Below are 144,179 nucleotides of genomic sequence, written 5' to 3'. Positions count from 1 at the left end.
ATCCAAATGACTCCCAAAGTCCCATGGAGAGTAGCACTATTAGGAGGTGAAGCTTTGTTGGAGTAGGTATGCCATAGTCACTTTCTGCTGCCTGCTGATCTGGATAGAGAACTCTCAGCTCTTTCTCCAGCACCATTTCTGCCTGCATCCTCCATGCCTCCCACCATGATGATAACAGACTAAACCCTCTGAAGCTGTAAGCCAGCCCCAATCAAATGTCTTCCTTTATAAGTGTTACTGTGGTCAGCCAGGTGGTGGTGGCGCATGCCTTTAATCCCAGCACTCAGTAGACAGAGGCGGGTGGGTCTCTGTGAGTTCGAGGCCAGGCTGGTATACATGAGCTAGGTCCAGGACAGGCTCCAAAGCTACAGAGAAACTCTGTCTTGAACAACACCCCCCCCCCCAAAAAAAGTGTGTCTCTTCACAGCAATAGAAGCTACCAAAAGCAGCCACACAGAAATGTCTCCATCCAGTATGTACAGTGGCTCTCCCATAGCTGCATATGTGGAGCTTACCTTCTCTCTACTCTTCCACTGCCCACACACTCTCCATCACAATACATTTCTCAGTGAATGTAGGAAGTAAGCCTGATAGCACTCAAGGTAAATTCCCACTTTTAAAGATGACTTTCTCATAGGTGCATACACAGAATCTACATCCTCCCAAGTCTTTCCCAGGCTGTGTACTCTAGCTCATCCCTAAAACTACAAGGTCACTTGCCATTATGGATTAATTACATACAGTTGCCTGGAAAAGAGGCTGTGTACGCAGATGGAGGGGATACCTTCTTTCATGATGGAATATTAACAGTCAGCAAACCTGGTGGTGGTCATCCTTCATCAACAGGTACAGCTGATCGCAGGAAGGTGCCAACTGTTTGCCTTCAGATGGTGCTGAGCAACAACAAATAAAAGAAAGCTGAATAGAAACTGTATAAGATAATGTAATCAATTAATATCTCCTAGATACAAACTGTTCAACTAAACCTTAGATAAAACACAACATCCTCCATATGACCCATGGCATCAACCAACCATACTCTTGGATTTTAATGTGAGTATGTAGTTGATACCAAGAAATAACAAATATGTAACAAAACATCATGGAATCGATGTTTACAGCATCCAGCACAACACAACTAAAAAATCCCTCCTAAAACTATGATGCTCCAGCTGACTCTAGAGAGTTCTTTACACAGGGGTCTCTCTATCCTCTCTACAGATGAGCATCTCATTTCACAGCAGAGGTAAATAAACATTTACATCTTAGCATCCAAATCTCTAACAGTCCTGATTAACATACTACTTATCTTTTGGGTTATTTTCAAGGCAGCCCTCCCTCAGTTAAATTCTACTTTGTGTGATTAACTCTCTCCTAAGCATTGGTCAATCCTTTATATCACCAATTCTATTCTTCTACATTGCGACTTAGTAGTGGAGTACTACACAGTCCATGAGATGCTGTTTACGACTTCAACAAATTAACTCCAAATGGTCCTTACACCTAAACGTCAAATGCTAAGTGCAGAACTTCTCGAAGACGCTTGAGACCAGGCCCCTCTGAGTTTGGCAACCTGCCTAGGCTTTGGGAGGTTTCTCTAAGGCCCTGATGTATAGAGCAAAAACAGAGCTCTCTCTCTCTAATCTTGGGAATACTCTAGGGAGAGCTGATAAAGGTGTGGGACCAGGGCCTTTGGAAAAGGGATGTTTCTGATCCTCATAACCCAGGACTTTTCACAGAAGGGTGGAAACTGTAGTTATCAGTCCCAACTACACTGTGGACTTTGGTTATAATGTTCTTGAGTTACCTAAGATTATTGAGTTCCTCTCGTGTGACGTTGTCTGATTGACCTCTTTTTGAATTTGTATACTTCCTTTGAAAACCGAACCCATTGATTTACATCAGCAAGAGACTTGCTGTTGAATTTGGCATAAGTCTCCAGCCAATCTCGGACAGGTCTGTCTTTAGATTAGAAACCAGTGCTGGACCATGGTGCTGAGTCCCTTCTGCTCACCTGGTCCCTCACTCAGACCTCACCAGCCAATCAGAGCCTCCAGCAGACCCGCCTGTCAGATGGGAGGGTTCTTCCGGTAGCCGGACTTCCTATCGGGTTCAGCTCACTCACGACCTGCGACTCTCGTGTGGACAGAGAGCAAGTCACTTTGGCAGCTGCGCCATGGTGAGTAAGGGGTAGTTCTCCACAGACGGGGGGAGTGGCTGGGTTTGACAGGAGCGAGGGGCCAATATCCCCACACTAGGTGAAGCGGCCGCTGAAACTCGCAGCCGGTGTGATGGGTCCTCCACTGGCTGGGTGGGAGCCAGCGGACAGACACAGAGTTTAGCGTCTTCCTGCCTCAGTAGTCCTAAGTGATCCTTGCAGCTCTCTGCTGGCAGCCTCTGAATCACTTCACTGCCCGGGCTGTGTCTGCACAGAGCAGAGCATTGGGAGCCGCAGATAGTGGTGTCTGTCGTGCTTATATCGTTGCATTGTGAAGAGATACCACCACCTTCGCCAAAGGCGGAAACTCCTGGTCTCTCCTGGGTCTTCAGAAGTTCTTCACTTTTAACATTTAGGTTTGGGATCCGTCTGTAGTTAATTTTATGCGGCTTGTAAATGGTTTCTCCTGTGTAGAGTAGCACTCCACTACTAAACTGTGATGTAGAAGAGTATAGTTGATTATAGAATTAATGGTATAAGGAGTTACCGGTTCTTAGATTACATTAAGTCACACAAAGTAGAATTTAAGTGAGGTGGGCTGCATCCCAAATATCCAAAGATGAGTAGCATGGGCTCCATGCCTGTTAGAGATTAGAGTTATTGATCATGAGATTCAAATGTTTGTTCACCATGATTAATCAGCTATTAAGGTACATTCCTATAACAAATGAGAAAACCATGATTTACAACCAGCCAGAAAACCCACTTCCCTATCAAAGGCCTCTGACCTGCTGCTCGGGGGCCATTATGGGGTCACAACCTTGTGTGCCAGGAGGGTATAATTCTAGAACAGCTGTCTTTAGGAAAGCAGTTGTGACTCAGTGTCCCCTGTGCTGATTGAGGTGAACTTGATTCCTGTCTGCAGTCCTACAGGGCATTGCCCTTGCTATCCTTTTAACTAACCACCATAAATTTTTGGATTACAAGTGTGCTGCACCACAGAGCTCTAAAATTACCAGTTTGAGTCATACGGTGGGGTGTCTTTTGCATGTGGAGCATGGCTTCTCGCTTCAGACCAGAAAAGTAGTAACGGTGTACCGTGTACACTGGAGGGGGTAAACACACTGGACAATAGCTAGATCTTAGACTGAAGTTTAAGGCCATGGCCTGCAGGGGTATCCATTACAAAGAAGCACCTGATGGGGCACAGTGAGTGACTTTCTGTGTAAATTCCCATCATACATTAATTCCTTCCATGTGAATGAAGACAGAATTAGTGGGTGTACAGTTTAGGAAGGAGAACTTGAAATACTAAGTATTCAGTTTCCAATTAGTGAACTCTCTCATGCAGATATGTTCAGTCCTGGTTGACACAGTTAAGTCAGTTCAGATGTTTGAGGCACAGGCCATTGATTGTAGCTCCATGTGTCAACTTACAGCACTCAGCAGCTAACATTTTACATGGGACAAAGTCATGTGTTCTCTCATTAATGGCATTCTCCCTACCAGGGAAGTGCCTACTCTGTTTCAAAGTCAGTATAACTGAGTGTTCAATTATTTTTATCATTTTAAGAAGTCAATTTTTGGTTATCATTTTTTAGATTTTTAGATTTCATTTTCTTCAATGGCATGACTGCTATAATCTCTTTGTTCCTATTTTCCAATGTTTTCCAGTTTTTTAAGTGCTGTTTATTTATTCATCTATTTATTTATATCAGTTTAGAGCAGTGATTCTCAATCTGGTGAGTCATGACTCATTTTAGGTGATCAAATGAACCTATCATAGGACTGGCCTAAGACCATCAGAAAGTACAGATATTTATATTATAATTCATAACAGTAACAAAAATATAGTTATGAAGTAGCAGTAAAAATAATTTTATAGATGGGGAGATCACTACATCATGAGTAACTATATTAAAGAGTCACAGCACTAGGAAGATTGAGAACAACTGGTTTAGATTAATGTCTCCTGTAGCTCAGGCTTGCATCATGCTATGTAACTGAGAATTGCTGTGAACACCTAATTCTGCCTTTGCTACCCAGTGCTGAAAAGACAGTCCTGCAACTCCTACCAGGCTGGACCTTGACTGGTCTATGAGAAGGAGAAATAGATCAGTGAATGAGTATCCTCCAACTTCTCTAGATTTTATTGTGAATTTACAAGTGAAGTGGGACCTGTGCAAGAATTGAGATCACTGACCAATTGTAAATCCAGTGTAATCACAGCAGAAAAAGAATGGACAAGAAGGAGGGTAAAAGCTTTTCTGCTGTGACGGTAGTTGACATTAGTAGTGATTTGATCAATTTTAGATGATCCATAAATGTCCTGTTGGCCATTTCATGGGTCCACAAACCACACAGAGTACTGGGTGCCTTGGAAGAGGAACAGGAAGTGCTCTTGGAGAATGGAAGATTTTACTAAACTACAAATTTCCCAGATTAGGGTCTTGTCTGACAGTAGTGTGGAAGGACAAACCTGAAGGATGTTTGCTTTCTGAGATATTTGATCTCTGCTCACCCAGTAGTGTAACTGCTAATGTCTTTAAGCCCCGCTGGGTGGTCCTAGAGGGACTATGCTTGGCAATTAGGAGAACCAGTAGGAGGTAGTTTACAGGTTCTTTCCAGGATTCTCTTGTTCTGCTGTATGGAGCTGTAAGGAGGACCACAAGCAATGCCATGGTGAATGTAGAAGCAATTGTCCCCAGACCAGGAAGAACAGGTTGGCTGAACTGTCAGAGCTGCTTGGACAGGGATGAACCCTGAGCCAGACAGGTTTTATTGTTCTTTGTGGTCACCTGGGTAGTGGCTCTTGGCCTCTGATCTTTGTTGAGATTAGGGAAGGCTTTGCCATCCTGGCATGGGAGACTATGAGCTTGTAATATTGTTGCCTTACACTATGTAATTGAGAATTGCTTTGAAAACCTAATCCTGCTTCTACTGCCCAGTGCTGGGTAGGTAGTCCTGCAACTTCTTCCGGAGTGGGCCTTGACTGATCAATGAGAAGGAAAAATAAACCAGCTAATGAGTGACCTCCAGTCTCTCTGACTTTCAGTGTGTGATTATAGATGAAGAGGGATCTGTGCAAGAATTGAGTGCATAGACAAAGCTTGAAGCTGGTAGATTCACAGTGCAGAAAGTGAGAGACAGGACAGTGGTTGAGAACTTTCCTATTTCAACAGTAGCTGAGATTAGCAATGCAGAATTAGGTAATCAATTTTAGATGCTCCATAAATGTCCTAATGGTCATTTCTTGATGTCCACAGACCAGGCAACTAAGAATCTGGATAAAGAACTGAACTTATCATGAAACCAAATTGCTGTAGTTATAGTAGTTCAACCAAAATAGATCTGAGTAAAATGTGGCCCTGCCTAACAGGACTGTTATTTTACTGATTTTAAATATACACCCTGAGAGAAAAGGTTTGAGAAATCTTTGATGTGCTCTAATACAAATCCCTAGTCTCTGGAGCACATGCTATAAAGCCTGTTTCAACTTTTCAAAATAATTTTTTTTAGATTATAACTCTATATATCCACATTCTCTTTCCTGTCCCCAAGCCTTACCATGACCCCTTATTATCTTCTAATTCATGGCCTGTTTTTCTTTAACAACAGTTGTGAATGTGACCTGTGTTTTGCCACAGGATTTCCCAGGTATGAGGTGATGGGTTGGCTGCACTGCACATCGAGTGTGTAATGGGATGTGCATACAAAGGACCCTGTGCTTTGGAAGAGGAACAGGATATTCCCTAGGAAAGTGGATGAATGTCTACTAAAGTACAAACTTTGTGGATTAGGGCCCTGTCCTCTGGGCTGGAAGGGCAGAGCAGGAAGTACTGTGCTGTCTGAGCCATTTTATCTCTGATCACCCAATAGGGGAGCTGATAATATTCTGAGGTCCAGAGTGTGACCCTAGCCAATGAGGGACTCTGGAAAGTCTTAGCAGTCAGTAATAATAGTGGCAGGTAGCTTGCAGGTTCTTTCCAGGATTCTTCTCTACTTTTGTTGTGATGAGTTGTAAGGAAGACCACAAGCTATGATATAGTGAGTGTAGGGTGTCCAGAGAAGATCTGTTGAGTTGTCATTTCTGCTGGGATTTGGATGGATCATGAGCCAGACTGTGGTTCTGTTGCTCTATGTAATGACCTGGGCAGTGCTGCTTGTTCTCTGAGCCTCCCTGTGTTTGGATTTCCTGGGGAGAGGGAGACTCTTCTGCCCTGGCATAATAGGATATTATGCTTATAATATTACTGTCCAGTGTACACACAGAGTCATGCTTTTGGTGTGCAGTGGGAATACAGATTTGAACACTGGTAATCTTGTTTCTAGAAGTTCTGAATATTGCAGTCTACTTTCAATTTTGTCTTATAGATGTTTCAACTAGTTTAAAAGCTGGTAGAACTATGGTGATGTTGATTGTTATTTAGCAATGCATGATTAAATGCTTCTAACTTTCTGCTACTACAAGTTGCAATGGTGTGATTCAGTGATGTTTAGTTCCAGGGGACAAAGGGAGTTTCTGAGCTGCTGAGGTTTCTTAGGTGTGTATAGTATTGGGCAAGCAGATAGAGCAGAATCTATATCTTGTGCTATAATCCATTTAACAGGAAGCAGAAATTATTTTGTATTGTTTTGGGATTGGGCATCAGTGGGACTGGGTTTACCTGAAAACACAAGGAGGTTTAAGGGGCTGCAGAACCATGGCAGGAGATCATCTCTTTTTGCAGAGAGGGCTCTAGAGCATGGGGACTCTCTGGAAGAAATACCAGTAACTGGAGGGTCAGAAACAACAGTTTAAGGGTCACTTTAAGGTAATTTTGTGAAAATTGTGAAGTCTTTATTTAATTTCTATACACATAGAGTCATAGGTAGCTGGGTAACATTGGTCAGGATCACACGTTTCCTTACTAAGTTTCCTTTTGTCTTTTGATTAATAGCTGACTATATTTTTCTGCCTTTGTTCTTGGCTTTTTCTCTCCATCCTCTTTATTTTTTCTCAAATATCATGCACATTCTTGATTGATCAGCTTTGTCATAATTTTTTCCCCCTGAGGCAGGGTTTCTCTGTAGCTTTGGAGCCTGTCCTGGAACTCTCTCTGTAGACCAGGCTGGCTTCAAACTCACAGAGATCCTCCTGTCTCTGCCTCCTGAGTGCTGGGATTAAAGGTATATACCACGACCGCCCAGAAAGAAGTCATATTATGTCAATCTGTGTACTATTTTTCATAATCCCATTAATTACTCTGAGTGTTTTCAATATGAATATAGCTTTATAATCAGTTTTCCTGTTATACATTGTTGGGAATTTTCATTGTACTGTATTCATTTATGGTGCATAAATGAATTTAACATACACATCATCTTAATTTTGATGCATCATGTTTCCAAGGATTATTTATTTACTTCTTTATTTATTTAGGCTTTGTTGCTCTTGTTAATCTGTGAGAGACTTTTGGTTTATTGGATAATAGGTATTATGGATTTTGGCAGGTGGCTCAGCACATATTCATTTTGGAGGTGACATGAGTTCAGATAGCTACACTCAAGTTGTGAGGCTCATAACTACCATTTTAGATCCAGGGCATCTGAACCCCTCTTTTTTGTGTTACTTTTATACGTATGGAAGACATTATCACTCATGCACAAACATATGCAAAAAAAATAGCAACAAACTTGTTTTCAAAAGTGCTTGTGACTTATAAAGCAATAGAGTAAAACAAGTTGCTTTAGGTGCCCACTGATTCTTTAAAAATCTGTTATCTTGCATTTTGTTTTAAAATGTTTTCATTTCTTCACTCTGATTGAAGACTGACAGGCAATCATCAATCAGGGTGAGCAAAATGGTGTCTAAGTAATCCTAACAGAAATATTTTTCTTTACTATAAGATAATGAGATCCTTTTAGTAGTCAAAACTATTTTTTATGAAGTTAAGACATGAGAAGATTTCAAATGAATCTCTCTAGTTTTGGTGGAACAGCCCGCCTCACCCAAGCCATTTTTTATTATTGGTAAAGGATAAAAAGTGAAGTGTATAGGATGAGTGCTGGTCAGTGATTTCTTAGAGTTTGATTTTGGTTAGCATCTTGTAGTTTTTATTTAAAGAGCACAATATGTCTTTGTGTCTTTGTTTGTCAGTGCTACCCATCTATGTTGTTGATATTATTCATTGTTATCTAAGTATATTGTTTATTTTCTGGAAAATGATGGTCTCACCAATTTTTTATTCAGATTTCTCATGTTATGAGTTCCTTGAGTGTTTATTGGTTTGGGAAGTTTCTGTGGACAGTTTTATTTGCTCTTCTTTATCTTTGATGTTTGCCTCTTTCCATTTCCTGGCATATCTATCTTTGTTTGTGTTTTTGCTGCTTAAGCGGTTGATATGGTTAGTACATTACCCTCGGATCTTTAAAACCTTTTTGTATATTATTGTCTTTTTCTTCTAATTATCCTCTGCTATCAGCATGGCATAGCTTAGAGTGATCTGAGAAAATACCAGTTTTGAGAGTATGCCTAGATCAGAATATATGATTAAGGTATCTGAGAGAGATTGTGTTGATTTTTGATTGATATAGGAAGGCTCTTCCACTGAGTTGGCAATATCTCTGAACAAACAGCTCTGGGATAGATAGGAGAGCTAGCTGAGCACAAGAGAGTGACAAAGCAAGAGGGCAAGCCAGAAAAAAATGGTTCCACATGTTTTGCCTTTAGTTATTAGCTTGAGTATCTATCCTAAGCTCTCATAAAGAGGAATTGTGAAATAGGGTTAACAACCAAATAAACATGTTCATTACCTGAGTTGCTTTTGATTGCATAATTTAATAACAGTAACAGAGAAGAAAGTTGGAACAAAAATGGGACTCAAAGGGGATTTTGTTGCTGCAAAGGACCTGGGAATGTTGACTCTTATAAGAATGCTAAAGATATAAGAAAACTGGACAAATAACTTAATCATTTGTTCTTGTAGGACCTAGAAGATGGGAATGTTGCAAGTAATGGTAGATAGTGGGGGTCAAGGTCATAGGATTTTAGTGGGCAGTAGGTTCTTCAGGGTACCATGGAGTTGGCCTGACCTAACTGCCTTGAGAGATCTGTGTCATAGGTATTTTAGGTTAAAGTCCATGGTTCCTGGGTCACAATATACCTCCCAGTTCCTGACAGACTGTTGCATTCTTTGTATGATCCCTTAGTAGTCAAGGAATCATGAACATTTAACAGGACAATTGAACTTAGACATTAATCTTGTGTATGCTGCATAGCTTGCAGATTTCATTATATCTTGGTATAGACAGAGGTTGCTTGGTCATTTCCGCACTGTCCAGACCCGTAATAATTATACAGAAATTGTATTAATTATAAGACGGCATATCCATTAGCTTAGGCTTCTAATTAAGTAACTTTTACATCGTAAATTACCCCTTTTTTATTAATCTGTGTATTTCTACATGGTTGTGGCCTACTGGTAAGGTTCCATCCAGCATCTGTCTCCTTCAGTGACCTCATGGCATCTCCCTGACCCTGCCACCTTCTTTTCTCCTCTATCTCTGCCTGGAATTCTCATCTTGTTCTATTCTGTGCTGCCATAGGCCCAAAGCAGTCTCTTTATTAACCAATGTGAATAAAACATTCACCGCATACAGAGGGGAATTGCACATCACCTCCCCTTTTCTGTGTAAATAAAAAGGAAGGTTTTAACTTTGATATAACAAGATTACATAACAAAACAATTAGCAAGCAAGAATTATCATTAAAATATTTAGTCCATTTACATTATGCAAGTTCAGGAAAATACTCTTATCATCTATTCTTTGTGAGTCTAAAGTTTTATAGCTAATCTATCTTTTATAATTATAAAGCTGTCTTTCTTCAACTCCAGCAAAGACTCCAGAAGGATATATATTACCTAAGTAATTGTAAGTACTTTGAAAACTCTAGAATTGACAAAGATATCTTGCTGCCTGGACAAAGTTCTTCTGTAACATTGGGCATCCATCTTCAGTTTAGAGGCCCATAGTGTCTGGTAGACTTTTCCATGAAGCAGAAAATTTCAAAGACAGTTCAACCTATATTGGCAGTTTCTCAGTCACCTTTTTTCTGTGTCCTGCAGAATGTCTAGCAGACTCTTTTATGAAGCAGGAACTGTCTCACCTTCTTTAGGCAACTTAGTCATTTTTTGTAGGTCCTGCATGTCCAGTTTATACAACATACCATCAAGCAATCCAGGCAAGAACAGTTTCTTGCCCAAATGGCTAGCCTTGTCATGTTGAAGACAAATTCCATAATGAGTTTCTTCAATGCCTATCAACTTCTCTGAAATAATTGGTGTTACCAGAAGGAGACATGTCTCACTGCCATGAAAAGGCCTAAGTTTTTAAAAACATTTAAAGTGCCATATTCTGTATGTGTTTGAAAGATTTGAAGAATATCTATTCATATGAAATATATCTCTGTACATCTAGAAAACATAACTAACATGACTACAAGTTTAACTATTATAAATGACTATTAATTTGTACTTCTTAGCTATACATTGCATCTTTAAATGAACTGAACAAATATAATACCTTAAACAAGAGCAGAGATTCATTTAACAAAATTGACTTTAAATTTGTATCAGTAGACCAAGATCTATACAAATGCAAAGTATTGTCTCTATATCATATCACCTTTAAATGTAAACAAACATTTATAAACAATAGTTTTGAATTTTGGAGTAGTTCTTTCCAAACTGCTTTCTGCTTTTTGTTGGGCAAAGTATTTTTGAGGGTTCATGGAGACCTATCAGGATCTTGGTCCATCAAACCACCTTATCCTGGAAGGAATCAACAGTTTCTCATTCTCTGTGGAAACAAAAGCAGAACCTCTTTTCCAAAGCAATAGATCCTTAGACCTAAATTTTGAAGTCAAGATACCTTTAAAATATATATGTTGGTTTCGCTTAGCAGATGTACAATGAAATGTTTCTCTGTATTTAGCTCATTCACAGTAAAAAAAACTCAAAGAAAACACAATAATACTCTTTCGGAGGCCTGCCACCCAGCTCTCAAAAAAATGACACACACTGAGGCTTATTAGTTCTTATAAATTCCTGGTCTTAGGTTGTCTTGTTTCTAGCCAGCCTTTCTTAACTAATTGTCCCATCTACCTTTTGCCTCTGGGTTTTTATCTTTCTCTATTCTGTATAATTTTTTTTTTACTTCTTACTCTGTGGCTTGCTGTGTAGCTTAGTGGCTGTCTATGCTTTCCTTTCCTTTTCTTGGTCATCCTTCCTTTTTCCCTCCAAGATTTCCCCTTCCATTTATTCTCTCTGCTTGCCAGCCCTTTTTATTCTTCCCTACTAAGCTATTGACTCTTCATTATGCCAAACAGTTATTTTAGACCAACCCAGTATCACAGCTTCACAGAATTAAACAAATGCACCATAAAAGAAAGCAACATATATTTGCATCATTGAAACAATTGTTTCACAACATAAACAAATATAACACATCTCACAATAATATTCCACAACAGCCAGGGTTGTATTTTAATATAGCCTAGGTTGCATTTTGATACCACAAGATATTGATATGCCTAAATTATAAGACATCTCCTATGGAGAACTAGGAGAGTATAGGGAGTGGAATTAACCAGAGAGATGTATGAGAAGATGCAGGTATAGGACCATCTAAGCCCTTTGAAACTGAAGCCCTATGCCTTTAAGACAGAGCTATATGATTTGATGTTTGTTCTTCTATGCTTCAGTCTTGCCTTGGTTCAATCTTCCCTCACTATGTCTCCATTTCTCTATTTTGGAGTTGGAAAGATGTAATTTGTTTTCTGATTTTTACAAGATGTTACTTACTGTGGGACAATGTACCTTGTAAAGACTTGTCACTTGTATTGGTTTAATAAAATGTTGATTGACCAGTAACCAGGCAGGAAGGATAGGTGGGGTGACCAGAACAAGAGAATTCTGGGAAAAGGAAAGGCCTCATTCAGAGGAAACAAGATGAGAATGCCTCACTGATAAAAGGTACCAAGCCATGTGGCTAACACAGACAAGAATTATGTATTAATGTAAGATGTAGGAATTAGTTAATAAGAAGCCTGAGCTAATAGGTCAACCAGTTTATAATTAATGTAGACTTCTGTGTGTTTCTTTGGGACTGAACGAATGTGGGACCAGGCGGGACAGAAACCTCTGTCAAAAAGTCACTGTCAAGTGAGCATCAGAAGAGACTTTTAACATTTGTACAGCGTAGGGCCTATTGCAGAATATGGGTATCAATTAAGTGACTAAATTAATTTTCTTCATGGATCACCATGAGCCTATAGTGATCCAGGTCAGAACGTAATTGATTGAATGAAAATCCTCCCAGATAGGAGGATGTATTTTAACATGTGCCTCTTCTTGGTAACTTTCATTTGATTGCTTGTGAAACCATTAGTAGGAGGAGCCTTTCTGGATGAAATTTCTCATTGGGGATGTGATATGTAGTAAGGAGGGCTGCTTGTTTGTTCCCAGCTGCTCATCCCCAAAATAATCACACAGAAATTGTATTAATTAAGTCACTGCTTGGCCCATTAGCTCTAGCTTCTTATTGGCTAACCTTACATTTTAATTTAACCCAGTTTTATTAATCTGTGTATCGCTATGTGACTGTGGCTTACTCCTCTTGAAGTAGATTGGTGCCACGAGGAGCAGATGTGTCTTATTGTCAGAAAAAGTCTTAAGCTCTTAAAACATTTTAAATGCTATATTCTGAAAGTCTCTGAAAGATTTGAAGAATCCCTCTCTATCTGAAATACATCTCTGTACATCTAGAAAAATCTAACATGACTACAAACTTGACTATTACTATTATAGATGACTCTCTATTACCTATATTTTAAAATTATTATTACATTTTTAAATGAGCTGCACAAATACAATACCTTAATCAAGAGCAGAAATATATATAATAGAATTGACCTTAAATTCATATCAATAAACCAAGATCCATACCAATGCAAATTTCTATAGCATATTCCCTTGTAAATATAAACAAACATTTATGAACAGTGTTTGGGAATATGGGCATAGTTCTCTACAAACTGCTTCCTGCTTTTTATTTGGGAAAGTAATTTTTGGGGGATGTTCACAGCGGCCTTTTGGGCAGTCTTTATTCATCATCTACATTAATCTGGAAGGATTACACAGGTTCTTCTCTGTGGAAACAAAAGAAGAATCTCTTTTCTAAAGCAACAAATCCTTAGACCCAAATTCTGAAGACATGATACCTTTAAAGTATATATGTTGGTTACTTAGCTCCTTTACAGTCAAAAAATTCAAAGAAAACACAGTAATATACTTAATCCAGACACTCTGTATATAGTCCATCTTTACATGGCTGATTTGTTTTATTCTATTACTTTTTAATATTTTATTATTCTTACTCCTTTAGTTTATGACTATCTGTACTCTGTCTCTTTAAAGATTTTATTTCATTTTTTATAAACCATTTACTTCTTTTTATAACTTTCTATATTTTTCTTCTCTCTTCTAAGCCTATATACATTTTTAAAACACACTGTGTCTCATTTAGAGGTTTGTTATGTATGAATCTGTCCTATTGTGTATCTGTAATTCTTTACTGTTCAGGAGCGCTTTTTAAAATGCTAAGCACTTCTTATGAACTTAAGCTGTGCCATTGGTAGAGAAAATACGGCCTGTCTGCTTGGTCCACCCAGTCTGACATGACAGAGGCATGTTTGCTGCCTCCTAGAGCCATGTAAATTGCCCCATTTTCAGACACACCGGGGGTCCAAGTTGCCATTAACAATCTGCTCACAGACCCCATAGCCAGTCTTCCAGAAATGGGTTTGTGCTGGCAGCACGGTCCAGAAAGTGGCATTTTAAAATGGTGCAGCTTTTTTTCTTCTACCTCTAAATCAGGAAAACCTCTCTTAAAGGAGCCACAGCATGTCACCAGTAAGCAAAACCCATTTGGGGAAATAAATGTGGCTAAACTTCAATTTTTAGTGTCTAGAATTTCTTTCCAAGCTCTCTAAGATTTTAAGTGGCTTTTGGTTGACCACATGGTCACTAGTTAGTTGTGGGAAGCCACTTGTTAGTTCCCAGCTGCTCAGCCCCAGAGTAATCACACAAACTGTATTAATTAAATCACTGCTTGTCTCATTAGCTCTAGCTTTTTATTGGCTAATGCTTACATATTAATTTAACCAATTTCTATTAATCTGTGCATCGCCATGTGGCTGTGTCTTAGCATCTGTCTCCAGCAGGGCTACATAACTTATCTCTGACTCCACCTTCCTCCCTCCAGCTTTCAGTTTAGTTTTCCCAACCTACCTAAGAGTTGTCCTATAGCTCTGCTATAGGCCCAAAGCAGTTTCTGTATTAACCAATGATAATCCCACCATACAGAAAGGGAATCCCACAATATGAGTTTCTATAACCTCAACCCATTTCCTATTCTTTGTGCCTACTGTGTTGTGGTTGAAACTAATCAGTCAGCTTTCTTCTTTTGCTGTCATAACTTCCCCACCATCATAAACTCTATCACTAAATCACATAAGATTCAGTATAATTAAGTGCTATTTGGTGCTAAGGTAGTTTGGTAGCCTACTGTTTTCATTTTTGTTTGTTTATTTTCGAAGACAAGGTTTGTTTGTGTAGCCCTAGCTGTCCTGAAAGTAGCTCTATATATCAGGCTGGCTTCAAACTCAGAGAACTTCTGACTCTGACTCCCAAGTGCTGGGATTAAAGGTGGGCTTTTTTGTTTTTATATTGTTGTATGGTGGTTTTGTTCCTATCAAGCATATGCTGCTGTACTGAGCTTCACCCATATCTTGAATTTTAAAATTTGACATATGGTATCATTATGTTTCCCAGGATGGCATGTACTCATGACATTAATACTGCCTGTGCCTTCTGTGTTATTGGATTGTAGGTGCATAACCTTCTTCCTGCCTGTTTTGTTTGTTTTGAATTTTTATTTTAAAAAGAGTATTATATCTGAATGCATGGATATGCACCATGTGAGTACCTGGTCTTACACTGATCAAAAGATGGTACTAGAAACCTTGAACTTGGAATAATGCATAGTTATGATCCCCATGTAAGTCATTGAGCCCACCTGTATGCAAGACCAGGAGGTCTCTTTACTGTTGGCCCATCTTTCCTGCTCTGTGTTGATTATTTGTAATCAGTATATTGATTACTATTGTTTTTATTTGTCCATCTTTAACTTTTTAAACACACAGTGCCTTTTAGTAAAATCTTATTTATGTTGCAGTTTAAATTGGGGCACTGATGTAGGTGGGTCTTCTTTCTATGTGTTGCTTTCATTGGTTAATTAATAAAGAAAACTGCTTGGCCTGATAGTCAGAACATAGGTAGGTGGTGAAGACAGAACAGAATTCTGCGAGAAAGAAAGCAGAGGCAGGCAGACACCATGGAACCAGCCACCAGGTCAGACATGCTGAATCTTTCCCAGTAAGCTACCACCTCATGGTGCTACACAGATTATTAGAAATGGGTTAAAGAAGATGTGAGAGTTAGCCAATAAGGGGATAGAGCTAATGGGCCAGGCAGTGTTTAAAAGCATATGGTTTCTGTGTAATTATTTCAGGGGTAAGCTAGCCAGGATCTGGGTGGGAATGCAGCCCACTGCTCTTTCTACAGGGCACTTCTGGTTTCTGGTAGATGAATAAAGAGTTGAAGTAAATGCATAACTCTTTGTAGAAACTTGAGCAAAAACCTATGAGTTATTTCTACCTATATCTATTTTTATGTTTGTTTGATTAATTTTTTTTCATGTGAAATGGGTATTTATATGTATTTCTGACTGTTCTAGAAGTGATTACGTGGATATACATGCCTCTGCCTTCTAAGTGTAAGGATTAGAGGCGTGATTCAGTGCAGTGCATCCAGTTTTTTTATCTTTTTTTTTCTTGTAGTTGGGAATTAATCATTCCTACAATTTCTCTTATCTGTACTCTGTACTGTTGATCTGTTTATGTATCTTTCATTGTTGGTTAATAGGCATTTCTCTTGCAAGGTGATGTCCAATTCAAAGGGTTCAGAAATGACAGGTGACTCTCCTATTCAGTTTGCTTCTAAAGTGACTTGATGATTAAATTATGATGTCTGTGTCATGGAATAAGTATGGGGAACACCAGAATTCTATGACTATACTGTCAAAGAAGTATACATTTACAGTGTTGTCAAAATCATGCTTTCTGTTGTATACATATATGGGATATTTTAGAATTCATTGACCTATGATGACGTGCATGTCGACTTCACTTGGGAAGAATGGACTTTGCTGGATCCTTCCCAGAAGAGACTCTACAAAGATGTGATGCTGGAGACCTACAGGAACCTCACTACTATAGGTAAGACTGAATTATCTTTCATGTTTCCGATAAGGGGACAACTGTTCATTGGTTAATGATGCTCTTTTGTAATATGATTGAGAAAGAAGAATGGGATAAATAAATTGGGCATTGTGGTAAGGTTTGCTTCGAATGGTAATTAATTTCTGTACAATTTTTAATATATAACATACATTTTTCTGGCACTATATTTTAGAATGCAGTTGGGAAGACCATAATATTGAAGAACATTGTCAAAGTTCTAGAAGACATGAAAGGTAATTTTCATGTATAAGTTGATACAAATATACCTCTGAAGAATTATAATGTATCCTATATGTTTTAAACCAAAGTAACAGTGTAAATAATAAAGTGCATTGATGATTATTAAATTCTCACAAAATCATATACCTTAATTTCAGATAGATGAACTGCATTTACAAGTCATTCATTTAAGAAAGAAGTCAAGGAAGCAATGTCTTAACCTATATTACCATTTGACTCATAATACAATGAGAGTTATGCTGTAAAATTGTCAATCCATTTATTTTATATTATTCATATTATAAAAGATATACATTTTGAAAAGGTGATAAGTATATCTCTGAAACTCTCTATTACACTAATAGTCCATAGAAAGTGTAGTTTAACCTGTATACTTGTGACTGTGTTAAGTTTAGTGAGGGGGCAATTAGAGTCATGAATCAAGGGGCAGCTGTTGTGGAGTGGCCTTAATCCAGATACCACAAGTCTATGAGGACAGAAAGTCAAACTGGGTGAACTCAATGTGGAAACCTTATATTTGTTATTCTTCCTTTAGTAGGTATATTATATTTTACTCTGGATACAAGCCACATGAACATAGGGATGTGAAAAGATATAACATACCTCTTTCTCAGAACAAATAGAAACTATGTAGCAGGCCTCATGTTGAATATACTTGTTGAATTTGATGTACAAGTATACAAGTAATTGGTTTTCAAGTCTCACTGTTAATATATCAACAAGCTTACATTTCAGAAAGGAACCATGAGTACTAGGACTGTGTAAATTCTTCTGTTTGTCCTAGATCACTTAGCAAATGTAGTATCACTCGCAGTATAGGAAATGTTATGAATGCAATAAGAGTGGTAAAGCTTTGAGTTTTTTCAGTTCTCTTCAAATACATAAAACCTCATACAGAAAAAAAGATTCTGTAAATGTGAACCATGTAATAAAGGCTATTATCAGTTATCTTCAAAGATAAAAGCAAGCCTTAATGAAAGGGAAAAACAAGATTGTAAACATGGTGATAAAACCTTAACACAAATTTGCTCTTTAAAGTAGGACTAAATTGTAAAACTAATTTATACAGATAAAAATATTCAACAATGTATGCTTTCACATATACCATTATCATTGTAGGCATGAAAAAGTCAAACTAGAGAGAAAACTTCTGTATATACTCCATGTGTTGAAGACTTTGCATGTCATCTTCACAGGTATGAAAAAACACATACTAGATTGAAACCCTATGAAGGAAACGAGTGTGGTAAAGCCTTTTCACATCACCATCATCTTCAAATGCATAAAAAACATACACTGGAGAGAAGCCCTATGAATGTAATCAATGTGGTAAAGCCTTTGCACAGCACAGTCATCTACAAAGTTATGAAAGAACTCGTACTGGAGAAAAACCCTATGAATGTAATCTGTGTGGTAAAGCCTTTGCACATCATAGGGATCTTCAAAGACATGAAAGAACACTTACTGGAGAGAAACCCTATGAATGTTATCAGTGTGGTAAAACCTTTACACATCACAGTCATCTACAAAGTCATGAAAGAACCCATACTGGAGAAAAACCCTATGAATGTAATCATTGTGGTAAAGCTTTTACATGTCACAGTCATCTACAAAGTCATAAAAGAATCCATACTGGAGAGAAATTCTATGAATGTAATCATTGTGGTAAAGTCTTTTCACAGCACAGTCATCTACAAAGGCATGAAAGAACACATACTGGAGAGAAACCCTATGAATGTAATCAGTGTGGTAAAGCCTTTGCATGTCACAGTAATCTACAAAGGCGTGAAAGGACACATACTGGAGAGAAACCCTATGAATGTAATCAGTGTGGTAAAGCCTTTGTATGTCACCATAGTCTCCATACACACGAAAGAACCCATACTGGAGAGAAACCCTATGAATGTAATCAATGTGGTAAATCCTTTGCATATCACAGTAGTCTCCAAACACATGAAAGAATCCATACTGGAGAGAAACCCTATGAATGTAATCAGTGTAGTAAAGCCTTTGCACATCACAGTAATCTACAAAGGCATGAAAGAACACATACTGGAGAATAACATTATGTATGTAATTAGTGTGGTAAAGCCTTTGTATGTCACCATAGTCTCCAAACACATGAAAGAACACATACTAGAGAGAAACCCTATAAATGTAATCAATGTGGTAAAGCCTTTGCATATCACAGTAATCTCTGAAGACATAAAAGAACCCATATTGGAGAAAAGCATTATGTATGTAATTAGTGTGGTAAAGACTTTGTTTATCATAGTCATCTTCAAAGATGAACTAACACATGCTGGAGAGAATCCCTGTGAATGTAATGAGTGTGGTAAAGCCTTTGCACCTCACAGTACTCTTCAAATGCATAAAAGATTACACACTGGAGATAAACTCTATTAATGTAATTAGTGTGGTAAAGCATTTGCATGTATGAATAATGTAAATCATGAGAAAAAATATACTGCAGAGAAACCCTATAAATGTATTCAGTGTGATAAAGTTTTATACTTTATATAGGAGTAAAACTGTGCAACAATCTGTTAAAATCTTTGCATGTTACAATAGACATTAACTACCTGTAAAAAGACACTGAGGACTTCTTATTATAAAGTATTTGGTGAGCTCTTTAGCCAAAACACTTATAATCAGCTACATAATGATTTGGAATTCCCCTCTGTATGCTGTGAATATATTTTGTTACCATTGTTTAATAAAGAAGCTGCTTTGGGTCTATGGCAGGGCCAAATAAAGCAAGGCAGGAATTCCAAGCAGAGATGGAGGAGAAAAGAAAGGGGTCAGACTCCATGTATTTGCTGAAGAAGACAGATGTCTTGGAATCTCACTGGTAAATCACAAGTCTTGTGGTAAAATACAAAATAATAGAGATGGGTTAATTTAAGATGTCAGAGTTAGTTAATAAGAATCCTGTGCTAATAGACCAAGCAGTGTTTTAATTAATATAGTTTCTGTGTGATTATTTTGGGTCTGGGCAGCCATGAATGAACAAGCATCCTCCACCTGCAACACCAGACTATTTCTTCTGTAGAAATAAATTTGACAGTGTTAACAATCTTTTCAAGCATTATGAGGTTCTTTTTATACTGTTTGTACTTAGAAACTCATGGTAAAATGAATTTGTGAATTTATGAAGCCCATTGTGTATGGTAAATGGGCCAGCCAAAGAAACACATTCTGACCCTGAAACTAGAGCCAGTTAAACACATAATTTTGACTCTGAAACTGGATACAAAGAAATAAATCCTGACTCTAAAATTAAGATGAAGAAACACACTTTGTTCCTGAATCCAAGGCCAATTAAAGAAACACCTGACCCTGAAACCAGACTCAAAAGGTTATAAGGGGCCAGTGAAAGAACACACTTTGTCCCTGAAACAAGAGCCAAAGAAACATACTCTACCCTTGACCAACTGAGCACAAAACTAGCTAATCCCTAAGCTTGAGATCTACCAGCTGCTGAGCATGAAATCCAGCCAATCTCTGCATTGTTCAAGATGAGAGATGGACATCTAACCAATTCCCACCCTGAGAATCTTCTCCCTGGGAAAACTCTGCCCCTAAGAAGTCCTATATAAGTTCTATACATGTTCAGTTGACCTCTGCCCATTTCTGCCCTGGCAGAGGCAGCCCATCTCCTTGATTCTTCCCTTCCAAATAAATTTTTTGAATGAATTTTGGGTTAAGATCTTTCACTGGAGTGATAGGAAACTTTGTAGTGGATTGGAACAGAGAAGCTTTGGTCACCAATGCCGGCAAACTCCCTTAAAGGAGCAGAGCAGAAGTAGCAACTCTTCACCAGATACTACAATATTTCTGCATCAGTTTTCCATCTATTCCAGTGAAGCAGAGAAGTAACAATTTGGGCTGAAGCTGAGAAAAAATTGATGTATCTGTTAGGAAACTCCCTAGTGGGGTGTAACAGAGAAGCATTGGACACTTCTGCTAGGAAACTCCCTTAGAGAAGTGGACCAGAACAGCAATGGGCATCTCTGCTTTGAAGCTCTCTTAGCAGAGTGAAGCAGGGCCCAGCTGTGATGGCTCTCTTGGAGAGGAGCAGGATTGCTACATCCTGCAGGGAGAGCATCTCCCACTTGAACACAGCCTTGGGTATAGCTGGACTTCCCAATAGTCAGTATATGTCAGGGACCATCTTTGACAAGTATACCACTTACCAGGGTAGGGGCATGGGGATTAGAAAAATAGTAAAGAGAATGAAGATAGAAGTGAAAATAACAAAACAGAAACAAAGGATAGTACCGGTAGGGAGTTCCCATGAATACTGTAAATCTGCCTGCATTTTATTTTCCATATACTTTTATACCCCAATACAACAGGGGGAAGAAGACAAAAGACTGCTTTATCATGATGCAGAGGACAACTAGAACAGTTACTTGCTTCAATACTTTGAGCCATCAAGTCCTTAATTATTGAGAAAAACATTCTGTTATTTCAGGCAGTGAACCCACCCTAGATCAAGTATCCTGAATGCGGTCACTACCTAGGTCAAACCTCTTAATTCAAAAGAAGGAGCAGAAGTGTATTTGAATTTTCTCACCTTTGCTCAAGGGGGAGTGGATTTGCCTGTATGGGCCCTCTTAAAGTCAAAAACACAAAACAACTACACCTTAGTTCAGGGTGTGTAGCCACACCTGTTAACTTTGAGGAACCTCAAACTCTGATCTTCAGACAAGGTTGAAATAGGCTCACAGTTTTGGACCTCCACAAGGATACCTTTTCTCCTCATAGTTGTAAGCATCCAATACACATTCCCTTTACAACTGTAGGTATGACCTGATTTCTAACAATCAGGGTACCTTTTTATTCATAACCTTAGGTATCAGGCTACCTTACTCCACAGCTTCAGCTATAGCCAGACTTCTCAACAGTCAGAATTTCTTTCTCCTCATAGTTGTAGGTATCCAGTATACTTTCCCTTTACATCTGTAGGTATATCCTGACATGACAGTCAGGGTACCTTTCTCTTCAGAGCTATAAGTATTCAGGATACCTTTTTTCTACAGTTTCAGGTATAGCCTGGCTTAATAACACTCAGGGTAGCTTTCTTTTTTTTGAAAGTAATTTTATTAAATTATAAAAGTTTCCATTTCCGTTCCTCCTCCCAACACCCTCCCACTCTCCCATCCCCCCATCCTCCCTCTCCACCCCCAAGAGCAGTCAGGGTTTCCTGCCCTGTGGGAAGTTCAAGTTCCTCCCCCCTCCCTCCAGGTCCAGGAAGGTGAGTATCCAAACAGACTGGATCCCAAAAATCCAGTATATGCAGAGGAAACAAGTCCCAGTGTCATTGTCAATGGCTTTTCAGAAAGACTCCAGGTCAGCCACATTCAGAGAATCCGGCTACATTCAGAGAATCTGGTTGGATCACGTCCTCGCTCAGTCCCAGTCCAACTGGCCTGGGTGAACACTCATTAGATCAGTCCCCTTGTATCAGTGGGCGATCGCATCCCTCGCAGTCCTGAGTTACATTTTCATTTTCTTCCTCCTTCTGCTCCTCATTTGGACCTTGGGGGGCTCAGTCTGGTGCTCCAATGTGGGTCTCCGTCTGTATCGCCATCCATCGTCGGATGAAGGTTCCCTCTGGCCCTACCCTCTCCGCTCACGTTCTCTTTCCCTCTGCCTCTCATCCGGACCCAGGGAGTTAACCCCAGTGTTCCAATGTGGGTCTCTGTCTCCATCTCCACCCATCGCCAGACGAAGGATCTATGGTGATAAGCAAAATATTCATCAGTATGGTTATGGGCCAAGGCCAGTTCAGGCAACCTCTCCTCTATCCAGAGAACAATCTGGGGATCTCTCCTTGGACCTGGGAGCCCATATATAATCAAGTCTCCTGTAAAACCTAAAATGACTCCCTTAGTTGAAATATATTCTTCCCTGATCCCATATTCATCCTTCCTCCCTCCCCCCCATCCCAGTCAACTGAGCTTTCCCCATTCCTCCCCTACTCCCTTCTCTATAACCCTCTCCCCTTCCAACAACCCTCCCACCCCCCATGCACCCGAGGTTACCTGGGACTCTTGTCTATTTCCTATCTCCTGGCGGATAGCTAAAAATCTTCATCAGGTTCATCTTATTTAGCTTCTCTAGGATCACAAATAACAGGCTAAAAGACCTTTAATTATGGTTAGAATCCACTTATGAGTGAATACATACCGTGTTCGTCTTTTTGGGTCTGGCTTACCTCACTCAGTAAAGCGTTTTCTATTTCCATCCATTTGCATGCAAAATTCAAGATGTCATTGTTTTTTACCGCTGAGTAAAACTCTAATGTGTATATGTTCCACACCTTTTTTTAACCATTCTTCTATTGAGGGGCACCTAGGTTGTTTCCAGGTTCTGACTATTACAAAGTGCTGCTATGAACATAGTTGAACAAATCCTTTTGTAGTATGTTAGGGAATCTCTAGGGTATATTCCCAAGAGTGGAATTGCTGGGTCCTGAGGGAGTTTGACTCCCAGTTTCCTGAGAAACCGCCATACTGGTTTCCACAGTGGCTGCACAAGTTTGCATTCCCACCAACAATGGATGAGTGTTCCCCTCATTCCACATCCTATCCAGCATAGGCTATCATTGGTGTTTTTGAGTTTGGCTACTCTGACGGGTGTAAGATGATATCTCAAAGTTGTTTTGATTTGCATTTCCCTGATTGCTAAGGAGGTTGAGCATGACCTTAAGTGCCTTTTGGCCATTCGAAGCTCATCTGTTGTGAATTCTCTGTTCATATCAGTACCCCATTTTTTAATCGGGTTAATTAGAGTTTTAGTGTCTAGTTTCTTGAGTTCTTTGTATATTTTGGAGGTCACACCTTTGTCTGATGAGGGGTTTGTGAAGATCTTCTCCCAGTCGGAAGGTAGCCTTTTTGTCTTACTGACAGTGTCCTTTGCTTTACAGAAGCTTCTCAGTTTCAGTAGTTCCCATTTATTCATTGTTTCACTTATTGTCTGCACTCCTGGGGTTCTGCTTAGGAAGTGGTCTCCTGTGTCTATATCTTTTTTTTTTGAAAGTAATTTTATTAAATTATAAAAGTTTCCATTTCCGCCCCTCTTCCCAACACCCTCCCACTCCCCCCACTCCCTCTCCTCCTCCCTCTCATCCCTTAGGGCAGTCAGGGTTTCCTGCCCTGTGGGAAGTTCAAGTTCCTCCCCCCTCCCTCCAGGTCCAGGAAGGTGAGTATCCAAACAGACTGGATCCCCAGAATCCAGTATATGCAGAGGAAACAAGTCCCAGTGTCATAGTCAATGGCTTTTCAGAAAGACTTCAGGCCAGCCACATTCAGAGAATCCGGCCAAATTCCGAGAATCTGGTTAGATCACGTCCTCGTTCAGTCCCAATCCAACTGGCCTTGGTAAACTCTCATTAGATCCGTCCCCTTGTATCAGTGGGTGAGAGCATTCCTCGCAGTCCTGATTTCCTTTTTCATGTTCTTCCTCCTTCTGCTCCTCATTTGGACCTTGGGGGGCTCAGTCCGGTGCTCCAATGTGGGTCTCTGTCTGTATCGCCATCCATCATCGGATGAAGGTTCTCTCTGATCTTGCCTTCCGTGCTCACGTTCTCTTTCCTTCTGCACATTAGAAAAATTATCCATTATGATCAAGTCGGCTTCATTCCAGAGATGCAGGGCTGTGTCTATATCTTGTAGACTACTTCCCACTTTCTCTTCTATCAGGTTCAAAGTGGTCAGATTAATGTTGATGTCTTTAATCCATTTGGACCTGAGTTTTGTGCATGGTGATAGATATGGATCAATTTTCATTCTTCTACAGGTTGACATCCAGTTATGCCAGCACCATTTGTTAAAGATGCTATCCTTCTTCCATTGTATACCTTTAGCTCCCTTGTCAAAAATCAGGTGTTCATAAGTTTGTGGGTTAATACCCGGTTCTTCTATTCGATTCCATAGGTCGACTTCTCTGTTGTTATGCCAATACCATGCTGTTTTCAACACTGTTGCTCTGTAATAGAGTTTGAAGTCAGGGATGTTAATGCCTCCAGAAGTTCCTTTATTGTATAAGATTGTTTTCGCTATCCTGGGTTTTTTGTTTTGCCATATAAACTTGATTATTGTTCTCTCAAGGTCTGTGAAGAAGTTTGGTGGGATTTTGATGGGAATTGCATTGGTAGATTGCTTTTGGTAGAATTGCCATTTTTACTATGTTGATTCTCCCAATCCAAGAGCAGGGGAGGTCTTTCCATTTTCTGGTATCCTCCTCAATTTCTTTCTTCAAGGACTTAAAGTTCTTGTCAAATAGGTCTTTCACTTCCTTGGTTAGAGTTACCCCAAGATATTTTATGCTATTTGTGGCTATCATGAAAGGTGATGTTTCTCTGATTTCCCTCTCTGCTTCTTTGTCCTTTGTGTATAGGAGGGCAACCGATTTTTTGGAGTTGATCTTGTATCCTGCCACATTACTAAAGGTGTTTATCAACTGTAGGAGTTCTTTGGTAGAGTTTTTGAGGTTGCTTATGTACACTATCATATCGTCTGCAAATAACGAAAGTTTAACTTCATCCTTTCCAATTTGAATCCCCTTGATCCCCTTATGTTGTCTTATTGCTATTGCTAGAACGTCAAGCACTATATTGAAGAGGTATGGAGAGAGTGGACAGCCTTTTTGTGTTCCTGATTTTAGTGGAATGGCTTTGAGTTTCTCTCCGTTCAATTTGATGTTAGCTGTCGGCTTGCTATATATTGCTTTTATTATATTCAGGTATGATCCTCGTAAACTCAATCTCTCCAACACCCTTATCATAAAGGGGTGTTGAATTTTGTCAAATGCTTTTTCAGCATCCAATGAAATGATCATATGGTTTTTTTCTTTCAGTTTATTTATATGGTGGATTACATTGATAGATTTGCGTATGTTGAACCAACCCTGCATCTCTGGGATGAAGCCCACTTGATCATAATGGATGATTTTTCTAATGTATTCTTGGATTTGGTTTGCCAGTATTTTATTGAGTAATTTTGCGTCAATGTTCATGAGTGAGATTGGTCTGTAATTCTCTTTCTTGGTTGTGTCTTTGTGTGGTTTTGGTATCAGAGTAACTGTAGCTTCATAAAAAGAGTTTGGCAATGATTCTTCTGTTTCTATATTGTGAAATACATTAAGGAGTATAGGTATTAGCTCTTCCTGGAAGTTCTGGTAGAATTCTGCATTGAAACCATCTGGTCCTGGACTTTTTTTGGTAGGGAGATTTTTGATAACAGCTTCTAATTCTTCACGACTGACAGGTCTATTTAGATTTTTCACCTGTTCTTGGTTCAACTTTGGTATATGGTACTTATCTAAAAAAATGTCCATTTCTTTTACATTTTCCAACTTTGTGACATATAAATTTTCGTAGTAAGATCTAATGATTCCCTGAATTTCCTCTGTGTCTGTGGTTATGTCCCCCTTTTCATTTCTGATCTTAATAATTTGCATGTTCTCTCTCTGCCGTTTGATTAATTTGGATAGGGGTTTGTCAATCTTGTTGATTTTCTCCAAGAACCAGCTTTTTGATTCATTGATTCTTTGGATTGTTTTCTCTGTTTCTATTTTGTTGATTTCAGCCCTCAGTTTGATTATTTCCAGTCTTCTAGACCTCCTGGGTGTATCAGCTTCTTTTTTCTAGATCTTTCAAGTGTGCTGTTAAGTCTCCAATGTGTGCTTTCTCCGTTTTCTTTAATTGGGCACTTAGTGCTATGAACTTTCCTCTTAGCACTACTTTCATAGTGTCCCACAGGTTTGAGTATGTTGTGTCTTTATTTTCATTAAATTCAAGGAAGACTTTAATTTCTTTCTTAATTTCTTCCTTGACCCAGGGGTGATTCAGTAGTTGACTGTTCAACTTCCATGAATTTGTTGGCTTCCTGGGGGTAGCACTGTTGTTGAATTCTAACTTTAATCCATGGTGGTCTGACAAAACACAGGTGGTTACTAATTTTTTTTGTATCTGTGGAAGTTTGCTTGTTACCCAGTATGTGGTCAATTTTCGAGAAGGTTCCATGAGCTGCAGAGAAGAAGGTATATTCTTTCCTATTTGGGTAGAATGTTCTATAGATATCTGTTAAGTCTATTTGATTCAATACCTCCAATAATTCTCTTATTTCTCTGCTAGGTTTCTGTCTGATTGACCTGTCCATTGGTGAGAGAGGAGTGTTGAAGTCTCCTACTATTAGTGTCTGTGGTTTGATGACTGCTTTGAGTTCTAGAAGTGTTTCTTTTACATAAGTAGGAGGCTTTATATTAGGGGCATAGATATTCAGGATTGAGACTTCCTCCTGATGAATTGTTCCTGTTATGAGTATAAAATGTCCATCTCCATCTCTTCTGATTGATTTTAGTTTGAAGTCAATTTTGTTGGAAATTAGAATGGCTACACCTGCTTGTTTCTTAGGTCCGTTTGCCTGAAAAACCTTTTCCCAACCCTTTACTCTGAGCAGATGTCTGTCTTTGTGGTTGAGGTGTGTTTCTTGTAAACAGCAGAATGTTGGATTCTGTTTCCGTATCCAATCTCTTAGTCTGTGCCTTTTTATAGGTGAATTCAGTCCATTGATATTAAGTGATATTAAGGACCAGTGGTTGTTGATCTCAGTTATTATTATTTTTGTTTGTTTGTTTAATGGAGTTTGTATGTGTCCCTTCTTTGAGTTAAGCTTGTGAAGGGTCGCTAGATGTCTGAGTTATTGTAGGCAGTGTTGGCAATGTTGGATTCCTTGGGTTGTGATTTTCCTTCTATTACTTTCTGTAAGGCTGGGTTTGTGGCTACGAATTGTTTAAATTTGTTCTTTTCCTGGAATATTTTGTTTTCTCCATTGATAGTGAATGATAGCTTGGCTGGGTATAGTAGTCTGGGTTTGCATCCATGGTTTCTTTGTTTCTGCTGTACCTCTATCCAGGACCTTCTGGCTTTCATGGTTTCCATAGAGAAGTCTGGTGTAAGTCTGATAGGTTTACCTTTATAAGTTACTTGACCTTTTTCCTTTGCAGCTCTTAATATTCTTTCTTTAATCTGTATGTTTTGTGTTTTGATTATTATATGGTGAGGGGATTTTTTTTGGATCAAGTCTATTCGGTGTTCTGTATGCTTCTTGAACCTTCATAGGAATATCATTCTTTAGGTTGGGAAAGTTTTCTTCTAAAATTTTGTTGAATATATTTTCTGGGCCTTTGATCTGCAGTTTTTCTCCTTCTTCAGTCCCTATTATTCTTAGATTTGTTTTTTTTATTGTGTCCCAGATTTCTTGAATGTTTTGTGATGAGAATTTGTTGGATTTATGTTTTCTTTGATCAGAGCATTTATTTTCTTTATGGTATCTTCAGATTCTGAGATTTGTTCTTCCATCTCTTGTATCCTATTGTTATGCTTGATTCTGTAGTCTCTGTTCGTTTACCTAGATTTTCCATATCCAGCCGGCCCTCGTTTTGTGTTTTCTTCATTGCCTCCATTTCAGTTTTCAATTCTTGAACTGTTTCCATTACCTGTTTGATTGTTTTTTCTTAGTTTCCCACTGTATCATTCACGGATTTACTCATTTCTTCAAACTTATTGTTATACTTCTCATCCATTTCTTTACTCATTTCTTCAATCCTTTTGTTGTACTTCTCATCCAGTTCTTTAAGGGAATTATTCATATCCTGTTTAAGGGACTCTATTGCTTTCATAATGGCATTTTTCCCAATTCTTCTGAATTAAGAGGTTCAAGTCCTTCTATTGTAGGGTCATTGGGATCTGGTGTATTTCATGTTGTTTTTTAGATTGTTGGAGGAGTTCTTGCCTTGGCGTTTGCCCATCTCTTCCTTCAACTGCTCTATATTGGATCTTCTGGTACAAGGTCAGGTTCCCTTGTTGGGCAGGGACTTCACTGACAGAAGGTCTACCTTTCCTCAGGCAGTCTATTGAAACACAGGCACTCCCTCCTGCCAGGTTGCACTCACAGCCCCGGCCCAGCACGCAAGGGAGCTGCTCTGGGGAGATCTTGTGGCCCCAGGGGGAAGGGGGGAAGAGAGGAAAGTGTACCTGGATGAAGGCTGGGATGTGATTCGGGAGAGCTCCGCAGGGTGGAGCCACCACTGCAGCGCGACCAGAAAGTCCAGGGTGGTGGGGAAAGTCTGAATTCCTCCTAGCCGAAGCCCTCAGGCCAGGAGCAAACTCACCCCTCCTCCAATGAATGTCTTCTAGAAGATCACTGTCTCTTGTTGGCCAGGAATGTGGCTGAGCTGATTCAGGGCCTGCCTGTCAGGCAGGCTCTCATAGCACAGGAACTGCCCCTGCCTGGCTGAGCCTACAGTCCAGGCTCAGCATGCAATGGAGCAGCTCTGGGGAGATCTTGTGGCCCCAGGGGGAAGGGAGAAAGAAAGCCAGCGTAGCTTTCTTATCAGCTGTAGATATCCAGGATTGTAGTTGGAGACTGCTCAGGTAGTTTCCAGAGCCATCTAGAACCAAATATTCACACAGAAAATATATTAATTACAACACTGTTTGGCTGGTTAGCTCAAGATTCATAATAACTAATTCTTACATCTTAAATCCTTCTGAATTTGTATACTTCCTTTTAAAACCGAACCCGTTGATTTACATTAGCAAGAGACTTGTTGTTGAATTTGACTTAGATCTCCAGCCAATCTGGGATATGTCTGTCTTTAGCAGCCAGTGCTGGGGAGGCTGTGCTGTATCCCTTCTGCTCTCCTGGTTCTGACACTCAGACCTCACTAACCAATCAGAGCCTCTATCAGTCAAATGGGAGGGTTCTTCTGGGAGCAAGGCTTCCGGTTTAGCTCTTCCTGAAGAAATCACAGTCTCTCTCATGCACTGTGTCTTGGGCTCCCTTGTGGGGAGAGAGTTTGTCAGCTCGGCAGCAGCACCTTGGTGAGTGAGTGATTGCTCTCCACAGATTGGCGGAGTGGTGGGCCAAGGTGAGTAACGGGCCAATGTCCCCAGGTGGGGAGGAGTGGCCGACTTTGGTGCATGGGGCTGCTCTCACCACGTGCTGCTCTCCCCACTTGTGGATGGGTGGCTGGGCTTGGTGAGTGAGGGGCCACTGTCTCCAAACAAGAATGAGTGGCCTGCTGAGGCTTGTGGCTGGTGTGGTGCATCCTCTCCTGGCTGACTGGGAGCCAGTGGACAAACAGAATTTAGTGTGTTCCTGCCTCATCCTAAATAGTCCTAAGTGATCCTTGCAACACCCTGCTGGCAGTCTCTGAATGACTTTACTGCCTGGGCTGTGTCTGCACAGAGCAGAGCATTGGGAGCCACAAATGGTGGTGCCTGTAGTGCTTATATTGTCGCATGTGGAGAGATATCACCAAATTTGCCAAACTCAGAGACTACTGGTCTCTCCATTATTTTCAGTAGTTCTGCACTTTTAACATTTAGGTTTAGGATCCATCTGTAGTTAATTTTGTGGAGCTCGTAAATGGTTTCTCCTGTGTAGAGTAGCACTCCACTGCTAAACTGAAGTAGAGCATAATTGATAATAGAATTAATGGTATAAGAATTTACCAGTTTAGGAGGCATTAAGTAACACAAAGTAGAATTTAAATTAGGGAGGACTGCATCCCAAATTCCCCAAAGATTAGTTTGCTAACCATGCCTGTTAGATATTAGTATCATGAGATGCAAATGTTTGTTCACCAGAATTAATAAGCCATTAACGTACATTCCTATAACAAATAAGACAACAATGATTTACAACCAGCCAAAAGACCCACTTCCCAGTCAAAGGCCTCTAGCATGTTGCTCAAGAGGCCATTACAGGGTCACAACCTCTGTACCATGAAAGTATATTTCTAGAACAGCTGCAATTTTCAGTTGTTAGAAAAGCAGTTTACAGTCAATGTCCCCTATACTGATTGAGGTGGACTTGAATCCTGCCTGTAGCTCCACAGGGTAATATCCTTGCTATCCTCTTGGTTAGCCACCATAAATTTTTGGATTACAAGTATGCTGCACCACAAAGTTCTAAAATTACCAGTTTGAGTCATATCTTGAGGTGTCCATTGCAATAACAATAAAAGGATTTGTGTGGAACATGGCTTCTCCCTTCAGACCAGAAGAGTAGGAACAGTATACTGTGTACACTGGAAGAGGGGAAAAGAGTGGACAATAACTAGATCACAGAATGAAGTTTAAGGGACTGAGCTTCAGGAGTATTCATTACAAAGAAGGACCTGGTAGGGCACAGTGTGTGATTTTCTGTGTAATTTCCCTTCATACCTTTATTCCTTGCATGTGAATGAAGACAGACACCGGTGGGTGTACAACTTAAGGAGGATAGCTTGAACTACTACATATTTAGTTTCCAATTAGTGAACGCTCCCATGCAGATATGTTCAATCCTGGTTGACACAGTTAAGTCAGCTCAGATGTTTGAGACACAAGCCATTGACTGTGATTCAATGTTTCAGCTTACAGCACTCAGCAGCTAACATTTTACATGGGACAAAGGCATACGTTCTCTTACTAATGGCATTATCCCTACCTGGGAAATGCCTACTCTGTTTCAAAGTCAGTATAACTAAGTGTTCAATTATTTTTATCATTTTAAGAAGTCATTTATTCATTATATTTTAGATTTCATTTCCTTCAAAGGCATTACCACTATAATCTCTTTGTTCCTATTTTCCAATGTTTACCACGTTTTGAATCTCATTCCATTTTTAAGTGCTGTTTATTTATTCATCCTTTTATTTATATCACTTTAAAGCAGTGATTCTCAAGTGAATGGTTCATGACTCATTTTGGGGTATCAAATGAACCTATCACAGGACTGGCCTAAGACCATCAGAAAGTACAGATATTTATATTATAATTCATAAAAGTTACAAAGATATAGTTATGAAGTAGTAGTGAACATAGTTTCATAGGTGGGGAGATCACCACATCCTGAGTAACTGTATTAAAGAGTCACAGCACCAGGAAGATTGAGAACAACTGGTTTAGATTAATGTCTCTTGTAGCTCAGGGTTGCATCATACTATGTACTGAGAATTGTTGTGAACACCTAATCCTACCTTTGCTACCCAGTGCTGCAAAAACACTCCAGCAACTGCTCTGTGTGAAGGAGAAATAGATCAGTGAATGAGTATCCTCCAATTTCTCTAGATTTTATTGTGAATTTACAAGTGAAGTGTGACCTGTGTAAGAATTGAGTTCATTGGCCAATTGTAAAGCCAGTGTAGTCACAACAGACAAAGGATGGGCAGGAAGGAGGGTAAAAGCTTTCCTACTGTGATAGTAGTTGATGTTAGCAGTGAATAGTGAGGTAATCAATTTTAAATGTTCCATAAATGTGCTGACTAGCCATTTTGTAGGTCCATAGACCATGCATACAAGAATCTATATAAAGAACTTATCATTAAACCAATTTACTGTAGTTACAGCAGTTCAGGTAAAATAGAAGAGCTGAATAAAATGGTGTGTCCCTGTCTACCATGATTTTCCAGGTTTAAGATGTATACTCTGAGAGAAATGATGTGACTAGTATTTGGTATGCTCTAATACAAATCTCTGGTCTCTGGAACATATGACCATAAAATCTGTTTCAACTTTTTAACAGAATTTTTCAGGATTATAAATACATTATTTCCACTATCCCTTTCCTGCCTCTAAGCCCTGCCATAGACCATTGTGTTCTAATTCATGGCTTTTTGTTTAACAATTACTGTTTGAATGTGACCTGTGTTTGGTTGCAGGACCTCCCAGCTATGAAGTAAAGGGTTGGCTACATTAGACCTTGAGTGGGTAATGGAGTATGTACACATAGGACCTGGTTTTTTGGAGGAGCAACAGAAAATGCTCTGGGAGAATAGAAGATTTTACTAAACTACAAATTTCACAGATTATGATCTTGTCTTACCATAGTGTGGAAGGACAAACCTGGAAGATTTTTGCTTTCTGAGACATTTTATCTCTGCTCACCCAATAGGGTAACTTCTATTGTCTTGAAGCCCAGCTGGGTGGCCCTAGCTAATGAGGCATTCTGGTTGGCAATCAGAAGCACCAGTAAGAGGTAATTTACAGGTTCTTTCAGGATTCTCTAGTTTTTCTCTAAGGAGCTGCACGGAGGACCACAAGCCATTCTATGATCAATGTATGTGCCACTCTCCTCAGACCAGGAAGAGCAGGTTGACTAAGATGTCAGAGCTGCTTGGACAGGGATGAACCATGAGCCAGATAGGTTCTATTGTTCTTTGTGGTGACCTGGGTAGTAGCCCTTGGCCTCTGATCTTTGTTGAGTGTGGTGGAGGCTCTGCCCTCCTGGCATGGGAGACTATGAGCTTTTAATATTATTGCCTCATGCTATGTAATTGAGAATTTCATTAAGCACCTACTCCTGCCTCTATTGCCCAGTGCTGGGTAGATTTGAGAACTGGGCTTTCACTGGTCAGTTAGAAGAAAAAATAAACCTGCTAATGAGTGACCTTCAGCCTCTCTGACTTTCAGTGTGTGATTATAGATGAAGAGGGATCTGTGCAAGAATTGAGTGCATATACCAAGCTTGAAGCTGGTAGATTCACAAAATCTACCAGCAAAAAGGGAGAGACAGGACAGTGGTTGAGAACTTTTCTACTTCAACAGTAGCTGAGATTAGCAATGTGGAACTAGGTAGTCAATTTTAGATGTTCCATAAATGTCCTGGTGGTCATTTCTTGGTGTCCACAGACCAGGCAATCACGAATCTGGACTGACCTTATTTTGAAATCAAATTGCTATAGCTACAGTTGTTCAATCAAAATATATCTGAGTGAAATGTTGTGACCCTGCCTAATAGTACTCTTGTTTTACTGGTTTTAGATATACATCCTGAGATAAAAGGTTTGAGAAATCTTTGATGTGCTCTAATACAAATCCCTAGTTTCTGGAGCACATGACTATAAAGCCTGTTTAAACTTTTTGTTTTGAGATTATAACTATATGATATCCACATTTTATTTTCTATCCCCAAGGCCAACCATGACCCCTCAGTGTCTTCTAATTCATGGCCCATTTTTCTTTAACAACAGCTGTGAATGTGACCTGTGTTTGGCTGCAAGATTTCCCAGGTATGAGGTGATGGGTTGGCTGCACTGCACATTGAGTTTGTAATGGAATGTGCACACAAATGACCCTGTGCTTTGGATGAGGAACAGGATATGCTCTCAGAAAATGGAGGAATGTCTGCTAAAATAGACTACTAGACTAGGGTCCTGTCCACTGGGCTGGAAGGGCAGAGCACAATGTTCTGTGATATCTGAGTAATTTGCTTTCTGTCACCTTGTAGGGTAGCTGATAATATTGTGAGGCCCAGCATGGTGGTGTTAGCCAGCGAGGGACTCTGGGAAGGCTTAACAAGCAGGAATAATAGTATGGGCTAGCTTATAGTTGGTTCTTTCCATGATTCTTCTCTGCTTCTGTCGTAATGACTTGGAAGGAAGACCACAAGCTATGCCATGTTGAGTCTAGGGTGTTTAGAGAAGGTCGGTTGAGTTGTCATTTCTGCTGGGGTTTGGATGAACCATGAGCCAGGCTATGGTTCTGTTGGTCTGTGTAGAGATCTGGGCAGTGGTCCTTGTCCTCTGAGCCTCCATGAGTATGGATTCCCTGAGAAGAAGGAGACTCTGCAGCTCTAGTATGGTAGGATATTATGCTTATAATATCATTGTCTAGTGTACACACAGGGGCATGCTTTTGGTGTGCAGTGGGAAGACAGATTGGAGAACTGTTGATGTGGTTTCTAGAATTTCTAAATATTGCATTTCACTTTCAAGTTTCTCTTATAAATGTTTCAAATAGTTTAAAAGCTGGTAGAACTACAGTGATGTCGATTGTCTTTTGGCAATACATGATGAAAATGCCTCTAACTTTCTGCTTTCATCAGCCACAATTATATGATTCAGTGATGTTTAGTTCTAGGGTACAAAAGGAGCTACCAAGGTTTCTCAGGTGTGCACAGTGTTGGGCAGATAGATAGGGCAGAATCTATGTCTTGTGTTACAATCTTTGTGACAGGAAGCAGATATTAAATTATTTTATTTTTCTTAATATTTTTCTAAATATTTATTTTAAATATTGTTCACATTCTTAATTGCTATAGCTTTGTTGTGAGGGTTTTTTTTGAGTTTTGGGTTTCTCTGGCTTTGAACTCACAGGGATCTGCCTGTGTTTGACTTGCAAGTGCTGGGCTTAAAAATGTGCACCAAAACTTTCCAGCAAGAATTCATATTATGTCAATCTGTATACTATTTTTTCATATTCTCATTGATTACTCTGAGTGTTTCCACTATGAATGTAGCTTTGTAATCAGTTTTTCTGTTATAAATAGTTGAAAATTGTCATTGAATTGTACTCATTTTATGCTGCAAATTTACTATACACAGCATCATGTTCCCAAGAGTTAGTTCTTTGCTTTTTTATTTACTTAGGTTTTGTTTTTCTTGTTGCTGTTAATCTGTGAAAGACTTTGTTTTATTGGCTAAAATGTCTTTGCAGGTGGTTCCTCATATATTCTCATTTCAAATGCCAACACTCAAGTAGAGAGGCTCATAAATATCTACTATTCTAGATCTTGTATACATGTATAGAACATTCATTCTCATGTACAAACATTTGCAAAAAATAGTAATAAACATGTTTTTAAAAGTGCTTGTGCCCAGGCAGTGGTGGTGCATGCCTTCCTTTAATCCTAGCTTTCAGGAGGCAAAGGCAGGCAGATCTCTTTGAGTTCAAGGCCAGCTTGGTCTACAAGAGTTCGTTCCAGAACATGCTCCAAAGCTACAGAGAAATCTTCTCTCAAAAAACCAAAAAAGTGCTTGTGAATTATAAAACAATTATAAACTGAGTTGCTTTAGGTATAAACTGATTCTTTAAAAGTCTCTTATCTTGTATTTTGCTTTAAAATGATTTTATTTCCTCACTTTGAAGCAGATTTGTTGGCAATCATAAATCATTGTGAATCATTCAAGAATAAAAAGTTAAAAGTGTAGGTTTCAGAAACAGAAATGTAGAAATAAAGAAATACAAAGTTGTAAGCCTAGGAGAATGAGAGCAGACTGTTAGCAGCTTTCACTGCAGCTTAAGGTGATATGAGAGTCCCTTCTGTGTGCTGTGAATACCATTGGTTAATAACAAATTTTTTTTGCAAGACATTATTCATATGATACATGGCATCACTACTATAACAATGCTTTTGGATTTTAATGTAAGTATGTAGTTGATACCAAGAAACAGCAAATACATAACAAAATATCATGGAATTGATGTTTCCAGCAACCAGTCCAACACAACTAAGAAATCCCTCTTAAAACTTTGATGCTCCAGCTTACTCTAGAGTTACACAGTCAGACTCTTTATCCTTTCTATGGGTGAGCATCTCATTTGCTCTTTTCACCACAAAAATGTATACAAAAATGGTAAATAAACATTTACATTTTAGCATCCAAATCTCTAGCAGTCCTGATTAACATACTACTTGTCTTTGGGGGTATTTCAGAGGCAGCCCTCCCTCAGATAAATTCTACTTGGTGTGGCTTACTCTCTCCTAAACATTGGTCAATCCTTTATATCACCAATTCTACTCTTCTACACTGAGACTTAGTAATGGAGTACTACACAGCACATGAGATGCCATTTACAACTTCCACAAATTAACTCCAAATGGACCTTACACCTTAATGTCAAATGCTAAGTGCAGAACTTCTAGAAGATACTTGAAACTAGGCTTCTCTGGGTTTGGCATCCTGCCTAGGCTTTGGGAGGTTTCTCTAAGGCCCTGATGTATAGAGCAAATCAGAGCTCTGTCCTTAATCTTGGGAATATGCTGGGGAGAGCTGGTAATGATGTGGGGTCAGGGCCTTTGGGAAAGGATTGCTTCAGATCCTCAGAACTCAAGACTTTTCACAGAAGGGGCCGTCATTATCAGTCCCAACACTGCTGCAGACTTTGTTTATAATGTTCTTGAGTTACCCAAAGTTCCTCTTGTACAACATTGTATGATTAGCTTCTTTCTGAATTTGTATACTTCCTTTTAAAACTGACCCCATTGATTTACATTAACAAGAGACTTGCTGTTGAATTTGGCATAAATATCCAGCCAATCTGGGATAGGTCTATCTTTAAATTAGCAGCCAGAGCTGGGAACACAATGATGTGTCCCCTCTGCTCACCTGATCCTGTCACTCAGACCTCACTAGCCAATCAGAGCCTCCAGCAGAACCACCAGTCAAATAGGAGGGTTCTTCCAGTAGCTAGGTTTCCAGTTCAGCTATTTGTGAAGAAATCACAATCTCTCTCATGCACTGTGCTTTGGACTCCCTTTTGGCAAGAGAGCATGTCAGCTCAGCAGTTGTACCATGGTGAGTGAAGTGTTGCTCTCCATAGACAGGAGGAATGGTGGGCCAAGATGAGTAAGGGGCCAATGTCCCCAGGTGGGGAAGAGTGGCCAGCCTTGGGGAGCAAAGAGCTGTTGTCCCCATGTGTACAGAAGTGGCTGGGCTTGGCAAGTGAGGGGCCCTTGTCCCCAAACTAGGTGGAACAGCCTGCTGAGGCTCATTACTGGTGTGGTGGGTCCTCCCCTGGCTGGGACAGACACAGTTTAGTGTGGTCCTGCCTCATCCTAAGTAGTCCTTAGTGATCCTTGCAACTCCCTGGGCCAGGCTGGCAGCCTCTGAATAACTTCAGTGCCCGGGCTGCGTCTGCACAGAGCAGAGCATAGAGAACCACAAATGGTGGTGTCTGTAGTGCTTATATTGTCACATGTGGAGAGATATCACTAAATTTGTCAAACTTGGAAAGTACTGGTCTCTCTAATATCTTCAGAAGTTCTATACTTTTAGGTTAAGAACCCATCTGTAGTTAATTTTGTGCAACTTGTATACAGTATCTCCTGTGTAGAGTAGCATTCCACTGCTAAACTGTGATATAGAAGAGTAGAATTGATAATAGAATTAATGGTATAAGGATTTATCAATTCTTAGGAGACATTAAGGCACACAAAATAGAAGTTAGGTAAGGGAGGACTGCAGCCCAAATAACCAAAGATAAGTAGTATGTTAACTATGCCTGTTAGAGATTAGTATGATGAGATGCAGATGTTTGTTTACCAGGATTAATCTGCCATTAAGGTCATTCCATTAACAAATGAGACAACCATGATTTATAACCAGCCAGAAGAACCACCTCTCCATCAAAGGCCTCTGATATGCTGCCGGCCATTACAGGGTCACAACCTTCTGTGTCATGAAAGTATAATAATTCTAGAACAACTGCAACTTCAGCTTTTAGAAAAGCAGTTTTGAGTCAATGTCTTCTATACTGATTGAGGTGGACTTGAATCCTGTCTGTAGCCCCACAGGGCATTGTCTTTGTTATCCTCCTGGCTATCCACCATAAATTCTTGGATTACAAGTATGCTGCACCATATTTCTAAAATTATCATTCCAATCATATAGTTGGGCATCCATTGCAGTAACAATAAAAGATTTGTGTGTGGAGCATGACTTCTCCCTTCAGACCAGAAGAGTAGGAACAGTGTACTGTGTACACTGGAGGGGGGAAATAAACTGGACAATAACAGATCACAGACTAAAGTTTAAGGCAGTGAGCTTCAGGGGTATCCATTACAAAGAAGGATCTGATGAGACATAGTGAGTGACTTTCTATGTGATTTTCTATCATATATGAATTCCTTCCATGTGAATGAAGACAGACACCAGTGGGTGTACAGTTTAAGGACAATAGCATGTGTTGGAGAATTTAATTAATACAGTTTCTGTGTGATTATTTTGGATCTAAGCTAGCTGGATGGCTGGAAACTAACAAGCAGCCTCCTCCAACAAATTGGCGCCAATGTGGCAAACTAAAATCCACTTAAAATCTGAGAGGACTTACAAAAGAATTCTAGACACAGAAGAACAGAGTTTAGCACAGTGTCTTGATAGCCATATTTTTTTCTAGATGGGCTTGTGGCAATTAAGTTCTGCAAGGTGCAGTAAAAACTGTGAGGCTTCTTTAAAAAAAACACAGCGGCTTCCTGGTTCAGCAACAGGAATGGCTGTGGTTTTTTTGTGAGGTTCTGCTATCAAACATTTAAATGGGGTTTGTGGACAACATACTGCAAGTTACTTGGTGGCAGCATGGGCCAACTGGTTATCAGAGTTGAGGTGGTGAGGATGGCTCCTACCCAGCAGTCTCAGGCACTAACAACCTTCCACCATGTTGTACTGTTCAGAGCAAGCAGGAAGCACCATATATACCATAGTAATACCAAAGTTTAAGTTTTTAAGAAGCGTTTAGCATTTTAAGAAGCACTCCTGGGCAGTAAAGAATTACAGATACACAACAGGACAGATTCAGACTCTAAATGAGTCACAGTGTTGGATAAATGTATGTAGGCTTGAGAGTCAAAGAAAAAGAATAGAAAGAGTTATTAAAAGACATAAATGGTTTAAAAAAACAAGTCTTTAAAGAGACAGAGTACAAAAGTAAAAGAGTAGAAATAAGCCACATAAAGATGGAAAATACACAAAGAGTCTGGATTATGTATATTAGATCCACTTTACATGTAGCATTAGAATCAGCTTTACCATTATAAATTGTTGGACATTGTTTTTGAATTATATTCAATTTATGGTGTAAATTGACCATAAACAACATCTTAATATTGATGCATCATATTCTCAAGAATCATTTATATACCCTATCTATGTAGGTTTTATTATTGTTAATCTGTGAAAAGCTTTTAGATTATTGGATAAAAAACGTATTATGGGACTGGGCAGGTGATGTCAGATGCCCTTCTGTATACTACAAATATGTGTTGCCTTTATTGGTTGAAAAATGAAACTGTTTTGGCTTATGGTAGGGCAGAATATAACAAGGTAGAAAATCCAAGTAGAGAAACAGTAAGAATGAAGTTGGAGTTGGGGAGATACCATCAAGCCACCAAAGGAGAAATATCTCCACGCATCACCCTTAAGCCATGGTTCTTGTGGTTATGAACAGATTAATATAAATGGGTTTATTTAAGTTCTAAGAGCTATCTAATAAACCTGAGTCATTAGCCAAATAATTATAATTAATATTACATCTTTAAATGAATATTTTATTAGCAGCTGTGGTACTGCGGGTGGGATAAAGAGCTTCTGGCTGCAGGCTGGTGTCTCAGCAAATATTCTTCTTGGGGATTACCTGAGTTCAGATCAAAGAATCTAAATCAGGAAGCTCATAACTACCTGCTGCTCCAGGTTCAGGGGATCTAATAGCCTCTTTTCTGGTGTGTCACCTATATACAAATGAAGGACATTCTCTTGAACATACAAACATACGCATAAATATTGTTGATAAATTTGTTTTCAAAAGTTTTATGACTCATAAAGCAATTCAAGCAAAATAAGATGCTTCTGGTGTATAATACAGGTATTTCTTTATTAAAAAATCTGTTTACTTTCATTAGTTTGCATGAGCTTTACTTTCCCCACTCTGATGCAGACTTACACCTAGACTTCAATCATAGAAAAATGACCCTAACCTTTGTGAGCAATAAGGTAGATATGCATAGTTAGTATAGCAAAAGTTATATTTTATCATACCAGTTGTCATCACACAAGTTTCACACTCTAAATTCCCAACTGTAGTCCTAGCCTATCTCTTCAAGCCTGCTCACCTGTGCAATTATTTTAGCTTAAGTTCGGGTCCAGTCTTACCAATAGTGTGGTTCTTGAATAAGCTGTTTTTACATGTCCAAAAGACTTTTTTCAGTATCTAATGAGATGATTGTGTAATCTTTTTCCCTTCAGTTTGTTTATATGGTAGATTACATTGATAGATTTTCATATGTTGAACCATGCCTGCATCACTGGAATGAAGCCTACTTGATCATGGTGGATGATTTTTGTTTATATTCCTGAAGTGGTGTGCTAATATTTTATTGAGTATTTTTGCATCATTGTTCATTAGGGGGATTCTGTTTCTTTGTTGCATCTTTTTGTGGTTTGGGTAGCAAGGTAACTGTAGTTTCATAAAAAGAATTTGGCAATGTTCCTTTGGTTTTCCCTTGTGTGGAACAATGAGAGTAGTGTTATAAACTCATCTTTGAAATTTAGGTATGATTCTCCACTGCACAGGCACAGCCGGGTGACTGAAGTTATTCAGGGGCAGCCAGCCCGGTCCAGGGAGTTGCACGGCCACATAGGATCATGCTGCATCAGGCAGGAACACAGCAAACTCTCTCTGCCCACTGGCTTCCACCAAGCCAGGGGAGGACCCACCAAACAGGCTGCTGAGCCTCAGCCAGCCTCTCTACCTAGTTTGAGTGCAATTTCCAGGTCCTAAACTTCTAGTGTGTGCACACGAGTAAGACTTTCCTTTCACATTTAAGATTTACTTTGTCTGAAACAGTTTTTGAGAATGAATCAAAACCAAAATTTCACAGGCTGTTGCATGTTACCATCTATGCCATACATCGTGAACTGTCATCACAATGGTGGAAATACATGTGATGCTGACCACATTTTATGAAACCAATCATTAATGAGGACAGCAGAGTCAGAGATCATGCACTAGTGTACAGCTCTGACATGTCCCACCACATCATCACTCACACTATTAGGAAGATGGAGGGGAGCAGAGGAAGATCTGTAGGATCCCCAAGAGATGGGAACAGGCAGGCAGGGAAGACTGACACAGGGGTTCTGCTGCAGAGTTGGGCATGACTTGGGGTATTATATATAGGGTAACAGAGGGAGAAGAGAAGATCTGCAGGTGTTTCCTTTATGAGTTGGGGGCTAGGGTTAATTGATGAGTGATGGGAGGGAGGGTAGGCATGGGCGGTCTCAATAGGAAATGAGGGGACAGGGTGAGCGGGGAGGCTGTAGCTGATTTTCTCTTGCAGTGCTAGGGATGAGACTGGGGAATTAGATTTGGAGGGGAGGAGGAAGTCTTCAGTTGGCTTCCCTGTTTCCCTGGCCTGCTCAGCTTTTGCATTCCCAATGAATGCCTGCTGGTGTTGGAGGCTGGGGTGATGGGATGAGTTGTGGGGAAAGGAGAGTGGGGGAGATGATCTTTGTGATGCACTGGGATTGTGCTCGGAAAAGAAAGGGAGACCAAAGAATATTTTCTGCTACAGGCCTGGTGATTACTGGGAGGATTGGATCTATAAGAGCAGAAGGAATTGTGTGTGTCCACCCTCAGTCTACTTGTTACCCTGGCAGTGACAGCCCTTGGTTAGATGGTGCCTCCTGGGGTTGCTTACTAGTGAACTGCTACCCAACACAAGAGATGCCCTGTAGAACCTCCACAAAATTAATTCCAAATGGATCTTACACTTAAATGTCAAATGCCAAGTGCAGAATTTCTAGAAGATGCAAGAGAAACTAGGCCTCTCCTAGCTTTGATCACCTGCCTCGACCTACCAAACTTTCTCTAAGGCTCTGATGTATTAAAAAAAGGGCAGAACTCCTTCTTTAGAAGGAGATCTGGGGCCAGGGCCTTTGGGAAGTGGTTGCTTCAGAAGTTAAGAACTTGTCTCTTTCCACACATGGGATTGTGGTTATCAGTCCCAATGTCACTGTGGATTTTATTTATAATATTCTGGAGTTATCCTGTGCTTTTCTTGGGCAACATTGATTATCTTCCTCCTAAATTTATACAGTACCTTTTTAAATTGAAACCATTGGTTTATGTTAACAAGAGTCAGGTTGCTGACATTGGTGCAAATCTCCAGCCAGCCTGGGATAGTCTGTTGTAACATGGAGGGCTGGCTTGTTGGGGTTTCTGTCCCTCCCAGTATCCCAACAGCCAGCAAGCAACAAAGAAAATAACACAGAGTTTACATTAGGTTATAAACTGATTGGCCCATTAGGTCAGGCTTCTTGTTAACTCTTATAACATATATTACTCCATTATCCTTATCTATGTTAGCCACATGGGCTCAGTACCTTTCTCAATATGACAGCTTACATGTTGCCTCTTTGGTGGTCTGCGCAGGAATCGCAGAGGAACCTCCCTGCTTCCCAGAATTCTCCTGTTCTCATTGCATCACCTCTACTTCCTGCCTGGCTTTCCCGCCTATACTGCCTGCCTGGCCAATCAGCGTTTTATTAAAATATGATTGACAGAATACAGACAATTCTCCCACACCAGTCTGTGCTCAGGTGTAATGGAAACCAGGGCTGGGAACCACTTTGCTGGGTCTCTTCAGCTCACCCTGTCTCCAGGGGAACAGCTCCTGTCATTCAGACCTCATTAGCCAATTAGGGCCTCCACTGGACCTGGAATCTCAGATGGGAGGTCTTTCTGGGCCCCATGCTACTGTCTCAGCTACACTACTGAGGAAGACAGAAGTTGGCTTGTGTGTTGCCTTGTGCTCTATTGCAAGTAGAGAGCAGGCATGCTCTGCAGACACACCTTGGTGAGCAAGGGGCCACTGTCCCCAGACAGGGAGAAGTGGCCTGCTAAGCTGCTAGATCTGGTGTTGTGTGTCCTCCCCAGGGCTGGGTTGGAGCCAGTGGCAAGAGGCAGAATCCCCTGTGACTTGCATGATTCTACATGGTCCTGCATTGTCCTTGCAATTTCCTGGGGCTGCCTCTGTGCAGAGCGTTGGGAGTGGACTACTTGAACTTTTCTTGTTTTGGGGGTCATTGTGAAGAGGAGGTGTCTGAACTTTCAACATTTGACATTTAGTTTTAGGATACATCTGGAGTTAATTTTGTGCTATTTATAAACAGTATCTCCTGTGCAGAGTAGCACTCCACTGCTAAACTGTGATGTACAAGAGTAATAATGATGGTGATAAAATTGATAGTATAAGGATTTTCCAATTTGTAGGAGACATTAATTCACATAAAGTAGAATTTAGCTAAGGATAGGGCTGCCTTCCAAATACACCAAAGATAAATATTAAGGTAACCAGGCCTTTTAGAGATTAGGAAGGAAGCTAGTTTATAAATGTTTGTTAACCAAGATTTATCAGCCTTTAAGCTACATTCCCATAAGAAAAGAGACAACCCTGATTTGTAAACAGCCAAAAGGCCCCCATCAAAGAACAGTGTTCTTATGTGCTCTTCAAGGGACATTACAGGGTCACAACCAGCATTAAGTCCTAGTTGCCATAAAGTTTTATTATTATAGAATAGCTGCATCACCAGCCTTTTTGAAATATGGTTTGAGTCAAAATCTCTGATGTTGATTCAGGTGAACTTGAACCCTGTTTGTAGACTGACAGGGCATTGCCTTTTTTATCCTTTTGACTAGTCATCCTAAATATCTGGATTACAGGTCTGTAGCACCACAAAGTTCTAAGATTACCTGTATGAGTCCTATAGTGGACTGTCCATTTCAGTACAGGGAAAGGAATTGTGTGTGAAGCATGGCTTCTCCATTCAGACCAGAAGTGTAAAAACAGTGCACTGGGCACACAGCAGGGGGAGATAGAATAGATAGTAGCTAGATCACAGACTGAAGCTTAAGGCAGTGAGTTAGGGGATCTCCATCATAAAGAAGGACTGATGGGGCAGGGTAAGTACTTTCTGTGTTATTTCCCAGTATGTGTTATCCCTTCTGTGTAAACAAAGACAGACAGAATTGTTTATCATGCACTTTAGTGAGGGTAGCTTGAATACTGAGTATTCAGTTTCCAGTTAGAGAACTCTCCTATGCAGATATGTGCAGTCCTGGTGGACACAGTTAACTCAGCAGAGAAGTGTGAGACACCAGCCATTGCCTGTAACTCTGTATGAGTTTATAGCCCTAAGAAGCTATCATTTTACTCAGGATCAAGTCATACAATATCTTATTAATGGCATTCTCTACCAGGGAAGAGCCTATTCTTTTTCAAAGTCAGTATACCTAAGTGTTCTTCCAGTCATTTTTATCTCTTTAACCATTTAATTATTGGTATCACTATTTAAATTGTATTTTCTTTAAATGCATTGCTGCTCTAAACTCTGTTTCTATTTTCCTACTTTTCCCAGTCCTTAAGAATTTCGTTCCTTTTTTTTTTTAAAAAAAACAAACTATCTCTTTTCATTTTATATACCATTCCCAGTTCCCACTGCCTCCCCTCCTCCCATGCCCTCACAGTCCACCCTTCATCTACTCCTTAAAGATTGTAAGGCACTTTGCTTTGGGGAAGGTCCGCAGCCCTCCTTACTATATCTAGGCTGAGCAAGGTGTCCATCCAGAAAGAATGGGTTCCCAAAAAGCCAGTTGAAGCAGTAGGAATATATCCTGGTGCCACTGCCAGTGGTCCTGCAGTCTGCCTAGTTATGCAACTGTCACCCACATTCGGAGGGACTAGTTTGGACATAAGCTGGTTCCTTCCTTATTTGACTGGAGTTGGTGAGCTCCTGTTAGCTCAGGTAAACTGTTTCAGTGGGTGTCCCAATCATGGTCTTGACCTCTTTGCTCACATTCTCACTCCTCCCACCTTCAACCGAACTTTGGGAGCTCAGCCCAGTGCTCTGCTGTGGGTTTCAGTTCCATCAGTTGCTGGATGCAGGTTCTATGGTGATATTTAAGATACTCATCAGTCTGACTACAGGGCAAGACCAGTTTGGGCAATCTTTTCTTGATTGCTTAGTTTCTTAGCTGCGGTCATCCTTGTGAATTCCTAGGAAGTTTTCTAGAGCCAGGTTTCTTGCTAGCCCCATAATGGCTCCCTCAATCAAAATATCTCTTTCCTTGATCTCCTCTCTGTCCTTCCTCCATCTCAACTATGTAGAAGGCCGCAACCACACTCTCCACCATAGATGGCGCTGCACCGCCAGGTGAGCTAGAAAGCTCACACGTGTTGGTATTTTTCCACTACTCCCAAGGTTTCACCTGGGACTGGGAGCAGTTGACCAATCCAGGAAAGACACGTCCAGAGCAGGGTCTGTTTCCTTTATAAGGGATGGGTTCCATCTTATCTGGGTCTCCGCCATGTAAGCTTATGCTCTCCCTCTCAAGACGCATAAAGCTTTACTGCAGAAGGATCCTAGTGTTCCGCGTGGTTCTTGCTGGCAAGACGGTAGCGCGGGACATCTGGTGCTGAAACCCGGGACGCCGAGGAATCCTGACCACCGCACCGACGGGGATCTCTTGGATTCACCTTGGATTCAGGAAGGATTCAGAACTGCGGGTCTGCATAATCAGAGAGGTAATGTCTGTTCCTGGATTTTTCGGTTTTGAGCTTGACTTGTCTCCGCATTGGGAAGGTTTCATACAGGCCTTGATGCTTATCTTAGCAATTCTCTTATTTTCCGTCAGAAATTGCTTAAAAGATGAATCTTGCCAAGCGGTTGTTGCAAAGGCGGAGGAAATTCAGGACAGAATATCAGAAACTGAATGCAGTGGGAGGTTAGACGCGCACGTGAGAAAAAAAATTAAGGAAAAAGGACCCTCCAGGAATTCTAAGGAAATAAAAATGGGGGAGAACATTGGCCCACAAGGCCAAAAGCTTTCTGGTATCAATAATAAGAAAAAAGGAAAGAACAGTAATTTGCTGATCGAAAGTGACCATGAAAGTGAGTACGAAAGTTCTGGCTTCCGTACGAAAGGAGAAGAGAAAGTGGTACGAAAGGAGAAGAGGAAGGAGAACTGGATACAGAGGAGGAAGTAGAATTAGCCAATGGCAGGGCCATGAGGTCATCCCAAACGGCCCATCCGCCTCATTATAGGCTACGCCCTCCCCCAATTGCCCCTTCGGCGCCTCCTTATGAGGAATGCCTTGGGCCAAAGACCTTTTCATTTATCCCTGACAAGGTCAAGAGAAAGCTACACTTGGCCTTCCCCGTTTATGAAGGGGAAAACGGGCGAGTACATGCACCTGTGGAGTATAACCAAATTAAAGAGTTAGCAGAGTCAGTCAGAAAGTATGGAGTGACTGCTAATTTTACCTTAGCCCAGTTGGACAGATTGGCCTTGTCTGCCATGACTCCAGCAGACTGGGAAGCAGTTGCAAAAGCATCGCTCATCAGCATGGGTCAATATTTGGAATGGAAAGCGCTGTGGCACGAGGTAGCCCAGGAACAGGCCAGAGCTAACGCTCAGGCCTTAACTCCAGAACAACAGCAATGGACATTTGACCTCCTGACTGGGCGAGGGCACTATGCCGCTGCCCAGACAAACTACCCTTACGGCGCCTACCGCCAGATAGCCGATACAGCTGTAAGAGCATGGAAAGCCTTGTCAAAAAAGGGAGAAGGGAGCACTCCGCTCACCAAGATTATACAAGGGACTCAGGAGCCTTTTTCAGATTTCGTGGCAAGAATGATTGAGGCAGCAGGACGCATTTTTGGCGATACTGATACGGCCACGCCCCTAATTGAGCAGCTCATTTTTGAGCAAGCCACGCAGGAGTGCCGTGCCGCCATAGCACCTAGGAAAAATAAAGGGCTACAGGGCTGGCTCAGGGTCTGTAGAGAACTAGGAGGACCCCTGACGAATGCAGGTTTGGCTGCAGCCATCATACAGTCACAAAAACACCCTTTTAAAGGGCCAGAGAGAAGAGTTTGCTTTAAATGCGGGAAGCCAGGACACTTAAAAAGGGACTGTAGGTCATCAGAAAAGGAGAGAGCGCCCCCTATGCTTTACTCACGCTGTGGTAAAGGTTATCATAGGGCAGAGCTCTGCCGCTCCGTTAGGGACGCCCATGGTAAAATCCTCCCACCATTAGGAAACCCACAGATTGATGACCCAAAAAACGGGATGGCGGGCCCTCGGTCCCAGGGCCCCCAAAAATATGGGAACAAGTTTGTCAGGGCAACGACCGAGGGACCCTCGGAGGCAGAACAAGAGTGGACTTGTGTGCCTCCACCGACTTCTTATTAATGCCTCAAATGGGGGTACAGCCCGTCCCTGTGCAGCTGCCTGAGCCCCTACCCCCTGGAAGCGTGGGCCTGCTTTTAGGACGTGGCTCGCTTACCCTACAGGGATTAATCGTCCACCCAGGTCTTGTTGATAGTCAGCACACTGCTGAGATACAAGCCCTATGCTCTTGCCCTAGTGGAGTTTTTTCCATCAGTAAAGGAGACAGGATAGTTCAGTTACTGTTTCTCCCGGCAGACATCCACCAGAGTGTGACCAATGTACCATATGAGAACTTTATAAAAGTGGCTAACTTGTCCCGAGAATTGTCTTTGTATCTTGCAGGAAAATTTTGATGATTTGCTGTCCTCCTTGAGACGGTCCATCGTGACAATCAACTCCACGCGAGTGGACATAAGCCTGGCCAAAGGATTCCAGTCCTGGATTGTGTCCTTCATCTCCTACTTCAAAGAATGGGTGGGGGTTGGAATGTTTGGAACAGTCCTATGCTATGGAATAGTGTTTCTCCTCTGGATGGTCTGCTGACTCTAATCCCAAAGCCATAGGGATAAAGTGGTTTTTGCACAGCGCTGGCTGCCCTGGAACAGGGAGCCTCTACTGATGTGTGGTTATCTATGTTAAAGCAGTAAGGTTTAAGCCAACCAGCTCCTGCACACCTAGGACTGTGGTCCATTGCACAGGGTGGAGTGCTTGGCTTAGCTAGCCCTGAAGGTTGTCGAGCTTAAGAGCATCGCACAGAGAATGACCCTCTCTGAGAGATAAGTCGCTCTGCTTAAGGGTTTCCTGCCGTATATTCCCTTTCCCAGAAAATTGGCAGAGGGCAGGCCGGATAGGTTCCAGGTGTCATGAGCCTAGGGACAGATTCCGTGTAAGCCCATTTTAATGTTTTCATTTTGGGAAGTGCGACCTCTATCTTTACCTTCCTAGGGAGTTGCCTTTCTGCAAAGAAGTAAAATTAGGGGGAGATGTAGAAGGCCGCAACCACACTCTCCACCATAGATGGCGCTGCACCGCCAGGTGAGCTAGAAAGCTCACACGTGTTGGTATTTTTCCACTACTCCCAAGGTTTCACCTGGGACTGGGAGCAGTTGACCAATCCAGGAAAGACACGTCCAGAGCAGGGTCTGTTTCCTTTATAAGGGATGGGTTCCATCTTATCTGGGTCTCCGCCATGTAAGCTTATGCTCTCCCTCTCAAGACGCATAAAGCTTTACTGCAGAAGGATCCTAGTGTTCCGCGTGGTTCTTGCTGGCGAGACGGTAGCACGGGACACAACTAGCCTGTTCCCTCAAGTTCTTTTCCCTCCACCCCTTTACTCCCAATTTTGTCAGGTAGTCTTGTCTATTTTCCTTTTCTGGGTGGATCTATGAATGTTTTTCTTAGGGTTCACCTTCTCTAGGTTCATGAACTATAGGCTCAATGTCTTTTGCTTTACATCTAGTATCCAATTACCATGTTCATTTTTCTGGGTCTGGGTTACCTCACTCATGATGGTCTTTTCAATGATTCATGTGAAGGATACAAGAGAGACAGCTCTAACTTGATAACTACACACAGTATCTGTGTACTCATGTGTTTCTTTAAATAAGTCACAATAGCAGCGATTATTAGAGCTTATTGCTAAAATGACACAATGTCCATGAAAATAACATGTTCAATATATCTTAAACACATTAATATTTGCTCATGGACACTTCAAATAGTTATTTATTTATACATAATAAATAATCTTAAAGGCCCCTGGCTCTGTCTGAGGGGAAACACTCCTATTAGTTCTTCAGAGAATTCTTTCTTGAACCACATGTGTTAATAAGTCACCACCCCACATTCTTAATAACTTGCTTTCAATTTCGCTATAGTATCTAGCATTATTTCATATTCTTATTTTTTACCAATATATTTATACTAATATAGTTTAATAAAATAGGGGTATTTTTCTATATTATTCAGTATGAAGAGAAATTAAAACATTGCCTAATAAACTGAAGGTGTCTGATAAAAAGAATTTCATTCTATTTTTTCTTCAGTGCTTTATTATCTATCTATCTATCTATCTATCTATCTATCTATCTATCTATCTATCTATCTAACTATCTATCTATCTATCTATCTATCTATCTATCTATCTATCTATCTATCTATCTATCTATCTTTATCTGTCTGTCTGTCTGTCTATATTACTTTAGAGCAGTGTTTCTTAACCTGTAGTTCACAACTCCTAGGGTTATAGACCCTAATACAGGGGTTGCCTGTGTGGCAAAGTTACGGTTATGAAGTAGCAAGGGAAATAGTTATATACCTGGTTGTTACCACAGGAACCCAAACTGTATTAAAAGACTGCAGCATTGGAAAGGTTGAGAACTACTGGTTTAGGTCAATGTCTCCTATAGCTCAGGTTTACCTCACAGTATGTAATTGAAAATTACTTGGAACACCGAGTCCTGACCTTGCTGCCCAGTGCTGGGAAGAAAGGACAGCAACTCCTTCCAGGCTGGTTTCATTTCCAGGATTCCTACACTTTGTATTTTCTTCATTGCTTCTATTTCCATTTTCAGGTCTTGAACAATTTCAGTTGTTTCCTTTAACTCTTGTTTTGTATTGTTTTTCTTGGCTTTATTTTGGGAGTTTAAACTCCAATTGTTTGTGTTTTCCTGAATTTTGGGGGTGATTTATTGATTTCCCCCAATATTTGTGTTTTTCTGAATTTAAGTGATTTATTAATTTTCTATTTAAGGACCTGTTATCTTCATGGAGTTGTTTTAAAGGTCTTTTTCTTCTATTTCAGCTATGTTGGAATATTCAGTACCTGCTATGATAGGATAGCTGGGCTCTGTTGGTGATATATTTCCATTATGGATTATATTCCTATGCAGGTATGTAAGCTTCTGGGTTTGGTGTGGTTATAAGTTTAGGTTCTAATTTCTGGCTTCATTGTTGGATGTGAGGTTTGTTCCTGGATTTCTGTGTGTTCTCTGGAGTATCAGAGTATTTGTTGGATGAGTGTTTCCATTTTCCCTGGCCTTCTTGGCTGGTATGTTCAAGGGAGAATGTTTTCTGGTGTTCAAGGCAGAGAAAATTGGAGGCCTTTTTTTTAATTTCTCTTCTTGACTTATATGCTCAAGGGTGAAAGCTTGCTGGTGTTAGAGGCTAGGGGAATGAGAGGCCAGGGGCATGTTTTCCTGGGGATCCCCAGAAGGTATGGAGTGGGACAAGAGGAAACTTCTCTGGTTTCTATTCCAATGCTAGAGGCAACTGGGAAAATCGGATCTGGGCTAATAGATAATGTGGTAGATCTGAGGGTAGCCTCCCTGATCTTCTGATGGATGCGGCAAGTAGTTGAGCATCTCATTTCTTGGCATATCTTTGTTTTCCAGTTGTTACTATCATCAATATTTGCATTTTTGCTATTTAAGTTATTGAAGTGGTTACTAGATTGGTTTTTGCTTTTTGAAACTTTCTTGTATTAGGGCTGTGGTGGCATGTGCCTTTAATCTCTCAGCACTTGGGAGGCAGAGGCAGGTAGATCTTTCTGAAATCAAGGCCAACCAGGTCTATAGTGTGAGTTCTAGAACAGGTAACAAAGCTACACAGAGAAGTCCTGTCTCAAAAACAAAGAAGCACAAAAAACTCTTGTATATTATTGTCTTTGTGACCTAGTTAATGCCAGGTATCAACATGTCAGAACCTACAGTCATCTAATGAAACATCAGTTGAGAATTTGCCCTGAGAAATTGAGTAAGACAGAAGAATTAAAAATGATGGGCTGATTTCTTAGATAAAATACTGAATCTCCTAGATGGGTGTTAATGATGATTCATTCAGGACTCCAGTGGAAAAAAGCAACAATTTGGGCAGAAGTAAATGAAAACCTGTGGGTTGTAGGGAAAAACAGCCCTAGGTAATTTCACATGGCAGCCAAGTGCTGAAACAGAGGCAGGAATTTTCAGGGAGATTATTACTATTAAAGAGATGGCCCTTGTTCTACATTGGAAGATGGTGCCCTAAAGTTAAGAATCCATCCTTCTATGACCTCAGTTAGTGGAAAATTAGGCAATGTGATTTCTAGTCCCAGGAAGCAACTTCATACAAAATCTGCTGCAACTCTGGTCCAAGTATGGCAGATTCCATCACAACTTTGAAGCCAAATTTGGAGGAATCATAGATACTGTACTGAGAAAGCATAACTTAACATCAGTTCACCTGGCTGCAGGGTAGCAATGCTAAGGCCTCACCCTTACATTGGACCTGAGTTCAGGGACCAATCAGCATTTAGACAAACAAGTATCAGACATTCCACAATGTTAAAGATAGCTTACATAACTTGCATATAGGTTGCCAGTTTCCTTGCAGCAGTACCAGCACCAATCCCTCTTTACAAGACTCTTGTTGCCCCACTTCTGCCCAATCAGGAGTCCAACTCCCATCTGAATCTGGAAGTTCCCTATTCCCCACCCCCATGCTTTAATCATTAAAAACTCTGCCACAGCTGAGCTCGGGGCTCTCTCTAATCCATCCTCTGTGTTAGAATGGATGGAGACACCAAGCTCAAGCTTGCAATAAATAAAGTCCCTTTGCTTTTGTTAGCCTCTCAGGTTCTTGTGACATAGCCCATAATGGTACTGGTTCTGGAAGCAAGAAAGAAGCAAAATGTCTTAGTCTGTAGTTTCAGTTCAGGACTGTTACAGGCATCTGTGTTTAGCAGAATCAGAATCTCAGTGAGGAGACTGAGACAGTTCATTGCACAGTGTTGTGAAGATGAAGCCTGGGTTGTATTTTGAGATCATAAGATGCTGACATAGCCAAGCTATGAGAGATCTGTCACAGAGAGTTGCACATAGGGAGTTAAAATAAACAAAAAGAGAGATGTGTGAGAAGTTGCAGGGATAGCACGGTTTAAGCCATTTGAAACCGAATCTTCATGGATTTGACACAGAGCTACAGGATGTGATCATTGCCCTGTTGGGTTTCAGTTTTGTCTTGGTCCAATCATCACTCATTATGTACACAGTCCTCTATTTTGGAATGAGAATGAGCATTTTGTGCTACTGAATGTTGGAAAGATATGACTTGTTTTCTGATTTTATGAGATGTCACAATCAATAGCTTGAGTGTCAGGAGAGACTTTGGACATGTGAATAGTGTAGGGACTGTTGTAGACTCTGAGGATCTTTGAAGTGACTAAATGCATTTTGTTCATTGATGACCATGAGCCTGTACTTACCTGGGTCAGAATGTAGTCGACTGTCTGAAAAACCTCACAGAGAGATGATGTATTTGAACATGTGTCTCTCCTTGGTGGCTGGGCTTCTTGTGGAAGCTTTAGTAGGAGGAGCCCTTCAGGATAAAATTCCTCATCAGGGATGGGAAAAGAGTGTCTATAGCCTCAACCCATTTCCTGTTGTTTGTGTCTACTGTGCTGTGGTTAAACCTGATCAGCCAGCTTCCTTCTTGTGGTGTCATGAAAAATCATGGAACATATACAGAAGAAGCAGCTGCTGTTCAATGGTAAACCATTTTGCTAGCATATTGTTTTAATTATTTTATTAATTTTTTGCTTTTGTTTTTGTAGACAAGGTTTGTCTGTGTAGCCCTGGCTATCCTGAAAGTAGCTCCGTAGAACAGGCTGGCCTCAAACTTAGAAATCCATCTGACTTTGACTCCCAAGTGCTGGGATTAAAGATGGGCCAGCATTCCTGGGTTTTGTTTTTATTTTAGTGGATGAAATGGATGAAGGAATGTAGATTTTTATACATGTCAAGTATGTGTTTCTTGTGTTGAACTTCACCAACATCTTGAATTTTGAAATTTTGCAGAGGGTATATAATTCTCCTTCCTAACACGGCATGTACTCATGACACTAATACTGCCTGAGCCTTCTGAGACATTAGATTGCATATTTGTGAAATTCTTCTTGCCTGTTATTTGCTTTGAATTTTTATAAGTGAATATGAGTCTTTTGTCTGTTTGCCTAGATATGCACCCCACGGGTACCTATCTTTCCAGTAGTCCAAAGATGGTCTCAGAACCTCTGAACTTGGAATAATAGATAATTGTGATCCCCACGTAAGTACCAGCAATTGAGCTCACATATATGAAAGACCAGCAAATGCTCTTTACTGCTGAGTTTTTCTCCTACCCTGTTTTGATTATTTGTGATCAACATTTATATTGCTTTCATCTGTACATTTGTACCTATTTAAATACACAGTTCCCTTTTAGTAAGATCTTATTAATGTTACAGTTTAGACAGGCATTTCATGTTTCTTGAAGATGAATGCAGAACTGGAATGAATACATACTCTTTTAGGAACTTCAGTAAAAATAAAACCTCTGATTTCTTCCTATCTTTTCTGTTTGTTTGATTTTTGCATAGGAGACAGGTTCTTATAATGTACTTCTGTCTGTGTTGGAACTGATTGCATAAATAGGGCCAGTATTCAATTCAGAGGCAAACACACCTGCCTCCTCATTCTGAGTGCTAGGATTACAGACATGAGCCAGTACATCAGCTTGCCCATCATCTTTTTGTAGTTGGTAATTGTTCATACAATTTCTCTGATGTGTAGTCAGTACTATTGATCTATTTTCTTGTCTCTCTGTGTCTGTTAATAGGCATTTCTCTAACAAGGCAATATCCCATTCAAAGGTGCAGAAATCACAGAGATGTCCCTTCTATTCACTATTCTTCTAAAGTGACTTGATGATTACATTAGAACTTCTTTGTCATGAAATATGTTGGGAAACACCAGAATTATATGACTATATTTTCAAATAAGTATACATTTATGATGTTTTCAGCATCACATTTTTTGTACACATGTATATTTTATAATGTAGTGATCTATGATGATGTGCTTGTTGACTTCATTTGGGATGAGTGGTTTTTGTTGGATCCCTCTCAGTAGAGTCTTTACAGAGGTGTGATGCTGGAGACCTGCAGAAATCTCCCTGCTGTAGATAAGATTGTGGATTTTCCTTCTCATTTTAAAATAAGGGGATCACTGTTTTCTGGTTATAGATGATCTTCTGTAATTGTGACAGAGACTAAGGAAAGATGATGTGAATAAGTCAGGCATGGTTCTAAGGTTCACTGAAGATAATAAATTTTGTACAATTTCTAATACTACATCATACATTTTCTGGTAGTATATTTTAGGCTGCAAATGGGAAGATCATAATTTTGAAGAACGTTGTCAAAGTTCTAGAAGACATGGAACGTAATTTTCATGTGCAAGCTAATAAAAACATGCCTCAAGAAATTCTAAGGTGTCTGGACATTTTAAACAAAACAACAGTGCAAATAAAGACAACTTAAAGTACACTCACGATTATTAAATTCTCCCAAAACCATATACTTTGATGTCAACTATGTCAATTTGGTCTTATTATGTGAATTATGTGAAGTCATTATGTTAAGAAAGAAGAGAAGGAAACAGTTTCTTAACATATATCACCATTTCAATTATAGGCTCTTGAGAGCTGTATTGTAAAACTGCCAATCCATTCAGTTTCATACCAGTCATAGTACAAAAGGTATGCTCATTGAATAGGTGATACGTATATGTCCCAAAACTTCTAATAAGCAAACAGTCTACAATAAAACTCATGTTCCTCATAAACTTGTTGTGACTTTGCTATGTTTGGTGTGAGGAGGGGTAGTTAAAGTCAAGAGTCAAGGGGCAGTTGTAGTGCAGAAACCTTAATCCCTATATCACATGTCTATGAGGAACAGAAAGTCAAACTTCGTGAGCTTTTATTTGTCATTCTTCCTTTAATAGGTATATCTTATGTCACTCTGGATACAAGCCATATAAACATAGGAATATCAAAAGAAGCAACATACCCCTCTCCCTCTCAGAACAATTAGAAGATATATACTTTGAATGAACTTTTTGGATAGGTTTCAAGTTAACAAGTAAATGCTTTTCCATCTTCATTGTAAATACAGCAACAAACTCACACTGCAGAAAAGCTCTATGAGTAGTAGCAATGTCTAAATACTTCTGTTTGTCCGTTTTCACTTTGCAAATGTAGTATGACTCACATTATAGGAAAAACGTATGAATATTCTCCCTTTAATCCCTCTAACCACAGTAGAATAACCTCCAAGAATGATTATGTAATAGCCAGGACATTAGTTTTATATGAATTTAGTACTTTAACTATTGTATAATTTTCATTCTCCAAACATAACTCATAAACTTTTCTGACAGTTTTACCAGTCCTTGTTATAGTTGATATCTACCTTGCCAACTTTACATATGATCTCTATATCTCATTCTTTATGTACCTTAAACAACTTACTCAGACCTCATAACTTGCAAAACCTTTCTAGACTTCTTTATTTTGCTGTCATCCAGTCATCATCATCTTCATATATCTAGTAATTTTTTAATAAGTTTATTTCCATATTTGTATTCTTCTAACATATTATTCTGTATACTTCTTCCTTCTTCTAGTACCATGAGACAGAGGAACATTAACAAATATATTTATAATCTGTTGTGAGAAGTTTCCCTCCCATGGAGGGGGAGGAAGAAATGTTTACCCCATCCCCATAAGCCCCAATGTTGATGCAAAGTACAATTTCACCAAGTCTGTCCTGGAGAACCAATGAGTTTATTCAGCTTAATTACTGAGCATGCTTGCAAAGATACTTACAAGAGTTTTGATTAATGTGGTAGTTTGAATCAAAATGACTCCCAAAGGGAAGTGGCACTAAAGGAGGTGTGGTTTTGTTGGAGTAGGTGTGGCCTTGTTGGAGAAAGTTTGTAATAGTCACTTTCTGCTGCTCCCTGCTCTGGATGTGGAACTGTTAGCTCTTTCTCCAGCAGTGAAGGCCTAAGTCACAAAACAATCCCACGCCAGTTTGGAATTATGATTAATAAAAGGGTTATTTATTTAAGGGGAAAACTTACAGATCACTGTCCTAGAAAACAGCCCTCTGCACAACCAGGAACAGAGTATAACAGCTGGAAACAGAGAGGAAAGCAAGAGAGTAAGAGCAGGGCTGGTATCTTAAAGGCTATTGGCTGAAGGAGCAGAAAGAGCCCCCGCAGCACAGTAGCATGTCTGCTTTCATGCCACCATGCTTCTTGCCATGATGATAATGGACTAAACCCTCTGAAACTGTAAGCCAGCCCCAATGAAATGTTTTAGTCATGGTGTCCCTTCATAACAATAGAAACTCTAAGATACCAAAAAGCAGCACACAGGAATATTTCCTCCTAGTGTGGTCAAAGGTTTGTCCATAGCTACATATGTGGAGCTCATCTTCTCCCTATTTTCCCCTACCCAGATACTCTCTATTACATTACATTTTTTTTGTGGACATAGAAATAAGACTGATAGCACTCAGTGTAAATTTCCACTTTTAAAGATGGCTTTCTCACAGATGCATACAAAAAATCTACTTCTTCCCAAGTCTTTCCTAGGATATATACTGTAGCTACTTCCTAAAACTTCATGTTCTTAGTGCTGAATTGCATACAGTTGCCTGGAAAAGAGGCTGTGTACTCAGAAGGTGGGGATACTGTTTGATTGGAAGTAAGACCCCAGCCCTGGCCGTAGGAATTCCTACAGCACCTCCCCCTTTTTTTTAAATAAGAGAGTTCTAAGACTAATACAAAATTATATACAATAAGAACAAATATATCAAGCAAGAAACTTGTGATAAATGTTTCAATAATTATCCTATCCTAATGAGTTTAAGTCTTGGCTAAGTCATGAGAGGAAAGTAACTACAACTATCTAGTCTTCAACCTCATTGAAGATTCGAGAAGGGAAATAATATTACTTGCATAGGCAGCAAGTGCAATCAAGCAACTTCCAAAAATATACAACAACTGACAGAGACAACTGGCTGCCTGAGTAATCACCCAAAATCTCTGTGAGTTCAAGGCCAGTGTGGTTTACAAGAGCTAGTTTCAGTACAGGATCCAAAGTTTCAGAGAAACCCTGTATCAAAAAACAAAAAAAAAGGAGAAAGAAAGAAAGAAAGAAAGAAAGAAAGAAAGAAAGAAAGAAAGAAAATGCAGCTTTTTTCCTTTTTCTTTGTTAATTCCAGGTCAATTATTTTAATTTCAGTTTTTCTTTTTTAAATTATAGTTGCAGCAGAAGTGTTCAGAAAGAAGTCCTGGAGCATGTATTAAAATAGTTTGGCTGAAGCACAAATAAAAAGACAGGTTCTGTCCCCCCAAAAAAATCAAGTTAAAATGTGAAATAAAACAGATAAGTTTTTTTTGGTTTTGTTTTCTTTCGTTTTTTTTCTAAGAAACATGAAAATGACTGAATTCAAATCAGCAATTTTCCAACTTACCAATTTACCAACAAGAAGGTAATGTGTAGCTGAAAGGCAGCAAATACACCTGTCTAGGCCCAGCGGTGGTGGCATATACCTTTAATCCCAGCACTTGGGAGGCAGAGGCAGGCAGATCTCTGGGGCCAGCCTGGTCTACAAGAGCTAGTTTCAGGACAGCTAGGACTATTGCACAGGGAAGCCCTGTCTCAAAAAACAAAACCAAAAAAATGCATTAAAAATCAAAGTCTCCTGGCAGAATTTCATCGCTAAATGCATCACAGTCCTGTATGAGACCACCCTGTAGCATGTTTTTATTTTATTTTTTCTTTTGTTTTGTTTTTGTGTTCTCTGACTCTCTCATACATTGAGTTTAATTTCAAATTTTATTTGTTTCTCTCAGTGTGCTCATGTCCTGTGTGTGTGTGTGTGTGTGTGTGTGTGTGTGTGAGGGGAGCAGGGTCACAGTTCAAAACATTTTAGTGAAGGCCCTTTGCAGACAGCATGAGTGTTGACTTCGCCAAGATGGAAGCTTTTAGGAGGCTGCTCTGGTAACCACCTTGATGAGTGCTGACCTCAGCAAGATGATAGACACCATGAGTCATATTTTCAAGGTCCATTTTGTTCTCAGTCTCCTAGCCTCAAGAAGATCACGATTCAAAATCAGTGTTTCCAGATTCTCCACATTGTGACAATACATTATATGTGTAAAGAAAAATAGCATAAACCTTTAGCTTTCTGTCTAGGGTGACAGCGGGGAGACAGAGAGAGAGAAAGAGTGAAAGAGAGAGAGAGAGAGAGAGAGAGAGAGAGAGAGAGAGAGAGAGGAAAAGAAGTGTGGAAGACAGACTGAGGAAAAAAATCAAGAAAAACAGAGAAGTTCCTATGAGGAATGGGACAAAATAGATATCTAGAATGAGGGGGGAGAGGAAAAGAGAGAGAGAAGCAGAGTATTCCCTCAAGCAAAGGAAAACATAACCCTACAGAATACCTGGCACACAGTGATTTCAGTCCTTTAAGGGAATTTATAGGTCTCATTGCCTACCATTTTTTAAAAAAAAACCATCTAGCTGGATGGTGGTGGTGCTGCATTCCTTTTTTCCCAGTTTTAGGGGACAGACTCCAAATGAGAGAGAAACCCTGTCTCAAAAAAGCAAAAAAATAAATACGTAAAGTATTAAATGAATAGACAGATACATGTATAGATAGATAGATAGATAGATGAATAGATAGGTAGATAGACAGATACACAGATAGTGATGATAAAAGACCTCAGAGATCAGGGGAGGAGGCAGAGTCAGGCAGATTGCTGTGAGTTTGAGGCTACCTTCTTCAGTGTGAGTTTCATGACAGGCAAGGTGACATGGAGAAACCCTGTCTTGAATAAAGTGTGTTTAGTACATGCTTTAATCCTAGCACTAGGAGGCAGAGGCAGAGGCCAAGGCAGAGGTAGCTGGATCTCCATGAGTCTGAGGCCCATCTTGTCTACAAAGTGAGTTCCAGGGCATAAAAAGATACACAGGGAAACCCTATGCTGAAAAACCAAAACCCAACAATTAATAATAATAATAATAATAAAATCTAAGAGTTCAAATAATTGACTTTGCCCATAATTCAAAAATTAAAAAATAAAACAAGGAGTGTGTCTGACTGTTCAGCAAAAGGACTATGTGCACCAAGGGGCTGCCACAATTATGGCATGGTGAGAGGGAGGGAGGGAGGGAGGGAGGGAGGGAGGGAGGGAAGAAGGTGGTAAAGGCAGTTCCCTGCCATCTAAGTCTTTCAAAGACATTTCACCATGGCCACCACTTGCTTGCTTGGGGTACTCTGTCATTCTGTTTGTACAAACTCCCCCCCCCCTTCTCAGACTAAATACTGTGTCAGAGAAAATTAAAACAGCTGTGGAATAATTTAAAAACTTCCCAACTGGATATAATTTCCAGGAATAATATTGACATAGTGATTTGTTTTGAATGTTTTCACTTCAGACAGAAAAAGTAAAAATGTCCTTTTATTGATTTCTTTTAGAGGGTCTGTTTCCCACCAGGAAGGTTCACATTTGCTGTGTTGCTTAAGTTGATCTCCTGATCCTTGTATTTCCAGTTCCTGCGTGCTGCTGGCATGACAGACAAGGGCCTTCACACTGGAGTTTTTGATGCAGTACTAAGAGTATGGAGCCCATAATACCAAGATGAAATCATTAGAGGGGCCTGGCTCCATTATCTGGCAGACAGAAGCGAGTCTCCAGGAGCTTGATACCAGCCTGGTCTACAAGAGCTGGTTCCAAGAACAGGCTTCAAAGAAACAGAGAAAAACAAAACAAAACAAAAAATACGTAAATTAAACAAAAGAGAAAGAGAAGAAATGTCAATTTACAGAGAGGAAATAAGAACAAAATCCAGAATGTTACTAAGAAGACAACCTGGTCTATAAAATGAGTTTCAGAATGGCTATGGCTATTACACAGAGAAACTGTGCCCCAAAAAATAATAAAGAAAGAAAACAAAAATGAAAGAAAGAAAATGATGCTTTCCACCCTTTTTTCTTTGTTAATCCCAGATTATTTATTTTAATTTTAGTTTTCCTTTTTAAATTGTATTTGCAGCAGCAGTGCTCAGAAGGAAGTCCTGGGCCATGTAGTAAAATAGTTTGTCTGAAGCACAATAAAAAGACAGGTCCTGTTTCAAAAAAAAGAATGTGAAATAAAACAAATAATGCGAATAAGGGTTTCTTATTTTTGTTTTTGTTTTTTTGCTAAGAAGCCTGAAAAAGACTGAATTCAGCAGTTTCCCAACTTTGACAAGAAGGTAATGTTTCCCAACTTCAATAATAAGGCAGGAAATTATTTATCGAGCTTGGCTGGGTGGTCATGGCACGTGCCTCTAATCCCAACACTCAGAAGGCAGAGGCAGGTGAATCCCTGTGAGTTTGAGGCCAGGCTGGTCTATAAGAGCTAGGTCCAGCCTCTCTCCTGCTACGCCATCCCAGCTTTCGGCCTCCAACCCCTCCCCTCCTCTCTCCCTTCTTCGGGGCTTAAATTCCTCCATCTCAGCCAGGGTGGGCACCCCGGGCTGGGGCAGGCGGTGAGTGCAAAGGAACGGGAGTCCCTTTGTTCTGATAGCCAGCCTGCAGCAAGCTAAGACCACAGGCAGGGAGTCTTCTGACCAGCGAGGGGCTCTGATCCTGTGGAGGGGTAAGTGTGTTGACCGGTTAGGGAACACACAATATTCCTGCCATCCTTATCTACCTGGCTACTCCAAAGGGGCAGCTTCCCCCAGCTAATCCCTCTCTCCTGCTACGCCATCCCAGCTTTCGGCCTCCAACCCCTCCCCTCCTCTCTCCCTTCTTTGGGGCTTAAATTCCTCCATCTCAGCCGGGGTGGGCATCGCGGGCCGGGGCAGGCGGTGAGTGCAAAGGGACGGGAGTCCCTTTGTTCTGATAGCCGGCCTGCAGCAAGCTAAGACCGCAGGCCGGGAGTCTTCTGACCAGCGAGGGGCTCTGATCCTGTGGAGGGGTAAGTGTGTTGACCAGTTAGGGAACACACAATATTCCCGCCATCCTTATCTCCCTGGCTACTCCAAAGGGGCAGCTTCCCCCAGCTAATCCCTCTCTCCTGCTACGCCATCCCAGCTTTAGGCCTCCAACCCCTCCCCTCCTCTCTCCCTTCTTCGGGGCTTAAATTCCTCCATCTCAGCCAGGGTGAGCATCGAGGGCCCGGGCAGGCGGTGAGTGCAAAGGGACGGGAGTCCCTTTGTTCTGATAGCCGGCCTGCAGCAAGCTAAGACCGCAGGCCGGGAGTCTTCTGACCAGCGAGGGGCTCTGATCCTGTGGAGGGGTAAGTGTGTTGACTGGTTAGGGAACACACATTATTCCCGCCATCCTTATCTCCCTGGCTACTCCAAAGGGGCAGCTTCCCCCAGCTAATCCTTCTCTCCTGCTACGCCATCCCAGCTTTCGGCATCGAACCCCTCCCCTCCTCTCTCCCTTTTTCGGGGCTTAAATTCCTCCATCTCAGCTGGAGTGGGCACCGCGGGTCAGGACAGGTGGTGAGTGCAAAGGGAAGGAAGTCCCTTTGTTCTAATAGCCTGCCTGCAGCTAGCTAAGACTGCAGGCAAAGTGATTCCTGGATAGCAAGGGACACTGATCCAGTAGAAGAAGACCCAGCGGAGGGAAGAGCCATTGGAGAGCATCTGAAGGAAGAGATGGGCAGGCGCCAAGGCAAGAATTCCTCCAACAATCTGAAAAACAACATGAAAACACCAGATCCCAGCGATCTTATGACAGAAGGACTTGAATGCCCTATTCCGGAAGAAGTGGAAAACAGTGTCATTATGAAAGCAATAGAGTCTCTTAAACAGGGTATGAATAACTCACTTAAAGAAATAGAAGAGAAATATAACAAAAAGATGGAAGAAATGAGTAAAGAAATGGAAGACAAATATAACAAAAAGTTTGAAGAAATGAGTAAATTCGTAAATGATACCCTGGGAAACCAAGAAAAAGCAATCAAACAGGTAATGGAATCAGTTCAAGAATTGAAAACTGAAATGGAGACAGTGAAGAAAACACAAACCGAGGGCCAGCTGGATATGGAAAATCTAGGTAAACGAACGGAGACTGCAGAATCAAGCTTAACCAATAGAATACAAGAGATAGAAGAACGAATCTCAGATTATGAAGACACCATAGAGAAAATAAACGCCCTGACCAAAGAAAACAGCAAATCCAACAAATTCTCATCACAAAACATTCAGGAAATATGGGACATAATAAAAAAAAACAAATCTAAGAATAATAGGAGTAGAAGAAGGAGAAGAATTGCAGATCAAAGGTCCAGAAGATATATTCAACAAAATTATAGAAGAAAACTTTCCCATCCTAAAGAGGGATATTCCTATGAAGGTGCAAGAAGCATACAGAACTCCGAATAGACTGGATCAGAAAAAAACATCCCCTCGCCATATAATAATCAAAACACAAAGCAGTCAGATTAAAGAAAGGATATTAAGAGCTGCAAAGGAAAAAGGTCAAGTAACCTATAAAGGTAAACCTATCAGACTTACACCAGACTTCTCTATAGAAACCATGAAAGCCAGAAGGTCCTGGATAGAGGTACTGCAGAAATTAAGGGACCATGAATGCAAGCCCAGACTACTTTACCCAGCCAAGCTTTCGTTCACTATCAACGGAGAAAACAAAATATTCCAGGATAAAAACAAATTTAAACAATATGTAACTACTAATCCAGCCTTACCGAGAATACTAGAAGGAAAATTACATCCCAAGGAATCCAACATTGCCAACACTGACTACAATAATTCAGACATCTAGCGACCCTTCACTAGCACAATTCAAAGAAGGAAAACACATACACTCTATTGCCCCCCCCCAAAAAATGACTGGAGTCAACAACCAATGGTCATTAGTATCTCTTAATATCAATGGACTCAATTCACCTATAAAGAGGCACAGACTTAGAGACGATACGAAAACAGGATCCAACATTCTGCTGTTTACAAGAAACACACCTCAACCACAAAGACAGACACCTACTCAGAGTAAAGAGTTGGGAAAAGGTTTTCCAAGCAAATGGACCTAAGAAACAAGCGGGTGTGGCCATTCTAATATCTAACAAAATTGACTTCAAACTAAAATCAATCAGAAGAGATGGAGATGGACATTTCATACTCATAACAGGAACAACTCACCAGGAAGAAGTCTAAATCCTGAATATCTATGCCCCTAATGTAAAAGCACCCACATATGTAAAAGAAACTCTTCTAGAACTCAAGGCAGTCATCAAACCACACACGCTAATAGTAGGAGACTTCAACACTCCTCTCTCACCAATGGACAGGTCAATCAGACAGAAACCAAACCGAGAATTAAGAGATTTATTGGAGGTATTGAATCAAATGAACTTAACAGACATCTATAGAACACTCCACCCAAATAGGAAAGAATATACCTTCTTCTCTGCAGTTCATGGAACCTTCTCGAAGATTGACCACATACTCGGTAACAAAGCAAACTCCCACAGATACAAAAAAATATTAGTAACCACCTGTGTCTTGTCAGATCACCATGGATTAAAATTAGAATTCAACAACAATGCTACCCCCAGGAAGTCAACAAACTCATGGAAGTTGAACAGTCAACTACTAAATCACCCCTGGGTCAAGGAAGAAATTAAGAAAGAAATTAAAGTCTTCCTTGAATTTAATGAAAACAAAGACACAACATACTCAAACCTATGGGACACTATGAAAGCAGTGCTAAGAGGAAAGTTCATAGCAATAGGTGCCCAAATAAAGAAAACGGAGAAAGCACACATTGGAGACCTAACAGCACACTTGAAAGCTCTAGAAAAAAAAAAGCTGATTCACCCAGGAGGAGTAGAAGACTGGAAATAATCAAACTGAGGGCTGAAATCAACAAAATAGAAACAGAGAAAACAATCCAAAGAATCAATGAATCAAAAAGCTGGTTCTTGGAGAAAATCAACAAGATTGACAAACCCCTATCCAAGCTAATCAAACGGCAGAGAGAGAACATGCAAATTAATAGGATCAGAAATAAAAAGGGGGACATAACCACAGACACAGAGGAAATTCAGAGAATCATTAGATCTTACTACGAAAGTTTATATGCCACAAAGTTGGAAAATGTAAAAGAAATGGACATTTTTTTAGATAAGTACCATATACCAAAGTTGAACCAAGAACAGGTGAACAATCTAAATAGACCTGTCAGTCGTGAAGAATTAGAAGCTGTTATCAGAAATCTCCCTGCCAAAAAAAGCCCAGGACCAGATGGTTTCAATGCAGAATTCTACCAGAACTTCCAGGAAGAGCTAATTCCTATACTCCTTAATGTATTCCATAATATAGAAACAGAAGAGTCATTGCCAAACTCCTTCTATGAAGCTACAGTTACCTTAATACCAAAACCACATAAAGACACAACCAAGAAAGAGAATTACAGGCCAATCTCACTTATGAACATCGACGCGAAAATTCTCAATAAAATCCTGGCAAACCGAATCCAGGAACACACTAGAAAAGTTATCCATTATGATCAAGTAGGCTTCATCCCAGAGATGCAGGGCTGGTTCAACATATGCAAATCTATCAATGTAATCCATCATATAAATAAACTGAAAGAAAAAAACCATATGATCATTTCATTGGATGCTGAAAAAGCATTTGACAAAATTCAACACCCATTTATGATAAAGGTGTTGGAGAGACTGGGGATACAAGGATCATACCTAAATATAATAAAAGCAATATACAGCAAGCCGACAGCTAACATCAAATTGAATGGAGAGAAACTCAAAGCCTTTCCACTAAAATCAGGAACACGACAAGGCTGTCCACTCTCTCCATACCTCTTCAATATAGTGCTTGAAGTTCTAGCAACAGCAATGAGACAACATAAGGAGATCAAGGGGATTTGAATTGGAAAGGATGAAGTTAAACTTTTGTTATTTGCTGACGATATGATAGTGTACATAAGTGACCCCCAAAACTCTACCAAAGAACTCCTACAGCGGTAGTTCTGATAAACACCTTTAGTAATGTGGCAGGATACAAGATCAACTCCAAAAAATCAGTGGCCCTCCTATACACAAAGGAAAAAGAAGCAGAGAGGGAAATCAGAGAAACATCACCTTTCACGATAGCCACAAATAGCATAAAATATCTTGGGGTAACTCTAACCAAGGAAGTGAAAGACCTATTTGACAAGAACTTTAAGTCTTTGAAGAAAGAAATTGAGGAGGATACCAGAAAATGGAAAGATCTCCCTTGTTCTTGGATTGTGAGGATCAACATAGTAAAAATGGCAATTCTACCAAAAGCAATCTATAGATTCAATGCAATCCCCATCAAAATCCCATCAAACTTCTTCACAGACCTTGAGAAAACAATAATCAAGTTTATTTGGAAAAACAAAAAACCCAGGATAGCCAAAACAATCTTATACAATAAAGGAACTTCAGGAGGCATTACTATCCCTGACTTCAAACTCTATTACAGAGCTACAGTATTGAAAACAGCTTGGTATTGGCATAAGAACAGAGAAATCGACCTTTGGAATCGAATAGAAGGAATAGAAGACCCGGATATTAACCCACAAACCTATGAGCACCTAATTTTTAACAAGGGAGCTAAATGTATACAATGGAAGAAGGAAAGCATCTTTAACAAATGGTGCTGGCATAACTGGATCTCAACCTGTAGAAGGATGAAAGTAGATCCATACCTATCACCATGCACAAAACTCAGGTCCAAATGGATTAAAGACATCAACATTAATCCATCCACTTTGAACCTGATAGAAGAGAAAGTGGGAAGTAGTCTATAAGATAAAGGCACAGGAGGCCTCTTCCTAAGTAGGACCCCAGCAGCACAGACAATAAGAGAAACAATGAATAAATGGGATCTACTGAAACTGAGAAGCTTCTGTAAAGCAAAGGACACTGTCAGTAAGACAAAAAGGCTGCCTTCTGACTGGGAGAAGATCTTCACCAACCCCTCATCAGACAAAGGTCTGATCTCCAAAATATACAAAGAACTCAAGAAACTAGACACTAAAACTCTAATTAACCCAATTAAAAAATGGGGTACTGAACTGAACAGAGAATTCACAACAGATGAACTTCGAATGGCCAGAAGACACTTAAGGTCATGCTCAACCTCCTTAGCGATCAGGGAAATGCAAATCAAAACCACTTTGAGATACCATCTTACACCTGTCAGAATAGCTAAAGTCAAAAACACCAATGATAGCCTATGCTGGAGAGGATGTGGGGAGAGGGGAACACTCATCCATTGTTGGTGGGAATGCAAACTTGTGCAGCCACTGTGGAAATCAGTGTGGCGGTTTCTCAGGAAACTGGGAGTCAACCTCTCTCAGGACCCAGCAATTCCACTCTTGGGAATATACCCTAGAGATTCCCTAGCATACTACAAAAGCATTTGTTCAACTATGTTCATAGCAGCACTATTTGTAATAGCCAGAACCTGGAAACAGTCTAGGTGCCCCTCAATAGAAGAATGGTTAAAAAAGTTGTGGAACATATACACATTAGAGTTTTACTCAGCGGTAAAAAATAATGACATCTTGAATTTTGCATGCAAATGGATGGACATAGAAAACGCTTTACTGAGTGAGTGTAACATGAGCGCCGGCTTGGGGGCCGGCTTGTTGGGGTATCTATCCCGCCTGGCACCCCAACAAGTCGGCAAACCCCAAAGAAAACCAATCACACAGAGATCTCTATAAGTTATAAAGCTGATTGGCCCATTAGGTCAGGCTACTTGTTAACTCTTATAACTTATATTAACCCATTATTCTCATCTATGTTAGCCATAATGGCTCTGTAGCTTTTTCAGCTGGGCAAGTTACATGCTGCCTCTTCAATGGTCTGCGCAGGAGTGGCGGAGGAACCTCTCTGCTTCCCAGAATTCTCCTGTTTTCATTGCATCACCTCTATTTTCTGTCTGGTTTTCCCGCCTATACTGCCGGCCTGGCCAATCAGCGTTTTATTAAAATATGATTGACAGAATACAGACAATTCTCCCGCATCAAGTGAGGTAAGCCAGACCCAAAAAGAGGAACACGGTATGTATTCACTCATAAGTGGATTCTAACCATAATTTAAAGGTCTTTGAGCCTATTATTCGTGATCCTAGAGAAGCTAAATAAGAAGACGAACCTGATGAAGATTGTTTAGCTATCCGCCAGGAGGTAGGAAATAGTCAAGAGTCCCAGGTAACCTTGGGTGCATGGGGGGTGGGTGGGAGGGTTGTTGGAAGGGGAGAGGGTTAGAGAGAAGGGAGTTGGGGAGGAATGGAGAAAGCTCGGTTGACCGGGATGGGGGGAAGGGAGGAAGGATGAATATGGGATCAGGGAAGAATATATTTCAACTAAGGGAGTCATTTTAGGGTTTATAGGAAACTTGATTATATATGGGATCCCAGGTCCAAGGAGAGATCCCCAGATTGTTCTCTGGACAGAGGAGAGGGTGCCTGAACCGGCCTTGGCCCATAACCATACTGATGAATATTTTGCTTATCACCATAGATCCTTCATCTGGTGATGGATGGCGATACAGACGGAGACCCACATTGGAGCACCGGACTGAGCCCCCCAAGGTCCAAATGAGGAGCAGAAGGACGAAGAAAATGACGAAGGACTGCGAGGGATGCTATCACCCACTGATACAAGGGGACGGATCTAATGAGAGTTTACCAAGGCCAGTTGGACTGCGACTGAACGAGCACGTGATCCAACCAGATTCTCTGAATGTGGCTGGCCCAGAGTCTTTCTGAGAAGCCATGGACAATGACACTGGGACTAGTTTCCTCTGCATATACTGGATTTTCGGGATCCAGTCTGTTTGGATACTCACCTTCCTGGACCTGGAGGGAGGGGGGACGAACTTGAACTTCCCACAGGGCTGGAAACCCTTACTGCCCTTAGGGACAAAGAGGGAGGAGGAGGGGGGGAGTGGGAGGGTGTTGGGAAGAGCGGCGTAAATGGAAACTTTTATAATTTAATAAAATTACTTAAAAAAAAAGAGCTAGGTCCAGGACAGCTAGGACTGTTAGGCAGGGAAACACTACCTTGAGAAACAAAAAAAAAATGCATATCTGAGCAGGCCAGTCAAGTTGTAGCCTCACCCTTTAATGGGTCAGCCAGTAGTTCAAGGTTAGAAAGGGGTGGCGACCTTGGCTTTTACTAGTCTGTGAAGTCAGTGAGTCTCAGTCCTATCAGGTCCCCTCCGAGAACAGGTGTGTAGGCTAGGGCCCATGGAGCAGGTGATCTAGAAACTCAAAACAGCAATCAAAAACAAACCAAGTAGGAAGAAATGCCTTTGGTGGCTATCCCATTCAAGAATTAGAAAAAATCGAGGCGGGTGCCTTTAGTCCTAGCACTCAGGAGACAGAAGCAGACAGATCTCTGTGAGTTTAAGGCCAGTCTGGTTTACAAGAGCTAGATCCAGGACAGGCTCCAAATCTACAGAGAAATCCTGTCTCCAAAAACAAAACAACAACAACAACAAAAAAAAACCAAACCACCACCACCACCACCAGCAAAAAAGAATTAGGAAAAACTGAGCAGTGGTGACATAATATTTGTAATCCTAGCACTTGGGATGCTGAGGCAGGAGGATATCAGTGAGTTCAAGGCCTGCCTCATCTACCAAGCAAGTTCCAAGTCTATTACATAGAGAAACCCTGCCTAAAAAGACAAAACAAGACACAAAAACAAAAGAATTAGGAAAGTGCTCATGAAACACTATGAACCAACTAGATGGCACTTAATAGCAATCAAAGGTGAAAGATAAAATGCAGAGAAATTTTTTGATGAAATCCAATCTGTTTTCATGGTCAAAGCTGTACAGCTAATTAGAACTAGAGGGAACATGTGTCCATTTATCAATTAAAAAAAGCTAGAATCTCACATGATCATAAAAGATAAAAATCTTACAGTTGACACCATCCAACCTCAAGTGAGAAAAACTTGGCACAATGCAGCAGGAATTCTTGCTATTCTCAAGTACACCATATAAGGGAAAATTTTGTCCCTGAAGATTTTGGAACAACTAAAACCCTCTTATCTTCTTTTCTTTTCCATCATCCATTCATCCCCCTCAGAGGACATCCAGAAGTTTGAAAGGATTTGGTTTTGTTTCATTTAAGTAGAAGGTTCCTCCGACATAATTCATAAACACTAAAATTGAATAACCAGTATCTACTCAGTTCAGTTCAGTTCAGTTCAGTTTTCTACCAAAACTCCTGTCTGGCATGTCTCTGTCTTTGGTGGGTTACTGTTCCACCATCCTCACAGCAGCCAAGAAACAGCTGGCAGCCATCCATAACTCTAATTTCAGCAGAACCCCACTCCCACCTTTTGTCTTCTGAAGGTACCAACCAGGCACTCACACAGGGTTCACAGAGGCAGGCGGGCAGACAGCCACACAGGCTGTGTATGTGTGTAATATCAAGCATGCGTGTACGTGCCCTATCATAAAAAGGCAATGCAGTATTAAATTGGGGTAGGTCTCAGGAGCACACAAACCCAAATCTCTGCTGGTTGGTGAGCACAGGAAACCAGACTCTATGCTTTAGCCTTGGAACCAGTTTTGGAACTCCCACCAGCCAGTACTGTCTTTCCATGTTTCTTAGTTTGTTCGTATATTGACGTGAGGCATCTCTTTACATAGCCCTGCCTGGAAAACATGACTTTCAGAGTTCACAGAGTTCACTCTGCCTCCTGAGTGCAGGTGGACATCAGCTTGACTGATTGACTGACATGGCACTACTCAGGACAGGAACAAATGTGCAAATACCACTGTGGGCATCCCAACTCCTCTGTGCCCACCACATAGGTGCCCTTTCTCCCCCTCTCTACTTTACAACAAGGGGCTAGGTAGGCCTCCATTAAGAATCTCCAGGAGGTGCCTCATTTTCTACCTCACTGTGTCTGATGGCTGTCTGAACCTTGTTAAGACCAAAGAAGGTTGCCTGTGCAGCCTGTGAAGGATGAGATTTTCTTATTTAATCCCATGAAACCCCTCCTCTGTAAATCATGTACTCCTCCCCCCCACCAGCCAGCACTGTCTTCCCATGTTTCTTAGTTTGTTCGTATATTGACATGAGTGACGGGATGATGATAGTAAAGGTGTTTTGCTTCCTTTTTTTGTATATTTAGTTTAATTTTAAAATTTATCCAAGTGTTTCCGTGTGTGTGTGTGGGGGGGGGGTGTTGAGTATAAAGTTATGCTCCAGACACTTTCTAGGTCACATGTCAAAAGTTTTCATTATGGGGGTTGGCGAGATGGCTCAGAGGTTAAGAGCTTTGTCTGCTCTTCTAAAGGTCCTGAGTTCAATTTCCAGCAACCACATGGTGGCTCACAACCATCTGTAATGGGGTCTGGTGCCCTCTTCTGGCCAGCAGGCATACACACAGACAGAATATTGTATACATAATAAATAAATATTTTTTAAATTTTTTATTATGAAATCAAAAGTCAATAAACAACTGTGAACTTTTTATTTATTTGTTTGTCCGTTCGTTCATTCATCTGTTCACATCTTTGCTTACTTTATTTATTTACAGTGGAAGAGTTCAATTAGGGTTAGGAATCAGTACAGAACCATCCATCAGAATGGGAAGTACGAAGGTATCATGGGAAAAGAGTAAGAAGTCATGACCTTCCCTTTTGAGAGAGAGCGTTCTGAAGGGAACAGGTCCCTACAGAATAAGACTAAGACAAGAAACCTCAGTTTCAAGTGCCCACAAGTCCTTTCCCCAAAGTCAGGCATTTAGATAAGCAAGGGTCTTGGGTCTTCATTCATTCCTTTTTGAGGAACTTCAGGCCCTGACAATAACATATGACTGGGGCCAATTGGCAAGGTCAATGCTAGCTACACTCCTCAGGCAGTGACCTGAAGCCATACTCCAGTTCACATCTGCTGGTAGCCATTGGAATTCATCTCAGATCCTGGAGACTCTTCAGGCCACAGACCATTTCTTTTAGAAATCCCTTCCCCACCACCCACACATGTCAGATAAATAAATACTCAATAGTAGAAGCTTGAAAGCAGCTTTTCAAATTTTTTTTTTGATTTTTTTTTCTCGAGACAGGGTTTCTCTGTGTATCATTCCTAGCTGTCTGGCCTTGAACACACAGAGACCTGCCTACCTTCTTTATGAAGTTTTGCGGTTATAGCCTTGTGTCTTCACCAACCAGTTCGTTTTCTTTTTTTTTTTTTTAATGTCTGGCTATTTAGTTTAATTTTAGTTAATTTTCTGAATTTGTATACTTCGTTTTAAAACCGGACCCATTGATTTACATTAGCAAGAGACTTGCTGTTGAATTTGGCATAAATCTCCAGCCAATCTGGGACAGGTCTGTCTTTAGAAGCCAGTGCTGGACTACGGTGCCGAGTCCCTTCTGCTCACCTGGTCCCGGTCACTGAGACCTCACCAGCCAATCAGTGCTTCCAGCAGACCCGCCAGTCAGATGGGAAGGTTCTTCCGGGAGCCAGATTTCCGCTCCGACTCAGCTCTCTCACGCACTGAGTCTCGGGCTCTCTTGTGGGCAGAGAGTGTGTCAGCTCGGCAGCTGCACCATGGTGAGTGATGGGTTGCTCTCCACAGAGGGAAGGAGTGGCTGGGCTTGGCGAGCGAGGGGCCATTGTCCCCAAACTAGGCGGAGCGGCCCGCTGAGGCTCGCGGCCAGTGTGGTGGGTCCTCCACTGGCTGGGTGGGAGCCAGCGGACAAACACAGAGTTTAGTGTCTTCCTGTCTCAGTAGTCCTAAACTTGCAGCTCTCTGCTGGCAGCCTCTGAATCACTTCACTGCCCTGCACAGAGCAGAGTGTCGGGAGCCGCAGATGGTGGTGTCTGTCGTGCTTGTATCGTTGCATGTGGCACATTCGCCAAATGCGGAGACTCCTGGTCTCTCCTGGGTATTCAGAAGTTCTGCACTTTTCACATTTAGGTTTGGGATCTGTCTGTAGTTATAATACAAGTATAATACATGTAATTACCAGATATCTTGGGAGTGCTTGAGTCAAGTGGAAAGTCACATGTGATTTGAGACCATTGAGAATGCATGATTAAGTGAGAACTATTGCAGTTCTAAAGTGTTTAATCTCACTTAATCTCAACTGGCTTTATCCTGTTTTTACAGTCTTGTCAGATGAACTACATAATGGAGAAATTGTTTTGGTTTTATTTTGCTTGTTTGTTTGTTTCTGGTATTGAGGATTGGTCCCAGTGCCTTGCACATACTTGGAAAAGGCTCTACCAAGATCCCCTAGCTTTCATTACTTTAGATTGAAAGTAGAGAAATGTATGCAGAGTCATACCCGGAAGTATTTATTAAGGGATTATGACTTAGAAATATGGAATAATGCAAATAAAAAAGAATGTAGATTTTTACTTGTTTGTAAATCATAATTTCACACATTTCTTCTCAAAAAAAATGTATTTTAGGTGTTTTGGGAAGAACATGTCTTCCCGAGGAGGTTTGCTCCCCTATCCCACACACACATTCTTGAAAGCAGGGTCCACATTTTGTTTTACAATACCAGTCTAATACCTGATGGATACTGCACAGTGCTGCTGTTACATAGCCTAGCATAATTAACTCCCATTTCTTGAGTGTAGTTTCTCTCAAATGGTCCTCTATTTTTATTCTTATGTGCTTCTACATGAGTCTCTATGTGACTTTCAGCATTGCTTTAGAACATAGCCATTTCATTTTTCTTTTCAGAACCCTCCACTACCTTCTCACTTGTGCTTTCAATCAAAATTAAAAAAAAATCCCTGTCAAGGTCTTACATGATAATAGCACCCTGATCCATTTCTGCTTCATCACCTACTTCTTCCCTCATTTACCCAACCCCAGCTTCCTTAATTCTCCTTGAATATTTTTAGGTCATTTCCACCTCAGGACCTCTTTTTTCTCTGCAATTTTCTCTCCCCTTTAGTCTTGGTATGATTGGTTTAGATTTATTTTTACAGTCTCCCATCTGCATTTTACTTAATTATTTGTGCTAAAGTAGACAATTTGTACTGTCACCTCTCCCTGTGTTATTTCTTTGACACAAATGAGTAAATCGGCTTAGTTTTTCTGGTTTTCCCAACTAAAAATGTTCTTTGTATCACTTTAACTCAAGTGAGTAAGAGAGAAGAAGAAGGAAGGAAGGAAGTAGGGAGGGAAGGAAGGAAGGAAGGAAGGAAGAAAGGAAGATGGGTACATTGGTGTTGTGGATAGAAATGTTAGCAGGTATGAGGCAGCAGGATAGATGGAGACACTAATGAAAGAATGGATGGATGGAAGGTAATAAAAAATGAGTGGGTGTGTGGGTGAGCAGGTGGATAAAGACATAGGATAAAGATTAGTGATAAAGGTTGCTTAACAATATTGAACACAATTATTAGTAGGATTTGCCTCTTTATACAGTAGATTTGTGGTCTGATGCTGTGAGAGAGATGAGGAAGGTAAGTGGGAGTTTCTGAGAAAAAGGAGAGAAGTTCATGAGAAGTAGGTAGAAGATAGAAACAGAATTTGATACTCAGATGTCCTATGGTGAGCATCAGTCAGAGTAGCCTGGATTTTCTCAGCTAAGTCACAGTGTCCATCACTGACCTCCTCCTTATTTTCACAGCAAAACTGTTACTACCCTTCTCTCTGCAAGAGGGTGAAGTGGGCAACATTGAGAATGAGTTCTGTAATACCTTATGTGGGCAAACATATAAGGCCAAAAGAAGGACTATGTGCATGAGGAAATGCTGTGTGCTGGGGGCCTCTCCACAGGAAAGTCCATCTGCCGGGTGAATAAGGCAGTCATGGGTTTTCCCCATGCCTATTCTATCTCAGTTCCTCCAGGAGTGGATGTATTGTCCTCTGGTCTTTGTGGAGCCCCTCACACTTCTTGTTTCATTACCTCTACTTGTTTTCCTTGGGTTTATGCTTCAATAGTCTCCTTGAGGATAGCTTTAGCAAATCCTAGCATCAATTTTTGTTGCATATCTTATACTTTTTATTGAGGCATAACATATATACAAATATGTAATTTGTAAGTAAACAGTTTGGTAATATTTTCAGTGCTGACTTAGTATGCTTCTGGTACCCATCTCCCTTTCTTGCCACTAAGTGCATTTTGTATGTTCATTGTTATATGCTGTCTTCTGTGATGTTTCATTTAAGTTTCTTACTTTGTTGTTGGGTTGTCAGTTTCTTATAGGAACTCTTTATATGGTATAGAAGTAAATTCACAATTGGACATAATGGATTTTCTGGGTAAACTGTCCCAGAGAAGGAAAATAGTTGGTCTGAACTGAAGTGGCACAACCAGGGCCCAGATGTCTGGATTCTGATGCCTTCCCCATCTCTGCAGGCTTCTGACTCTGAGCTGACATAGTCCCCATTATAGACTGGATTTCCCATGGGATTTTCCTAAAGGGATTTTACAAATTCAATGTAACATGAAGGGGCCTGCTTACTGGGGTTTCTGTCCTGCCCAATACCCCACAGCTGGCAAGCCCCAAAGAAAATCACACAGAGGGCTCCATAAGATTATAAACTGATTGGCCCACTAGCTCAGGCTACTTATTAGCTGTTATAACTTATGTTAGCCCATTATTTTTATCTATGTTAGCCACACAGCTCAGTAGCTTTCTCAGTGTGGCAGCTCACATGTTGCTTCTTCAGAGTCTGGGCATGAGTGGGAGGAATGGGCTTCCTCCTTCCTAGCCTTCTCCTGTTCTCACCGCCCTGCCTCTACTTCCTGTCTGGTTGACCCACCTATACTTCCTGCCTGGCCAATCAGCGTTTTATTAAAATACATGACTGACAGAATACAGATAATTCTCCCACACCAATGCAGTAACTTTTAGAAGTGTTCTGAAGACTCCTTTGCCCAGTGATATAAGCTGTCTTTACCCAGCCAAGAGATGAGCATATTTTTTCAAGAGTTCCAGTTCACAAGTTGAGCAAATAGACCTAACCAAGGTTACCAAAGGCAGAGGAGTTGACTGAATATATTGCATCAGCTCAAGGTTTATAGAGCCAGGACCTACACATAGGTTAGCAGAACTAGCTTTCTTACAAGTTCCTAAATTTTCCCTTCTAGACATGAGGCATGGCAAGCAAAAAAAAATCCATATGTTTTTAGCTTGTCCTCATCTGTTGGGCTCTGTAGGATCCTAACATGCACTTGGTATTTGTGGCCTTAAACAGGTCAAACACTAACTACTCTCTCTCCTTGGGGTGATTCTGGGGTGATTGGGAATTCTGGTGATTCCACTCATCTGCTACCAAACCAATTCATGGGTCCTGGTAGGACTGGATAGTTGGGGTCTGGACTGCTGGCATCCCATTTACCCCAGTGTCTTTACCAGGGTTACCTACTTCACTAACTGGATCAGCCAAGTCAAGGGACTTATTCCACTTCCAGAATCTGGATCTGTGTCTCCTCACACAGAACTAAAACCTAGGCCTCTGAGAACTTCTGTCTCCCCACAAACCTGCAGCATCTTCATAGTTGCACAAATCTGGTTCCTATTGGTATTTATCCCTGAGGCTCAAGACCAGGCCCCAGGGTGAGCACCAGGCCTTTGGACATTCTTTGCTCAGGCTTCCCTAAGCTATAGCCTCCACTCTTTAGTTTACCATCTGAATCTTTCCTCAGCATATCTGCCCTTTCACAGCCACTACTAAAACAAGTGAAGAAAAGTCAAGCAATAAAGCCTCATCCTCACTCAACTCTGATTGCATACCTTTGTAGGGTTCCCATATCCCTCGGTGGCCAGACTTACCCTGGAGTTAGCCATCAGACCTTGAAAGGGAGGAGATGGAACATCACAAGGAAATTCTCCTTTAGGAAAAGGCAAGGAAATGGGGGTGTGCCTAATTGGGTAGGAAAATGGGGGCCTGCCCCCTATAGGGATACTGAGGAATAAGGATGCATCTCCAAAAGAGAGTGACATTGCTATGGCCTTGTCCCTGCTGTGAGGAATGCCACATCCTTCAGGGAAGTAGAATTTTACACCTAGCCTTCAAGTACAAGGGAATAAGGGCCTTTTTCTGGAGGTGGGGTAGCAGCACTCCTGGGATTTCAAGGAGAAAGAATAGATGCACAGAGAACCTGAAAGACTGAAGTGATTTTGTGGGTTTGGGGTGCTAGGATCAGGTCAAAGGAATAGAAACATGACTTGTGGCTAGAAGTCTCAATGGATGTGGGGGACTAGAACATTAGTTGAAAGCAGATAAAAGCTGTTGTAGTAGCTGGATGAAAACCAAACATTAAGTCAACCATGCTCAAGTTTCTACTCTAGGTTAATACTGAGCATCATCGTCACCTACATCCAGGGGCCCCATTCTTCCTATGAACCTGGTCCCTAATGTTTGAAGCCCAGACCACACCTGCCTCTATCCACACTTGATATAACCTTGTCAGTTTGGTTGACCCAGGACTTAGTAATCAAGGAAAAATTAAAACAACAAAAATGGTCTTCTGGGCCCATTGTTTAGGCAATTGTACCAGGCTCAGAATACTTATATGGCCAGCAGGAGTTAAGAGGCCTCACAATGCTACTCACCCCAGTCTTTAGAATACTCAATAAAGAGGAGAGCTCCTGCTTACCCCAGGTCCATAGGAACCAGACAGCACTTACAAGGTTCAAAACAAATGCTTTCTAATTATAGTGTTGTCTGATGGATTTGTGTTCACTAGCAGAAGTGTCCTTGTTTCCAATTTTTTCCTGCCTGTGCAATAGGGCTTCCATCACAAAAGGATCTTGTGGAAACTCAAGAAAGTCTGCTACATACAGTCTCAGTCACAGGAGATGGTCTATAGAGTACTTGTCTATCACAAAAAGCCCAAGTTTGATCCCTAGTGCTGCATAAACAAGGTATGATGACAAACACCTATTATCCCAGGAGTTAAGAGGTAAAATCAGGAGGATCAGATGTTCAAGACCATTCTCTGCCATATAATAAGTTCCAAATGAGCCTAAGATGCATAAAAGCATACCTTAACATCTCCCCCAGCACATATATGAGAGTATCTTCTTAATTCATTCTTGCTGGAGAGCTTTTTTTTTCTTGAAGATCCTGCATCTGACCACAGCTCCACTTCTGAGGTACTGCTACAACTGGTTGTACGTCTATATTCATATTAGACTTTGCTGCTTCAAGGTCTATGGAATTAAGAACACAAACACTTCACTTAATAACAAGCTTGGTTATGGGATCTTGCAGCAAAGTTCGTTAGGACTCTGAGATGCCAGTTAACAAGTCTTCCTTTTCATTGAGGGCTCTAATGTCTGGGGAAGAGTTAGCCTGACAGTGGTGTGGTAAAGGAAGCTCAGGTGACTCAGTGTGGATTATAAATTTCTTCACTGTACAGTTACCATGACGCTCCTAGACTAGCTGGACTCTAGATACCTGGGTGTCATTGGGTCTGGCATGGGCTTTTAAAACCTGAAAAACAAACCCCAATGACACAATGTTTTCAACAAAGCTTCATGTCCTTATCATTCTAATCCTTTCAGAGTTCCACTTCCTGGTGACTAAGCATTCTAAAATATGAGCCTATGGGAGCCATTCTTATTCAAACCACCACAATGTCCTTACAGTCTAAACCACTGATCTCAACCTATAAGTATCCCACTGAAGAACACAACTAAAACTCAGCTCTAGCTCAGCCTAATTTATCTGTTACTTGATACCATCTGAAGTACTCACTATTCATATCCTTGTGAGTAACTACACAGGGAAGGGTATCAGTAGTAAGTAATGGAACAGGAATCAAATCACAGAGACTTCTTGAGAGGGCTTGAACACATGTAGGCTTGTCATAGACTGTACCTATATGACTGTTGCCTAAGCCTCAGATTTCTAGTAAAGCCTTAGTCTGACCTATACTAAGAATGAGCATCAGACATCCACTTAGGGAGATATATGGTATAAGATCAGGAAGCCTGAGGTTGGGCTTGCCAGACACAAGGGTTTCACCAGATGGAAAGACCAGAAAGATCTACGATTTTCCCTGAGCTCCAGGATGATGCTATAGTTACTGTTCATACTACCAAAGAAAAGCTTGGTCTTGATTTGGAGTAAAAAGAAATGAACTGACTTCAGTAAGAGGCTTTGCATTCCAATCTGGAACAGATGGTGCTGGGAATGTAACCAAATGCAACCGAGTTTCCAACTTGGTAAAGACAAAGTCAAATTAGGCACAGCTATGATATCAGAATAGAACAAAATTATCTGCAGCAAGTGAGTACAGCATAAACATAATTTCCAAAATAATGTTTTCCACTAAACAAAAGAAGCATGGATATTTTATTTTTATATTTCGAGACAGGGTTTCTCCGTAGCTTTAGAGCCTGTCCTAGAACTAGCTCTTGTAGACCAGTTTGGCCTCAGACTCACAGAGCAGGAGCCTCTGCCTCCTGCATGCTGGGAATAAAGGTGTGCATCACCACTGCCTGGTAAGCATGGGATTTTATTGTGGAGTCTATATGTACATGTGGATAGGCCAGTTCTAAAGCATGACGAACTTCAGGTCAATATACATACATACATACATACATACATACATACATACATACATACACACATGTTCAGTCCCAGTCCAACTGGCCTTGGTAAACTCTCATTAGATCCGTCCCCTTGTATCAGTGGGTGATCACATCCCTCGCAGTCCTGATTTCCTTTTTCATTTTCTTCCTCCTTCTGCTCCTCATTTGGACCTTGGGGGGCTCAATCCAGTGCTCCAATGTGGGTCTCCGTCTGTACCGCCATCCATCGTCAGATGAAGGTTCCCTCTGGTCTTGCCTTCTTTGCTCACGTTCTCTTTCCTTCTGCTTCTCATTTGGACCTAGGGAGTTAAGTCCAGTGTTCCAATGTGGGTCTCTGTCTCTATCTCCATCCATCGCCAGATGAAGGTTCTATGATGATAAGCAAAATATTCATCAGTATGGTTATGGGCCAAGGCCATTTCAGGCACCCTCTCCTCTGTCCAGAGAACAATCTGGGGATCTCTCCTTGGATCTGGGATCCCATTTATAATCAAGTCTCCTGTAAACCCTAAAATGACTCCCTTAGTTGAAATATATTCTTTCCTGCTCCCATATCCATCCTTCCTCCCTCCCCCCATCCCAGTCCACCGAGCTTTCCCCATTCCTCCCCTACTCCCTTCTCTCTAACCCTCTTCCCTTCCAACAACCCTCCCACCCCCCCCCCCATGCACCCGAGGTTACCTGGAACTCTTGTCTATTTCCAATCTCCAGGAGGATAGCTACATGATTTTCATCAGGTTCACCTTCTTAGTTAGCTTCTCTAGGATCATGAATAATAGGATCAAAGACCTTTAATTATGGTTAGAATCCACTTATGAGTGAATACATACCATATTCCTCTTTTTGGGTCTGGCTTACCTCACTCAGTAAAGCGTATTCTATTTCCATCCATTTGCATGCAAAATTCAAGATGTCATTGTTTTTTACCGCTGAGTAAAACTCTAATGTGTATATGTTCCACACCTTTTTTAACCATTCTTCTATTGAAGGGCACCTAGGTTGTTTCCAGGTTCTGGCTATTACAAATAGTGCTGCTATGAACAGCAAAGGATACTGTCAGTAAGACAAGACTACCTCCGGACTGGGAGAAGATCTTCACAAACCCCTCATCAGACAAAGGTCTGATCTCCAAAATATACAAAGAACTCAAGAAACTAGACACTAAAACTCTAATTAACCCAATTAAAAAATGGGGTACTGAACTGAACAGATAATTCACAACAGATGAACTTCGTATGACCAAAAGGCACTTAGGGTCATGCTCAACCTCCTTAGCGATCAGGGAAATGCAAATCAAAACAACTTTGAGATATCATCTTACACCTGTCAGAATAGCCAAACTCAAAAACACCAATGATAGCCTATGCTGGATAGGATGTGGAATGAGGGGAACACTCATCCATTGTTGGTGGGAATGCAAACTTGTGCAGCCACTGTGGAAATCAGTGTGGCGGTTTCTCAGGAAACTGGGAGTCAGCCTCCCTCAGGACCCAGCAATTTCACTCTTGGGAATATACCCAAGAGATGCCCTAACATACTACAAAAGCATTTGTTCAACTGTGCTCATAGCAGTACTGTTGGACTTTTTGTTGGCTCATAGGACAGGCATTTTAAAAGCTATTAGATAAACAGCCTGCCGCTTTAAGATGCTAATAGAAAACTCTTTCTTTAAACTTTTGCTATTGGCGTGCTTGTTTTTATGAACCAGTCAGTAATTGATGAATTTCTGAATTACCTTGTTCTAGAGGACCTGGCAGACCCATAAGGGATTGGATGTGTGTTATGTATATAGGACAAAGCCTATTCCTGATTATGTCTTGTACTTGGATAAACAATGAAGTGAATTTTGTATCATCTGTTATAAATTCAGTGGTTTTAATATGCAAAATAACTCTTTCTGCATATTGTAAATCAGTAACTATATTAAGAGGGTCTTTAAAATCCCTTAGCACCATAAGAATGGCATATAATTCTGCCTTCTGGACAGAATTATAAGGGCTTTGTTCCACCTTACTCAATTCTTCTAATTTGTAACATGCCTTTCCTGATTTATTTGCATCAGTATAAAATGTATGGGTGCCAGTTATTGGAGCATCACATACAATTTGAGGAAGAATCCAAGAAGTTCTCTTTATAAGGTTAAGTCTATCGCTTTGGGGATAGTTGCTGTGAATTTCTCCCAAAGAATTAACACAAGCTCTTTGCCATGGTTCATTGTCTTCCCATAGCTTTTTTATTTCATCAGTAGTGAAAGGCACTATAATTTCTGCTGAGTCTATACCTCCTAGTCGACGAAGTCTCAGTTTACATTTTATAATTAATTCAGAGATTTTTTTCCTCATAAGTTTTTAATTTTTTACTTGGTTTATGTGGTATAAAGATTCATTCTAAGATAATATCTTCCCTCTGCATTAAAATTCCCAAAGGAGAAATTCTGGAAGGCAATATGAGTAGGATACAACTAAGATTTGGATTCACCCTATCCACATGTGCCTCCTGTAATTTTTCCTCAATTATTGTCAGTTCCTTTTCTGCTTCAGCTGTTAATTCTCTGGAACTATTCAAATCTTTATTACCATCTAAGGTTTTGTTTAAATGAATTATTAGGTCAGGTGTTATCCCAACAGCCGGTCATAGACTGGAAATGTCTCCTAACAATCTTTGAAAGCTATTAAGAGTCTGTAATCAATCTCTCCTAATTTGTGCCTTTTGTGTTCTAATTTTCTGTAAACCTGTTCTGTAACCTAAGTAATTAACAGAATCTTCTCTTTGAATCTTTTCAGGAACAATTTGCAGTCCCCATTTAGGCAAAACTTTCTTTACTTCTTCAAACATTCTTCCTAAAGTATCTGCTTTTGAATCAGAAAACAAAATGTCATCCATTTAATGACTATAGATTATAGACTTAGGAAATTTCTTATGTATTATTTCCAATGTCTGACTGACAAAGTATTGGCACAGGGTGTAGGTATTGAGCATTCCCTGTGGGAGGATGGTCCACTGGTATCTCCTAGTAGGCTGAGAACTATTTTAAGTAGGCACTCTGAAGGCAAATTTTTCTCTATCCTTTACTTGAAAAGGTACACTGAAGAAACAATGCTTTAAATCAATAACTATGAGAGGCCATCATTTTGGTAACATAGACGGCAGAGGAATTCCAGATTGTAAGGGGCACATAGGTCCAATAACCTTGTTGATAGCTCTAAGATCTGTCACCATTCTCTATTTTCCAGGTTTCTTTTTAACAACAAATACAGAATTCCAAAGGCTGGTAGATTGTTCCACACGGTGAGCATCTAGTTGCTTTTGTACCAGCTGTTTAAGCCTGCAGATTTTTTTTTTTGTTAAAGGCCATTGTTTAACCCATATTGCTTTCTCAGTTAACCATTTTAAAGGCAGGGCTGTTAGTACCTCTGAAGGTTTGTCAATTGCTTTGCATTCCTATACAGCTTGAATGGCTGGTGACCTTTTCTATAACATCTTATAATATCTTTCCCAGAAATACAAACTTTGGGGGGATTATAGGAATGTTAATCTGGATATTACATTGCTGCAATAGGTCATGACCCCACAAATTCACTGCAATATTAGCTATATATGACCTCACCCTTCCTTTCTATTTTTCTGGCCCTATGCTTTTATCCCATTTTATGCTTTGTTTCACTTGAGATAGGGTTCCAGTTTCTAGGAACTGAATATCTGCACTTGAAGAGGCTGATTTTGATGCCAAGATTCTGCAGTAATGATACTTACATGCACACACCATGTCTATCCAAGCCTTCAATAACAATGCCATTTATACACACTCTTCTTAGCTTTGGTCTTTGATTATTTATAGAAGCCTGCCAGAATATATGTTTTCTATTTCCTATTGGAGTTTTTGATTCATCTTCCACATCTATTCCATTATTCAGACCAGTATGATTTTTTTTTACAGTAGGCACTGCATTTTTTAATTTTCCTGGTGAGACATGTTCCCCACAGTAACTGGGAATGATTGGACCTTTGTCATGGCAGCCTACAAGAGGCCCCCCAAGGAGTTTCTCAATGCTATCAGGTTGCCTTGTCTGTCTTTTGCTGATTTACATTCATTGGTTCAATGTTGTGGGGTATCAAATGATCCTTTTATAGGGGTTGCCCAAGACTATTGAAAAACAAAGATATTTGTAATATATTCATAATAGTAGCAAAATTACAGTCATAAAATAACAGCAAAAATAATTTTATGGTTAGGGATCACCACAAAATGAAAAACTGTGTTAAAGGACCATAGCACTAGGAAGGTTGAGAACCATTGCTCTAGGCTGTGTCAAGTTGAAAGTTAGTTAATTAGGACAATATATTTTATTTTTGTTATTTCAGAGCTGAAAAAAAGAGGCATTGCTTAAAGCACTTAAAGACAAAAGTCTTTACTTGTATTAATATAATTCTGATAAGATTATTGTGATTGTTAATATCTGAACTGAAGGAAGTATACATTTAATTAGATTTATATAATAGCAATTAATAAAATGTCTGACTTATCTGGCCATCAGTTTCTAAAAGACACACTTTGGTATGACTTTATGTTTCTCACATGAATGAACTGTTATCCTTGCCTTGATAAATTCTATTTTAATGACAGCTGTTAAGTATTTGTCACTAGATGATCCACCAGGACCACACCATCATGGTACTTTCTTCAAGAGTTACAAAGTTGATGTGAAGGAATTTTTAATTAGTTTTGATTTAAAAAATTCATTTGTGTGTGTGTGTGTGTTTGTAATTGTGTGTTACATGCATGTGAGTATATCTCACACAACAAGCATGACACCAAAGTGAAGATCATGGGGTGTTTTCCTATGTCACTTTCTACACCATTGCCTTGAGACAGAGTCTTTCGCTGAATCAGAAGCTCACCATGTTGGCTAGGCTGGTTGTTCAGCAAGCTCTTGGAATCTGTCCTACAATGCTGGGGTTATAAGCATCCACAGCTATGTTTGACTTCTTTTTTTTTAATGTACTAGGCACTCTCCCTAGCTCCCTATAGTTTAAAATTAAATTATTTTTCTATGTTATTTCCTTGTTAAGCCATTGAAACATAGATGACAGAGTAGCAGCATGGTTGCTCTCTAGCCATAATCAGATTATATACATGTTTCAACAGTGAAAGCTATGAAACTAAGCATAGTGATCAGAACCAAATTAAATCAGTTAAGAGAAAATTATAAGAAAACTTTCCTACAGGACAATAATGTCTTAGGGTAACTATTTTATCAGGTTTAAATGATTGATACTATTTTGAATTAAAGTTGTTGTATGAGGAGAGGGCCTGCTTTTGGTCCTGGCAGCCCAGCTCCTGGCTGCCTGGCTAGCTTAACCCCCAAAATAACCACACAGAAATTGTATTTATTAAATTACTGCTTGGCCAATAAGCTTTAGCCTTTTATTGGCTAACTCTCACATCTTGATTCAACCCATTTCTAATAATCTACATGTCACCATGAGGTTGTGGCTTACCGGAAAGATTCAGCATATCTGACTTGGCAGGTTCATGATGACTCTCTCCACCTCCTTCTTCCCAGCATTCAGTTCTGTCTACTTTGCCTATCTAAGTCTGTACTATCAAAAGGCCAAGGGAGTTTCTTTATAGAAGCAATGAAGGCAAAACACAGACAGAAGAACCTCCTACAGCATAAAGTTGCTCAGGGAGACTAGAAGTCTGAAAACAGGCATAATTTCCTTAATAAATATGTTATTAAAACGCATTAAATGTGTTTTTCCTCATTAAAAATTAATGCTTAATAATATATACAAAATTGCAGTGAGAATATACATTCAAGCAACACTCCTTGTTCTGTCCCACCCGGCTAGATTACACCTGAAATAACAACACAAAAATTGTATTCATTTAAACACTGCCTGGCCCATTAGCTCCAGCCTCTTATTGGCTAATTCTCACATCTGGATTCAACCCATTTCTAATAATCTGTATGTCACCACAAGACTGTGGCTTACCAGGAAAGATTCAGCATGTCTGACCTGGCAGCTTCATGATGGGCGGCTGTCTGACCATGCCTTCTTCCCAGCATCCTGTTCTGTCTACTCCACCCACCTAATTTTCTGCCCTATCAAAAGGCCAAGGCAGTCTCTTTATTTAACCAATGAAAGCAACACATAGACAGAGACCCTCCTACACCAGTTGTCAAGCCTAGTCCACTCATTCTTTCTGGGAAGCCCTGTTTCTTCTCAGCTCCAACACAAGGTTGTTGCCTCCAGCATTTACCCATCTGCCCACCTCATCCCTTCCTGCATTCCAGGAAAAAGTGCTACCCCATACCAGGGTTCTGGAGAGATTTTGTATAACAGCCTGACCTTGCTACATAAGGGACCGGCCTGTATATGAGGAGGCACTATAGCATGTCATCTGTGAAGCAGATAGGACCACCTGTGGGATTGGAAGGTGGTTAGTGGGAACATCTCACTGTCTCCAAGAAAGACTATCATTTCTATGGAACCTAACTGCAGGATTTCACCCCAAAGAACACCACAGTACATCATTGCAACAAACTTCAGAAATCAAACATGTAGAAAAAACACTAGTTTGTTCTCCCTTCTCTGAGAGTTGTGGAATAAGCCCAAGTTCCATCAAGGTATTAAGGAGACAGAGCCATTTATTCCTTTAATTGGTTGGCTTTCTCCTGGTAGGTGTAATCATCCAAGAATGTCCAGCCGTGTCAGTTTTCTCAATAAAATGGCATAATTATCCATTGTTAGACCCTTTTTTTCTGGCTTCCCTATCTGAAAATGACAGTTTGAATATGAAGCATTCCTGTAAAAAGACTTGTCTACCAAAAACATAGTTTGCAGTTAGAAGGACTATGAAGAAGTGACTGAATCCCGAGAGCACTACTCTCACTACTCGCAGCTGGTAGGACCTGATAACTGGAGGAGTAGATGTGCCTTTGAGGGCTATTCTTTGTCCTTCCCACTACTCCACCCACAGTTCAACTGTTGTGAGATAACCAACTCTTCCACCACATGCTCCCTACCATGATGCTTTGTCTCATTACAGCCTAAAAGTAATGGAATTAGCCAAGCATGAAATTAAACTTCTAAAACTCCCTAAGTTGTTTATCTTAGGGACAAATACACAAAAAAGTATTCTTCAATTAGGCCTGAAGGCATACCATCATTCTCCCTTCATGTATTATTTTAAAAAGGGATAGAGGTAGGAAATAAAAATATTAAAAGGAAATAGGAACCTGAAATAGTTTTCTCAGTCAACTTATTTATTGTCCTTGCTCTAAGTTCCAGATTAAACTTTAAGAAAGCAACACAGAATTTCCAGGATTAAGAGATATTTTATGTTAGAGATTTAAAACTAATTTCATGTTATCCATGTTGAACAAACTTTTGGGCTGAAATGATAGCAGATTAACAAAATGTGCTCCTGGCCAAGACTGCACTGCAACATATTTTTTTTTCCTAAATGTGAGTGCTTGCCTTTAAAAAGATGAATAAGTACTTTTCATGTCAGTTTCAAAACATGCTATAGAAAGACAACATATAGAAACTTAAAGAATATTGGAGGAGGCTGCTTGTTGGCTCCCAGCTGTTCAGACTCACGAAATAATCATACAGAAACTATATTAATTAAATCACTGCTTGGCTCATTAGCTTTATCCTCTTTTTGAGTAACTCTTACATATTAATTTAACCCATTTATATTAATCTGTGCATCATCATGAGGTCTTGGCCTACCATCAAAGTTTCAGCATGTCTGTCTCTGGCAGTGGCTCCATGGCTTCTCCTTGACTCTACCTCCTTTCTCCCAGCGTTTAGTTTTCCTCACCTACCTAAATTCTACCCTATCACAGGCTTAAGACAGTTTCTTTATTAACTAATGATGTTCACACCATACAGAGGGGAATTCCTTATCACCAGAATGTAGCAAAAGCAACTCTAAGGGGAAAGTGTACAAAAATAAAATGTCTGTGTGAGAAAAAAACCCCAAGAATCCCAAAATTCCTTATATCTCAAAGAAATAGAACAATGTGAATTAAACCCCAAATAACCAAAAAGAAGAAAAAAAATCTTAAGGGTTGATGGCTTTAATGGGGAATTCTACTAAATATTGAAATGACATTTTAAATTAATGGTTTGTCTTGTTTTTATTTGTGCATAGTCATGTGTCTTTGTATTTGCACTCAAATAGGTGCAGGTTTTTTAGGAGGTCAGAGAGAGTTTTAAGTCCCAGGTAGTTGGGAGCAACCAAAGGTGAATGCTAGGAAGTGGACTATATTCTTCTCTGAGACCAAGTGCTTTTATTTGCTAAACCATTTCTTTATCCTTTTACCAAACATTTAAAGGAGACTTGAAATACTTCACAAATGTTGGATAGACCTCTAACTGCCTTTCCTCTCTCTCAGAACTTGACTTAACCTTGGTCTCTCAGCCTGGTAGCCTCTGTCCTTCAAAAGAGTTGATAAAATGTACTGCAACTTCACAGATTTTAAAGAATTCAGCTATCTACCTCCCACTTGCAGCTGTGAGCAAGCCCTGCCTCCTGATAATCCTAGACCAAGGATGATTCTGAATTACATCTTTGTGGGTTTTTTTTTCTGCTTTCCTGATTTCTTAGGATTCCTGGCACATAGGCTGGGCAGGTACTGGTAGGTTATATAGTATGAAATTTGCCTACCTCCTTGAAAATCTATAGTAATCAAAGACTCCCCTGTTCTTCAGATTTGAAAGGAAGTTTCTTTCTCCCTGTAAGGCTGAAAAGTGGCTGTATATGGCCATGATGCCATGTATATCCTGACATTATAGCAATAAACTATCTGTCTTTTTCCCTTAGGGTCAAGCAATACATGATAGCTATCCTTCCTAATGGTTTCCAATTTCAAAGCCCCATCGCAATTTCACATCTTGTGAGATTCTCTCCCTGCTCCCCTTCTCTTTCTTATTAATGTTCTCTAGAAGGTAATTTTTGTGATCTTTTTTCTAGGAACAGACTTCCTTTTGTAATTTTGAACAAATGTTTCTAAAATTTGAAGATAAACACTTTCAAACTTCTCTAATGGAGGTTATCATTATCCTGATAAGAAACCCAAATAAGGGTGCTGCAAAAATAAAAGATTTTATTAACATGTGTTAGTTGTACATATTAATTTAACTCAGTTTTATATTTCAATACATGCTTATAGCAGGCACAATCAAAAGCAGCCTCCTTTTCACCAATCTGCTCAATTCTTCTCAGCCTCTAATAATCATTATTTTACACTCCAGCAAGTGCTGTTCTCTGTCTACTCCCCTTTGAGTTGGGATTATAAGAAGTAACAGAAAGGCCTAGCTTGTGTAGCTACTAGTACCTGAACTCAAATCTTCATGATTGAACAAGCACTCTTAGCCTTGAGCTATCTCTCCATCCTCCCCAATCTAAGATACTTTAAGGATGACAATACTGATATTAAGTGTGGTAGTGGTGGTGCATGCCTTTAATTTCAGCTGAGGCAGGCCAATTCTTGTGAGTTCAAGGCTATCCTGTTCTACAGAGCTAATTTAAGGACAGCCAAGGCGGTTATATTGTGTAATCCTGTCTTGAGAAAGAAAAAAGTAAAATAAAATAAAGTAAAATAAAATACAAACAAAAACCTTGACTTTAAAAAACCTCAAATTAAGATCTTCAAATGAGAAAAGGAACTAGGTAATATATGAATTCCTTGGATGAGGGAGCTGTTAATAGTACATTAAAGAAATAGAGTAGGTGGAATTGAAAGGAAGTACCCAAAAGAATGAGGGAGAATTCATCTATCTGCCTTGCCCCTCCCCCAGTCTCAGAAGCCCTTTGTGATGTGGAGACCTAGCTTTGTGATGTGGAGTCCCAAGTTCTGTGAGGAAGTGGGCATGGGTTATCCTTCACTCCTCAGGGAGAGCCCGATCAGTTGAGATGGAGAATCTTCTCTCTCTTCTGGAAAGCATATACGCCACATGGCTGAGCCTCAGCTCCACGATGGAAACAATGGATATAATATTTGCCATTGTGTGTGGACTGGGGCTCTACCTTCTGTTACTCTCCTTCATTGATAGTCATCTGTCTTTATTGCTACCCAATATAAAGTTCACCAGGAAGGTAAGAAACTCTCAATCTAACAAAGAATACTCCTCTCTCCCTCTTTCTCTCTCTCTCTCTCTCTCTCTCTCTCTCTCTCTCCCTCCCTCTCTCCTTCCCTACCTGTCTCCCTCTCTCTCCCTCTTTCTTTTCCTCCCCCAATTCCATCCTTCCCTTCTCTGTGTCTTTCTTGATTTTTAAATTCGCATGCAAAGTATTGGTTTTAATGATGAGATCTTCAAACAAACTTCATTTTTTTGTTGATTGCTGTCTTCCATTCCCCTCTCCTCCCTCATCTCCCTCCCTATCTTGTGTTCCTCTACTACCCACAAGCCACTTTTTGGCTTTCATGTGACATGGGTCCTTTTGCCAGTCTCTCCCGGCTTAACCCCACATTTTACTACAAATTTCCACTTTTCCAAATCAAGTAGAGAAATGGCTGGGGAGACATCTCTGGAAGGAACAGAAATCTATCTTCCTGGGAAATGGTGGAGCAGAGTTGAGAGTAGTCACCAGGGCATCTATCTGGAGCTCACAGTCTGTCTGTGAGATATGCTGGTGTGCCAGGGTGAACTTGAATGCCATGGTTTCACAGATAGGACCTGCATTCTTCATATACATCGAGGGCTTCTATATCAGGGATAAGACAAGCTTCGAGCACTGGTTCATATGTTCTCTTCTCCTGTACAATCCTTTCCTCTGTGATGGTGTGCTGTGCTAAGTCTCAAAAGGTATTAGACCAGAGGCCTGAGTGGCTTCTGGCTTCAAGCAGCAGAATTCAACCTGGCAACTATGAAACAGCTACAGAGATTTGACTCTTGAGCAGAAGAACAGTTACTGTAGAAATCCAAGGTTGGTCTCACAGTGCATAGGCCTGTGCATCTATCAGGAGACCAAGGAAGAATGTAAGATGTTCTGCTCTATAACCCTCTCCTTAGTTTTGTTACACAGAGAGCTTGAAAGCCATTTCTATGGAAGGCAGTGACAGGAAAGGGTGCCTGGAATTTGGTGTCTCCTAGCCTAGCTCCAAGTTCAGATCCTCAACTATGTCTGCCTCCCATAACACTAGGGTTACAAGCGCATGTGCAACTATGTGGCTTTTTACATGAGTGATGGGGACATGAACTTAGGTTCTCACATAGCAATGTTTTACCCACTAGGCCATCTCCACATCTCCCTTATTATATTTCTTAAAGAAAACTGGTTGACAAAAGTGCTCAGTAGGTAAGAGCTTGTTTTGCAAGCATGAAGACCGGGGTTTATATACTTGGCACTCAATTAGAAAGCTGGGCATAGCGATGTATGCCTATAGTCTTGGTGCTAAGGAAACAAAGACAGAAGAATCCATGAAGTTTCCTGGACAACCAGTCTAATTGCATCAGTAAGTTCCAGGTTTAGTAAGAGATTCTGTCATTAAAAATTAAAGTGACAGGAAGAATACCGACACATATCTCTGGTCTCCCATATTCACACACACTTGAATACATATGAGAGAGAGGAGAGAGATAGAGATAGATAGATAGAGATAGAGAGAACAAATGTTTGCACTTTTTCACTCACTTTAAAAATGTGAAGTTAAAGCAACAAAACCAGAACAGAACCACCAACCAAACTTGGTGGCTGTGGGCCCATATTTCTATATGATGACTGCCAGGTGCTGAAGCCATAGAGGCCCACCCGGGGTCAAGTAGCTCGGCAGACAAGTTGTCTCTGCCTAGCAAAAGTCAAGAAGTTTGTTGCTCCTTTCTTTGTAATTTGGAGGATACCTTATAGAGATGCTAATTCAAGCCTATGTGACAGCTAACATACTCAGTGGAAAAGTAGATGTGAATGTGACAAAAGGCCAATCACCTGGTTACCTAGGAGACAGAATGCTGATGTATTTTCCCACCTAGTTTATGTATTGGTATAAAAGATGTTTGGAGAAGAAACATGGAGAGATCTTCAGGGGAGATCTTCAGGAGGAAGAAGCCTGAGATGCCCTCTTCTGTAATAATGGTGTAAGCTGTGTCTGGTTATTCCTTGCGCCTCTGTACCAGTCCAGTTAGGGAAAATAAATATCTGTGTTGGAGCCACACAGGCTCTAACAGGTGGCATACTTCTTTAAACCCCGTATTTGGAAGACAGTGGTAAGTAGATCAAGGCTAACCTGATTTATATAGTTAATTCCAGGCCAGCCAGGCCTGGAAAGATATCTTAGCATTTAAGAACACTTGCTGTTCTTCCAGAGGAGGCAAGTTTGCTTCCCAGAACGCATAGCTCACAACCACCTATACTGTAGTTCCAGAAGATCCAATACACTAATACACTATTCTGGTCTATGCTAGTGGCTAGACACACAACACAAACACAAACACACCCCACACATTCCACACAACCAAACACATACCACAACACAACCACACACACCACACCACACAACCACATACACCACACTACATAACCACATACATACAACACAACCACACAACACAACACACAACCACACACACCACAACCAACCTCACACACACTACACCAACAACCACATACACATCACAACACAACCACACACACACTTATAGAAAATGACATTAATCCTGTATCAAATTGAAAAATTCTTGAATATCTGCAGCTTCTCTAGAGGATAATGAGAACATCTATCTATCTATCATCTATCTATCTATCTATCTATCTATCTATCTATCTATCTATCTATCTATCTATCATCTCTTTCTCTCTCAGCCTCAAAGGCAGATGACCTGGCAGAGTCAGTACAGGAAAAAGTTTGGGACTAATTGTAGGAAAGATCCCAAAGGTAAGTCAGTTTCTGCCATTAACTTGCCTGTGAGGAGCTAGCACTATGTTTCCCAGTTGAGTTGCAGAGGCCTAAGAGGGAGGTTCCTGGGAAGGAAATAAGAATACCATACTCAGGCTCTTGTGTCAAAAGAAAGCTATGATGAGCCAGCTAAGAGGTGTTCTTAACAGGGAGGTCACTGGACTATTAGGAGCAACATTACCAGGATTTGGAGATGGGTAAAACTGATTCTTTTCTGAGGTGACCCCATCCTTTCTCCCAGAGGTCAGTTAGAAGAATCATGGAGGTGGGGAGGGTGACAACTATGGGACCTACTTATGAATGATTAAGTGTTGTCCATCCATCTATCTTGAGAATGCTATTGATCATGGATTACATAACCTTGGATGTTAATGAGCAGGCTCTAGAGTCTAATCTCAAAATCTTTTCTAATGTGACACACACAAATTTAGCTTACTATAAAAACCTTATGCCTTACCTTACACTATCATAACCCGGTCTCCTAATTTCCTGCTTAGAGAGAAAGCCTCAAAAAGCTGAAAGAAAAAGAAGAAGATGGATCATTTCTAGAAGAAATTAGCCCAGGATACCATTCGCATTCTTTGGGGAATATGTTTAAATCACCAAGTACTAAGCAAGACAGCAATATCCTGCCACCCTTCTGGAACCTGAAAGAAAAATCAGAACAGCAGATGGTCACTCAGAAATTATCATGTCCCACCATCTTGGGGGACATTTTCAAGAGAAATACAACCAGCTCTTTTGGGGTCTCCCTTCTCTGTGCAGTGAATCTCTAGTGGCCACTGCCTGGATCCCTCAGGCTACTTCTACTCTCCCTTCTCCCTTTTTCCTATTCAATGTCACCTAAAGTGCTTATCCAGTCCAAATTCGGGATAAGATGTCTCCAGTGCATTCCTGTACATGTCCTCTGTCCTACTTGGACCTCCAATCCCCACCCTCAATTCTGTCTCCACCCAATTCCAGGTCCCAGCTCTGAATCAAAACCATCCTCAATTCCCTCTCCCAGCCCTGCTACCCACTTCTCTACCCTACACAAGTGATTATAGAGATTATGGACCATCTTGTTCACAGTCACAAAGTCAGTCTCAATGTCCCCCTACTGAAGTACAACACATAGAATGGCACTCGTTTACAAAACTAGAAAGTAGGCTGCTTTTATCCTTGATGGTCCAGAGCCCTCAAGAAGTCTATGATGTCTTGGCCCCCAACCTTTCCAAAGACTGGGCAGTTTCTATCTTTCCTGACAATTTTCCTATCAGCTGTGAGCTCTGAGAGAAACTGGAGCAACACATTCAAAAGTGGTCATTCAACACCTATGGGACCTTCCTTGTAGGATCCAAGAATCTCTGGAACTGATGCAGCTTCAGAACACAGTAACAGGACATTGTGAAACCAGAGACAAACCAGGCCCTCACGATTCTCTGTGTCTATGGGTGACCCTAGCAAGGATGTCCAAAAGGTAAGATTCCAACTAAAAAAGGAAATTGGAAAGAATTTGGGAACTATTCTAGGAAAGAACTCAAAAGATCCAAACAGGTCCTTGGAAAAAGCTTCAGTAACATTACATGGGGCAAATATTTTGGAGTCATAAAGAAATCAAGTGAAGAGCATGAAGAGAGACTCCAAAACTGACTCAACAATACACATAAAGAAGAATCTAGAAAGCAACCTGAAAACTCTTGTGGGCACAAAGTCATAGCAAATCAATCCAAGTGCGATTTCAATGAGTGTGCATCGATCCTGGCTTGCTATAAATGATGATTCTTCCATGTCAGACATTCAAATGGAAAGTAAAGATCTGACATCACCTAAGTGATCAGAAAGCTCCATCAGCACTTCACAGAAGCTTTCTTGATCCAGCACTCACCAGGCCCTAGAGGAACATATTGTATGGTTTCAGGTGAAGCACAGGTGGGGAGAACCCCTCAAGATACTCAAGCCTCCCAAAGAATCTCTTTTAAGATGAAAAAAGTTGAGTCCTTGCTCATTGCACTGTGTAACTCACCGCACTCAACCACCTTTGTATCTGGAAACAGTTCAGCGATTGAGAGACTCAGGTTTCTAGGAAAACCATGCCGGACGTGTTTGAGAGAGGTGGTAATTGAGGATTCTTCTCCATCACTAGGGAGTCTTCTCCTTGTGTCTTCTCTTTCTGTAAGGATATTGAGAGAACCCCGAGACCATTTCCATCTGGTGCTGTCCATGAGCCTTCACAAGCACTGCATACCCAATCAGAGATCAAGCCTCCTTCTGAAACTCTCCAACGGAAATTCACAGACACACCATCTCTGAATGGAACTGTCTTAGAGCAAGAGAAAGAGACCCAAGAAGTCCTTTTACTGACCAGGAGGACCAGTGTCCAAAACCCAGGGGCACACAGTCACCAGGCAAAAACTGTTAGTGAGTTTCCACAAAGTGTGGAGAAAGAATCAACCAGTCAGCCATAAGGCTATACCACTGCTGTGCTCCTTCCAGAGCATCCCAGAAGCACACTGCTTCCTGTAAACACTTTGACTTTCCAGGAGTTAAGTGACATTGTGATGGTAGGGGGGTCAAGAGCCTGGTGCAGCAGAAGCCCAGTACTCCAAGGCATGAAGTCTCACTGAAGAGCCAAATCCAAGTGTTGGCACCTACTTACCAAAGTGAGGAAACTAAAAGACAGAGTAAGGAAAAGCATGAAGAAATGTCCAAGCTCAACAGAGTCAAAGAGAAGGATGAAAAATTTAGAAGTAAACACTATCAGGCCCTTCCAAAACCTGCACAAGTTCCTCCAGAAAGCCTCTTCCAAAAAATTTTGAGCCACTTTCTTCAATGGATTCACCCCATGCCAACAATCAAAGGACAGGAATCTCCTCCTAAGAAAGTTAGGCTGAAAGCAGCTACTGCCCAGAGTCAACGGAAGCAAGTGAAAAAGAAACCATGTGAGGACAACAATGTTGCTGAAGCCCAGGAACTTATGACAGCCATTGAACAGCTGTTAGAAAAGACATGATGCAGCAGTGTAAACTCTGTGCTTCTAAGAAGCTCAAACAGCACAGGGATACTCTTCCACTTCTTCCCTCAGACTTCCTATGGCCATAAGACAGTCTCCTACTCAGAACAAAGAAGAGCACCCAGCCACCCAGCCAATTCCTACTGCCAAAAGTATTCTACAAAAGAAAGGCACATCAAAGACCAACCATCTCAGAATAATGTCTGATTTATCAAGGAAGCACAGACCCCTCAGCATCCCAGACTCTTGATCCCAAACAAAACTTTGAAAATAGTGTGTTCTGCCCAGAATGGAGCAATAGTTCCAATGGTTTCAAGTTGCCATCTCTGCTGTCCTAGGCACTGTACTGTTCAGAGAAGTATCTGTAGCCAACTAGAAAATTCCTCTCTAGTTTTTACTCATAAGAAAGCAAAATCAAGAGAACAAAAGAACATATTCCATGTAAAGAATTTGGGACCTATTCTAGGAAAGATCTCCAAAGATCAAAACAGTTCCCTGGAAAAATCTCCAGTAAAGTTACAAGAGGCAAATCTTTTGGAATCAGAACATAATCTATTCAAAAGCTTGAAGAAAGGATCCAGAAGTGACTCCACAAAACACATTAACAAGACTAGAAGGCATCCTGAAAGCTCATGTGGGAGAAAGTCAGAGCAAATCAATCAACATCTGCTCCCTCTGAGTGTGTCAGTACTGGTTTGATATAAACGATGGTTTTTCCATGTCTGACATTCAAACGGAAACTAAAGATTTAGCATCCTCTAAGAGGTCATAGAACTCCGTCAGCTCTTCACAGAAGCTTGCCTTTCTTGATCCAGCTCTCACAAGGCCCTGAAGGAACATATTGTATGGTTTCAGGTGAAGCACAGGTGGGGAGAAACCCTCAAGATGCTCACGCCCCCAAAAGAATCTCTTTAAGATGAAAAAAGGTGAGTCCTTGCCCGTTGTACTGTGTGACTCACCACCCTCAACCACTTCTGTATCTGGGACCAGTTCAGCTGTTGAGGGAGGCAGTTTCCTTGGAAAACCATGCCAGACATGTTTGAGAGAGGCAGTAATTGAGGATTCTTCTCCATCACTAGGGAGTCTTCCCCTTGTGTCTTCTCTTTCTGTAAGGATATCGAGAGAACCCTGAGACCATTTCCATCTGGGGCTGACCATGAGCCTTCACAGGTGCTGCCAACCCAATCAGAGATAAAGCCTTCTCCTGAGACTCTCCACTGTTGTGCTCCTTCCAGAGATTTCCAGGAGTTAAATCTCCTGGACATTGTGATGGTGGGGGGGGGGGACAAGAGCCTGGTGCAGCAGAAGCCCAGTAAAGAAAAGCATGAAGAAGAGTCTACACACTCAAGAAGAATACAAATTTAGAAGAAAACACTATTAGATGCTTTCAGAACTTGCAGAGGATCCTCCAGAAAGTCCCTTCCAAAAACTTGTGAGCCCCTTTCTTCAATGGATTCATCCCATGCAAACAATCAAAGGGCAGTTATCTCCTCCTATGAAAGGTAAGCCGACAGCAGCTACTGCCCAGAGTCAACAAAAGCAAGTGAAAAAGAAACCATGTGAGGACAACAATGTTGCTGAAGCCCAGGAACTTATGACAGCCGTTGGACAGGTGTTAGGAAAAAACATGATGCAGCAACGTAAACTCTGTGCTTCCAAGGTCAAATAGCACAGGGATACTCTTTCACCTCCCCCCTCCATCTTCCTATGGCCATAAGCCAGTTTCCTTCTCAGAGAAAAGAAGAGCACCCAGCCACCCAGCCAATTCCTACTGCCAAAAGTATTCTACAAAAGAAAGGCACATCAAAGACCAACCATCTCAGAAAAATGTCTGATTTATCAAGGAAGCACAGACCCCCTCAGCATCCCAGACTCTTGCCCCCGAACAAAACTTTGACACTAGTGCATTCCTCCCAGATGGAGCAATAGTTCCAATGGTTTCAAGTCTTAGAGCAAGAGAGAGAGTCCCAAGAAGTCCTTTTTCTGACCAGGAGGACCAGTGTCCAAAACCCAGGGGCACACAGTCACCAGGCAAAAACTGTTAGTGAGTTTCCACAAAGTGTGGAGAAAGAATCAACCAGTCAGCCACAAGGTTATACCACTGCTGTGATACTTCCACAGCATCCCAGGACCACACTACTTCCTGTAGACACTTTGGCTTCCCAGGAGTTAGGTGACATTGTGATGGTAGGAGGGGCCAAGAGCCTGGTGCAGCAGAAGCCCAGTACTCCAAAGCATCAAGTCTCACCGAAGAGCCAAATCCAAGTGTTGGCACCTACTTACCAAGGTGAGGAAACTAAGAGAAAGAGTAAAGAAAAGCATGAAGAAGAATCTATGCACAACAGACTCAAGAAGAATACAAATTTAGAAGAAAACACTATCACACCCTTCCAAAAGCCACACTGCTTCCTCCAGAAAGCTCCTTCCAAAAACCTGTTAGCTGTTTTCTTCAATGGATTCACCCTACACAAACAATCAAAGGACAGGAATCTCCTCCTATGATAGATAAGCCGACAGCAGCTACTGCCCAGAGTCAATGAAAGCCAGTGAAAAGGAAACCTCCTATGGACAGCAATGTTGCTGAAGCCGTGGAATTTATGACAGCTGTTGAACAGCTGTTAGAAAAGAACATGATGCAGCAACGTAAACTCTGTGCTTCTAAGCTCAAACAGCACAGGGATGTTCTCCACCCCTCTACCCCTCAGTCTTCCTATTGTCATAGGCCAGTCTTTTACTCAGAGAAAAGTGGAGCACCCAGCCCCCCACCCAATTCCTACTGCAAAGTTTTTCTACAAAGGAGAGGCACATCCAAGACCAACAATCTCAGAAAAATGTACAGTTTATCAAGGAAGCACAGACCCCTCAGCATCCCAGCCTCTTGCCCCTGAACACAACTTTGAATCTAGTACATTCCTCCCAGCATGGAGCAATAGTGCCAATGGTTTCAGGTTGCCATCTGTGCTGTCCTAGGCACTGTTAGGAGATGTATCTGTAGCCAACTAAAAAATTCCTCTCTAGTTTTTACTAGTAGGAAACCATAATCGAGAGGACAAAAAACTTATTCCAGGTAAAGAATTTGGGACCTATTCTAGGAAGATCTCCAAAGATTCAAACAGGTACTTGGAAAAAATTTCCAGTAAAGTTACAAGGGGCAAATCTTTTGGAGTCAGAAAGTAATTCAGTGTGAGCTTGAAGAGAGGCTCCAGAACTGACTTCACAAAATACATTAACAAAAATCTAGAAGCCACCCTGAAAGCTTATGTGGGCTCAAAGTCAGAGCAAATCAATTGACATCTGATCTCTTTGAGTGTGCGATGATCCTGAACTGTTATAAGCAATGGTTTTTCCATGTCTGCCATCCAAGTGGAAAATAAATATTTAGCATCCTCTAACAGATCACAAGACTCCATCAGCTCATCACAGAAGCTTGCCTTTCTTGATCCAGCACTCACCAGGCCCTGAAGGAACATATTGTATGGTTTCAGGTGAAGCACAGTTGGGGAGAACCCCTCAAGATACTCAAGCCCATAAATAAAAATCTCTTTAAGATCAAAAAAGTTGAGTCCTTGCCCATTGCACTGTGTGACTCACCGCCCTCAACCATCTTTGTTTCTGGGAGCAGTTCAGCTGTTGAGGTAGTCAGGTTCCTCGGAAAACCATGCCAGACATGTTTGAGGGAGGTGGTAATTGAGTATTCTTCTCCATTACTAGGAAGTCTTCCTTGTCTCCTCTCCTTTCTGTGAGGATATTGAGAGAACCCCAAGAACATTTCCATCTAGTTCTGACCATGAGCCTTCACAGACCCTGCCAACCCAATCAGAAAGGAAGCCTCATTCTGAAACTTTCTAATAGAGTTTCACAGACACATCACCTCAGAGTGGGATTGTCTTAGAACAAGAGAGAGAGAGACCAAAGAAGTACTTTTACTGCCCATAATGACCAGTGTCCAAAACCCAGAGGCATACAGTCACCAGGCAAAAACTGTTAGTGAGTTTCCACAAAGTGTGGAGAAAGAATCAGCCAGCCAGCCACAAGTCTGTACTACTGCTGTACTTCTTCCTGAATATTCCAGGAGCACACTGCTTCCTGCAGACACTTTGGTATAGGAGGTTCCTCTATCTCTGTGTTGCTTTGATTGGTTAATTAATTAAAAAACAACTGCTTGGCTTGATAGGTCAGAACATAGGTAGGTCGGGTAGACAGAACTGAATTCTGGGAGGAAGGAAGGAAGGAGAGAGAGCTTCCTGCCATGAAGCTGCCAGGTCAGACATGTTAAATCTTTCATAGTAAGGAACAAGCTGGTTGTGACATATAGATTGTTAGAAATGGGTTGAATCAAGATGTCAGAATTATCCAATAAGAGGCTAAAACTAATGGGCCAGGCAGTGTTTAAATGAATACAGTTTCCTTGTAATTATTTTGGGGTATATGCTAGTCAGGTGGCTGGCAGTCTGATGGCGGGCAGCGGCCCACTGCTCCTTTTTCTACACATTGGCCCTCCAATGTGGTAACTAACTCCACATAAAACCTAAGAGGTCTTAAAAAGGAATTCTAGACACAAATATAGAGTTTAAGCTTTTTGTTGTTTGTGGGTTGCTTGCTGCAGAGAGAATTTCCTGTCTCAGCAGTCTCATAAAAAATAAGCCATTCCATTTTAAAGTGAAGCTTCCTGGGCCCTGCCACCAGTGCAAACTCCTGGCTATGGAGCATTTGTGGGCCCACTTGGGGTCGGGAATAAATTAGCTGAGACCATGCCCATGGCTCAGCTCTTCCTGCCTGAGTAGGCAATGGGATCAGGTCAACTAGAAAGTGGTGGTTTTGAAACACCAGTTTCTGGGCTGTGCTGCCATCATATTCTGGCTCATGTGGGAGACAACATTTGAATGGGGTTTTGAAGTAAAGTGCTATGATTTGTTTGATGGCAACTAGACTTCACTGTGTGCCTAAAAGGGGGACATTGTGTGCTGCAGCTCAGAGGCACAAGCAGCTCTGCCATACTAGTGGTGCAATGCACAAGGCTCAGAGGTGCAAGGCTATGCCATGTTGGACTGAATGGAGCAAGCCTGCAGTACCTGTTTTTGACCTAGGAATGTCACAGCTTAGATTCTTAAGCGCTTAGTGATTTAAAAGCACAAAGCAAAAATGTTCCTGGACAGCAAAGAGTTAGACAATGCAATAGGACAGATTCAGACATAAAAGACCTTGAAATTGGTTATAGTGTTAGATAGACATACGCATACGTAGGCTTGGGAGAGAGAAGAAAAGGAATATAGAGAATAAAGTTAATGCTTTAAAAAAAGGGTAAAGTCTTTAAAGAGACAGAGTACAAATAGTTATAGATTAAAAGAAGAAAAAAGCCATGTAAAAATGGAAAATTCACAGAGAGTTTGGAATTTGTATATTATTGTATTTTCTTTCAATTTTTTGACTATGAAGGAGCTAAATACAGAGAGACATTTCATTGTGTGATCTGCTAAGCTAACCCAAAATGTGTATTATAAAGCTATTTTGACTTCAGAATTTGGATCTAAGGATATGATGCTTTGGAAAAGAGGTTCTTCTTTTGTTTTCACAGAGGATGAGACCCTGTGGATTGCTTCTATCCCAATATGGTATGATAGACCAAGCCCTCCTGAAAAGGTTGCAATGAACATCCTCAAAAACTTACTTTGCCCAACTGCTGACTGAAATGTACAGGATACACTATGAAAGACCTGATTAACAGTGCCCCTATTCAGCAGGAAGAAGTTTGGAGAGAAATAAATATGTCCATATTCCCAGATATTGCTTCTAAATGTTCTTTTACATTAAAAGGGGAATATGATATAGATATGAATAATTTGCACTGGTATGGATTTTAAGGTCAATTTTGTTATATGTATATGTATTTCTAATATTGATTAAGGTATTAAAAATGTAATGTATAATTAGGAAATATAGATTGTTAATGGATAATCATCAATAATAGTCAAGCTTGTAGTCATATTACATTTTCAGGATATATAGAGTTATATTTCAGTTAAATAGGCATTCTTCATACCTGTCAAAGACTACAGAACATGACATTTTAAATATTTTAATAACTTATGGCTTTTCATGACAATAAGACACTTCGGCTTCTGGAATCAACAAGCTACTACAAGAGGAAGGGTTAGGGTATAGGGTTTAGGGTTAGGGTTTAGGGTTTAGGGTTTAGGGTACGGTTAGGGTTAGGGGTTATGTGTTTAGGTGATAGGGGTTAGGGATTAGGGGATTAGGGTTAAGGTTTTTAGGGTTAGGGTTATTATGGTTAGGGTTTAGGGATTATGGTTAGGGTTAGGGTTATTAGCGTTAGGGTTAAGTGGTTAGAGTTAGGGTTAGTGGTTAAGGTTAGAAAATGTGAGGCTGTAGATTTATTCTGAGTTAAGAAAAATCAGTTTTCATCAAGGGAGACCTCCTGAGAAATCTCCAGTAGGAGCAGATGGCCTGGATGTCTGAGTTCTACATCCAGAACAGATTCAAGACTGCTGCCTGAGTCAAGACTTACAGGATACTTCAGTCAGGACTTTTTTATAATTTTAAATTTTTGCATCCCCATAAGATTATTAGTGCCTCCCAACCAGTCAGTAGCCCGGAAAACTATGCCTACATTCCCCAAAAATGGACTTTGGATGTTCTTGCTTTCTTAAAATATAAAGAGTGGGAAACACCTTGGGTCATGGTATGTAGCCACTGTTGTTGTTAACAATTTTGAGCAACCTCTAACTCTCTGACCTTCAGGCAAGGTGAAAACAGGCTCACATTTTTGGGCTTTCACAATGATACCATTTTCCTCATAGCTGTAGGTATCCAGTACACTTTCCCTTCACAACTATATGTATGGCCTTACTTATAGTCAGGATAGCACTTTCTTCATAGCCCTAAGTATCAGGATACTTTTCCTCCACAGCTTTAGTTATAGCCAGACTTCACAACAGTCAGGATTCCTTTCTCCTTATAGCTGTAGGTATCCAGCATACTTTCCTTTCACAGCTGTAGGTATGTCCTGACATGACAGTCAGAATACGTTTCTATTCAGAGATGTATGTATGCAGGATACCTTTCCTTCACAGTTTCAGGTGTAGCCCAACTTAACAAACAGTCAGCATAGCTTTCCTATCAGCTGTAGATATCCAAGATTGCAGTCAGAGACTACTTGTTTGTTCCTGGCTGCCTAGACCCAACTAATCACACAGAAAGTATATTAATTACAACACTGTTTGTCCTATTAGCTCAGGATTCTTATTAACTAACTCCTACATCTTAAGTGAACCCATTTCTATTAACCTCTATATTGTTAGAAGGTTGTGGCTAACCTGTTAAAGTTGTGTTCTGGTGTCTTTCTACTTCAGCAGCTACATGGCATCTCTTTGACTCCACCTACTCTATATATCTCTTTCAGCCTGACTATATTTTGTCCTGCTGTAGGCTGAAAGAATTTCTTTATTAACCAATGGTAATAAAACATATTCACAGCATACAGAGGGGAACCACACATCACAGGATTCCTGCCCTTCACAGCTGTAAGTATAGACAGACTTCTGATAATCAGGATACCTTATTCCATACAGCTGTAGATATCCATGTTATCTTCCTTTCTTAGTTGTAAGTACAGTTTTACTTTCAACAGTCAGAATAACTTTCTCTCCAGATCTGTAACACTTGCACTATGAATTTAAATGATAATGTAGCCCTCATAGATTTTCTTTCTCCTTGGTTAAATAAAACACTGATTCAAGTATAAAACTTTATTGAATTAGTTCCTTTTCTGTTGTTGTGATATAATGTCTAGGTCAATTTATAAATTTTAATTTGACCCCTGGTTTTAGAGAGATACGGGATTACCATGAATGTGGTATGGCAACTGGTTGTTGGTGTATCCCTTCATTCTGTGATTTGATGACAGGTCATTTAAAAACACATACCTCAGCTGGAATTAGAGGTTCATAGCTGTAATCCCAGCACTTGGGAGCCTGTGTTGGGCCAATCTCTGTGTGTTTGAGGCCAGATTGGTTCCTATAGTAATGTTTTGAACACCTAATCCTGCTTCTGTTGCTCAGTGCTGGAAAGGAAGTCCTGCAACTGCTTTAAGGCTAGGCCTTAAGTAGTCAGTGAGAAGGAAAATAGATGATGGTCCTCCAACTAATCTGTATTTTATTGTGAACTTGTGAATGAAGAAGAACTCATGTAAGCATTGAGTTCACTGACATACTGTAAATCAGGTATAGTCCCAGCACAGAGAGGTATGGGCAAGAAGGAGCATGAAAGCATTCCCCCTTAGACCATAGCTCACATAAGAAATAGGTAGTGAGTCAATCAATTTTACATGATTGCTAAATGTTCTGACTGGCCATTTTTGCATCCACAGAGTAAGGAATCAAGAATTGGGATAAAGAACCAAACTTATGAAACCAAATTACATTAGTTGCACTAGTCTGACCAAAATAGAACTGGATAAAATAGTGTGGCCCTGCCTAAAAAAACTGTTATTTTACATATTTAAGATGTACAGCCTGAGACAAAATGTGTTACTAATACTTGATATGTTCTAATATAAATCACTAAACTTTGGAGTACATGACCATAAACCTGTTTCACCTTTTTGATTAATTTTTGTGGCTTATAATTATATCATTTACATCATCACTTTCTTGCCTCTAAGACATTCCAGAAATTAGCAAAATCATGAATTTTGCTTTAAGAAGGGTTGTTGTTTGAATGTGACTTATGTTTGGTTTCAGAATATCTGAGCTATGAGGGAAAGGGTTGATTACACTGGTTAGTGACTCTGTAATGGAACACACACACAAGGGACACCATATTTTGGAAGAGGAACAGAAAGTGCTCTGAGAGACTGGAAGAGTTTCTAGTAAAATACCAGTTTTCCAAACTAGAGCTCTGTCTTCCCCTAGGGTGGAATGGCAGAGCTGGGAAGGGCTGTACTGGCTTAATCATTTGATTTCTGCTCATCTAGTAGGGGAACTGCTACTGTCAGCTGGGCAATTCTAGCTATTGAGGGATTCTGGGCAAGCCTAGCAATCAGGAGCACCAGTGGGAAGTAGATTATGAGCCATGAGGGAGTCAATAGGGAGCCGTGAGAATTGTTTTTCTTTTTTCCTAAATTGTGTACTTGATTTCTACCTCCAGTTCTTATCCCACTTTCCTCTGAAGAGGTAACACTAACTACCATTTTGGGATTGGGGCAATGACTGATCTGGTTTATTTCAGCTGAATTTGGGGCATCAGGTGTTAGTATTATGACACCCTTCCATACAGTTTCTCATAAAGACTAAACTCTCAGATGTAGACAGAGTTGTCTGAAAAGATGTACTGTTGTCTAGGAAGCACTGACTTATCCAAAGTTCATAAGATATTCTTGATTGGCTCACAATAGCTTCCATCTGTTAGAGGTTTCTATTTAACTTCTAAAGTTGGTCTCCAGAGTGATGAGCCCACAACTAACTGTCACACCCTTTTATACCAGTTTCATCAGCCAAAAGTCAGCATGATGCTTTTCCCATGTGGCTTCTCGATAGAGAGAGGAGAGATATTTAGCATCATTTAATTTGGAGGTTAAAACAATCATGGGCCTGTCCTTCTTTGCTGTGTGCAGGTGCTCTAGGAGCCAAGGTCTGATGTCTTGCATCTGTACAGAATCTTTTTATCAAGAAAATATTAGTGAGATTTGCTATCTGAATAACATCTCATGTAGACTTACATCTAATGCCTATAGAGTGTGAACCCTTGTGTTGTTACTAATTCTCTTAGTCTTTGATTAAATTTTCTTCTTCAGTACTGAACAATGCAGGTTACCAGAATTAATCTTTTTTTCTGTGTTGTCAAGGCCAGTTGAGCATCTAGTCTTTAGAGGTCACTTGTCCTTGGAAGGAATCTCAGATTCTTCAAGTCTCTCTATTATCAGTTGTTCATCAATGTGAGGATAAGTCAAAAGCTCTGCTTTATGTACTGTGGCTTCCGTTGAAGCCTTGAAGAAATCTTTCCCACATTGAACCTCCTTTTGTAGACTTGATAATGATTCCAATTCATTGATTGAGTTATCCATGGCCTCCATGAACAACACAATAAATGATCAATAAATAGTCTTTGTTCCTAGGGACCTCACTGACCTTGTATAGAAATGAGAGAAATATTCTGCCTTTTGGTCCCTCTAATGACATTAGAATAGCCTCTAAGAATGATTATTAAACACCTAGAAGATCAGTTTTATACTAGTTTTGTACTTTTACTACTTTATAATACTTCAACAGTCAGATACAACTCAGTAAACTTTGTTTGACATACCTTTTAGCCAGTCCTTGAAATAGTTGGAACCTGACCTTGCAAAGTTTAATAAATATATAATCCCTAAGTCTCATCCTTATGTACCTTAAACAACTTACTCAGACCTTCATAGCTTGTAAAACCTTTCCAGTCTTCTTTATCCTGGAACAATCCAGTCATAATCATGTTCATATATCTAAGTTCTTTTTTACTATGGTCATTTACACATTTATATTATTCTAACATGTTCTTTTTATGTACTACTTCCTTTTTCTAATACCATGAGAAGTAGGAACATTAACAAATATGTTTATGATCTGCTGTGAGAATTTTCTCCCCTGTGAAGGGGGTGGAAGCAATTTCTATCCTATAACCATAAGCCCCACTGAAGATACAAAGTACAGTTTCACCAAAGTCCATCCTGGAGAATCAATGAGTTTTTTGAGCTTACTTATTGAGCATGGTTGAAAGGGAACTTACAAGGGTTTTGATTCTGTTGCTGTTTGTATCAAAATGGCCCCCAAAGTCCCATGGAGAGTAGCACTATTAGGAGGTGTGGCCTTGTTGAAGTATGTCATAGTCACTTTCTGCTGCCTGCTGATTTGGATGAAGTCCTGATTAACATACTACTGTCTTTGGGGAATTTCTGAGGCAGCCCTCCCTCAGTTAAGTTCTACTTTGTGTGACTATCTCCTAAGCATTGGTCAATTCTTTATATTACCATTTCTACTCTTCTACATTGTGACTGAGTAGTGGAGTACTACACAGTACATGAGATGCCGATTACGACTTTCACAAATTAACTCCAAGTGGACTTTACACCTAAACATCAAATGCTAAGTGCCAAACTTCTAGAAGACACTTGAGACCAGGCCTCTCTTAGTTTGGCAACCTGCCTAGGCTTTGGGAGGTTTCTCTAAGGCCCTGATGTATACAGCAATAACAGAGCTCTGTCTCTAATATTGGGAATATGCTGGGGAGAGCTGGTAAAGATGTGGGGCCACTATCATACTACAAAAGCATTTGTTCAACTATGTTCATAGTTGTGCTATTTGTAATAGCCAGAACCTGGAAACAACCTAGGTGCCCCTCAATAGAAGAATGGTTAAAGAAGGTGTGGAACATATACACATTAGAGTTTTACTCAGCGGTAAAAAACAATGGCATCTTGAATTTTGCATGCAAATGGATGGAAATAGAAAACGCTTTACTGAGTGAGGTAACCCAGACCCAAAAAGAGGAATATGGTATGTACTCACTCATAAGTGGATTCTAGACATAGTTAAAGGTCTTTGAGCTTATAATTTGTGATCCTAGAGAAGCTAAATATGAAGGTGAACCTGAAGAAAATCATACAGTTATCCTCCTGGATATTGGAAGTAGACAAGATTGCCAGGCAAACTTGGGTGCATGGGGAGTGGGGGGGTGGAAGCAAGGGGAGATGGTTAGAGTGAAGGGAGAAGGGGAGGATTGGGGATAGTTTGGGGGAATGAGAGGGGGGAGGGAGGAAGGATGGATATGGGAGCAGGGAAGTGTATATCTCAACTAAGGGAGCCATTTTAGGGTTTGCAAGAGACTTGATTCTAGAGGGGTTCCCAGGTCCAAGGAGAGGTCCCCAGATTGTTCCCTGGGCAGCAGAGGAGAGGGTGCCTGAACTTGCCTTGGCCCATAACCATACTGATGAATATTTTGCATATCACCATAGAACCTTCATCTGGCGATGGATGGAGATAGAAACTGAGACCCACATTGGAACACTGGACTTAACTCCCTAGGTCCAAATGAGAAGCAGAAGGAGGGAGAACATGAGCAAGGAAGGCGGGATCAGAGGGAACCTCCATCCGATGATGGATGGAGATAGACACGAAGACCCACATTGGTGAACTGGACTGAGCCCCCAAGGTCCAAGTGAAGAGCAGAAGGAGGGAGAACATGAACAAGGAAGTCAGGACCACGAGGGGTGCATTCACCCACTGATACAAGGTGACTGATCTAATGAGAGCTTACCAAGGTCAGCTGGACTGGGACTGAACGAGCATGTGATCGAACCAGATTCTCTGAATGTGGCTGACATGGGGGCTAACTGAGAAGCCATTGATAATGGCACTGGGACTTATTTTGTCTGCATGTACTGGCTTTTTGGAATCCTAGTCTGTTTGGATGCTCAGCTTCCTAGACCTGGAGAGGGGGGAAGGAACTTGAACTTCCCACAGGGAAGGAAACCCTGACTGCTCTTAGGACTGGAGAGGGAAGAGGAGAGGGAGTGGGGGGAGTGGGAGGGTATTGGGAGGAGGGGAGGAAGTGGAAATTTTTATAAATAAATAAAAAAAATGTGGGACCAGGCCTTTGGAAAAGGGTTGTTTCCAATCCTTAGACCCAGGACTTTCACAAAAGGGTGGAAACTGTGGTTATCAGTCCCGACACCACTTTGGACTTTGTTTATGATGTTCTTTTCATGGGACGTTGTCTGATTGGCCTCTTTCTGAATTTGTATACTTCCTTTGAAAACAGAACCCATTGATTTACCTTAGCAAGAGACTTGCTGTTGAATTTGGCACAGATCTCCAGTCAGCCTGGGACAGGTCTGTCTTTAGATTAGGAACCAGTGCTGGACCATGGTGCTGAGTCCCTTCTGCTCACCTGTACCATCACTCAAACCTCAACAGTCAATCAGAGAGCCTCCAGGAGACCCGCCAGTCAGATGGGAGGGTTCTTCCGGCAGCCAGACTTCCCTTCCAGTTCAGCTCTTTCAAGCTCTTCCGCTAGTGCACTCTTGTTGGCAGAGAGCGTGTCAACTCAGCAGCTGCTCCATGGTGAGTGAGGGGTTGCTCTCCACAGATGGGAGGAATGGCTGGGTTTGACGAGCGAGGAGGCCAATGTCCCCAAACTAGGTGGTGCGGCCGCTGAGGCTCCTGGCTGGTGTGGTGGCTGGGTGGGAGCCATCTGACAGAGTTGAGCTTCTTCCTGCCTCAGTAGTCCTATGTGATCCTTGCAGCTCTCTGCTGGCAGCCTCTGAATCACTTCACTACCTGGGCTTTGTCTGCACAGAGTAGAGTGTCAGGAGCCGCAGATGGTGGTGTCTGTTGTGGTTATATCGTCGAATGTGGAGAGAGATCACCACATTCGCCAAATGTGGAGACTCTTGGTCTTTTCTGGGTCTTCAGAAGTTCTGCACTTTTAACGTTTAGGTTTGGGGTCCATCTGTAGTTAATTTCGTGTGGCTTATAAACGGTTTCTCCTGTGTAGAGTAGCGCTCCACTACTAAACTGTGATGTAGAAGAGTATAGTTGATAATAGAATTAATGGTATAAGGATTTGCCGGTACTTAGGAGACATTAAGTTACACAAAGTAGAATTTAAGTGAGGGAGGGCTGTATCCCAAATTTCCTAAGATGAGTAGCATGCGCACCATCCCTGTTAGAGATTAGTATGATGAGAAGCAAATGTTTGTTCACCAGGATTAATCAGCCTTTAAGGTACATTCCTACAACAAATGAAACAACCATGATTTACAACCAGCCAGAAGACCCACTTCCTCATCAAAGGCCTCTGACCTGCTGCTCAGGGGCCCGTTACAGGGTCACAACCTTGTGCACCAGGAGAGTATAATTAATTCTAGAACAGCTGCATTTCTCAGCTCTTAGGAAATCAGTTGTAACTCAATGTCCCCTGTGCTGATTGAGGTACACTTGAATCCTGTCTCCAGCCCCACAGGGCATTACCCTTGCTCTAGGCTAACCACTATAATTTTTTGGTATGCTGCACCACAGAGCTCTAAAATTACCAGTTTGAGTCATACAGTGAGACTGTCTATTGCAATAACAATAAAAGGGTTGTGGAGCATGGCTTCTTCCTTCAGACCAGAAAAGTAGGAACGTGTACTGTGTACACTGGAGCGGGTAAACACACTGGACAATAGCTAGATCTTAGACTGAAGCTTAAGGCCATGGGCTGCAGGGGTATCCATTACAAAGAAGGGCCTGATGGGGCACAGTGAATGACTTTCTGCGATTTCCCATTGTACATTAATTCCTTCCTTGTGAATGAAGACAGACACTGGTGGGTATACAGTTTAGGGATGAGAGCTTGAACTACTAGATATTTAATTTGCAATTAGTGAACTCTCCCATGCAGATATTTCAATCCTGTTTGACACAGTGAAGTCAGCTCAGATGTTTGAGACACAGGCCATTGGCTGTAACTCCATGTGTCAGGTTACAGCACTCAGCAGCTAACATTTTACATGGGACAAAGTCATGTGTTCTCTCATTAATGACATTCTCCCTACCAGGGAAGTGCTTACTCTGTTTCAAAGTCAGTATAACTGAGTGTTCAATTATTTTTATCATTTTAAGGAGTCAATTATTGGTTATCAATTTTTAGATTTCATTTTCTTCAGTGGAATTACTGTTATAATCTCTTTGTTCCTATTTTCCAATGTTTCCCAGTTTTTGAATTTCATTCCAGTTTTTAATTCCTGTTTATTTATTCATCTATTTACATCAGTTTAGAGCAGTGATTCTCAGCCTGGTGGTCCATGATTCCTTTTTGGGGGATCAAATGAACCTATCACAGAACTAGCCTAAGGTCATCAGAAAGTGCAGAAAGTTATATTATAATTCATAACAGTAGCAAAAATATAGTTATGAAGTAACAGTAAAAATAATTTTATAGATGGGGAGATCTCTACATCATGAGTAATTGTATTAAAGAGTCACAGCACTAGAAAGATTGAGAACTGATTTAGATTAATGTCTCCTGTAGCTCATTCTTGTATCATACTATGTAACTGAGAATTGCTGTGAACACCTAATCCTGCCTCTGCTACCTAGTGCTGGAAAGACAGTTCTGCAACTCCTACCAGGCTGGACCTTGACTGGTCTGTGTGAAGGAGAAATAGATCAGTGAATGAGTATCCTCCAATTTCTGTAGATTTTATTGTGAATTTACAAGTGAAAAGGGAACTGTGGAAGAATTGAGTTCACTGATCAATTGTAAACCCAGTGTAGTCACAGCAGACAAAGGATGGGCAAGAAGGAGGGTAAAAGCTTTCCTGCTGTGACAGTAGTTGACATTAGCTGTGAGTAGTAAGGTGATCAATTTTAGATGTTCCATAAATGTCCTGTCTTACCATTTCATGTGTCCACAGACCACACACAGGACCCAGTGCCTTGGAGTAGGAACAGGAAGTGCTCTAGGAGAATGGAAGATTTTACTAAACTACAAATTTCCCAGATTAGGGTCATGTCTGACTATATTGTGGAGGAACAAACCTTGAAGATCTTTGATTTCTGAGTCATTTGATCTCTGCTCACCCAGTAGGGTAACTGCCAATGTCTTGAAGTCCAGCTGGGTGGTCCTAGAGGGACTCTGGTTGGCAATTAGGAGCACCAGAGGCAGTTTACAGGTTCTTTTCAGGATTTTCTTGTTCTGCCGTATGGAGCTATAAGGAGGACCACAAGCCATGTCATGGTGAATGTAGAAGAAACTGTCCTCAGACCAGGAAGAACATTTTGGCTGAGCTATCAGACCTGTTTGGACAGGAATGAACCATGAGCCAAACAGGTTCTATTGTTCTGTGTGGTCACCTGGGTAGTGGCCTTTAGTCTCTGATCTTTTTTGAGTGTGGGGGAGGCTTTCCCATCCTGGCATGGGAGACTATGAGCTTGTCATATTGTTGCCTCACACTATGCAATGGAGAATTGCTTTGAAAACCTAATCCTGCCTCTGCTTTCTAGATCTGGGTAGATAGTCCTTCAACTTCTTCAGGACTGGGCCCTGACTGGTCAGGGGGAAGGAAAAATAAACCAGTTAAGGGGTGACCTCCAGTCTCTCTGACTTTCAATGTATGATTATAGATGAAAAGGGTGAGTACATAGGTCAAGCTTGAAGCTGGTAGATTCACAGTGCAGGAAGGGAGAGACAGGAAAGTGGCTGAGAACGTTCCTACTTCAACTGTAGTTGAGATTAGTAATGCGGAAATAGGTAATCAATTTTAGGTGCTCCATAAATGTCCTCATGATCATTTCTTGCTGTCCACAGACCAGACAATCAAAAATCTGGATAAAGAACCAAACTTATCATGAAACCAAATTGCTGCAGTTACAGTAGTTCAACCAAAATAGATCTGAGTAAAATGTGGCCCTACCTAACAGGACTGTTATTTACTGGTTTTAAATATACACCCAGAGATAGAAGGTTTGAGAAATCTTTGATGTGCTCTAATATAGATCCCTTGTTTCTGAAGCACATGGCCATAAATCCTGTTTATTCTTTTCAAAATAATTTTCTGAGATTATAACTATATCATATCTACATTCTCTTTCCTGTCCCCAAGCCTTACCATGACCCTTTATTATCTTCTAATTCATGGCCCATTTTTCTTTAACAACAATTGTGAATGTGACCTGTGTTTGTCTGCAGGATTTCCCAGGTATGAGGTGATGGGTGGCTGCACTGCATATTGAGAGTGTAATGGAATGTGCATACAAAGGACTCTGTGCTTTGGATGAGGGACAGGGTATGCTCTAGGAAAGTGGATGAATGTCTACTAAAATACAAGTTTTCTGGACTAGGGCCCTGTCTACTGGACTGGAAGGGCCGAGCAGAAAGTTCTGTGATATCTGAGTAATTTGATATCTGATCACCCAGTAGAGGAGCCGATAATATTCTGAGGCCCAGCTGGGTGGCATTAGCCACTGAGGGACTCTGGGACGACTTAGCAAGCAGGAATAATAGTGGGAGGTAGCTTACAGGTGGTTCTTTCTAGGATTCTTCTCTGCTTCTGTTGTAATGAGTTGTAAGGAAGACCACAAGCTATGCCAGAGTGAGTGTAGGCTGTTCAGAGAAGATCTGTTGAACTGTTATTTCTGCTTGGATTTGGATGGACCATGAGCCAGGCTGTGGTTCTCTTGCTCTATGTAATGACCTGGGCAGTGGTCCTTGTCCTCTGAGCCTCCATATGTATGTATTTCCTGGGGAGAGGGAGACTCTGCAGCCCTGGCATGGTAGGATATTATGCTTGTAATATCACTGTCCAGTGTAGACCTCCTGTTTTTTTATAAAGTTAAGGCACAAGAAGGTTTCAAGTGAATCTTTCCAATTTTGGTAGAACAGCCTTCCACACCCAAGCCATTTTCTATTATTGGTAAAGGATAAAGAACTGAAGTATATAGGATGAGTGCTGGTTAGTAATTTCTTAGAGTTTTATTTTGGTTAGAATCTTGTTTTTATTTAAAGGAACATATATCTTTGTAAGTGCTACCCATCTATGTTGTTGATTTTATTCATTATTATCTAAGTATATTGTTTATTTTCTGGAAAATAATGGTCTCACCAATTTTGATTGATATAGGAAGGCTTTTCCACTGAGTTGGCAATATCTCTGAGCAAGCAGCCCTGGGACAGATAGGAGAGCTAGTTGAGCACAAGGCAGTGACAAAGCAAGAGGGAAAGCTAGGAAACAATTGTTCTACATGTTTTGCCTTTAGTTATTAGGTTGAGTATCTATCCTACACTGTCATAAGGAGGAATTGTGAAATAGGGTTAACAACCAAATAAACATGTTCTTTACCTGAGTTGCTTTTGATTGCATAATTTAATAATAGCAACAGAGAAGAAAGTTGGAACAAAAATGGGACTCAAAGAGGATTTTGTTGCTGCAAAGGACCTGGGAATGTTGACTTTTATAAGAATGCTTAAGATATTAGAAAACTGGACAAAGAGCTTAATCATTTGTTCTTGTAGGACCTAGAAGATGGGAATGTTGCAAGTAATGGGAGACAGTGGAGGTCAAGGTCATAGGATTTTACTGGGCAGTACGCTCTTCAGGGAATCATGGAGCTGGCCCAGCCTAACTCCCTTGAGAGACCAGGTTAAAATCCATGATTCCTGGGTCAATATATTCCTCCCAGTTCCTGACACACTGTTGCATTCCCTCAGGCAGTGAAGCATTCAGGCTGATTTGTGTTTCTTTGTATGATCCCTTAGTAGTCAAGGAATCATGAATGCTTAACAGGACAATCGAACTTAGATATTAATCTTGTGTGTGCTGTATAGCTTGCAAACTTCATTATATCCTTTTATAGACATAGGGTGTTTGGTCAATTCCCCACTGCCCAGACTCATAATAATTATACAGAAATTTTATTTATTATAAGACTGCATACCCAATAGCTTAGGCTTCTTATTAAATAACTTTTACATCTTAAATTAACCCATTTTTATTAATCTGTGTATTGCCACATGGCTGAGACCTACTGGTAAGGTTCCATCCAGCATCTGTCTCCTTTAGTGGCTACATGGCATCTCCCTGATTCTGCCTTCTTTTCTCCTCTATCTCCATTTGGCATACCCACCCTATTCTATTCTGTGCTGCCATAGGCCCAAAGTAGTTTCTTTATTAACCAATGGGAATATTCACAGCATACAGAGGGGAATTGTACAACACCTCCCCCTTTCTGTCTAAATGAAAAGATAGGTTTTTAACTTTGATATAGCAATATTACATATAACAAAACATTTATCAAGCAAGAATTATAGTTACAATATTTAGTCCATTTATTTTGGCAAATTAAGGAAAATACTCTATCATCTATTCTATCTTTGTGAGTCTAAAGTTTTATATCTAATCTATTATAATTATAAAACTGTCTTTCTTCAACTCCAGCAAAGACTCCAGAAGGATATATATTACCTAAGTATTTTTAAGCACTTCCAAAATTCTAGAATTGACAAAGATATCTTGCTGCCTGGACCATTTCCCAAAGTTCTTCTGTAACATTGGAGCATCCATTTTCAGTTTACAGGCCCATAGTATCTGGTAGACTTTTCCACGAAGCAGAAAATTTCAAAGACAGTTCCACCTATAATGGCAGTTTCTCAGTCACCTTTTTTTTTTCTGTGTCCTGCAGAATGTCTAGTAGACTCTTTCATGAAACAGGTACTGTCTTACCTTCTTTTGGCAACTTTGACAGTCATTTTTTTGTAGGTCCTCCATGTGCAGTTTATACAATATATCATCAAGCAATCCAGGCAAGAGCAGTTTCTTGCCCAAATGGCTAGCCTTGTCACATTGAAGGCAAATTCCATAGTGAGTTTCTTCAATGCCCATCAACCGCTCTGAAATAATTGGTGCTACCAGAAGGAGACATGTCTCACTGTCATAAAAGACCTGTTTTTAAAACTTTTTAAATGCCATATTCTGTATGTCTTTGAAAGATCTGAAGAATATCTATCCATATGAAATATATCTCTGTACGTCTAGAAAGCCTAACTAATATGACTACAAGTTTAACTATTATAAATGATTATCTATTAATTTGTATTTAACTATACATTGCATCTTTAAATGAACTGAACAGATACCTTAAACAAGAGCAGAGATTCATTTAACAAAATTAACTTTAAATTTGTATCAATAGGCCGAAATCTATACAAATGCAAAGTATTATCTCTATATCATATCCCCTTTAAATATAAACAAACATTTATAAACAATATTTTGGAATTATGGAGTAGTTTTCTCCAAACTGCTTTCAGCTTTTTGTTGGGCTAAGTATTTTTGAGGGTTCATGGAACCTATCAGGGGATCTTGGTCTATCAAACTATCTTATTCTGGAAGGAATCAACAGGTTCTCATCCTCTGAAGAAACAAAAGCAGAACTTTTTTCCAAAGCAACATATCCTTAGACCCAAATTTTGAAGTCAAGATATCTTTAAAATATATATTGATTTGGTTTAGCAGCCCATAAGATGAAATGTCTCTCTGTACTTAACTCATTCACAGTCAAAAAACTCAAAGAAAATACAATAATACACATAATCTATACTCTCTGTGTATTTCCCGTCTTTACATGGCTTATTTTTCTTTACTCCTTTAATCTATGGCTGTCTGCTCTCTCCCAAGCTTGCTTACATTCATACACTGTCTTTTAATCTGAATCTGTTTATTTGCACATTTGTAATTATTTCTGACCAGAAACACTTTTTAAAAATGCTAAACAGGCATGACTAAGACCAACTCCTCAGCCCTGCCTGCTTTCTCTACTTAGTCCAACATGGCAGAGGTATGTTTATTGCCAGCTCTGTGAGCCATTCTCTCTGCCCCAACTCCAGGGACTTGGCATGTATATGTCTCCATTAAGCAATTTGTAACATGGTGCACACAGACCTCATTTCAGTGCAGTACCTCTGAAAAGAGTCAGAGCTATTTGTGCCAGCACAGACCAGGAAGCCCTTCCCTAAAGAAGCTGTGCATCAATTGTTGCCAATGCTGAGTCAGGAAGATCTCTCTGATAGGAGCTGTGACACCCTTGCTTGCTACCAGCTAACAAAGCCCATCTGAAAAAAATGTGGTTTCCAGGAAGTCTTATTTAACTCTGTTCCTTTATGTCTAGATTTTTTAAACTCTCTCAGGTTGTTTTTGTTGATGAAGTTGCCTCATTTTGACACCATTCTGTTGACAGAGGCTCTTTGTTTGTTTTCTGGCTGCCCAGAAATAATTACACAGAAACTATATTGACTACAATGCTGCTTGGTCAATAGCTTTGGCTTCTTATTAAGTAACACATCTTAAATTAACCCATTTCTATTAATCTGTGTATTCCCAATGTTTGTGGCCTACCAGTAAGGTTCCATCTGGCATCTGTCTCCTTTGGCAGCTACATGGTGTATCCCTGACTCTCCTTTCTTTTCACCTCTATCTTTGCTTGTAATTCCCACCTTGCTCTATCATGTGCTGCCATAAGCCCAAAGCAGTTTTTTTTGTATTAACCAATAGGAATAAAACATATTTACAGCTTACAGAGGGGATTCCTGTATCATCTTGGAAGCTACAACTGTGTTGATCCTAGAAATTGTCATTATCTTCTATTTTTGAAAAATAAGGAGCATTTCTTAAAGTGCTAATCACTTCTTATGAACTTAAGCTGTGCCATTGGTAGAGCAAATATAGTCTGCCTGCTTGTTCCACATAGTACAACATGGCAGAGGCATATTTGCTGCCTCCACAAGCCATGTACATTGCCCCATTTTCAGGCATACACGGGGTCTAAGTTGCCATTAGCAATCTGCTCACAGACCCCATAGTCAGTCCTCCAGGAAGAGTCAGAGTTCACTCTGGCAGCACAGTCCAGAAAGCCAGCATTTCAAAATCTTCAGCTTTTTTTCTGTTACTTCTAAATCAGGAAAACTTCTCTAAAAGGAACCGCAGCATGTTACCAGTAATCAAAGCCCATTTGGAGAAATAAATGTGGCTAAACATTATTTTTTTAGTGTCTAGAATTCCTTTCCTAGCTCTCTAAGATTTTAAGTGGATTTTTTGGCCGTGTGGACACCAGTTTGTTGTGGGAAGCCACTTGTTAGTTCCCAGATGCTCAGCCCCAAAATATTCACACAGAAACTGTATTAATTAAATCACTGCTTAGCCCATTAACTCTAGCTTCTTATTGGCTAACTCTTACATATTATTTTAATCAATTTCTATTAATTTATGTACTGCCATGTGGCTGTGACTTACCAGGTAAATTTCTCAGCGTCTGTCTCTGGTGGGGCTACATGACTTCTCTCTGACTCTGCTTTCTTCCTTCTAGCATGTAGTTTAGTTTTCCCCACCTACCTAAGTTCTGTCCTATAGCTCTGTTATAGGCCCAAAGCAGTTTCTTTATTAACTAATGATAATCACAGCATACAGAAAGGAATTCCACAATTTGAGTTTCTATAGCCTTTTAACCCATTTCCTGTTCTTTGTGTCTGCTGTGCTGTGGTTGAAACTAATCAGTCAGCTTTCTTCTTTTGCTGTCATAACTTTCCACCATCATAAACTCTACCACTAAATCACACAAGATTCAGTAGAATTAACTGTTATTTAGTGCTAAGGTGGTTTGGTAGCCTACTGTTTTCATTTTTGTTTGTTATGTTTTGAAGACAAGGTTTGCCTGTGTAGCCCTACCTGTCCTGAAAGTAGCCCCATATATCAGGCTGGTTTCAAACTCAGAGAACTTCTGACTCTGACTCCCAAGTGCTGGGATTAAAGGTGGGCTTTTTTGTTTTTATATTGTTGTATGGTGGTTTTGTTCCTATCGAGCATATGCTGTTGTACTGAGCTTCACCCATATCTTGAATTTTAAAATTTGACATATGGTATCATTATGTTTCCCAGGATGGCATGTACTCATGACATTAATACTGTCTGTGCCTTCTGTGTTATTGGATTGTAGGTGAATAACCTTCTTCCTGCCTGTTTTGTTTGTTTTGAATTTTTATTTTAAAAAGAGTATTATATCTAATGCATGGATATGTACCATGTGAGTACCTGGTCCTTACATTGATCAAAAAATGGTATTAGAAACCTTGAACTTGGAATAATGGACAGTTATGATTCCCCCATGTAAGTCCTTGAGCCCACCTGTTTGCAAAACTAGGAGGACTCTTTGCTATTGAGCCATCTTTCCTTCTCTGTGTTGATTATTTGTAATCAGCATATTAATTTCTATTGTTTTCATTTGTCCATTTGTATGTTTTTAAACACGCAGTGCCTTTTAGTAAAATCTCATTTTTGTTGCAGTTTAAATTGGGCAACTTCAGGTTTCTGGTAGATGAATGAAGAGTTGAAGTGAATGTGTAACTCTTTGTAGAAACTTCAGCAAAAACCTATGAGTTATTTCTAGCTTTTATGTTTGTTTGATTGATTTCTTTTCCATGTGAAACAAGTATTTGACATGTATTTCTTGTTGCCCTAGAAGTGATTGCATGGACTAGGCTGGTATTCAACTCAGAGGCAGATAGATATGCATGCCTTTGCCTTCTTAGTGCAAAGATTAGAGGCATGATTCAATGCATCCAGCTTTTTCTTTTTATTTTCATTTTGGTGTTAGGAATTAATCATTCATACAATTTTTCTTATCTACACTATACTGGTGATCTGTTTATGTATCTTTCATTGTTGGTTAGTAGGCATTTCTATTGCAAGGTGATATCCCATTCAGAGGGTTCAGAAATGACAGAGGTGAATCTCCTATTCAGTTTGCTTCTGAAGTGACTTGGTGATTAAATTATGATGTCTTTGTCATGGAATAAGTATGGGGAGAACCAGAATTCTATGACTATACTGTCAAGGAAGTATACATTTACAGTGTTGTCAAAATCACGCTTTCTGTTGTACACCTGTATGGAATATTTTAGAATTCAGTGACCTATGATGATGTGCATGTCGACTTCACTTGGGAAGAATGGACTTTGCTGAATCCTTTCCAGAAGAATCTCTACAAAGATGTGATGGTAGAGACCTACAGAAACCTCACTACTATAGGTAAGACTATATTATCTTTCATGTTTCATATAATGAGACAACTATTCTTTGGTTAATGATGCTCTTTTGTAATATGATTGAGAAAGAAGAATGGGGCAAATAAATCAGGCATGGTTGTAAAGTTTAGTTACAAATGGTAACTAAATTTTTTACAATTCTTAATATAAAACAATTTCTGGCATTAAATTTTAGGATACAGTTGGGAAGACCATAATATTGAAGAACATTGTCAAAATTCTAGAAGACATGACAGGTAATTTTCATGTATAAGCTGCTACAAGTGTACCTCTGAAGAATTTGTAGTTAATCCTATATGTTTTAAACAAAAGCAACAGTGTAAATAGTAAAGTGCATTGATGATTATTAAATTCTCACAAAATCATATACCTTAATTTCAGATAGGTGAACTACATTTGCAAGTCATTCTTTTAAGAAAGAAGAAAACAATGTCTTAACCTATATTACCATTTGAATCAAAATACAATGAGAACTATACTGTAAAGTTGTCAATCCATTTATCTCATATTATAAAAGATACACATGTTGAATAGGTGATAAGTAAATCTCTAAAACTATCTATTGCACTAATAGTCCATAGAAAAGGTAGTTTAACCCATATACTTGTGACTGTTAAGTTTAGTGAGGTGGCATTTAGGGTTAGGAATCAAGGGGCAGCTGTTTTGGAGTGGCCTTAATCCATATACCACAAATCTATGAGGACAGAAAGTCAAACTGGGTGAACTCAATGTGGAAACCTTATATTTGTTATTCTTCCTTTACTAGGTACATCATATATTACTCTGGATACAAGCCATATGAGCATAGGGATGTGAGAAGATATAACATACCTCTCTCTCAGAACAAATAGAAACTATGTAGCAGGCCTCATGTTGACTATACTTGTTGAATTTGATATACATGTATACAAGTAATTGGTTTTCTAGTCTCATTGTTAATATATCAACAAACTCACATTTCAGAAAAGCACTATGAGTACTAGGACTGTGTAAATACTTCTGTTTGTCCTAGTTCACTTAGCAAATATAGCATCACTTGCAGTATAGGAAACGTTAGAAATACAATAAAAGTGATAGAGCTCTAAGTTTTTTCAGTTCTCTTCAAATACATGAAAATTCTCATACAGAAAAAAAATTCTGTAAATGTGAACCATGTATTAAGGCTGTTATCAGTTATCTTCAGAGATGAAAAGCAAGCCTTAATGAAGGGGAAAAAGAAGATTGTAAACATGGTGATAAAACCTTAACATATAATTCCTCTTTAAAATAGGACTAAATTGTAAAATTAATTTATTCAGATAAAAATATTCAACAATGTATTAAATGTAGTAATGCTTTCACATGTACCATTATCATTGTAGGCATGAAAAAAGTCAAACTAGAAAGAAAAGTTCTGCATACATTCAATGTGTTAAAACCTTTGCATGTGACAGTCATCTTCAGAGTCATGCAAAAACATATACTACATTAAAACCCTATGAAGGAAATGAGTTTGGTAATGCCTTTTCATATCACAGTCATCTTCAAATGGATAAAAGAACATGCACTGGAGAGAAATCCTATGAATGTTATCAGTGTGGTAAAACCTTTGCACATTACAGTGATCTTAAAAGGCATGAAAGTACTCATACTGGAGAGAAGCCCTATGAATGTAATCAATATGGTAAAGCCTTCACACAGCACAGTCATTTTAAAACTCATGAAATAACCCATACTGGAGAGAAACCCTATGAATGTAATCAGTGTGGTAAAGCCTTTGCACAGCACAGAAATCTTAAAGAACATAAAAGAACCCATACTGGAGAGAAACCATATGAATGTAATCAGTGTGGTAAAGCCTTTGCATGTCACAGTCATCTACAAAGGCATGAAAGAACCCATACTGGAGAGAAACCCTATGAATGTAATCAGTGTGGTAAAGCCTTTGCACGTCACAGTGATCTTCAAAGTCATGAAAGAACCCATACTGGAGAGAAACCCTATGAATGTAACCAGTGTGTTAAAGCCTTTGCATGTCACAGTAGTCTTCGAAACCATAAAAGAACCCATACTGGAGAGAAACCCTATGAATGTAATCAGTGTGGTAAAGCCTTTGCAGTTCACAGCACTCTTCAAAAACATAAAAGAATCCATACTGGAGAGAAGCCCTATGAATGTAATCAGTGTGGTAAAGCCTTCGCACAACACAGTCATCTACAAAGGCATGAAAGAACCCATACTAGAGAGAAACCATATGAATGTAATCAGTGTGGTAAAGCCTTTGCATGTCACAGTCATCTTCAAAGTCATGAAAGAACCCATACTGGAGAGAAACCCTATGAATGTAACCAGTGTGTTAAAGCCTTTGCATGTCACAGTAGTCTTCGAAACCATAAAAGAACCCATACTGGAGAGAAACCCTATGGATGTAATCAGTGTGGTAAAGCCTTTGCAGTTCACAGCACTCTTCAAAAACATAAAAGAATCCATACTGGAGAGAAGCCCTATGAATGTAATCAGTGTGGTAAAGCCTTCGCACAACACAGTCATCTACAAAGGCATGAAAGAACCCATACTAGAGAGAAACCATATGAATGTAATCAGTGTGGTAAAGCCTTTGCATGTCACAGTCATCTACAAAGGCATGAAAGAACCCATACTGGAGAGAAACCCTATGAATGTAATCAGTGTGGTAAAACCTTTGCACGTCACAGTAATCTTCAAAGTCATGAAAGAACCCATACTGGAGAGAAACCCTATGAATGTAACCAGTGTGTTAAAGCCTTTGCATGTCACAGTAGTCTTCGAAACCATAAAAGAACCCATACTGGAGAGAAACCCTATGGATGTAATCAGTGTGGTAAAGCCTTTGCAGTTCACAGCACTCTTCAAAAACATAAAAGAATCCATACTGGAAAGAAGCCCTATGAATGTAATCAGTGTGGTAAAGCCTTCGCACAACACAGTCATCTACAAAGGCATGAAAGAACCCATACTGGAGAGAAACCCTATGAATGTAATCAGTGTGGTAAAACCTTTGCTGGTCACAGTAGTCTTCGAAACCATAAAAGAACCCATACTGGAGAGAAGCCCTATGAATGTAATCAGTGTGGTAAAGCCTTTACATGTCACAGTAATCTGTAAATTCATGAAAGAACCCATACTGGAGAGAAACCATATGAATGTAATCAGTGTGGTAAAGCCTTCGCACAGCACAGTAGTCTTCAAGGACATAAAAGAACTCATACTGGAGAGAAGCCCTATGAATGTAATCAGTGTGGTAAAGCCTTTGCACAGCACAGGCATCTACAAAGGCATGAAAGAATCCATACTGGAGAGAAACCCTATGAATGTAATCAGTGTGGTAAAGCCTTTGTATGTCACAGTAGTCTTCAAAAACATAAAAGAACCCATACTGGAGAGAAACCCTATGAATGTAATCAGTGTGGTAAAGCCTTTGCACATCACTGCACTCTCCAAACACATAAAAGAACCCATACTGGAGAGAAACCCTATGAATGTAATCAGTGTGGTAAAGCCTTTACACGGCACAGTCATCTTCACAGGCATGCAAAAACACATACTGGTGAGAAACATTATGTGTGTAATTAGTGTAGTAAAGTCTTTGTTTATTATAGTCATCTTCAAAGACAAACTAACACATGCTGGAGAGAAGCCCCATGAATGTAATCAGTGTGGTAAAGGCTTTGCACTTCACAGTACTCTTCAAATGCATAAAAGATCACACACTGGAGATAAACTCTATTGATGTATATTATATACATACTATATATATATATATATATATATGTGCAACTCTATAGTGTGGTAAAGCATTTGCATGTATGAGTAATCTAAACCATAAGAAAAAATCATACTGCAGAGAAACCCTATAAATGTATTCAGTGTGATAAAGTTTTGTACTTTATTTAGGAGTAAAACTTTTGTGTGCAACAATCTGTTAAAATCTTTGCATATTACAATAGACATTTGACTACATGAAAAAGATACCAAGGACTTCTTATTATAAAGTATTTGGTAAGATCTTTAGCCAAAACACTTATAATCAGCTATACAATGATTTGGGATTCTCCTCTGTATGCTGTGAATGTATTCTGTTACCATTGTTTAATAAAGAAGCTGTTTTGGGCCTATGGCAGGGCATCATAGAGCAAGGCAGGAATTCCAAGCAGAGATAGTGGAGAAAAGAAAGGGGAGTCAGACTCTATGTACCTGCTGAAGGAGACAGATGCCCTTACTGGTAAATCACAAATTTTGTGGTAAAATACAGAATAATAGGAATGGGTTAATTTAAGTTGTCAGAGTTAGCTAATAAGAATCCTGAGCTAATTCTAGGTCAAGCAGTGTTTTAATTAATATAGTTTCTTTGTGATTATTTCTGGTCTGGGCAGCTAGGAATGAACAAGAATCCTCTGCCTAAAACACAAGACTATTTCTTCTGTAGAAATAAATTTGACAGTGTTAACAATCTTTTCAAGCATTATGATGTCCTTTTTATACTGTTTGTACTTACAAACTCATAGTAAAATGAATTTGTGAATTTATGAAGCCCTATGTGTAGGGTAAATGGGACAGTCAAAAAAACACATCCTGACCCTGGAACCAGAGCCAGTGAAATACATGATTTTGACTCTGAAACTGGAGCCAAAGAAATACATTCTGACTCTAAAACTGAGAAAAAGAAACACACTTTGTTCCTGAATCCAGAGCCAATGAGAGAAACACCCGACCCTGAAACTGGACTCACTTCATAAGTCTTCCCAAATGATTTATTCCATCAACTTAGAAGGATTGATTTCTCAGACTTCAATCCTACCTGATTGCTTCATGGTAAAGAAAAACTCTGTAAGCCTTTGGGTACCTTAACACCTGTATTATAGGAATGAATTCTTACAAGAGAAAAACATTCATGAGTAAAAATATGTTTAAAGTGTTGTTTTAATTGTGATTATGTGATATCAGTGTGTTTTTCTGTGGGTATGTGAATGTGCATACTGGTTTCTGATAATCTTAGACCCTAGGATTTTCTAGCAGAAGTTACAGAAAGTTGTCAAAAATTAGACCTTGGTCCTGGGATTGTACATTTCTTAACTGCCCAGCCATGTTTCTAGTGCTCTAAATATTTTAAAGCCTATGTGTTTCAATTCAAAGTCAGGAACTAGGGACAAACTCACACAGAAGAAAACTCTATATCTGAAAATGATTTTGTAAAGACTTTAGACATCACAGTTGTCTTTAGCTTCAAGAAAAAAATATTTCACTTATTTATTGTTTTATCATAGCCCCATGAAAATGTCATTAATAGCAGTAAGGTGTGATTGGTTGTTCTAAGTTCATCTTTACCTCAGCCTTGATGACTCAGAAGATTGAAAGCATCGGAAACTAACTTAGGTTTGGTGCTTAAAGAATTTTCCAAGCCAAAATCTCCACAAAATGAGGGAAAAGTACAGTGAATGATCTGGAGAGAACTGACAATATAAGTCTTTTAAAGATGGTTGACTAGTTAACTATAGCCATAAGAATGAGTTTATGTCCAATAAGGTACTGATATATTTTTATTCAATCATAATGCATAGTCTAAAAGATAGTTTTGATCTGTAAATCTCCATCTGCCTAAGTGGCTATACTTGCATCCTCCTGTCCCTATTTAAACTGTTCAATGTATAATCTCAGGCCTGAACCTAAAAAAAGGACTTGAGGATGACAGCGTATGTGAAATACAAAATCTGGGCCAGGTTGTTTCCTCTTCTAGCATTAACCACCATTGAATGCATACTGTTATTAAAGGAATTCATGTCTATTAAACTTTAAGTGTGTGAATGATTTATTCCTGGAAAGGCATATTAATTCTAGAAGAGCAGTACCTCCAGCATTGTAGAAAAATGTTTCTGAGACAAACTTTTGTATGTTGGATAAGGTAGCCTTGATCCCATGCCATTGCTCCTTAGAGCAATGACCTTGTTTCCCTTGTGATTAAACTAAATTCTTAGATTAAAGAACTTAACCACTGTTGCCTCCGCACTTTTCTGTGAACACCCGAATCGCGAAACAGGCGCGCGCTTTCCTGACTCAAGCCCACGAGAACGGATTAATATCCTAAAGGGTTAAAACAGACACACACACAAGAGACCGGGCTCATCTACCAAGGAGCAAGTGGCAAATGGCAGCTTTATTAAGCATAAGTCGGGTATATATACTGTGGGGCAGAAAAACACCAGCCCCCATCAGGAACAAGAAAAGAGAAAAATCAGGGGGCCGCACCCAAGGTCGGAGAGCAGCTGAACAGAGAAAAGAGGAATCTTTCTTTCTCTAACCCGGGAACCTTGCCTGTGGCGAGAACCTTGCTTGCAGGTGGAATTACCATAACAGTAGAGGGAGAGTTCTCTCTAAGCTACACCCTTGGGCTGTAGGTGAAATTATCATAACAGGAATGGGCGAGTTCTCTCTATGCACACCCTCAAGCTGGTGCAGTGGAACCAGGAAGCAGAACAGCCCGCATAGCGCCTCGGGAAAAATGGGGAACGACCTGTGTACCTACACATCACTGAGCTCTAAAATTAAAAATTCAAGTCATATAGTCAACTGTCTATTTCATTAACAGAAAAAGGATTTGTATGTGGATCATGGCTTCCACCTTCAGACCAGAAGAGGAGGAATAGTTTACTGCATACACTGTCAGTAAGGAAACAGCTGCTGGAGTTACCATTATGAAATAGGATCTAAATGTGGCAGGATCAGTGATTTTGTAATTTCCTATCATGTGTTAATCTGTCATGTTAATGAAGGCAGGATAGATTTTGGGTGTACAATTCGAGAAGGTTAGCTTGAGTCAATAAATATTGAATTTCTAACAAAGGAACTCTCCTATGCTTATATGTTCAATCCTGCCTGTCATTATATCCATTAGCTGTAGCTGTGTGTTTCAGGTCACAGGTCTCAGCAGTTGACATTGCACATAGGGGCATGGTGAAGTAATATCTTTTTAATGTCAATCTCTCTACCAGGGAATGTTTTTCTCTTTTTCAAAGTCAGTATAACTGTGTGTTTTTAAAAATTATATTTATGTTTTTTAAGAAAAGATTATTCCTGTTTTCACTTTTTAAATTTTATTTCCTTTATATGCATCACTGCTCTAATCTGTTTCTATTTCCTATTGTTTCCAGTCATTAAGAATTTCTTTCCATTTTCCTCAAATGCTGTTGATCCTTTCTGTCTCTGGTAGCTTAGGCTTATCTCACACTACAGAGTTGAAAATTGCTTTGAACACCTAATCCTGCTTCTGCTTCCCAGAATGCAAGTCCTGCAACTGCTTCAAGACTTGGCCTTAACTGTTCAGTGAGAAGGAATATAGATGAGTAAATGAGTGTCCTCCAACTGACAAACTGTAAAGCAGGTGTAGTCCCAGCACAGAAAGGGATGGCCAAGAAGATGCATGCAAGTTTCCCCCCTTAGACCATAGCTTATATTAGAAATAAGAAGTGAGGTCATCAATTTTAGATGATTATTAAATGTTCTGACTGGCCATTTCTTGAATCCAGAGAGCAAGGAATCAAGAATCTGGATAAAGAACATAACTTATCATGAAACCAATTTACAATAGTTACACGAGTTACCAAAATAGAACTGAATAAAGTGGTGTGGCCCTGCCTAAAAGAACTGATATTTTACATATTTAAGATGCACAGCCTAAGATAAAATGTGTGACTAATATTTTGTGCTCTCTAATACAAATCCCTAATTTCTGTAGCACATGATCATTATGCCTTTTTATGAATAATTTTTCTAGAATAATTTTGTGGATTATAGTTATATCATTTCCATCATCTCTTTCTTGCCTCTAAGACCTTCCTTAGACACTTCATTGTTTTCTAATTCATGGCCTCATTTTGATTGAACAAGAGTTACTGTTTTAATGTGACCTTTGTTTGGCTTCAGGACTTCTTAGCTCTGAGGGAATGGGTTGGTTACACTGGTCAGTGACTCTGTAATGGAATACATACACAAGGGTACCTGTATCTTGGAAGAGGAACAGGAAGTATTCTGAGAGACTGGAAGACTTTCTACTAAAATACCAATTTACCAGACTAGGGCCCTGTCTTCCCCTAAGGTGGATTGGCAAAGCAGGGAAGGGCTGTGCTGGCTTAGTCTTATAGGGGAGCTGCTACTATCTTGCAGCTCATCTGGGTAATACTAGCTATTGAGGGACTTTGGGCAAGCCTAGCAATCAGGAACACCAGTGGGAAGTAGATTGTGAGCCATGATGGAGCCAATAGAGAGCCATGAGGGGTTTTAATTTTATTATCCTAAATGGTCTAGTTGATTTCTACCTCCAGTTCTTATCCCACCTTTCTCTGAACAGGTAACATTAACTACCATTGTGGGATTGGGGCAGTGACTGATCTGGTTTTCCTACCTGAATTTGGGTTATCAGGTGGCAGTATTGTGATACCCTTACAGAGGGATCATTATAAAGACCAAATTCTCAGATGTAGACAGAGAAGGAATTCCTTTACTGTTGTCTGGGAAGAACTAAAATATTAAAAGTCTGTAACACATTCTTGATTAGCTCACAATAGTCCCAATCTATTAGTTGTTTCCCTTTAACCTCTACAGTTGGTCTCCAGAGTGATGAACCCACAACCAACTTTCACACAATTTTATAGCTGTTTTATCAGGCAAAAGTCAGCATGATGCCCTTCCCATGTAGCTTCTGAGTAGAGAGAGAAAAGGTATTTAGCATCATTTAATTTGAATGTTAAAACAATAAATGGCTTGTCCTTCTTTGCTGTGGGAAGGTGTTCCAAGGTCTGATGTCTCACATCTGGATAACATCTTTTTATCAAGAAGAAGATATTAGTGAGATTTATTATCTAAATAACATCTCATGTAGACTTACATCTAATGCCTATAGAGTGTGAACCCTTGTGTTGTTACTAATTCTCTTAGTCTTTGATTAAATTTTCTTCTTCAGTACTGAACAATGCAAGTTACCAGAATTAATCTTTTTTTTTTCTGTGTTGTCAAGGCCAGTTGAGCATCTAGTCTTTAGAGGTCACTTGTCCTTGGAAGGAATCTCAGATTCTTCAAGTCTCTCTATTATCAGTTGTTCATCAATGTGAGGATAAGTCAAAAGCTTTGCTTTATGTACTGTGGCTTCCTTTGAAGCCTTGAAGAAATCTTTCCCACATTGAGCCTCCTTTTGTAGACTTGATAATGATTCCAATTCATTGATTGGGTTTTCCATGGCCTCCATGAACAACACAATAAATGATCAATAAATAGTCTTTGTTCCTAGGGACCTCACTGACCTTGTATAGAAATGAGAGAAATATTCTGCCTTTTGGTCCCTCTAATGACATTAGAATAGCCTCTAAGAATGATTATTAAACACCTAGAAGATCAGTTTTATACTAGTTTTGTACTTTTACTATCTTCTGAAAGTATAAATCAGCCTCAATCAAATGTTTCTCTTTGTAAGTGTTGCTGTGGTCATGGTGTCTCCTCACAGCAAAAGAAGCTCTAACTAAGATACCCAAAATCAGACACACAGGCATGTCTCCATCCAGTATGTACAATAGCTTTCCCATAGCTGCAAATGTGGAGCTTACCTTCTCTCTACACTTCCACTGCCCATATATTCTCCATTACAATACATTTCTCAGTGAACGTAGGAAGTAAGACTGAAAGCATTCAAGATAAATTCCCACTTTTAAAGATGGCTTTCTCATAGGTGCATACACAGAATATACATCCTCCCAAGTCTTTACCAGGCTATGTACTCTAGCTCATTCCTAAAACCACAAGGTCACATATCATGAGGGATGAATTGCATAAAGTTGCCTGGAAAAGAGGCTGTGTACTCAGATGGAGGGGATACTTTCTTTATGATGGAATACTAACAGTCAGCAAACCTGGTGGTGATCATCCTTTGTAAGCAGGAACAGTTGATCATAGGAAGGCACCAATTGTTTGTCCTAAGATAGTGCTGAGCAACAACAAATAAAAGAAAGCTGAGTAGAAACTACATATGATAATGTAATAAATTAGTATTTTCTAGGTACAAACTGCTCAACTAAACCTTAGATAAAAAACAAGATATTATTCATATGATACATGACATCGCTACTATAACCGTGCTTTGTATTTTAATGTAAGTATGTAGTTGATACCAAGAAACAGCAAATACATAACAAAATATCATGGAATTGATGTTTACAGCATCTAGTCCAACACAACTCAGAAATCCCTTTTAAAACTATGATGCTCCAGCTTACTCTAGAGAGTTACACAGGCAGACTCTCCTTTCTATGGGTGAGCATCTCATTTGCTCTTTTCACTACAGATATGTATACATGAAAGGTAAATAAACATTTACATTTTAGCATCCAAATTTCTAATAGTCCCGATTAACATAGTACTTGTCTTTGGGTTTATTTCACAGGCAGCCCTCCCTCAGTTAAATTCTATTTTGTATGGCTTACTCTCTTCTAAGCATTGGTCAATCCTTTATATCACCAATTCTACTTTTCTACATTGCGACTTCATAGTGTATTACACAGTACATGAGATCCCATTTTCAACTTTAACAAATTAACTCCAAATGGACCTTACACCTAATTGTCAAATGCTAAGTGCAGAACTTTTAGAAAATACTTGAAACTATTGTTTCTCTGACTTTGACAACATGCCTAGGCTTTGGGAGGTTTCTCTAAGGCCCTGATGTATAAAGTAGCAACAGAGCTCTGTCTCTCATCTCAGGAATACACTTGGGAGAGCTGGTAAAGATGTGGGATCAGGGCCTTTGGAAAAGGGTTGTTTCAGATTCTCAGAACCCAAGGCTTTTCACATAAGGGTGAAAACTGTGGTTATCAGTCCTGACACTGTAGCTACCAAAGTTTCTTCCCTTCTCACCTGGCGATTCGCAGGGCCGTGTGACCTCCGGCCTCCTGGAGACTCTGCACTAGCTCTGGCTTGAGGGGATAACCTAGCTAGAACCTGGTTCTCTTTGTTATGGTGATTCCACTTGTATTCAAGGTCTTAGCAGTGGGCCGATAGCCTGCCTCCCCCAGCTGACCCTGCCCGAGGCGCCGGAAGGCTTTAATCTTCTCCTCCTGCTTCTGGTTGGGAGGAGGCCTTGCATTTTTGGTCCTTCTAGCCCACTGGTATAAATACCTGACTTGAGTTTAATAAAGTTGCCATTTACTCTTGTAGATGAGCCAAGTCTCTTTTGTGTGTGTCTCTTTTCCAATCCTCAGGACAATCGTCCCTTCTCGTGGGCCCGAGTTCAGGAAGCGTGCAGCCTGGGTCGGGCGTGGGTATCCATTGGAAGTGCAGACTCTTACAGATGGCGTCCTCGGGTGTGCTTTGAAGAAGAATTGAAGAGTCGCGTCCTGCCGTCAGTGGATCCACCACGAGAACCCAAAATAGAGGTGAGGGCCCCCCCACGATCCGGAATCTAGCCAGATTTTGCAGTTTTTGTAATGTGCAGTTGTGTACGGGTGATAAGGGGGTGAATAGGTTGAATAGTTTGATATTTAGGAATATGAGTGCTGAAAGGTCTGATCCAGAGCTGAAGGCCAATGGGCAAATCAGCTGCTAAATTTCTTAAAGAGACTAGGCACCAAGATCAAAGATGACACTGCACTAGAGGCTGCTTAGATTTTAAAACTCTGTCCCTGGCTCTCACATGCAGGGAACTTTAATTTTTGCCTAAAAGCACAGGCTGGGCGCAGTTAGCTCCCAGCGGGAATCTGTTCCCAAGGCAACAAGGCTAGTCAACTGGTAATTAGCAAAGTACATAGCCGAGGACACATAAGGTGCGGACCTCGGGCTGAGAGAGGATTAAAAATATATTTGTAAGTTCTATTAAGAGTTTTTGAGTAACAAAAGAAAAGCTTCACAGAGCTTGTCTTTCAGGAAGACTAGAAAGCTCCCATGCATGTTTGAATGCGGGTCACAGGACTGCACTGGGTCACTCACTGTGGCTGAGGTTCTGCAAGGTGCATTTAAAACAGAGATACAGACAGCTGTATCACGCAGGGAGAAGCGCAGGCAGCCGCCAGGCCCAGCCTGTGAGTGGCGGGGCCATTACAGACAGGCCAAGGAGGGTAAACGCAGCGGTGTGCCAGTACACTCAGCCGCGGGTGCAAACTCGTCCGGGAGGCACATCCGCGCTCACCAGAAGCAGAAAGGCAGTCGCACGGCTTCCTCACCCAAGGCAGCCAGTGAGCGGCGGGCTGCAGGTACCTGGGGCAGGGCTATGTCAATTGTAGCGGCGCCTGAGCAAACAGATAATAAAGAGAGTGCTAGGCGGCCGAATAAAGCAACAATAGCCAGGCCTTGATGGTACATAGAATAGTTAAAATCCGCCCGCCAAAACTCAGGTGACAGTTTGCAGCCGGAGGGAGCGGGTCTGTGTCCCGCCCCCCGCTGTGCAGTACAGCTTCAGCAGTTTTAAGTGGAGACTGTGATAGATTCAAAGGTTTTACAGACCCAAAAGAGGTTAGCTAAATCTTGGGATGGTTTGTTGCCTAATTTTCTAAAAATCCAAACTGTGCCAGTTTGCATTTCCACCAGTGGTGGAGGAGTTTCTCTTAAGTAAAAGTTATGAGCAATATTTGATCTTAATCATGTTATAGGGATAAGATAGAGTCAAGAGTTATTTTGGTTCACACTTCTACAATGATAAAGATGTTATATTTGAAAATTTTTTAAATGTCTTTCAGTCATTTTAAGTTTGTCTATTGAGAGTTTTCAGTTTAGATTTATTACATATATTTTAATTTTATTAATTGCTCTTTGGAGGACTAATTTATGGAGTCCTAATATTTTTTATATGGATTGATGACTGACAAAGATTTCCATATCTATAGCCAGATATGTCGATCCTATTAATTATTTCTCTAATGTTGGCAGGAGGCAATGTGTCCCCATAAAGATAATTTTGATAATTCTGTCCAGTTGTGTGAATGCTCATGTACTGGATCGGATAATTATTTTCTGCCCTGGAAAAGTTCCAGGTGGAACTGATTCTAAAAGATGTTTTGAGGCTTACCATTCAGCCCAGTTCAAGACCTGCTATGATGGTACAGGCCAATAAAAAATAATGTTTTAAGGTTGGCTAATTCAGGCCAATATTTAGGCTGGTTGCAGTAACACAGGCCAATAGAATTTACTCCTTGGAGACAGAGACCTACAGATCTCTGTATGTCCAAGATCTGCTTGGTTGTAGTTTAGATCCTAAACAGCTAAGCACATTGCTCCCAGAGACTGACGAGGGGAGCCAATTTCAATGGCGCATGCAGGCAGGATTGGCCTCAACTAGCGTCTGACAAGGTCCAGGTCATGTACTGATGTACATGGTCCGGACCAGGTTTGATTTGGGGAAGAGGAGTGGTTTGCATATTTCCACAGGATACAGAGCTCCTGATCTGGGTCCCTGAACGTCTGGTGCGGACCGTGGATTCCTCTGTTCAGAAACCTGAGGACGAGGCGACGTCGAGAGATCCCACGGACACGGCGGCAGAGGCGGCAGCGGAGTTGGCAGATTCCTGAGAGATGATCCAGCGCCTGATTTTACCCCTTTCCCAGCTTTCTGTCTCTCTGCCTGATTTGTCCCTTTCAGCCAAGGCTGCTTGACCCCCTGAGGGGAAAACAGCTGCTTCCCCCTGCCTGATAGCAGCTTTGGGTGCTCAAGGCTAAAACCTTGCCAGATACACAGAATTACCATACTATTCAAGGTATCTAAATTCACAATTGGACGTTGTAGTCAATCTTTACAACTGGGTGTGGATTTTAACCTCTGCTGGTCACAGGTTAAGATTGTGCTGCTTTTTCTTGGACCCCAAAATACAAAATTGCTAATTGGCTCTAATTTAGTTTAGCTAGTCACACCAGGGGTCCCATTTGCCGGTGCTGTAGCCCTACCCAAGGGCGCTATGCTGAGCCAACGTTTCAGATATTGTGCAAGCACTGTCTCTTCCAGGAATGCTTATGCATGCATACGCTGGAGTGTCTTCTCCTGGCCAGTGGCTTCAGGTCCACCATGGCCTGGCCCTAGTAAGCGTTCGCCTCGGAATGTCTTTCAGCATAAACTGGCTGAACGTGTTGGAGGATGACATTAACCAGAGATGGGTCTAAATCACTGGGCAGACATTTCCAATCTAAGACAGGGAGCGTCGGACCTGAGGCGTTATCCTAAAGACGGATCCGAATCTGTCCTGGCTACTTCCGGTGATGCCTAAGACAGGTTATGTCGTCATATTTTATATATATATATATATAAAGGGAGACTTGTAGCTACCAAAGTTTCTTCCCTTCTCACCTGGCGATTCGCAGGGCCGTGTGACCTCCGGCCTCCTGGAGACTCTACACTAGCTCTGGCTTGAGGGGATAACCTAGCTAGAACCTGGTTCTCTTTGTTATGGTGATTCCACTTGTATTCAAGGTCTTAGCAGTGGGCCGATAGCCTGCCTCCCCCAGCTGACCCTGCCCGAGGTGCCGGAAGGCTTTAATCTTCTCCTCCTGCTTCTGGTTGGGAGGAGGCCTTGCATTTTTGGTCCTTCTAGCCCACTGGTATAAATACCTGACTTGAGTTTAATAAAGTTGCCATTTACTCTTGTAGATGAGCCAAGTCTCTTTTGTGTGTGTCTCTTTTCCAACCCTCAGGACAATCGTCCCTTCTCGTGGGCCCGAGTTCAGAAAGCGCGCAGCCTGGGTCGGGCGTGGGTATCCATTGGAAGTGCAGACTCTTACATGACACCACTGTGGACTTTGTTTATAATGTTCTTGATTTACCCAATGTTCCTCTTGTGCAACATTGTCTGATTAGCCTTTTTCTGAATTTGTATACTTCCTTTTAAAACCAAACCCATTGATTTACATTGGCAAGAGACTTGCTGTTGATTTTGACTTAGATCTCCAGCCAATCTGGGATATGTCTGTCTTTAGATTAGCAGCCACGGAATGCTGTTCTGTATCCCTTCTGCTCACCTGGTTCTGACACTCAGACCTCACTAACCAATCAGAGCCTCTACCAGTGAAATGGGAGGGTTTTTCTGGGAGCAAGGATTTCGGTTTAGCGCTTCCTGAAGAAATCACAGTCTCTCATGCACTGTGCCTTGGGCTCCCTTGTGGGGAGAGTTTTTCAGCTAGGCAGCTGCACCATGGTGATTGAGTGGTTGCTCTCCACAGATCGGAGGAATGGTGGGCCAAGGTAAGTAAGGGGCCAAGGTCTCCAGTTGGGTAGGAGTGGCCGGCCTTGGTGCGTGGCGCTGCTTTCCCCATGTGCAGAGGAATGGCTGGGCTTGGCAATTGAGGGGCTGCTGTTTTCAAACTAGGTGGAACATCCTGCTGTGGCTCATGGCTGGTGTGGTGCATCCTCTCCTGGGTGGGTGGGAGCCAGTGGACAAACACAGAGTTAAGTGTGTTCCTGCCTCATCCTAAGTAGTTCTTAGTGATCCTTTCAACACCCTGCTCCTGCTGGCAGTCTCTGAATAACTTCACTGCCTGGACTGTGTCTGCGCAGACCAGAATGTTGGGAGTTGCAAATGGTGTTGCCTTTATTGCTTATATTGTCGCATGTGGAGAGTTATCACCAAATTTGCCAAACTCAGAGACTGCTGGTCTCTCCAGTGTCTTCAGAAGTTCTGCACTTTTAATATTTAGGTTTAGAATCCATCTGTAGTTAAGTGTGGAGCTCGTAAATGGTTTCTCCTGTGTAGCGTAGCACTCCACTGCTAAACTGAAGTAGAGCATAATTGATAATAGAATTAATGTAAAAGAATTTACCAGTTCTTAGGAGACATTAAGTCACACAAAGTAGAATTTAAGGAAGAGAGGACTGCATCCCAAAGATTAGTATGCTAATCATGCCTGTTAGATATTAGTATCATGAGATGCAAATGTTTGTTCACCAGAAATAATAAGCCATTAAGGTACATTCCTATAACAAATGAGATAACTATGATTTACAACCAGCCAAAAGACCCACTTCCCAGTCAAAGACCTCCAACATGCTACTTAAGTGGCAATTACAGGGTCACAACCTGTGTGCCATGAAAGTATAATAATTCTAGAACAGCTACATTTTTCAGTTTTTAGAAAAGCAGTTTACAGTCAATGTCCCCTATACTGATTGAGGTGGACTTGAATCCTGTCTGTAGCCCTACAGGACATTATCCTTGCTATTCTCTTGGCTAACCACCATAAATTTTTGCATTACAAGTATGCTGCACCACAGAGTTCTAAAATTATCAGTTTGAGTCATATCTTGGGGTGTCCATTGCAATAACAATAAAAGGATTCTCCCTTCAGACCAGAAGAGTAGAAACAGTATACTGTGTACACTGGAAGGGGGAAAAAGACTGGACAATAACTAGATCACAGAATTAAGTTTAAGGGACTGAGCTTCAGGGGTATCCATTACAAAAAAGGACCTGGTTGGGCACAGTTTGTGACTTTCTGTGTAATTTCCCATAATACCTTAATTCCTTGCATGTGAATGAAGACAGACACCAGTGGGTGTACAATTTAGGGAAGATAGCTTGAACTACTACATATTTAGTTTCCAATTAGTGAACTCTCCCATGCAGATATGTTCAATCCTGGTTGACACAGTAAAGTCAGCTCAGATGTTTGAGACACATTCTATTGACTGTAACTCAATGTTTCAGTGTACAGCACTCATCAGCTAACATTTTACATGGAACAAAGTCATGGTTCTCTTACTAATGGCATTCTCCCTACTAAGGAAGTGCCTATTCTGTTTCAAAGTCAGTGTAACTGAGTGTTTAATTATTTTTTATCATTTTAAGAAGTCAATTGTTGGTTATCATTTTTTAGATTTCATTTTTCTTCAGTGGCATGACTGTGATAATCTCTTTGTTTCTATTTTCCAATGTTTTCCAGGTTTTGAATTTCATTCCATTTTTAAGTGCTCTTCATTTATTCATCTTTTTATTTATATCAGTTTAGAGCAGTGATTCTCAACCTGGTGGTTGATGACTCCTTTTGGGGGGGATCAAATACTGACCCTGAATGAACCCTTACTTGGAATGTCTCACAGGGTTGTAAGAGTTTCCTGAGAATCCTCAGCAACATGTCATCAGCACAGATCCTAAATCTGTTTGTCAAATGCCTTGGCCTTCCTCCTATCCTGCCTCTTCTGTGTTTGTTCATAGACTGATGTTCCCCTGGTGCTTTGAATAAAAAATATTCTCACAGACCACTGGGAGGAAAAGGTGAGCAGTAGTGAGGGTGGCCACACCAGCCTGCTGAGAGGAAATGCTTAAGCAGCAATGAGACAGGCTGGACAAGGCCAGACCACAGGAAGGAGAAGCATGAGAAACAGCTAGCTGATCCAGGCTAGGCTGCTGGGAGGAGAAGTGTAAGCAGCAATGTGACAGGCCAGTCCAGGCCAGACAGCTGGGAGGAGAAACATGAGCAGTAGCACAGAAGACCAGGCCAGGCTGCTGGGAAGAGAAGCATAAGCATCAGCATGAAGGGCCAGACTGCATCAGGCTGCTGGGGAGAAGCATGAGCATAGTGGTGTTATTGGGACAGACCACTGGGAAGAAAAGTGGGAGCAGCAATGTATCAAGCCATGATGATAGCAGTGGCCTCCAGACATTATCTGACCACTGGAGCTTCAGCTTCAATCCTGCCAACACAGGATGTATGATCATCTGAGCCTTGGGCCCATAAGCACCTAGGAGAGCATTCACCAAAGGCTCTCCTCTGCCCAGACCTGAAGAAGCAATCAACAGAGCCACAGCCCCCAACTACAGCAATTGGAGAAAATGGACCCCCTGAAACACAGACTCTGTCTATTCTGATTGGAGGAAGAGATGTGTAGACAACAGGGTTAGAATATACTCAACAACATAAAGAGCAAGACAGTACCACTGGACACTAGTCGTTCTACAACAGCAAGGCCTGAACATCCCAATGCAGGTGAAGCAGAAGAAAATACCCTTAAAAATAACTTTATAAAGATGATTGAGGTCTTTAAATAGGAAATAAAAATTAACTTAAAGAAATGGAGGAAAAGACAAACAAAAAATTGGAAGAAATCAATGAATTCCTTAAAGAAAACCAAGAAAAAGCCATCAAACAAGTGAAAGAAATAGCTCCTGACTTGAAAATTGAAGTAGAGTCAATAAAAAATAAACACAAACCAAAGGAAATATGGAGATAGAAAATCTGAGTAAATAATCAGGAGCTACAAATGTAAGCATAAACAACAGAATAACAAGATATAGAAGAGAGAATCTTAGGCCTTGAAGACATGATAGAGGAAACAGATACACCAGACAAAGAAAAATCCTAAATCCAACAAATTCTGAAGACAAAATACCAGGAAATATGGGACACCATAAAAAGACCAAACCTAAAAATAACAGGAATTGAAGAAAATTCAGCTCAAAGGCATAGAAAATGTATTCAACAAAGTCATAGGAGAATGCCTTCCTAACCTAAAAAAAAGTCATACCTATGAAAATGCAAGAAGCTTAAAGAATACCAAATAGACTGAACCATAAAAGAACATCCCCTCACAGCATACCAAAACACTAAAAAATACATTATAAAGAATATTAATAGCTACAAAGACAAAAAAAACCAAGTAACATATAAAGGCAGACCTATCAGAATTACACCCAACTACTTAGTAGAAACAATGGAACTCAGAAGGTCAGGCTAAGAGACCATGGATCTAATACAGACTACTATACCCAGCAAAGCTTTCATTCAACATAGATGGAGAAAACAATATATTCCATGATGAGACCAGATTTAGTCAATACCTATCCACAATCCAGCCCTACAATATGTACTAGAAGGAAATTCAAGAAGGGATACAAGGAACATACCCAAACACAATAAAGGCAATATACAGAAAATCAACAGCCAACCTCAAACTAAATGGCGAGAAACTCAAAGTGATCCTACTGAAATCAGGAACAAGAAAGAACACTCTCCATATCTATTCAGTATAGTACTTGAAGTTACAGCTTATAGCTAGAGCAATAAGACAAAAATTGAAGATCAAGGGAATTCAAATTGGAAAAGAAAAGTCAAACTTTCATTGTTTGCTGGTGATATTATACAGAAGTGACCTCAAAAATAACACCAGGAAACTCCTACAATTGATAAACACCTTCAGTAATGTAGCAGGATATAAGATTAATTCAAAAAAATTAGTAGCCCTCCTGTATATAGCTGATAAGTGGTCTGAGAGAGAAATCAGAGAAACATCATCTTTTTTTTAAAAGTTATTTATTTGTATTTTATGTACAAGTACACTGCATGATCATCTGCAGGCCAGCAGAGGGTGCCAGATCTCATTACAGATGGTTGTGAGCAACTATATGGGTGCTGGGAATAGAACTCTGGAAGAGCAGCCAGTGCTTTTAACTGCTACTCCATCTCTCCAGCCCCCAAGAAACATAATCTTTTATAATAGCTACAAATGACAAAGTATCTTGGGGTAACTTTAACAAAACAAGTGAAAGATCTGTATGACCAGAACTTCATACCTCAAAAACATTACTCTACTTTATATAGAGAAACAAAAACCCTAATGTGTATATGTTCCACACCTTTTTAAACCATTCTTCTATTGAGGGGTACCTAGGTTATTTCCATGTTCTGGCTATTACAAATAGTGCAGCTATGAACATAGTTGAACAAATACTTTTGTAGTATGATAGGGAATCTCTTGGGTATATTCCCAAGAGTGGAATTGCTGGGTCCTGAGGGAGGTTGACTCCCAGTTTCCTGAGAAACCGCCACACTGATTTCCACAGTGGCTGCACAAGTTTGCATTCCCACCAACAATGGATGAGTGTTCCCCTCACTCCACATCCTCTCCAGCATAGGCTATCATTGGTGTTTTTGAGTTTAGCTATTCTGATAGGTGTAAGATGGTATCTCAAAGTTGTTTTGATTTGCATTTCCCTGATCGCAAAGGAGGTTGAGCATGACCTTAAGTGTCTTTTGGCCATTCGAAGTTCATCTGTTGTGAATTCTCTGTTCAGTTCAGTACCCCATTTTTTAATTGGGTTACTTAGAGTTTTAGTGTCTAATTTCTTGAGTTCTTTGTATATTTTGGAGATCAGACCTTGTTTTACTCAGTGGTAAAAAACAATAACATCTTGAATTTTGAATGCAAATGGATGGAAATAGAAAACGCTTTACTGAGTGAGGTAACCCAGACCCAAAAAGAGGAATATGGTATGTACTCATAAGTGGATTCTAGCCATAGTTAAAGGTCCTTGAGCCTATAATTCATGATCATAGAGAAGCTAAATAAGAAGGTGAACCTGAAGAAAATCATACAGTTATCCTCCTGGATATTGGAAGTAGACAAGATTGCCAGGCAAACTTGGGTGCACAGGGGGTGGGGGGATGGAAGTAAGGGGAGATGGTTAGGGAGAGGGGAGAAGGGGAGGATTGGGGATGGCTTGGGGGAATGGGAGGGGGAGGGAGGAAGGATGGATATGGGAGCAGGGAAGTATATATCTCAACTAAGGGAGCCATTTTAGGGTTTGCAAGAGACTTGATTCTGGAGAAGTTCCCAGGCCCAAGGAGAGATCCCCAGATTGTTCCCTGGGCAGCAGAGGAGAGGGTGCCTGAACTTGCCTTGGCCCATAAGCATACTGATGAATATTCTGCATGTCACCATAGAACCTTCATCTGGAGATGGATGGAGATAGAGACAGAGACCCACAATGGAACACAGAACTTAACTCCCTAGGTCCAAATGAGAAGCAGAGGGAGGGAGAACATGAGCAAGGAAGGCAGAACCAGAGGGAACCTTCATCCGACGATGGATGGAGATAGAGACGGAGACCCACATTGGAGCACTGGACTGAGCCCCCAAGGTCCAAATGAAGAGCAGAAGGAGGGAGAACATGAACAAGGAAGTCAGGACTGCGAAGGGTATGTTCACCCACTGATACAAGGTGACTGATCGAATGAGAGCTCACCAAGTCCTGCTGGACTGGGACTGAATGGTGCGGGAGAATTATCTGTATTCTGTCAATCATATTTTAATAAAACGCTGATTGGCCAGGCAGGCAGTATAGGCGGGAAAGCCAGACAGGAAGTAGGGGTGGAGCAAAGAGACTGGGAGTATTCTGGAAGCAGAAGCTCTCTCTCAGCCATTCCTGCGCAGACCACCAAAGAGGCAGCATGTAACTTGCCCAGCAGAGAAAGGTACGGAGCCATGTGGCCAATGTAGATAAGGATAATGGGGTAAACATAAGTTATAAGAGTTAACAAGAAGCCTGACCTAATGAGCCAATCAGTTTATAACCTTATGGAGTCTTGTGTGTGATTTTCTTTGTTGCTTGCCGGCTGTTGGGGTACTGGGAGGGACAGAAACCCCAACAAGCCAGCCCTCATACTACATATGGCGCCCAGACATGGATAACTGAATCCACAGAAAGCCTGAGAAAGCTTGGAAAAGAATAGAGTAAAGCATGGCTTCTTGGTGGCAGCAATTTCTCAGGTCTACTTTGCTTGCTAGAGGCAAGCAAGCGCTCTCTTCTGAGAGAGGCTTCCTGACTCAGCTTTAGCTGCAAAACCTTGCAGCTCTTTAAAGAGGTCCTGCCACAAAACACTTAAATGTTGTTGATGACAAGCTGAACGCATTCTTTTCAGTTTTCAGCTGTAGCAGGAGAAAAGCTGTGCTGTTTTAAAATGCCGGCTATCTGGGCTGTCCTGCCAGAGCAAACTCTGACTCTTTCAGGTAGGCAATCCGACTGAGTGTGGTCTGTGAGCAGAATGCTCCAGCTTGCTTGCTGGCAGGGACCTTGAAACGCCATAGAGTTGTGGCAGTAAAAGACTCCAGTGGTACCTCTACCGTGAGTCTGGAAAGCTAAGAAATGGACTGGATCTAGCCAGCAAAGCCACGGTTTTAGATTCATGTGGTCAGAAAAAGAGAGATATACAGTAAAAAGAGATTCAAAGAGGAAGAAAACCTCTAAATGGTTACTATGAGCTAAAAATATATGTAGGCTAAAGGTTAAAGTTCTTAGGGTAAAAAAGGAAGAAAGAAAGTAGTTGGGTGTGGTGGTACACACCTTTAATCCCAATGCCTGGGAGGCAGAGGCATATTGACCTCTGTGACTTCAAGGGGTAGAGGTAGATTGACCTCTGTGACCTCAAGGTGTGGTAGTACACGCCTTTAATCCCAATGCCTGGGAGGCAGAGACAGAGCTCTGTGAGTTCAAGGTGTGGTAGCATACACCTTTAATCCCAGCACTGGGGAGGCAGAGACAGGAGGATCTCTGTGAGTTCAAAGACAGCCTGGTCTACAGTGTTATTCCAGGACAAAGATATACAAAGATCCTGTCTCAAAAAGTAAAAGTAAAAATAAAAGAAATAGAGGTTAAAATAAAGCCACATAAAGATGGAAAATGCACAGAGAATCTTCATACTGTATGCTATTATGCTCTCTTTAAATTGTTTGATTGCTGAGGAAGGAGCAACAACTGCTAAAAGACTTTTGTTTATAAATGCTGCTGAACTAACCCAAGATAGGAATTTTGAAAATACCTTGGCTTCAAAACTGAAGTCAAAAGGTATGTTACTTTGGAGAAGAGATTTTGCTTTTGTTTCCACAGAAAACGAGAGACTCTGGATTTATTCAGAGTTAAGAATAATCACCTTTGACCAAGGGAGGCCACCTGATAAATCTCCGATAGGAACAGATGGCCCAGATGACAGAGGTCTACATCCAGAACTGATCCAAGACTGCTGCCTGAGGTGATCGAGACTCACAGGATTCTCCAGTCATGACTTGATTATAACTCTAAATTTTCTTTAGGTCCCCTTAAGACTATCAGCGCCCCCAACCAGCAGGAAGTAGCCTGAAATACTATGCCCACATTCCCAACAAATGGATTATGGGTATTTTCCTTTGTTTAAAAAAAAAGAGAGGGAAATGGTGCGGGAGAATTATCTGTATTCTGTCAATCATATTTTAATAAAACGCTGATTGGCCAGGCAGGCAGTATAGGCGGGAAAGCCAGACAGGAAGTAGGGGTGGAGCAAAGAGACTGGGAGTATTCTGGAAGGAGAAGCTCTCTCTCAGCCATTCCTGCGCAGACCACCAAAGAGGCAGCATGTAACTTGCCCAGCAGAGAAAGGTACGGAGCCATGTGGCCAATGTAGATAAGGATAATGGGGTAAACATAAGTTATAAGAGTTAACAAGAAGCCTGACCTAATGAGCCAATCAGTTTATAACCTTATGGAGTCTTGTGTGTGATTTTCTTTGTTGCTTGCCGGCTGTTGGGGTACTGGGAGGGACAGAAACCCCAACAAGCCAGCCCTCATACTACAACTGAACAAGCATGTGATCAAACCAGATTCTCTGAATGTGGCTGACATGGGGGCTGACTGAGAAGCCATTGACAATGGCACTGAGTCTTGTTTCATTTGCATGTACTGGCTTTTCGGGATCCTGGTCTGTTTGGATGCTCACCTTCCTGGACCTGGAGGGAGGGGAGAGGAACTTGGACATCCCACAAGGTGGGAAACCCTGACTGCTCTTGGGACTGGAGAGGGAGGAGGAGAGGGAGTGGGGGGAGTGGGAGGGTATTGGGATAAAGGGAGGAAGTAGAAATTCTTATAAATTAATAAATAAGTAAATAAAAAAACCAAAAAAAAGAAAAACAAAAACCCAGGATAGCCAAAACAATTCAGTATAATAAAGTAACTTCTGGAGGCATCACCATCACTGACTTAAAACTTTAGTATAGAGCTACAGTAATGAAAACCACTTGATATTGGCATAAAGACAGACAGGAGGACCAATGGAATCAAATTGAAGTCCTGGAAATCAATCTATGTACCTGTGTGTTGTGGGAGTATCTTCCGCTGCCTCAGCCAATAGTCGCTGAAGCACGAGCCCACAGTGCGGCGGGGAGCACCTTCCGCTCCGTCAGCCAATAGCCGCTGAAATACCAGCCCCTGGAGCGTGGTATATTTCTCTTTTAAAAAGAGACACAGATCCTGGATCAGGCTCTCTTGGTTCCGGCGCTTGGTCCCGGCTCCTGCTCCAGCGACTAGGCTCCCTTCCTGACGGTTTATGGTGTATGTAAGTTTTACCCCCCAAAATAAATAACCCCTTAAAACATAACTGGTGTGGGACTGATTCACTGATAATTGGCTCCCAGCGTTTGGTTTAAGAACCGCCCCACCCCCCCACCCCCAGCTCGGCCTCCCAGGATACACAGGTCCGGACAATCTCTGCCAGCTTACTTTGCCCTGCTCGGCACGGATTTTTAAATTTTTCCTTGCAACGTGAGTCAAAGAGCTCACAGCGCAAGCTCCCTTTGAAGTTCCAGCAAGCTGTTTGAAACCCCTGCCATCCGCCATAACTGATTGGGAGTGCTGCAAGCAGCTTGACCCTTAATCCCAGCACAGGGACATGGGGCCCAAAGCACTAGGCCTCTTTAGCAGCAGCTCAGTGGCTGTGTCACGACCCTCTGCATCGGGTTGAACAGAGCAGCTGGGCCTTGTTTATTGCCTTGTTTATTGGCCACTAGAAGCTCTCTGACCTTTTGTGATCTGTGGATTTAACCTCTGGATTTGAGTGTATATATTCTAGAGTTTACTTCCTGAATCAACGCCACTGCCACGTGGATTCAGGTGCACCCCACCTCCTACTGGCAGGCAACGGTCATTACATGTAAGATTTTTCTTTTCGGTTGAAAGTAAATACATACATACATACATACAAGTACAATTTCTTTTGATTGAAAATGTCAGAAAATATTACTATCCAAAAGTTCAATGGTTTTTTAAATTGCGCTATGGAGGATATTCTGAAGGATGTCTCAGATATTCCTCTTACTTTGTTATTCCTGGGATCTGTTGCTTTTCTGGTGTTTGGCTATTTTATAAGAAAGATACAGTCCTTACAGACTGAATCTACAATGCTGAGGGCAGAGATTAAAACCTTAAGAACAATTCAGACTGATACCAACCTCCTCAGAAAAGAGTTTGGAGATTTCAAGGAAGAAACTAGATCAGAGTTTGGAGATTTCAAGGAGGAGACTAGATCAGAGTTTGGAGTTTTCAAGGAGAAAACTAGATCTCAGTTTGGAGTTTTCAAGCAGGAGACTAGATCAGAGTTTGGAGTTCTCAAGGAGGAGACTAGATCTTTGTTTGATATGACTCGGTTGACTGACCAAAATATCAAGAAGGTACAGTCTGATATTGCTTCTTTAGAAGGGAGCTTCACTGCTCTGGAGGAGGGGACAACCAAAATGACTCGTAACCTCCGGTCCATGACTGTAAGTGCTGAAACATTAGCTGAGAGGATTATAACCATTGAATGTGAAAATCGGACTTTATCAAAAGGGTATGAGCAACAGGGCCACCCCTCAAGATTGGAACCAGCTCACGTCAGCTGTCCTCGAGAACGGACCTTTATGGCATTTCAAATGCCTATTCAAACAAGAGGCCAGACTTTTACAACAACAAGAATCAGCGAAAGGAATTGAGGTTTCTCTAGATCAAATTCTAGGGGAAGGACTTTACTCTGATCCTCAGGAACAAGTTTTTATGATGAAAACATTTTATCCATATGTGCTACAGCAGCTCTAAGGGCCTGGGACA

The 144,179-nt window shown here is 40.6% G+C and overlaps 1 protein-coding gene and 3 pseudogenes across 2 annotated transcripts; all 4 read left to right on the top strand.

Annotated features, from left to right (window-relative positions):
• The first annotated feature begins 71,958 nt into the window (after positions 1-71,958).
• On the top strand, positions 71,959-123,018 carry LOC148121273 (uncharacterized). Its single transcript, XM_087907721.1, is given in 5 exon segments — positions 71,959-72,057; positions 118,405-118,531; positions 118,724-118,784; positions 119,910-121,872; positions 121,874-123,018. Coding segments are annotated over 5 exon segments (2,577 nt in total). The 5' UTR covers positions 71,959-72,054; the 3' UTR covers positions 122,297-123,018.
• LOC146890246 (putative serine protease 47) lies at positions 73,708-76,039 on the top strand (annotated as a pseudogene).
• LOC148121275 (spermatogenesis-associated protein 31-like) lies at positions 88,899-93,656 on the top strand (annotated as a pseudogene). The gene is made up of 2 exons (XR_015738308.1): positions 88,899-89,134; positions 92,429-93,656. The product of XR_015738308.1 is annotated as a spermatogenesis-associated protein 31-like (transcript).
• Positions 93,541-95,622, top strand: LOC148121274 (spermatogenesis-associated protein 31 pseudogene; annotated as a pseudogene).
• Positions 123,019-144,179: the final 21,161 nt, after the last annotated feature.

Source organism: Myodes glareolus, chromosome 7, assembly GCF_982192425.1.
Source record: "Myodes glareolus chromosome 7, mMyoGla1.1, whole genome shotgun sequence".
In the NCBI taxonomy this organism is placed as follows: Eukaryota; Metazoa; Chordata; class Mammalia; order Rodentia; family Cricetidae; genus Myodes; species Myodes glareolus.
This window is presented reverse-complemented; position numbering and strand designations above follow the sequence as displayed.